The 125,673-nt window shown below is 44.5% G+C and overlaps 1 protein-coding gene across 1 annotated transcript; it reads right to left on the bottom strand.

Annotated features, from left to right (window-relative positions):
• Positions 1-4,383: 4,383 nt before the first annotated feature.
• Positions 4,384-69,091, bottom strand: SLC6A19 (solute carrier family 6 member 19). Its single transcript, XM_054019518.1, has 12 exons — positions 68,816-69,091; positions 51,569-51,709; positions 40,845-40,982; positions 37,764-37,945; positions 36,616-36,726; positions 35,367-35,479; positions 28,959-29,087; positions 25,809-25,965; positions 23,902-24,106; positions 23,577-23,736; positions 9,052-9,214; positions 4,384-4,940 (listed from the first exon to the last, which is right to left on the bottom strand). Exons 1-12 carry the CDS (start codon positions 69,015-69,017, stop codon positions 4,731-4,733), a joined length of 1,911 nt encoding a protein of 636 aa, XP_053875493.1. The 5' UTR covers positions 69,018-69,091; the 3' UTR covers positions 4,384-4,730.
• Positions 69,092-125,673: the final 56,582 nt, after the last annotated feature.

The following is a 125,673-nucleotide window of genomic DNA, read 5'->3' as shown; positions in this document are numbered from 1 at the left end:
AGGAAGCTTACTTTGTTTCCATCACTCAGTTAAAAGGCTTGACTGATGACATCTTTTGGAAGAAAGGAAAGGAAAGTAAATGTAAGGAAAAATGAAATTAAGCACTTTTATCAGTTAATGTACTGTACTGAGGGGGGCTATTTTGTTTGTTTCTCCCCTATACACTATTTGTATAGATGAATAATAAACGTGAGTAACATTACCAAACTGAGCCTCTCCAAAAAATTACTGGGGGCAGAGCTGTTCCCTAGAATACCCAATACTCAAGTGGGACGTGTGAGATCTGGGTTTAATTGCCAGCCCCAAGTCTCCCACATCTCCATTGAGTGCCCTAACCACTGAGCTATTGGGTATTCTATCTGATAGAAGAGGAAAGCACCCCTCCTGAAGCTGTTCCACTGTATAAATGAACAAACATTCATAGGGCCTGAGAGGGAGCAATTGACTCTATATCCCAGTGATTAGGGAACTCCCAGGGAAGTGGGAGACCAACGGTGGGATTCACAAAGGTACTTAGGTGCCTTAATCCTTGATTTAGTCACCTAAATCTGGGGTTTAGCCACCTAAATCCCAGTCTTAGGCTCCACCACTATTCACATAACTCCTTTTTGCTGTAAAAATTCCCTTAGCACCTAAGCACCTGCTGCCTCACTCAAGGCACATGGATGCCTATCTCCCACCTAAGACCTGAGTGATCCAGGGAAGATAGACATTCACTTGCCTATTTCATGGGAAGGGTCCCATTCAAAATCTGGTGGGAGGTGGCAATTAGCCCAGTGGGATTTTCTGGTGTGTGGCTCCTTCAATCTCTCCTGGTGAAGCTGTTCCACTGTGTATAAATAATTGAAGAGACCCTGGGGGGTCTCACTTCCCAGGTTGGTGCCCTAACCACCATGACAGAATCATTCTCTCTTGCTAACCCAATAACTCTTGAACTATCCCACAGCTCAGTGGTTTGCTTGATTGCCTGAGGTGGGTTGGAGACTACTGTTCAAATCCTTTCTACATCTCAGGCAGAGGAGGGTATTGAACCTGGACCTCCCACCCCCCAAGTAAGAGCTCTAGTCACTAGGCTAAAAGTAACAATGTGGGCCTCCTCTAGACGTTGTGTGTGGAGCAAGGTGCTTGAAAAATGGTATATCTTAAGCTCCTAAGCCACCTCAGAACTCCCCTGTTAGCCGCTCCTGTTCATTAGCTCCACTGGTCACTTAGAAGTAGGCTTTTTAAAGCTTTGGTCTTCCTGAGTAGCCTTGCCTCCTGGTTAAGAGCTGATGGGTACTAAAGGGTTTAGGGATCAAAGCCTCATTAAGAAGCTCTCAGGACAACATTGCATTATATATATATAATGCCTGTTGGTACTAGTGCACAACACCTTTTCTCATGAGCCCTTACTCTAACAAAATTGTCTTAGGTTCATGAGAACAAGATGTAAACAAATTAGAATACCTTAATTAAGCAAACTAATATGACGTTAATTATTTTCTAACTGCTATTTTTCTTTTTGCAAACTCTCCTGACACTTGCTTCTTTGCATGTGTAAATACAGTTTCTTTAATGATTTACATATTAGTAGCAATGTGCAGTAAAAGGACAGAAGCGACTTTGTCTGTACAAAGTGCAAGCTGGTCTCCATATTGGAAGAGAAGGTTCGAGGGCTGGAGAAACGAGTATCAACTCTGCGTTGCATAAGGGAAAATGAAGATTTCCTGGACAGACGTCAGGAGATGCTTCTACGGCCACAATGTTCTGAAGATTCCAAATGGAAGTCCACTTGGGTATAACTGAGCAGGGTATTTTTGGCAGATAGTTTTGACTGGGCATGGCTGCAGATGTTAAGGACTTGGTACTTTCCTGTCTTGCCTGTCCAGAAAGGAAAGCTGCAGCAAGGAGAGGCAGGACTCCTTTAGGGGAAATGCCCGAAACTACGAAGCACTGGGAGTTCACACACACTGACCAATGCCAGAAACACCAAGTGGCGATCGATAGCTGTTAGTAATGTATGAGATGGTGCAGTCACTGAAAGATAGAAGGAATGATACAGTTACAAATGCATTAATGAACCATGTAGCATAGCAGTTTGGCCCTCCAACTTTTATCTACAGTGGTCAGGGGAAGGAATTTGAATCACAGTTACTACATGAGGTTTACCAACAACTCCAGGTAACCATGTGAGGAACAGCGTTGCCCACCTGCAAGTAATGGGGAAGTGAGAGAGTAAACTGCACCATTGGTTCTATTCTTTAAGTCCAACAAGACTGGGATACAGAGAAATGTTTTGTCGTCTTTGTATATAAAACTAGATAGCACTCAGCTAGTTATTACTCTCCCTATGAGGTTATTCTTGGACTCTGCAAACCATGCTTCCCTGTGGCAATGTTCAGGTAACAGGCCCTTGCTTGTTCCTGCACCTACACAGATGTGTGACATGGCAGATTCTTATATCAATGATCTAGGACAGCATTCCAGAAGGTAGCGGAACAAATGAGCCAGAGGTGAGCATGCTGCACACAAGATGCCAGGAAAGAGGAACATTAAATTCCCATCCAGGAAGGCTCTGTGGTTATGCAACTGGAAAAGGCAGTCTGGAAAAAATCCGAGACTTACTCCTTTTTAGAGGGGCTCGTATACAGTAATTAAGAAACTAAATAATGTATTCTTGCTGCTAGAAAAAGGAAGAGCTAGCCTTTCTGCAGAGGCAGATAAAGGTTTCCTGCCCTGGGCCAGAGTAAGTGGAGGGACCCACTCCACCCCTTCTGCCTGTGGTTCTACCCCCGTTCCGCCCCTTCCACCTGTGGCCCAATCCACAACACCACCCCTTTCTGACCCTTCTCCCGTGGCCTCATTCTGTTCCACCCACAGTCCCGCCCCAATCCGCACTCCCCCCCCCCACTGCAGCCCTGCAATCTGTTTGCTCCTTTCTGCCATCCCCCATTGCAGCCCCAAGACTGGACCAGCTCTGTCCTCCTGCCATGGCCCTGGGGCCACAGCAGGGAGTGAGAGCTCCTGCAGTCCTGGGGCCAGAGCTGGAGTCAGGGTGCTGGGGCTTCCCCTGCCGCCTGGAACTTCTGAAGGGGACCAGGGTTGGGGTGCTGGCGGTTCTCCTGCTTCGCCCACCCGCGCAGCACTTGTGCCGGGGACCAGGGTCAAGGCACTGGAGCTTCCCCAGCCCCACCTGCCTGCCCAGAGCTTTTGCCAGAGACTGGGGTTGGGACACTGGGGCTTCCCCTGCTCCGCCCCACCCACGGCTTCTGTCAGGGCTCCAGGCTTCCACTGCCCCATAGCAGATTTCTTCTGGGGAGCCCATTTTTCTGGGGCCCTCCAATTGGCTGGGACCCCTGGGCATGGGCCCTATGGGCCCATTGGCAGATTTGCCACTGCCTTTCTGTAGTCCATTGAAACCTGATGAACAGATTTATTGAAAGAAAACAGAGAGTAAACACTGAGGATGCTCATCAACTGTCTCAGAGGGATGCAGAACAGGATTTGGAGGTACCCCAGCAGATTTCTGTTTCTTAGAGTGGGAGACAAGTTTGTAGGAAGAATTGCCAGAGTGTTTTTGGGACCTCAGCACACTGCAGTCTTCAATGCACAGTCTGTCCACAACAGCTATGCCTAACCTGGAGGATATAAACCCTCCAAATTGCTAATAATCTAGACCCAACTATGAGCAATAGCTCCATTGTTAAATATAAGACTCGAGCAGGCAGACTTACATTGAAGCTTGTGTGGATGGCAGACTACCTGGGTTCCTATGAGTTACTGTTTTAAATCCTTATTTAACTGGAGGGGATAAGTTGTAATGATTAGTGTAGCCAGCACCTCCACCAATAAATGGTGCCATAACTTTATCTTTAGTATTAAGTTGTGGTTTTGTTTATTGTAGCTGGCCTGGTAGGGGGTTAACAGGAAATTCAGTAATGGGAGCTGCGGAGTTGGGGGGGTGGAGGGCAGGGGCAGAACACAGAACCCCCTATCTCCCCCCGGGGCCATAGGGACATGCCAGCCGCTTTCGAGACTGGCGTGGAGCCAGGACCTGCCTTAGCCCCACTGCGCCGCCAGACTTTTAGTGCCTATAATCTCCCAGTTTGGCTTTAGTAGCCTCTGGGAGACTCCCGGCAAAACCAGGAGGGTTGGCAACCCTAACTTGTCCCCTGTCAGCTCCCCCTGCCACCAAGGAAGTCTTGGACAAGGGGTGTGTGTGAGACCACTTCTCCTTCCACTGTTCGTTAAACAGGAGCTAAAGAAGGTAGATTGTGTCATTCCCTGAGCTGCTGCTGCTACTCTCCTATGTTGTCAGCAGGGGAAAGAACTATCTGCTGGCAATTAGAAAATAAAGGGGGAAGTTATTGAAATATCCAGATGGTATAAATAAATCAAGAAATCTTTTTCATACTTAGAAATGTTTTAATAATTAAATATTTAAAACTTTCGCTTGAGGAAAAGTATTTGTGACTCTGTGCAACACAGTGATATATGTGCTTAAAAAAACAATTGAGTGTGCAAGACACAAGTCAGCATAAAATTAGTGTTCACATTATTTCTCCTGCCTGAACAGTCAGACACTGAAATCAGTTACTATAGGATTCACTTAGTTTCATTGTTCCCCTGGGAACTTACATCATTGCCCCTTTATGACAATGGAACTAACTATGGATTTCATTTAAATTTCTTGGTTTGTTTTTCCTTCCATCACTAACAAGATCTTTTTCCCATCTCTTTGAAATATGTTTTTATGCATGATTCTTCAGGTCTCCATTCACAGAGGGCTCAGAAACTGAGATGACAAGGCCCTGATGTCCATCTTGTTCTTGACAGCAATTTCTGATGACTTTGTAGATGGCAAAGACAGGGATGACCAAACAAGGCACTCCAGCCAAGATCACAATGATGGCATACACCCAGTCAGGATATCCAACTCTCTCTGATTTGGGGAACTGATCCTGTGAGAATAAACAATCAAGTTTCAAGGACTGGTGGTCAAAATATATAAGAACATTCAACACAGGAATATAGTCCTGGACGGGACTGTCCTTGGTTACTGAGTCCAGTCCCTGGATAATGCAAACAACCCTGTTATATAATCCTGTTCATAAATGTATCAAGATCCATCCTAAAAATAGTTAGGTTGTTTGCCCCCATTACTAGATATATTAAACCCAGAGAAAACCCAGAGCCATAACATTAATTTCTCCATAACAGTATTTTAACTCTGAAAGGATAAGGGAATATTTGTAGTTGATGCATTAAAAGATATAAAACAAGATTTTTAAAAAATAGTTTTTAAAATTTAACTGAGTGCCACAATAATACTATTTAGCATTTAACGTCTTAAAAGCACTGTACACACATTGACTAAGTAATCCTCACAACATCACTGTAAGATAATGAAAATGAGAAAAAGGAGAGATTGAGTGATTTGTCCAAATTCACAGATTAAGTCATTGTGGCATAGCTGGGGCTAGACCACAGGAGTTCACTGGTGGTGTCACCTGATCTTTGCACTAGACTACAGTGACTTCTTTGTTACTGCAAATTCTATTTTGTACTGCAGTTTTCTGAGCCTAGAGGGTTTTGTGTATGTTCTGAGTTTAGCATTGTCAGGTTTCAAAAGTTTCATTGCTAAGGGTGGCAGCTCTGAGTGGTGGCTCAGTTGGGTAGGAAGAAGCAAGGTGCTCAGGGGTGGAGTTTTATATTTGTTGGAGACTTGCCAACTCTAAAGGATTTCCCCAACAAGAGGCTTTTGTGCAAGGCTTCCCTCTTTCAGCTCCCTGACACTCCCAAATGTCTTCTGTATCACTGCAAGCTCATGAGTCCCATGATATTAGGTATTTGTCTTAAAGCTTCAATTCCTGGATTCATGTGATTAAGTGAGAATTTCTGTTGTCTTCTTTTCTTTTTTAAAAGTAACTTTCTAGCTAGAGAAAAGCTTGAAAATGTGTACCAAATGCATCCTGAAGGCTTAAAAATCAAAAGATAAATAAAAAGAACCCCAAACTTTAAAAAAATGTTTTGGGGACTAACACATGAATTTTGAATGCTGGAGAGTTTGTAATAAATTTTTTGCCCAGACTTTCCTCTGACATCCCCTCCTAAAGTGGCTTCTCCCCTAGGAGCTCACAAATAAGAGACTCTTTGGATAGGGTTCAAGGTAGACAAATTCCACCTGTGGCAGTGGAACTACTGGCTGCAATGCCATTCAGTCTTCCTGTAGGGCCAGGAGGCTGTGTCCTGTCCCTGAATATTTTGGTGCTCTTTGCACATGCAAGGAGGAGGAGGCTCTGGCCCCCTTTGGCAGACCCCTTGAAGACAAGATGGAGGGTAGCATTTCCCTAAGGAAAGCAAGAAGAGAGGTGATGGAGGAGCCCCAGAAGTCTGCTGAGGTAAAAGATGAGACCTGTGTCCCAGGGGCTAACTGTAGGGGTTTGGGGAGCTGGCATACACTGTGAAAGAGGGTAAAAGAGATGGAAAGACCCTGGGGATGATTCACTTAGGGGTGGGGGGTAGAGTTTCAGGGCATTATCAAGCTGTGCAAGACTCTTAAGTGGGGAGTTGGACCAGTATCTTCATCCTCTTCTTGGCCTGAGGGTGGTGAGGCAAGAAGAGCCAGAAACAGATGGGACTCTGCTGAGAAGGCAGGGAACAGCTGCTTATATTGGCTCTGCAGCTCCTGCCCTTGCTTTTACCACTGGTCTCCTGAACTGGGAGGACACTAAGAAGAGACTCACATTGCTACCCCCTCTGAGGTTTTTAAAAGTAAAGTGGGAGGGAGACCAAAAAGCAATGCTTTGAGGGGATCTTAAGGTGAAATGCCCTCACATGAGGAGAGTGTGTGTATTGGAGGGGGGGTAAGGTAAAATGCCCCGGTGGGAATGAGTGAAGGGGCAATTAAATGCCTGGGTGGGAGAGAAGGAAATGGAGTGGGAGGATGTTAAAATACCTTGGGAGGCACAGTTACAATTATTTTAATTAATTGTTTCTCTTGGTCTTTCCTGTCATGTTGGTTGCACATGTACCTCAGTCAGTTCAACCAAAACTTGCATAACAAGTTGAAACTGCATTGCAAGACATGCGCTGAATCTGAGCTGAGGTTTTTTTATATAAAATATAGTACAAAAATAGCACACATGTGGCATAAGGTGACTAGATTCCATATATTCTAAGCCTGATGAAGCTCAGGTAAAATTCATTTGTCCATATGCAGTATCTTGTAAACCTTTTCCTGGGAGAAAATATTTATGTATAATAAACACAAGACTGACCCAGAGACTACAGAGGTAGATTCTGATTCTAGTTACACAAGTGAAAATCCTAATAACCACTGTGGCACACTGTGCCTCAAAGCAGCACCCTGGGACCCTCATATTCACCCCATCATATAGTTATGATATGTTTTGTACAAAGTATGCCTTATGAAGTATCATTTTAAAAGTCTTAATCTGTTGAACATTAAAATGCTGCTGTATGTGCTATCATTGTATGTGAAGTTGTAAAGGGGAGGGATAGCTCAGTGGTTTGAGCATTGGTCTGCTAAACCTGGGGTTGTGAGCTCAATCCTCGAGGGAGCCATTTAGGGATCTGGGGTAAAAACCTGTCTGGGGATTAGTCCTGCTTTGAGCAGGGGATTGGACTAGATGACATCCTGAGGTCCCTTCCAACCCTGATATTCTATGATAAAGTTTTACTGTGTGTGTTACTGAAATGTGTTGTGAGGTTGAGAACACCCACAACCAGCCTTTCAGGTACAATAATGGAGCAGCCAGATGCTCCTGATGGCCCATTAAAGCGAGTACACACTCACAACAACTATCCTAGGAACTGTATACAACGGAGACCTCTCAGAGAGAGCATGGAGACTGCTTGACCCATGTCATAGTAAAGGCTCTTTCCAGCAAGCTGGAAGAAGCTATAAAAGAGAAGTGACATCATCACTGGGCCTCATTCCCCCCACAACTCAACACCTGGAAACACATCTGGAGGACAAAAACTCTTGAACTGGGGAGGTAGTCCCAGGCTGAAGGAGAATTCTATCCTGTGTACCGAAGATCTGTAACCTGCTTGTATTACCTATCAGGGTGACATAGTGCTTGATTCACATTCTCTTTAGTATATAGAATTTAGATTGTGTGCTTATTTTTATTTTCTTTGGTAATCATCTCTGTCCTTTATGCCTACCACTTAACATCCCTGAAAACCTATCTTTCTCTAATTAGTGAATCTGTTTTATATTTTACCTAATCAGTATGTTTTGGTTGAGGTGCTTGGGAAATATGCTCAGGAACAAAAGCTGGTGCATGTCCTCTCTACTTTGAGGGAGGGGCGGACTGAGTTATAAATTTACACTGTCCAGGTTTCTGACCAGGGCCAGACAGTACAGCTCAGCAGTGCAAGACTGGGGAGCTGTGAGGAATTGGCTGGGGCCTCCCTATTGTTAGTTCATGAGTGGGTGGTAGAAGCATTCATGTAACTCTGCTGGGTGTGTCCTTACCCTTGGCTATCTGTGTAAGTGCTGTACCCGGAGAGGTTTGCAGCTTGTCACAATATCACAGTGGGAGAGGGAGCCCAGGTTAGTAAGCCAGTTAGTAAGCTCAGCGGTACACCAGTTCCAGGTTGCACCCTGGGAAAACCCATCACAACCACATTGCAGCTCTTATGGATTTTCATGGATATAAATGGGTTCAGAATCTGACCAACTAGTCTTTTGTTAACAGTGACAGCTCTCTACATTTCAAACTGTTATGCAATCCCTACTCTATAAAAGACTAAGTTCACAGCCTTCATCCTGTGATCCTGTCTCTCAGTAGGATCCTTACTAAGACATCATCATCTAGCAATTCCTATTCATTTGTGGCTGAATTTAGAATAGCAAGTTCATTTATCTACGATCTAACATTTAATTTTTTATATTCCATTTTATGCATTGTAGTAGAATATTCATGAGAACACTGTTGAACAGGCAACGTGGGGAAGATGGATGTAATTAGTACAGGCACAGAAAAAAAGGAAGAATACATAAAAAAATTCAAGATATGTGTTTTGACATTATGTACTTACATAATTAGGATCCCAAATGATATAGAGCAGTTCTTCATTGACTTTCACCACAAAGTAAAAGAAGAAGATAACTAACATAATGAGAGGACTGATGACTCTCCATGTGGCCTGCCAGAAAATGTTGGGTTTGTGTCCAATCATGAACTCAATATCCTTGTTAAACCTAAAAGCAAAGGTAGCAAGTTCAGGAAATTCACTCCACTGCAGTGGTTTACAAAGCATATTCAGAGACTGTCCAATCACATGCACAAATGACAAACTAAAATGCCCTAATTGTACTTCTCAGAACTTTTCAATGCCACAGTAAAATATAAATTGGTAAAAACAAGATTTAGAAATATTTTTCTAATTCAGGCAAATATCAACATAATTATCCTACAAGTTTAAATCAAATTTCCCAAAAGCATGCCAGGAAAAATACTCTTAAAAACATGCATTGTTTCAATAATTGTGTGACTGCTTCTGATTTCACGCTGCTTGTAATTATCAAGAAAAGCAAAAAAGATCAAAAAGATCAAGTTATGGCATGGTGCCTTCAAAAAGTAAGAATAGGTGTGAATTGATTTCATCCATAGGATGATTGAGTGTAAGTTGAGTTTCCCTCTGATGTATTGTAAAACTTCTCAAGGTTTTTCTGTTTGCACCTCAGAACTGTTTCTTTTAAAGTGTAATATCATTTATTACTGAAAGGAGAGAAGGCAAATTGAAGGCATTTTTAAATGTGGCTTTTATGTATAAGGTTCACTTAGATAGTCATAGCAACTGTATTTCAGAGTGTTAAGTAGAGTACTTTGACTTGTCTTAACCACACACATGCTACTTAATTATAGCCATTTTTGAAAGTGTCCTTCAGTCCTCTTTTGTGACTGTCCAGTAGATCGCTTGGGGGTGGATCTGATTGAGCTATTGAGTTGCCTTAACAGCTGTGAATGGTGCACAGAATCAGGATTACAGGTGCCCACTTTCAGCTTTCCCAAGAGGTGTTCCATCCCCTTCCCCCAAGGCCCCGTTCTTGCTCTGCCTCTTCCCACCCCCACTCTGTCCCCTCCTCAAAGCTTTGCCCCGTCCCACCTCTTCCTGCCCCACTGCACCCCGTCCCCAAACGCACCCTGCCCTCACTCTTCTTCTTCCTGCCCCTGCTCCTCCCCAACCCCCCAGCAGCTGATCAGCAGCAGGTGGGAGGCACTAGGGGAAGGGGAGGAGCTGATCGTCAAGGCCCACTGAACAGCTGATCGGCGGGGGGCTGGTGGGTGCAGAGCACCCCTATTTTTTCTGTGGATGCTCCAGCCTCAGAGTCAGCGCCTTTGATCAGGATGAAGATAAACTATCACATATATTTTATTTTCTCCTTTTATGTGAGTGGGACAGAGCCCCAGCTGCCATTGTAAAGCTGCTAAGGCTTAAAAACACAGTATCAAGGCAGGGGATGTGCCTAAATTGAAGTAAGGGTTTCTATTTGCAAACACTTTCAGTTTTGATGGGATATATTATTTTTTCTCTTAATATCCATAGCAATATTTGAGGCATTCTGGGACTCCTTAGGCCTGTTTTTTTAGAGTGCTGAATACTTACAGCACACATTGAGTTCAACTGGATTTGTGTGGGTGATTAGCACTTCTGAAAATCAAGTCCAAAATCAGAAGCCACTTTTGAAAAAGTTGGCCTTTACCTCTCTATGACCCCGTTTCCAAATCTGAAAAATGGGGATAATGATGTTTATCTTCCATTGTAAAGTGTTTTGAGATCTAAAAAGAAAAATTACTCGAAGTAGAGCTTCCTATTTCCAGGGAAAGGAAAAAAGAAGGTGATTCCATGAAGTTCACTAGGGACCACTGTATGCTATATTATGATAATTTACCTGGGGTAATTTACCTTAGATACTATTGTGAAACAACCCCCTAAGAAAAAGAGTATCTCCTCCCTCCCTTACTCCCCACTAGCACTAGAAGTGCATGGCAGTTGACCCAAATAAGTTAATACCAAGAATGCAGCTCACCCTTACAGGTTGGTGGATTATATTTTGGAAAGCAGTGATTCTGAAAGGGACTTAGGGTCCTCGTGGATAACCAACTGAACATGAGCTCCCACTGCTAATGTGGTGGCAAAGATCAAATGCAATCCTTGGATGTATAAGTAGGACAATATCAAGTGGAAGTAGGGAATTGTTATTGCTACTTTATACAGCATTACTGACACCATTGCTGGAATACCATGACCAATTCTGATGTCAAAAGCAGTTGACAAATTAGAAAGTGTGCAGAAGAGTTACAGAAATGCTTTGAGGTTGGAAAACTTGCCTCTCAGTGAGACATTAAAGAAACTAAGCTATTTAGTGTATCCAAGAGGAGATTAAGAGATGACTTGATCACAGTCTAGACAAATTCAACTAGACAAATTCAGATTGCAAATAAGGCATACATTTTTAATAGTGAGGATAATTAGTCATTGGAACAATGTACCAAGGTTCATGGTAGATTCACGATCACTGGCAGTTTTTAAATCAAGGGTGAATTTTTAAAAAAAGATATGCTCTGGTTCAAAAAGGAATAATTTGGGGAAGTTCTATGGTCTGTATTATACATGATTACAGTGGTCTCTTCTGGCCTTGGAAGTTATGCATCTATGAAAATCTTCTGACTGCTGACAGACAAAAGCACAAGATCCTATGGCTGGAAGCCAAAGCTAGATGAATTCAGATTAGAAATAAGGTACATATTTTTAAAAATGATGGCAATTTACAATCGGAACAACTTGTATTGGTATGTGGTGGATTCTTAGTTACTTGAAGTCTTTAAATCAAGACTGGATGTCTTCCTAAAAAACATGCTGTAGCTCAACCAGAAGTTATGGATTTGATGCAGAAATCACTTGGTGAAATTCCATTGCCTGTGTTATGTAGGAAGTCTGATTAGATGATCATAATAGTCCTTTGTGGCCATAATCTAGTTACCTATCAAATGGGCTATGAGGGGTTATATTACTGCCTTTTAGGATGAGAATTTTTATTATTGATTGACCATTTGGTAATCTGGATGGTCAACATGAAAGATAAAATGCCCAAATTACTAGATGGTGTTTAACACTCCACCCTTATGGGTACAAATTAATACACCAGCAACAGAAGTGAACATTAAAATGTGGACTTAATGTCTCTGTGTGGGATGGAAAAGGAACCTAAAACTGAGGCAACAGGTTCCTTCTTGATTGGGGAAGTATGTGAAGTGTGCCCTCTTTTCCGGCGTTAGAAAGAAAAAACTGGGGGAAAACACATCATAAACAGAAGCTATTAATGCTTATAGGATGGGAGAAGGGGAGATGCACCAAGAAGCAGCTAGTAGGAAAATGGCCACTTTTAGGCTCCACTTGCTTGGCTCTATCAAATTTAAAGGGCCAGCTCCAGAAAGACATTCTGGGAAAAATGTTCTGAAGAGAGTTAGTATTGAACAGCCAGTCAGCAAGGAAGGGATTCATAAAGAAAAGGCTTGTGTAATGCAACTGTCTCACTAAGGCTGTGCATTGGAGAGTAGTCCAGCAGGTAGGTAGCTGTGCAGCCACATTATGGTGCTGGGAGATGCTGGGGAGCCACTGAGAATTAAGTGGTGTCACCAGCAAAATTAGTGGTGAGATATAGTGGCCTCCACAGTGGCCCAGGAAGCTGGGCCAGCAGTAGCTGAGAAAAAACAGGGAATAAGGGATGAAAGGACCCTGACACAAAGTTACTGGAAGAATTGCACAGCCTGTTGCCCACAAGAGTAAAAGCTTCCATATCACATTTAGCTTGTGCAGTTTGTTTTCAATATTTAGAACTGCCCAAATCAGTACAATGTCACTTAAGCACTGCACAGCAGGCACTGGCAGATTCTGCAAAACATGCAGGAATAAACTGTACACTATTCAGGAATGGCTACTGTGTAGAAATCTTTTTTTAAAACCTAAAGATTCTACTACTGTCTTTCACAGTTAGGAACATAGGAATTGCCACACTGGGTCAGACCTGAGGTCCATCTAGTCCAGTATCTTGTCTCCAGCCGTAGCCAGCACTTGATGCCTCAGAGGATGGTGTAAGAATGTGGGATAATCTGCCCCATTATTAGGCCTCATCCTGGTCTTTAGAGAATGGCATATGCCCTAAAGCATGACATTTTATATCCTTTCCTAAAATTTTATCATTAACTATAATTTTGCTTATTCTTGTTACAAATGTAAATGTCCAATCCCTTTTTGAATATTGCTAAATTCTTAGCCTGAATAACTTCCTGTGGCAATGAATTCCACAGTCTAATTACACATCATGTGAAAAGTATTTCTTTAATCAGTTTTGAATTTGTCACCTTTAACTGCATCAAATGTTCCTTTGTCATGTGTTGTGAGAAAAGGAGAATAGAAGCTCTTGATCTCACTTCTCTATAACATCCATTATTTCATATACTTTTTTCATGTCCCCACATCCTAATCCTAAATCCTTTATCTTTTTCAATAGCTCTTCACATGAGAATTTTTCTATGCTCCTGAATCATCCTTTTTACTCTTGCTCGAACTCTCTCCTTTTTCAGATGGTGTGACCAGTACTTCCACACAATATTACAGATGAGGTAATACAATTCTTTCTGAGGAACTGTCCCCAATTGAGGTGTCATTGGAGGTTTGGGAACAAATTGATAAACTAAACAGTAATATGTCACCAGGATCAGAGGGTATTTACCTAAGAGTTCTGAAGGAACTCAAATGTGAAATTGTAGAACTACTAACTGTAATCTTTAACCTGTCATTTAAATCATTTAAATCATTCTGTACCAAATGACTGGAGGATAGCTAATGTGAAGCCAATTTTTAAAAAGGGGCTCCAGAGGTGATCCTGGCAATTACAGGCCGGTAAGCCTGACTTCAGTACTGGACAAAGTGGTTGAAACTATAGTAAAGAACAAAATTGTCAGACATATAGATGAACATCATTTGTTGGGGAACAGTCAACATGGTTTTTGGTGAGGCATGATTTCCCTTTACAATCTGCTAGAATTCTTTGAAGGGGTCAACAAGCATGTGGACAAGGGAGATCGTGGATATAGGGTGCTTAGATTTTCAGAAAGCCTTTGACAAGGTCCCTCACCAAAGACTCTTTAGCAAAGTAAGCTGTCATGGGATATGAGGGAAGGTCATCTCATGGATTGGTTAAAAGATAGGAAACAAAGGGTAGGAATAAATGGTCAGTTTTCAGAATGGCGAGAAGTAAATAGTGGTATCCTCCAGGAATCTGTACTGGGGGGCCAGTCCTATTCAATATATTCATAAATGATCTGGAAAAAAAAGGGGTAAATAGTGAGGTGGCAAAATTTGCAGATGATACAAAACTACTCAAAATAGTTAAGTCCCAGGCAGACTGCAAAGAGCTACAAAAGGTTTTCACAAAACTGGGTGACTGGGCAGCAATATGGCAAATGAAATTCAATGTTGATAAATGTAAAGTAATGCACATTGGAAAACATAATCTGAGCTATACCTATAAAATGATGGGGTCTAAATAAGCTGTTACCATTCAAGAAAGATATCTTGGAGTCATTGTGGATAGTTCTCTGAGACATCCACTCAATGTGCAGCAGCAGTCAAAAAAGTGAACAGAATGTTGGGTATCATTAAGAAAGGGATAGATAATAGGACAAAATATCATATTGCTGCTATATAAATCCATGGTACGCCCACATTTTCAATACTGTGTGCAGATGTGGTCGCCCCATCTCAAAAAAGATATATTGGAATTGGAAAAGGTTCAGAAAAGGGCAACAAAAATGATTAGGGGTATGGAATGGCTTCCATATGAGGAGGGATTAATAAGACTGGGACTTTTCAGCTTGTAAAAGAGACGACTAAGGGGGGATGTAATAGAGGTCTATAAAATCATGACTGGTGTGGAGAAAGTAAATAAGGAAATGTTATTTACTCCTTCTCATAACACAAGAACCAGGGGTCACCAAGTGAAATGAATAGGCAGCAGGTTTAAAACAAAAAAAGGAAGTATTTCTTCACACAACGCATAGTCAACCTGTGGAACTCTTTGCCAGAGGATGTTGTGAAGGCCAAGACTATAACCGGGTTCAAAAAAGAACCAGATAAGTTCATGAAGAATAGGTCCATCAATGGCTATTAGCCAGGATGGGCAGGAATGGTGTCCCTAGCCTCTGTTGCCAGAAGCTGGGAATGAGCAACAGGGAATGGATCACTTGATGATTACCTGTTTATTCCCTCTGGAGCACCTGGCAGTGAAGACAGGATACTGGGCTAGATGGACCTTTGGTCTGACCCAGTATGGCTGTTCTTATGTTAAACAAACTAGGTGAATGATCAACATGATGGCAAATTAAATTCAGTGTCAACAAATACAGATTGAGTTGTTTACATTTTTCCCTCCATACACCTTACAAATTAACTGTATGTACTCAGGAAAGGTACCCTGGGTACCCTGGCATTACTGTGGACAGCTCTGCTCATCAATGTGCATCTGCAATCGAAAAAGCAAATAAGATTTTAAGATGCATAAGGAGTGGGATGGGATAGACAATAAGACGGAGAATATTGTAATTAGGATGACCAGACAGCAAGTGTGAAAAATCAGGACAGGAGGTGGGGGGTAATAGGTGCCTATATAAGAAAAAGCCCCCAAAATCAGGACTGTTCCTATAAAATTGGGACATCTGGTCACCCTAATTGTACCGTCCCGATATTTAAGTGTTTGTCCCGATATTTCTCTCTGCCAGCAGCACTGGTGTTTGTTTTTGTTTTGTTTTTTTGCTCTGCTGACGGACCTCTCCCCCCACCAAGAATTCATTTAATTTCTCTGCAATGGCCTTATCTTCCTTGAGTGCTCCTTTAGCATCTTAATTAATTAGTAGCCGCACTGGTTGTTTAGCAGGCTTCCTGCTTCTGATGGTCTGGGGGGAAGGGGGGAAATTGTCATTACTTTTTGAGTCTTTGGCTAGCTGTTCTTCAAATTCATTTTTAACCTTCCTAATTTTATTTTTACACCTCATTTGCCAGAGTTTATGCTCCTTTCTATTTTCCTCACTAGGATTTAACTTCCACTTTTTAAAGGATGCCTTTTTGCCTCTTGCTGCTTCTTTTACTTTGTTGTTTAGCCACGGTGGCACTCTTTTGGTTCTCTCATTATGTTTTTAAATTTGGGGTATACATTTAAGTTAAGCCTCTATTATGGTGTCTTTAAAAAGTTTCCGTGCAGCTTGCAGGGATTTCACTTTTGGCATTGTACCTTTTAATTTCTGTTTCAATAATCTCCTCATTTTTGTGTAGTTCCCCTTTCTGAAATTAAATGTTACAGTGTTGGGTTGCTGTGGTGTTTTCCCCGCCACAGGGATGTTAAATTTAATTATATTATGGTCACTATTACCAAGGGGTCCAGCTATATTCACCTCTTGGACCAGACCCTGTGCTCCACTTAGGACTAAATCAAGAATTGCCTCTCCTCTTGTGCGTTTCAGGGCTAACTGCTCCAAGAAGCAGTCATTTAAGATGTCAAGGAACTTTATCTCTACATCCCGTCCTGAGGTGACATGTACCCAGTCAATATAGGGATAGTTGAAATCCCCCATTATTATTGAGCTTTTTATTTTAATAGCCTCTCTAATCTCCCTGAGCATTTCACAATTACTATCTCCATCCTGGTCAGGTGGTCGGTAATATATCCCTACTGCTATATTCTTATTATTAGAGCAAGGAATGACTATCCATAGAGATTCTATGGTACAGTTTGGTTCATTTAAGATTTTTACTTCATTTGATTCTACGATTTCTTTCACATATATTGCCACTGCCCCACCGACACGATCTGTTCTGTCCTGCCGATATATTTTGTACCTTAGTATTACTGTGTCCCATTGAAATTATCGTCATTCAACCAAGTTTCTTTAATGCCTATTATATCAATATCCTCATTTAATATGAGGCACTCTAGTTCACCCATCTTATTATTTAAACTTCTGCCACTGGTATATACGCACTTTAAAAACTTGTCACTTTTTAGCTGTTTGAAATTACATGATGTAATTGAATGGGACTTTTTTCATTTGACTGTTTCTCATCAGATCCTAACTGTATTTTATCATCTTCCATCCTCTCCTCCTTATTAGGACATAGAGAATCTCCATGAATAGATTCTGCCCTAAGGTATGTCTCTGTTCAAACTACGGGGTCCTCTGTACCTGTCGGCTTTCCCCCAGCCCTTAGTTTAAAAACTGCTCTATGACCTTTTAAATTTTAAGTGCCAGCAGTCTGGTTCCATTTTGGTTTAGGTGGAGCCCATCCTTCCTGCATTGGCTCCCCTTTCCCAAAAATGTCCCCAGTTCCTAATAAATCTAAACCCCTCCTCCGTACACCATCATCTCATCTATGCATTGAGACTCTGCAATTTTGCCTGTCTACCTGGCCCTGCGAAATTGACCTAGTGGAGTGCATGCAGAGTCCGGATGGAGGCAAGAGGTTGAGCCCCTGGCACAGTGAGTATTGTAACTGGAGACCCATTTGGAAATCTTTGAGCCGATATTGTGGAACCTTTGGATCTTTCTGTAGCCAATGATTTTAGTTTATTATCCATTTACTGTGTGATGTTAAGATTAATCAATATGTATTATTACATATATTCATTGTATGTTATTTAGAATTAATTTATAGGATTATAAAAGTATAAGATCGATCAGTATTTATCAGAACCAAGCTAAATTCCCTCTAATCTGCATGGCCGCACAGCAGCCTATTAAGCGCTGCGCAGGCGTTCAGGGCTGCGGTGGGGAGAGATGCCTCCCCACCAGCCCCATACCTGCTGCTGTGCCCCTCCCGGCCCTGACAGTACTGGGCATATAATGGCACTGGGGCCACACTCAGCAGGGGCCCTGCAGCCCAGCCTGACACTCCACTTCACTGGACTCCTCTCTGGACCCTGCCCCGCGCTTCTATGGGCCCCTCTTAACCTCCCTCCCCCCGCTCCTCTCTCTGCCTCACCAGCAGGCAGGAGCCACTGGCTGCCTGCCCAGGGTGGAGAGGCAGACGAAAAGGAGCCCACGTCTGCTGCCATTCCTGCAGACCACTGGTGAGGGACAGTCTGCCGCTTTGGGCTTCCCTGGGGAGCCCGAAGCAGCGGACCATCGCTGGCGACCCAGACTGCGGACAGAACTGCTGTGGCCCATGTGTGGGAAAAATTAGAGGGAACACTGGAACCAAGTATTAGACATGAGTAAGACAAGCTGAAACAACCTGTAGGCTGAGGCCTGCAAGACTTTAACTTAGCTATTTTAGGCCTTGGAGACAAGAAACGATGACTTAAGCTAATGACCGAGAAATAACCCTAAGATTATGGGCAAAGAAGTGCCAAGGGGTAATATTGCGCAAAATTATCCATAAGATTAATATTAGATCATAAAAATACTGTAAAGGTGTATCTGTCTCAGATGTGTGCTAGTGAGAATAAAGGAACATTATAGAAAACTGGGGGTCCCTTAAGTTTCCAGGAGACACAGACCAATAAGAGAAAAGGGGGTTGACACTTTTATGGACATGTGCAGAATGCTATAATGTCACATTATAAAAAGGGGATGCCCAGAATGGGAAAATTGAGCTCCCTATGGGAGACTCCAGCAGGAACCATCCCTCTATTGATGATCAAGCCTTGAGAGACCCATCAGACCCTAACACTATTGTTAACAGGGCTGGCTCCAGCTTCTTTGCCGCCCCAAGCGGCAAAGCAAAAAAAAGGAAGAAAAAAAACATAAAGCCGCAATTGGCGGCACTTCGGCAGCAGCTCTACCACACCGCTTCATTCTTTGGCGGCAATTTGGTGACTGAGGGATCAGCCGCCGAATTGCCACCAAAGACCCGGACGTGCTGCCCCTTTCCATTGGCCGCCCCAAGCACCTGCTTGGTTTGCTGGTCCCTGATTGTTAAGGATGTGAGTATAACTATATTTGTAATTTGTGCATAGGTCTGTATAAAATTTCTGTATGCTTGGGTAATCATAACTTTAATTTGTTGGGGAGGTTTAGGTTGGATATTAGGAAAAACTTTTGGTTGGATATTAGGAAAAACTTTTTCACTAGGAGGGTGAGGAAGCACTGGAATGGGTTACCTCGGGAGGTGGTGGAATCTCCTTCCTTAGAGGTTTTTAAGGTCAGGCTTGACAAAGCCCTTGCTGGGATGATTTAGTTGGGAATTGGGCTTGCTTTGAGCAGGGGGTTGGACTAGATGACCTCCTGAGGTCCCTTCCAAACCTGATATCCTATGATTCCTATGATCCTATCCTAATTGTAACTTTAATCAAACATGTAAAATAGATTCGACTTTGCACTGGTGATTGTATGTATGGTCACACTACCCTTCGTCTTTATGTGTTGATAGAGACTCTAACTCTGAAGCAAGTAACAGAGGTGACTTTCACTCTGTTAAGCTTGAAACTGTATCTGCCAGAGCTGAACCCATGGTGGTGTAATACCACATTACAAAATTCACTTTAAATAAAATAAAAGGCTACCTTTCCATGAACAAAAGATTTTAGGAGACTTCCTAAAGTCCTTAGTCCTGTCCAAGTAGAATGCTAGCATTTTTCTAACATCTAGCATATGCAGAATCGCTTCCCTGTTATCATGATGAGGTTTTGGGAAAAAACAGGAAGATGGATTTTTGATTCATATGAAAAACAGAAGCTACTTTTTAGGGAGAAACTTGTGATGTGGCATAAATGTTACTTTTTCTTTAAAAAAGACTGTGAATGGCCGGTGTGCCATCAGGGCTGCTATTTCTCCTATGCGCCTAGCTGAGGTGATGGCAACCAGAAATGCTGTCTTCATTGACAGGTGTGAAAGAGAGTAAGTCATCATGGGGTTAAAGGGAGGCTAGTCAAGGCTCTGAGAACTAGATTAAGATCCAAGGTTGGAGTGGGTGGTCTCACCTGCAGGAACAGGTTTCCAATGCCCTTATGTGTCAGTGGGTGAGTGAACCCTGAATATCCATCTACTTGATAGTGGAAGGCCATTATGAGTGCTAGATGTACTTTAAGGGAGCTGAGAGACAGTTCTGATTTTTTGAGGTCTAAAATGTAGTCTAAAATCAGAGGGAGGGAGGATGATGTCAGGTCTATGTACTTAGAAAGACACCAAATTTGTAATTGTTTCCATTTTTGCAGGTAAGTATGCTGAGTGGTCGATTTTGGCTGTGTAGAAACACCTTGTCAGAGCATACTACCTAAGTATTGGAACCAAGAAGGATTCAAGCCTAGAGGCGGAAGATCCACAAGTTGGGGTAAAGGATCAGTCTGTAGTTTTGAGAAAGTCATTTTGAAAATGGGCCGAAGACAGATCACAGGGCATACTGCCATCTATGCCAGGTAAGGGAACCAATCTTACCGAGGCCAGGAGGGGGCAATCAAAATAACCCTTGCTTTGTCTCATTGTATTGTCAACAGGACCTTGGATAGTAAAGAAAATGGGGGAAAGGTGTATAAAAGGTGGGGAATGGGAGAATGAGGGCATCGCCCAGAGACTGTTTCCACAGGCCTGTCTTGGAGTTGTAGCGAGGACATTTCTTGTTCCAGTAAGTAGTGAACAGCTCTATAGTCAGGGTTCCCCAAAAGGTCATGAAGCACCTCTGAATTTAGTTCCCATTCGTGGTCATGTGAAAAGTTCTGACTGAGACTGTTGGCTGTCATGTTCTGTATGCCTGGTAGGTAGATGGCTTAGATGAGCATGTTGTGATGGTTGCACCAATTCCAAAGTTTGAGTGCTTCTGTACAGAGGGAGTGAGATCCGAAGCCTCCCTGGCGATTTATGTAAAACATACAGGTCATATTGTCTATCATGACATTTGTATGGATGTTCTTGATGAATGGGAGAAAGTGTGCACAGGCATTCCTGACAACCCTTAATGCTCCCAGCCTATTAGAGAGGCATCCTTCATCAGAGTCGGTGATGGTTGTACGAACGGAATACCTGATCGGACATTGGATGGGTCTTTCCACTAGTCCAGGGAGTGCTTTACAGTGCAATGATAGTGGTTTGCTTAGTCTGTCCTTGTTTGGGGAATAGACAGATCTGAGCCACATCTGCAGACACCTCACGAACAACCAAGCATGTGGCGTGATGAAGGTGCACGCTGCCATATGACCAAGCAGCTGTAGACAATTCCTGGCCGATGTTTGTGGACTGGCCTGGACTGTCTCGATGAGACTTGTGAGGGTGGTGAACCTGTATAGCAGGAGGAATGCTCTCACTTGTACTGTGTCAAGTTCAGCACCAATAAACTCCAGTCACTGTACTTGGGTGAGTGCTGATTTCTGGGTGTTGAGCTGTAGGCCCAGTTCGAAAATGTGTGCATGGTCGTTTGAGTGGCTTGTATGGCATCCTTAAATGAGGGAGCCCTGAGGAGGCAGTCATCAAGGTATGGGTATATAACAATGCCTAATGTTTGCAGGTGTGCTGCTATGACAGAGAGAACCTTGGAGAATACCCTGGGTGCAGATGAGAAGCCGAATGGGAGCACCCTGTATTAATAATGGTTCTGGCCAAAGGTGAACCATAGGAACTTCCTGTGTGACAGTTGTATCGAGATGTGGAAGTAGGCATCTTATAGGTCCAAGGCTAGAAACCAATCTCCTTGCTCTATAGCTGTGCACATATCTGTTTAATGCCCTTAGATCTAGAATGGGCCTCCAACCTCCCTTCATCTTGGGGATCAGGAAATAATGTGAGTAAAACCCCTTGCCTCTGAGTTGCATCAGGACTGATTCTCTGGTCCCTAAACATAACATATGATCTGTTTTCTGGAAAAGTAGGTTCTCATGAGAAGAGTCCCTAAAAAGGGACAGGGAAGGAGGATGGCTATGGGGGAGGGATGCGAATTGAATGGCATAACAATTCAAAATAATCTTCAAGATCCATCTGTCGGAGGTGATATTCTGCCAACCGCTGAGAAAGATGGTCAGGTGACTTCCGAAGAGCCGTGACAGGTGCATAGATGGCAGTTGATGTTCCAAGGAACAGCTGTTTGAGACCGTGACAAACCCGTCAAAGGTGCTTAGGGAAGGAGGGCTGGGAGGTCATGGACTGGGGGGCTAATTGCTTCCATTTTTGTACCCTAGATCTTTTACATTGTGGCTCGTAAGAGAGCTGTGATGGTGGGTACTGAGGTGGTCATGAACTGTGCTGTGGTTGAGAGCCATATTTTCTCTTTTGTCCAGCAGTATAGATTCCCAGAGATCATAGCGTGGCCTGGGAATCCTTCAGCGTATGACGAGAGGTGTCAGTCTTATCAGCGAAGAGCTTGGGGCCTTTGAACGGGAGGTTCTCAACCATTGGCTGTACTTTTTTGGGCAACTTGGAAAGCTGTAATCAGGATGCCCATCTCATTACCACTGCTGTGGAGACTGAGTGGGCTGTTATATCTACTGCGTCCAATGCCATCTGTAGCGCAGTTCTGGCTACTAACTGGTCCTCTTTGGAAATGGCCTGAAACTCTTCTTTTTGCATCTCTGGTAAATGTTCATTTTTTGTAACTGAGAAAAACAAAAAGTCTAGACTATTATATGCCCCTGTGGGGGCGATCCCCCCAGAAAGGGGAGGGGGACCTTTAAAAAAGTTCTTTTTAAAAAATCCCAACAGGGTAAACAGAAACTATTAAAGACAACAAAAAGACTAAAAATAACTACTACTTAATCTAATGATGCAGAGAAGGAAGAGTCAACTTCTCGCTCCGTTTGAGGCCAAAGGCGGTTGAGAAGGAACTGGGGACGATTCACATGCGCAGCACTAGATAGGCTCAAGGCAAACAACGGGTGAGGGAGAGCGCATGTGCGGGCCGAATGGACACTGCTACCTAAAATCTCTGATTAGAGGCTCGGGGCACAGATAAACCTACAGTGGAGCACCCATAGGGACGCTGTTCAAAGAAGAAGTCTTGAATATGCAGCTAGGCCTGGTGACTTACTGCTTTATAAATTATCAATTTGCTCCAGGACCATCATCTTCTGACACCTCAATCGCTGCTATCGTCTCATTTTATTACCAGAAATAATTAACTAAATCAGAAAGTTAAGAAGTAAAGAAGTCTAAGTGTATTTACAATGAATCAATGCTATAAAATACAGGTATATTTCCACTGATGGTTTAGCAGTTTACTCTACTCTTGAACACTTGCTAAGTATATTATTCACTTGCAACCCTTCTGAAAATTATTTAGTTTTTGTTTTAGGTGTGTAGTCAGTTATCAATTACAGATTACTATTACCTGTTGGCAGAAAAGCTGAGTACCTTAATCTACAGTATAAATCAAGAACACTAAATCTTAACAGATATTTTTCTCTGTTCATTGAGAGAGTTTTTTAAAAAACATTATATTACAAAGGTTAAATTATGTTTGTGTAATTCCTGTGAATTCCATTAGAGAGCAGACATGCACTGGGGTATAGTAAGATGGCAGCTATGGTCTTCATTCATTCCTGCATAGTTTCTACAACACTTAAGCCTATGTTTATTTCATACCTGTCTATCCCATAAATGTAGACGACTGAAAACATCTCGCAAAAAGCAATTATCAGCAAGGGAATGGATCCGGCAAAACTGTCAAATAGTGCCAGCCAGTAGTTACCAGAATTCAGCACAAAAATAAAGGCAAGCAAATAAGACCCTGCACAAATCAAACCTGTAAATAAAGAGAAAAGTCAAATATTTTAGGCATAGAGTAAAGCATAAAAACTAGTAAGAAATGTCAGATACTTAACTGTTCACTTCTAACTAATTTTAAGACTGAAGACAATTCCAAATTTCTTGAAAGATAAGAGATACTGAAGAGCCATACAATACCTACCTGTAACAAGTTCCTTAGGCCATTTTTTGGGTACGATATTAAGATCTTGCAAAGGTACAAGAACACCTTCCATGTTTCCAAACATAGATGACAAGCCTAAGCAGAACAGCATGATAAAGAAGAGAATGGACCACAAAGGTGAGACAGGCATTTTGGTGATGGCTTCAGTGAAAACTATAAAAGCCAAGCCAGTTCCTTCAACTCCCTGTAGAGAAATGACAGCAGACTCAAAACTTAGGAGCACTGACACTATTTAGCATTTAAAAATACTTCGTGTATACCGTAGATGGTAATGAATTATACTGTACTATAGTTATACTTTTCTATTTATTTTCATAAATCAACCCTAATTCTGCATTATATTTACTATAACATATATAAAGTATATTACTGAGATAATGCTTCCGGAATGGACAATAACATAAAATATAATCAAACTATGTAACCAATTTTTTCCCTATAGTTTCCTCCTTATCACTGTCCCACAATTGTGCCATGAATAGAATGCTCACTGAAATCACTGGGAGTTGTGGTCGAAAAGGACTTCGGTAATAAGCCACTGTGCAGATGGAGGCATTATATCAGATTATAACAAGCCCAACAAGCTTATTTAGATGGAGGCAGTCTTTAGAGATACTCTTTTTGTGAACTCACGTTTTCATAGAACAACATCAATCCTAAACAGAGCATCACTATAACTAGAAGTGCAGTTTACACATTGCAATTCAGTAAGACAGTTTGAGTTATGCTCTGAAACCACTCCTATTTTCATGGGCAATAAACCCAAATACAAACTTTTTAAAATATCCACAGTTTTTTAATATATGTTAAATGTTATTTAGTTTGCAAAGTCTAGCACTCAAAAGCTTGAAAATACCAGATTTACAAATGCAAGAGCAATCTTGATTTCCCCAATTTGTGCATCCATCCTGTGCACTGAATAAGGAAAATATAGTATGTGAAAATCCTGTCAAAAATATAGTATGTGATCATGTAATTAAAGACAGTATCCTAATGCATATACACAAAGGGTCTAAATTAAGATGTCCAGGGAACTGTAAATCTGACATTCCCTAATTTTTGAGTGCTTGTCTTTTGCAACCTAAATAGTTACCTCAAAGTAGTTTTTTTCATATGTATTTTCCTAACTTTTCTAAAAGAGAAAGGTAAAAATAAAATTCTGTTATATACAACTGTAACAACCCCTTCCCACCAACCCATCATCAGCAGGGTTTGAAACCTATACCTTTAGCATGGCAGCACTGGCTGCAACTAACTGAATTACAGGGTTAGCTGGCAGCAGGAGAAGGTTGTTGTCCCAGAGTGGGGCTGGATGGGTCCAGGGTTGGCTGGGGTTGGTTGGAGTGGGGAACTTGGCCCAATTCCCTCTCTTCACCTTGGGAGCTGAGGGAAATCCTGCCCACATTGTTCCCCAGAGGGAGACATGGGCCATGTTTTGGGTCCAGGCTGGGAATCCAGCCTTTCTTTCTTTTCTCCCACTATTGCTGCTCTGGCAGCTCCTAGGCTTTTCCAGTGTGGTGTTGTCTGCCACCACGTTGACAGTACAGTGAACCTGGGCTTAGAATATTTGTGGGTTTAGTTATTATTCTGGCTGGCTGCCAAAAGTTTCCTGAGGAATGAAAGTGAGAGGAGGGAAATGTCAATGTTTAGCACTTTATAGCTCAGCAAAAGCTGAATGGATTTTCATGGGCCAAAGGGCCCTAGTCCAAGGGCATTCCTTCTACCAAATATCAAAAACATGCTGTAAACGGAGTAGATGTAAAAGCATCTCATAGAAAAGGTTGCAAGAATCCTTTATAATGGAAAGTGTTAAGAAACTTAAATAAGGGTTGTTACCAGCTCACCCTGTAGTAATTCTACAGATTCCATCTATAGTGTCAACTTACATCAGTTAAGAAACTTTCGAGGTTACAGGTCTCAAAATTAAGGCCTACAAAAGTCACTGGATCAGTCATGTTACACCACTTCTGCATCTGTTCAAAGTTTTCCTGGGTTACATTACCTTCAGGCAAATCGAAAGCATTTGTCAGGGTAAGAATATTTCTGTAAAAGTGAAATATAAATAATTGGAAATTAATGTTTGTATATAACCAACCTAAGATTTCATATTCATCATCAAATAAATTATCATTCATTCCATGTCTCATTGTCATAAAGAAGACACAATAAAGAAAGGTGTTATATTTGTCTAGTTGTCTGTGTACAGGACTGAGAGCCAGGAAGCTCACTGAGTTTTGCAGGTACAAATTCCAACTGACAGTGCTTCAAGGACATCACTGTCAGATCAGGATGAAACCAGGGGTAGAAAGCCAACCCAGGAAGCTGGCAAGTGCACAGCTGTAGTCAGGATGGAAGAGTAGTCCAGATTCAATGAAGAAGCCCTGACCAGCACGATGACCATGTGAACAGACATACTGATCACCATCCTCTTTGTAAGATCCCTTAACATGTTGAAGACTGTTTTCAGGTATCCTCTCACTCTGCTTTTCTCAAGCCTAAACATGCTCAGTATTTTTGACTTTTCCTCATAGTTGAGGTTTTCTAAACCTTTATCATTTTTGTTGCTCTCCTCCAATTTGTCCACATCTTTCCTAAATTGTGGTGCTCAGAACTGGAAGTGGGGAACTTGGCCCAATTCTCTCTCCTCACCTTGGGAGCTGAGGGAAATCCTGCCCCAGTGCTCCAGCTGTGGCCTCACCAGTATTGAGTAGAGTGAGACAATTACCTCCAATGTCTTACACACAACATTCCTGTTAATATACTTCAAAATGATACTTCACACTTGCATCACACTATTGACTCTCATTCAGTCTGTGATCCACTATAACCCCCAGATTCTTTTCATATGTATGACTTCTCATAGGACAGAGGTGGGCAAACTACATCCAGCCACATCCAGCCCGCGGAACCGTCCTGCCCAGCCCCCGAGCTCCTGGCCCGGGAGGCTCGCCCCTGGCCCCTCCCATGCTGTCCCCTCTCCCCCGCAGCCTCAGCTCGCTCGCTCCTCCCCCAGCGCAATGCTCTGGGTGGCAGGGCTGTGAGCTCCTGGGTCAGCGCAGCTGCAGAGCCCAGCCTAACCCAGTGCTCTGAGCTGCGTGGTGGTGGCGGCAGCTCCAGGCAGCGTGGTAAGAGGGCAAGGAGCAGGGGGGATTGCATAGAGGGCAGGGGAGTTTGACGCGGTGGTCAGGGGGCAGAGGTGTGGATAGGGGTTGGGCGGTCGGGGCGAGACAGGGGGTTGAATGGGGGCAGGGGTCCCGGTGGGGCAGTCAGAAAGGAGCGGGGGTTGGATGGGGCAGTGGGGGGCAGTCAGGGGCAGGCGTTCCGGGGGCAGACAGGGGACAGGGAGAGGGGAGATGATTCTCACCTTTTTTCTACACACATCGCATCATTGCCCAGCTCAACTACTCAGTCTGGCTACTTGGCTGAGGATGTGCCCCAAAGTGCACATACAATTGTTTGCTCCTGCAAAGAACTCGTACTGGTATGTGCATACTCAAATCTGCACACAGACATCTGGAGACCTGGGGCTGAAAATCTGCCCCTAAATTATGATAAAGAAAAATTCTCTAAATCCTGCTCAAATAAACCAAACAAAAATTACTCACCTGTTCCCACTTGGGTCATGTAGAAGTGTATAATAGGGTATACCCGCTATTCTTGCATTTATTATGCATACATTTTGGGTCAAATAAGAATTTTAATTACTCTTTTTAAATACTTACTGGTAATAGTGAATATAAATATATTCAAAATTATGTTAATTTTTACAATTAAAGAAATTACTTTCATAAATAGATATCAGCAGAACTGGTTCCACAAAATAGTTGGGACATATTCATTGCTGGTGTGAGTTTTAGAGATAGTTGGATGTGGACTTCAAAAGAAAAATTGTCTAAATCTTCCATGGAAAAGTTCAAATTTTCTTTCAAAAAATCAAAAACTGAAATTCTACAATTCAGAAATTATGCCAGGGCCTCATGAGAGTAGTAGTTATGGTTTCTCATGCTACCATTCACCTTTATAGCCTGGGTTCTATGGATGGATTATATCTCCTGTGATGCAGCATGGTCTCACCTCACAGTGAAGAGAAATGGTTGCATCATGGGAGTCCCCAGCTTTGGTGCATCATGGGAGATATAGTCCAGCTGAGGAGCCTAGTTCATACAGAAGAATGGGGACATGAGGAAACCAAACTACAACTCTCATGACAAACCACAGCAGGATATCTGAATCAAAATATCTTGGGTTTTGGCTAACTTATTTTTGGTTTTCAGGTATTTAGTTTTTTGACAAAAAAAAAATCACTGGAAAATTCAGTGGAAAACAATTCCTTTTCACATACACACACACACAAAAAGGTTTGGTGGAAAACCCAATTTTCTGCAAAAATATTTTCACTGAAATATTTGATCAGCCCTAGTAAGCGTACACAGTTCTGCTGCATTCAGTGGTTTATGCCTGATTATGCTAGAGGTAAATTGTCTCATTACATGTAAAACTATAGTTATTTCAGTATTCATGGGTAGTGGTGGATATTTTGCCAATTTGATCTGCCTCTGTGCCAATGGGAATTGCCTCCTTAATAGCTATTTCTAAAAGAACTATATTGACAAAATTGTCTCACAAAATGGAATATCAATGACTGAACGGTTTTAACTCTCTAAAACATCACTGTTCAGAACCTTCCAAGGATAGGGTGCCTATAGGTGGAAAAGGAGGACAGGTCAAACAACTGCCACTCATTATGGTACCATCATTTTGTTTTATTTACTTTTCATTTACAATTAAATAAACACATCTTAGAAAATCAGATGATCAAAAGTTATTGATCTTGCACATGATCATGATTTTTTTTTAAGTTACAGTCAACAATATGGGACCAGATCCTGTAACTGGTCCATAGGGCTCCTTGTGCAAGCAAGTGCTATTCACATGAATAACAGAATAATTCTAACTGAACTAATGGTGTGGAAAGTCAGGCTGCTTCCACTCATGCTAAACAAAAGTCTGTGTAATTAGGTTTTATTACAATTTACCTGCCGAAACAGTCATCATATCTCTCTGTTGCCCTGAACCCAATGATGGAGTATATGACAGTTGCTGCATAAATGGATGTGAAACCATTGATTATGGAGATAATCACAGCATCTTTCTCACAGTTGTTGCTGTAAAGCAAAAGACAGAAACATCAATGAATTTTTGCCAGTATATATATATAATATTAAAAATTGGTTATTGGGATTATCACAGGATCAGGACACTAATTTATATGTATATAAAAAGTTTTCTGAGAGTTTAGAAACAAATCTGTTAACTAAGTTGAAATAAACTTAATTAAAAACTGTATCATTAAAAACTTTAACATTGCTCAGTCATTTTTGTCTTTAATTAGATTGAAGGAATAACACAGCTACATCAAATTTTCAATACAGTTAAAATTAATCAATCACGTGCAGAAGTTATACTTGAAGAAATAAAGTTGTAATTAAGCTAAATTATTAATGTGTTAGAGGATGAATTAGAATAAGAATATAAAAATGGCCATACTGGGTCAGACCAAAGCTCCACCTAGCCCAGTATCCTGTCTTCCGATAGCGGCCAATGCCAGTTGCCCCAGAGGGAAAGAACAGAACAGATAATCATCAAGTGTCACCTGTTCCCAGCTTCTGGCAAACAGAGGCTAGGGACACCATCCTGGCAAATAGCCATCAATGGACCTATCCAACATGAACTTATCTAGTTCTTTTTTGAACCCTGTTACAGTCTTGGACTTCATAACATTCTCTGGCAAAGAGTTCCACTGTGCATTGTGTGAAGAAATACTTCCTTTTATTTGTTTTAAACCTGTTTCCCATTAATTTCATTTGGTAACCCCTAGTTCTTGTGTTATGTTAATATAAGAATATAGAATGTAAGAGTATCACTTGCAAGATGGTTTTGTTGGGGGAAGGGGAAAGGATAGAATAATGTGACTTTTCCTAATCACTGTGACAGAGTGTCAGCCCTAGTGACCAGTTTATATTTTATCCCTTACAAATCATGAACTCTTGCATAGCTTATATTTGTTTTAAGGTTTTCTATACAATGAAAAAGGCTAGAAACTTTTTTTAAAAAAATTACCCTTGACTTGTATCTATCCCCCAAAATCATGAGGGCTCTGCACCTAGAGGCCCTGAGGGCCCCAAATGCCAGTTATCTGCGTGTGTAAATTGAAGCTATCTCTGGCACAAAGAGCACACCTACATTTTTGAGGTGTATTTCACCTGTATTTGAAAACTTCACCTTGGATGAGAGATACTCACAACGATCATGAAACAATGAGAAGTTCTGTGCATTCACATCCAGAATAGTGTGCTCAAATAAGGCAAGATGCATCATATACACTGTGACAGATATTGCAACCCTATGCAATATCTTTGGGGACCATATTGTATTAAGTTTACATATCACGGTGGGCCATAAATTATATGCAACTCCAAGGAAGAGGGGTATCCTCCATGAACCAAAACAGTGGGGAGTGATTAAAGTGAATTACTTTGTAAACACCTCCAGAGAGGTATCACTCCCTGGGAGGCTTGCATATTCTGGTTCAAACTCGGTTTCCCAGAGACCAAGAGACCAAAAAAGGGATTTTTAATATAAAAAGACTGTGTTTAAACTGACTCAGGAACTACTTTCTCATCCAGAAAACATAATAAGTTTAGTGTGTTTAAATCTGTTTATTGTTGTTGTTATATTTTCTCTGTATGCTTTTACTTTAAGAATAAATGTTCTTGCTGAGAAAAAGCTGTGAGGTAACCTGTAACTGCTGGCAGTACACAGTTCATAGCCCTTGGAGAGAAAACAACATACAGGCACTGGTCGTTAGGAAGACTAGCTTGCTGGGGATATCATAGGGAGCTGAGCCACCTTAAAATGTCCTGATCAGAAGGGAGTGGGACAAGGATCCCTGACTAGAGACAGGTAACTGCTAGAGACCTGAGACCCTGACTAGGCACTCCTGGTGTGGACCATGGAGGGGTGGATACAGATGCAGTACCCTGAAACTGTGACACACACATTACATACATTCATAGAGTTTAAGGCCAGAAGAGACTATTAATGATGAGATAACTGGCTCTGTGGATGAGGGGAAAGCAGTGGATGTGTTATTTCTTGACTTTAGCAAAGCTTTTGATACTGTCTCCCACAGTATTCTTGCCACCAAGTTAAAGAAGTATGGGCTGGATGAATGGACTGTAAGGTGGATAGAAAGCTGGCTAGATCGTCGGGCTCAACGGGTAGTGATCAATGGCTCCATGTCTAGTTGGCAGCCGGTTTCAAGTGGAGTGCCCCAAGGGTCGGTCCTGGGGCCGGTTTTGTTTAATATCTTTATTAATGATCTGGAGGATGGTGTGGACTGCACTCTCAGCAAGTTTGCAGATGACACTAAACTAGGAGGCGTGGTAGATACACTAGAGGGTAGGGATCGGATACAGAGGGACCTAGACAAATTAGAGGATTGGGCAGAAAAAAACCTGATGAGGTTCAACAAGGACAAGTGCAGAGTCCTGCACTTAGGACGGAAGAATCCCATGCACTGCTACAGACTAGGGACCGAATGGCTAGGTAGCAGTTCTGCTGAAAAGGACCTAGGGGTCACAGTGGACGAGAAGCTGGATATGAGTCAACAGTGTGCTCTTGTTGCCAAGAAGGCTAACGGCATTTTGGGCTGTATAAGTAGGGGCATTGCCAGCAGATCGAGGAACGTGATCGTTCCCCTTTATTCGACATTGGTGAGGCCTCATCTGGAATACTGTGTCCAGTTTTGGTCCCCACACTACAAGAAGGATGTGGAAAAATTGGAAAGAGTCCAGCGGAGGGCAACAAAAATGATTAGGGGTCTGGAGCACATGACTTATGAGGAGAGGCTGAGAGAACTGGGATTGTTTAGTCTCCAGAAGAGAAGAATGAGGGGGGATTTGATAGCAGCCTTCAACTACCTGAAGGGGGGTTCCAAAGAGGATGGAGCTCGGCTGTTCTCAGTGGTGGCAGATGACAGAACAAGGAGCAATGGTCTCAAGTTGCAGTGGGGGAGGTCTAGGTTGGATATCAGGAAAAACTATTTCACTAGGAGGGTGGTGAAACACTGGAATGCGTTACCTAGGGAGGTGGTGGAGTCTCCTTCCTTGGAGGTTTTTAAGGCCCGGCTTGACAAAGCCCTGGCTGGGATGATTTAGCTGGGAATTGGTCCTGCTTTGAGCAGGGGGTTGGACTAGATGACCTCTTGAGGTCCCTTCCAACTCTGATATTCTATGATTCTATGATTAAGTTATCTAGTGTGAACTTCTATGTCTCACCTGCCACTATATTTCATCCAGTTACCCCTATATTAAACACATTACATTTTGTATAATGAGAATCCCATAGCAAATGGGCACAACTGATATTTGGTTACAAAGTGCCTGTAACTTTCTGGTTAGCATAACTCAGACCCCAACTCCATCCATTTATCATAATTTCTATTGACTTGATAATATATTTTATCTCTCAGGGGATGTAATGTATTTCTCGAGACCAAATCCTGCAATCTTTAATTTGTCTATTCAGACAAAAAGCTTGGTGAAGTTAAAGGGAGTTTTGCTTGAATGAAGTGAAGGAAGAAATGCATTATCTGGACTCTGAAAAATCAAATGATTACATTGTCCACTATGTATCAGAGGGGTAGCCGTGTTAGTCTGTATCCACAAAAACAACGAGGAGTCTGGTGGCACTTTAAAGACTACCAGATATTATTTGGGCATAAGCTTTTGTGGGTAAAAAACCCACTTCTTCAGTTTCATGGAGTGAAAATTGTAGATACAGGCATAAATATATATTGGCACATGAAGAGAAGGGAGTTACCTTACAAGTGGAGAACCAGTGTTGAAGGCCAATTCAGTCAAGGTGGATGTGGTCCACTCTCAATAATTGATGAGGAGGTGTTGATCATTGATGATGCACTGGAGAGGTTTTAGCCAGGAGCTGTACATGATGGCCAGTGGGGTTCTGTTATTTTCCTTGTTTGGCCTGTTCTGTAGTAGGTGACTTCTGGGTACCCGTCTAACTCTGTCAAACTGTTTCCTCACTTCCCCAGGTGGGTATTGTAGTCACCTACTACAGGACAGGCCCAACAAGGAAAATACACCACTGGTAGGGTTACCATTTGTCCGGATTCCCCCGGACATGTCCGGCTTTTTGAGCTAAAAATAGCGTCCGGGGGGAATTTATAAATGTCCGGACTTCCCCCCGCCATGCAGAGCACGCGCGGCTAACAGGGCAGCCGGCCGGATGGTGCCACTTACATGGGGCTCCGACAGCCAGAGAGAGCCCCTCCTCCTCACTGCAGCAGAGATCACTCCCTCCCTCCCTGCATTCGCAGATCGCCTCCAGCAGTCTGGAGCTCCTCCCCCACTCCTCCTGCCCAGCGTGCCGGAACGAACAGCTCAGGCCGTTCCTGAGCAAGCTCACAGAGACATTAGGTGAAGGCCAACAACAAGGGGGCCAAGGGGTCAGAGAAGGGGCAGGGAGGTTCTGGAGGGGGCAGTCAAGAGACGGGGGGGTCAGGAGTTCGGGGAGGGGCTTTTTGGAGGGGGTGGATAAGGTTTTGGGCAGTCAGGGTACAGGTAGGGGGTAGGGTCCTGGGGGCATTTGGGGGGGTCTTAGGAGGGGGCAGTTAGGGGACAAGAGGCAGGGAGGCTTAGGTAGGGGGTGGAGTCCTGGGGGGCAGTTAGGGGCAGGGGTCCTAGGAGGGGGCAGTCAGGGGACAAGGAGCAGGGGGAGGGTTGGGGGTTCGGGGGGGGGGAAGTGGGAGGGGCAGGGGTGGGGCTAGGGCAGGATGGGGCGGGGCCAGGGCAGGACAGGGGTGGGGCTCCTCCCATCCTCTTTTTTTGCTTTCTGAAATATGGTAACCCTAACCACTGGCCATCACGTACAGCCCTCGGATAAAATCTCTCCAGCACATCATCAGTGATCTACAACCTATCATGGAAAACAATCCCCCACTCTTACAGGCCTTGGGAGGCAGACCAATCCTTGCTTACAGACAGGCCCCGAACCTGAAGCAAATACTCACCAGCAACTACACACCACATCACAGAAACACTAACCCAGGAACCAATCCCTGTAACAAACCCCATCTACTCTAGCGACACCATCATAGGACCCAACCACACCATCCACACCATCAGGGGCTCATTCACCTGTACATCTACTAATGTGAAAGATGCCATCATGTGCCAGCAATGCCCCTCTGCCATGTACATTTGGCCAAACCAGACAGTCTCTACGTAAAAGGATAAATGGACACAAATCAGACATCAAGAATGGTAACATACAAAAGCCAGTAGGAGAACACTTCAATCTCCCTGGACATTCAATAACAGATTTAAAAGTAGCCATTCTTCAAGAAAAAATAAGACTTCAAAGAGAAACTGCAGAGCTACAATTCATTTGCAAACTTAACACCATTAATTTGGGCTTGAATAGGGACTGGGAGTGGCTGGCTCACTACAAAAGCAATTTTCCCTCTCTTGATATTGACACCTCCTTATCAATTATTGGGAGTGGACCACATCCACCCTGACTGAATTGGCCTTCAACACTGGTTCTCCACTTGTAAGGTAACTCCTTTCTCTTCATGTGCCAATATATATTTATGCTTGTATCTGCAATTTTCACTCCATGCATCTGAAGAAGTATGTTTTTTACCCACAAAAGCTTATGCCCAAATACATCTGTTAGTCTTTAAGGTGCCACCGGACTCCTCGTTGTTATTGTCCACTATGTGTGGAGAAAACTCAGGCATAGTATGTGAAATGCCATGAACTGCCCAAAGATGGAATTTCTTTGGAATTATCCTATTTAGGGAGCAGGGATTACCCAGCTGCAGACTTGACTTGGATTCTGCTCCTTAAATTTACAGAGTTGTTGAGCCCTACAGAGGCTCTGGCTATCTATGCAGGAGCCTTGTGACTCTACACTGCTTCTGGACCCCATGGCGTGATGAGTTCTGAAAAAACCAAGTTCCCACAGACTGGCCTATTTTGCCATTTCCTCCCCTGCTTTACAGCTTTGCTCCAAAGGGTGAGGGAGGGAAAAGGGGAGGAGACATTCAGTATGTAGTGACTCACATCATACAGCTTTATTATGCTGAATTCATTAGTATTATAGTGCATTGGTGTGCTCTGCTAGGATACGAGAAAAGAACAAGGGCTTCCAAAGGATGCAGAGAAAAGGGGGTTGAAGTTGTACTCTTTTATCCCTCCAAAGAAGATGTGCTGGGTTTGAGTCTTCTTAACTTTTGGAGCTGAGAACTATCCAGCCCTAAATAATTATGCAATTAAAGGGCAGAATCTAACTGCAACACTTTATCTCAAATAATGAAATACTGATATCAAATTGTATTTTTTGTGCTTGCTACTTACTGAATGGAATTGTAACTAGAGAAGGAGATGAGGCCTCCAAAGGCAAGGGAGAAAGAGTAGAACACCTGGGCTCCAGCATCCAGCCATGTGACTGGGTTAGCCAGTTCAGTAACCTGAAGTATCAGACAAAAAACTTCATGAATGTATAATATGACACCTTATGTTGTATAATATTACAGCTTATGCTGAATATCAGAAATTCATACTAGTGACTGGAACAAGATAATTGGAGATGATGGTACATAGTTAATTCTCACTCTTAAAACATGGACAGCAAACGAAATGAGTGCTTTTATAAACTTCTTTTCTTTGTGTTTCTTATGTGTTAAAATTAAATATAAGTAGTTTTTTAAACAAATATATAAAAAGACAAGATTATGCAAATAATTGTCTTCCTGTAGGTGACAGTAGGCTCCTTATCTCTTTCCTCCAAAAAGTTATATCACTTAATACTGATTGATCAACAGATAAACCCTGATATCTTGGCTTCCCATGGCAGCTGAACACTTCTTTTAGTGAGAAACTGCTCTGAAAATAAACCATTTTAATACAGATATCTGGACAGAAAATTCCAAGATAGGACTATAATCCCATCCTACGTCCACCATTTATGTTTCAAACTCAGGCTGAGTGCTTTCTACTGGTAGAGTATGGAAGCATTCTAGAAGCAGAATGTAGTCGGAGGTGAGGAAACAGTTCACATTGTTCTGGAATTATCCCATTCAGGAGTTCAACAACATAATTTCAGGGGAGCATATATTCTTTCATGTCTGAAAGAATAATCAGCATGATATGGTGATAGGTTTGAGACCGTAATTACCACTACAACAGAAGACGCAAATGGCTAGCATGCAATTATTAACAATTTCCTAATGTGTTCCACTGGGAACTGCGGGAAATGGTGGCCTGGCCTGCGCCGCTTCCCGCAGTTCCCATTGGCTAGGAACGGTGAATTGCAGCCACTGGGAGCTGCAAGCAGCTCTACCTGTGGACGCTCAGATAAACAAAGGGTCTCGCAGCCTGCCAGGGGCTTATCTTGAACAAGCCGCGAACCAAGTTTGGGAACCATTGCTCTAATGCAAAGAAGGGCTCTACCATCCAACTCAAGCCTTAAGGAAATGGCTTTTAGGATGCCTGAAGGATAGTCAGAATACATACTGATGGAAGGGGTTTATTTTCTACTTGTTATTAACGATACAGATATCTACTTAATGGCCTCATTCACAGACAAAAGAATCCAATTACTTACATTGGGAGTGAAGAGATATACAATTCCATTGACTGACCCTTTCAATGTCAAGCCACGGATCAGGAAAATGGTAAGCACAACATAAGGAAGAGTTGAGGTTACATACACTGCCTGGAAAGGGAACATATAAATATTTAAAAGTATGAGATAAATACTGTTTCATGAAAAATAAAGAAATGAGAGAAGAAAACAATGAAATGTGAAACAACAGATAAACAATAGAAAAGAGTGTCAAATTGGTCATGATTAACATACTGTTGGAACTCTTATGTTTGAGAAATGCAGTACACATGTATATTTTGAGTTACTAATATATATATTTTGAGTCAGTGCTCAACTTAAGACAAGTTGTAACTCTTCAGCATTCAAGTCAGGTCATTCTGTCATGACCGCTAACTATGAAAAAAAAATCTACAACCTGATGTCTGATTATTACTGTTGCTATTACAAAAATTTTGGAGCAGCTGAATTTTCAATATTTTAAAAAATCAGGGTACTTATTTAAGTGCTTAACTATGCACTTAGGAGCCTAACTTTAGGTACCGGTACTCATTTTTGAAAACCTTGGATTTGGTATTTAGATAGTAAGTATTGAGGGATGAGCACAAACCCAAATAAGGATAGACACACATGATTTGAGAATGGTCATACCAAAAAGATCAGTCTATTGGATCTTTCATTAAGACATCTTAAAGGTAAATAAGATACAGAATGAGAGAAAGGTTTGTTGAGATCATGGAGCTGGATCCAACTGAATCCACACATAAATTGAATCCCCATTCATCCTGCTTCCCTGTTCAAAAGGATTGCTGAGATTGCTGGGGGGAGGGATAGCTCAGTGGTTTGAGCATTGGCCTGCTGAACCCAGCGTTGTGAGTTGTGAGGCAGGATCTGGGGCAAAAATCTGTCTGGGGATTGGTCCTGCTTTGAGCAGAGGGTTGGACCAGATGACCTCCTGAGGTCCCTTCCAACCCTGACATTCTATGATTCTATGATTTTTTAAAAAATTGATATTAGCAATAGGATTACTTTTGCTTATGAAATATGTAGCTTTTATAATATGACTAGTTTCACATGTCCTCCTGTATAAATAGGGAATCACAATAGAATTTGTATCTCTCACGCTCATATAAAACAAAATGTAGTACCTTTCCTGTTGTTTCAATGCCTCTGATTGTGCACACATACAGTACTCCCCAGGCACATGTTAAACACAGTAAAAGCCACCACTGTATGGTGCCTGAATCATCAATGGAAGTGGAAATATTTAAAGTTTCTCTATACCAGAAATAATCTACGGGAGAACTCTTGGCACACTCTTCTACATAACCTGTAACCATAAAAAAATGGTCATTCAGTAAATTTATTATAGATATGTAAAATAATTATACACCAATGGTCTAATTCTATCCTAAATTACAGAACTGTAATCCCACTGAAATTTGATTGGTAAGTCTCAGAACCTCTTAGAACCTGGTTTCATGGGAAACTGATAGATTCTTCTTACAGAAGGAGGCCAGCCTAATGGCAATTCTCATGGAGAATTTGTTGTTTTATTAAACCCACCCTATATATGAAATCTGTGAAGCTGAACAGGAGGAAGACTCTTGTATATGAGTTTCCTTTCCCACCTTTTATTGACTAGCTATGAGGGGGTTATGGTGGCTTCGGGAGAAAAAGGTGGGGAGGGAAGTTATGAAAACAGGTACAATTTCTACAGTATGTATTTTGGCTTCTTTTTTTTCCCAAATAAAAGAGATGTATGTGTGGGTGTTCTTCAGGGAGAGCTTCCTTCTCCAAACTCAATTAAAAAAAAAATCTTTGGGCCTTCCATTGTTTTTATCTTGCAAGAGATCTTGTCTGAGAATTCCCTTCTGGAATGTCCTTGAAGCAAGAGTCCCTATTGCCATTAATTGTCCTCTTTCTTATCAATATAAAGGGCACAATTCTAGAGTTGGAGCAATGTACAGGTGGATCTACTGATTGTTGATCTCTCTGCATGAACAGGTAAGTTTGGCTAAATGTTAATGTATATATTTAGGAACAAAGAAAATAATGATATGATAGGGGACTCTATCCTGGGAAGTAGTGACTCTGATAAAGATTTGGGGGTCATGGTGGATAATCAGCTGAACGTGAGCTCCCAGTGCAACACTGTGGCCAGAAAGATGAATGCAATCCTTGGATGCATACACAGCAGTCCTGGAGAAGGTGCTTAATAAGGTCACCCTGGTTGAGCCCATTTAGACATAGGCAAATACTTAATCTTGCCTTAGGAAGGGCAATGTTCATTTTTTAAAACAGGGTGGGGGGAATACATCACAGGGTAGCTGGTCCCTAGAGGGGTGGGGGTCAGGCACCCAGCTTACCTGTGACAGGATCTGCTAAGGAGAGTGACCCAACCCAGATCCACCTGCAGATAGTTAATTGCCCAAGTAGCTGGGAAGCAGTTAATTAGGTAAGAAATACTTGGGTCTAATAAAGGCTCGTGAGGGCTTAGTCAAGAAGCCAGGACAACAGAAGCTCCTGAGGTGAGAGACGTCTCAGGGAAGCTGGTTAGGAAGCTATTCCAAGTGATTTCTACCTGGAGAGCAGAGGCTTATGGAGAGAGGAACAGGCAAGGGACAGGAACAGCCCCAGAGAACAAACTGAGTATGGAACCTCCTTGGGAGCTACCAGTGACTTGCTCAACAAAGGGGAAAGAGTGGAAGCCAGCTGAAAACCCAGCAGAGGCCCAAGCTTCAGGCAGGAAATTCAGCCTGAGAGTGTTCCATGGTTAGAAAGGCAAGACATAAGATTGATTAAACAAGAGGTGGAGAGTTCCCAGTGGAGCAGCTGACTGAAGCTTTCATTTATGTTTTCCTTTTTCTGTTACAATAAATGAGACCATCGGAAGAGGTTTCTCCTTAATACTAGAAAGGCCTGCTTGGTCTTATACCCAGATGGGGAGAAACTGAGGCAGAGTCTCACCTGCGACACCATGCTTGACTGCAAAGGGGAGTGCTTCCACCTCTGTACTACTTCATACATTCATGGTCAGTGTTCATCAGCCGTTACACTTTCCATGTAGTGTGGCAATATTTAAGCATTTGTTGTTGATTCAAGGCAATCTGTTCTGAGATCAACACCCAGAATTGGATCGTTCATAATTGTCTACCCTAAATATCATTCTGGTCTGGACTACCAGAATATGCAGCTCTTTTATATTTGTGCCACATACATTTTGGTTACTATTTTCTGAAATAGTGCAGTTGAAAAGTTTTATATCTAACATGTCTCACCTCACTGAGATGTATTTATATGTCACAAAATGTTACAGCCTCCTCTCATATTTTAGATAAATAATTTCCAACCTGTTCTCTTCTCTGACACAGCTGCCTAAAGGTTTTAGATGGTCATTTCCCATTTAAAAGCTCCTAGGTACTTTTGAAAATCTCAGACACAGTGTTAAAAGTTGTTAAAAGAAAACTATCAATTTCACTTGTGATAGAAATCTTCAGTTTCAAAGATGATGGTGCTTAATTAATTTTCATATGTTTCTGAGTTTGTTTATACTGAGTGGGGCTCTTTATAACTTTAAAATTTGATTGTGCTAGTGTGAGGAAAATGGGTACACTCTATCTTTACAGACCATGAAACATACAAAAGCATTATTGAACTGTATCTTTTTTTTAACTTACCAAGATTTTTTTTTATGGTGCCAATAATCTACAAAGTGCTCCTGAATGCTAATGTTTGCACTGGATCTTGTACTTTTACAAATACGTGTATATATATACGGTATCAACTCTCTCTTAGTGGCTCCAGTTCTAAAGAGGTTACAATGTGTCAGTTATTTCATCTAAAGGCTGGAATAATAACTCCAGAACACAGATTTCACATAAGATGTCAAAGTGTATAGTGAATACTCTTCTGCAAAACTGAAATATTAAAATATCAAAATGCTCCCTGATGAAGTTAGAGAGACAAGGTGGGTGAGTTAGTATCTTTTATTGGACCAACTTCTGTTGGTGAGAGAGACAAGCTTGTCCCTCTCACCAACAGAAGTTGGTCCAATAAAAGACATTACCTCACACCCACCTTGTCTCTCTAACATCCTAGGACTGACATAGCTGCAACTACACTGCATACAACCCTGATAAAGTTGGTGTATACAAAAAAGTTCCTATTGAATTAATTGCTAATGACAAAGTGTTTTGCAAATGAAAATACTGTTTCATAATCCGTACCAGTTCTGTTAGCATTGAGTGGGCAGTCACTCCAAGGCAATGGCTCCTGGAAAGAGTTGAAGAAATACCACATCACCCAGGCAATGATAGTGTTATAGTATAAACCCACCAGGAAGGATACAAGCATTGCTGCTATACCTGAAGAAAAAGGAAAAAGATTATAATATGCAGCTTTTAGTTGTTTTTAAAGGAATGTTAAAATATATCAACAAAAATATAAGACGTTATAAAGCTAAGCCACCAGACTGATCTCAGTCAACTATATGAATGCTGTGAAAATTTGTATCTTAACAATGTAAATTAATAGTTTTTTTTAATGGATATAGATGAGCACAACAATTCTTGTATTCTAGACACAAAGTAACACATATTATACAAACAACCTCTCCATATAAACAACATGAGGGTTACAGAGGCAACTGTAAATTTGGCATTCCCTAACTTTTGAATGCTTGACTTTATAACCTTAACATTCTTTTAACATAAACTTTAGGGTTTTCTAAATGTAATTTTCTAACAAGCAAACAAAAACCAAATTCCATTATTTTTTTTTAATCATATTGATCCCACATGGGTAATCAGCAGGTTTGGGACATTTAGATGGACAGTACAGTCTTCTACCACTCAACCTAATGGAGAACTTTTAGCAGAAGTAGGCTGTTATCCTCTATGTGGCCAGCTAGTAGGGAAGAGGTGAGATACTCATTTAGGTTTATAGGTATTTGCTAGACAGCAGAAGAATGTTGAGACTTGGGTATCCTGGGTTTAATTACATGTTCTGGAGGAGCATGTGCTCCAGTGGTTATAAATCTTCTGTCCCTATCCCTAAGTTTCTTCCTACCTCCCTCTGCTGTTATACCATTCCCAACCTAGTCTATTTGCTTATGTCCCTATCATCCCCTCTTTGAGTCCAAGAACATACTTCTCCTCCTTCATGGTGCCTGGCATCAGCAGGGAGAGCACTGAGATCAAAGGAAGAGTGAACATAAGAACGGTCATACTGGGTCAGACCAAAGGTCCATCAAGCCCAGTATCCTGTCCTCTGACAGTGGCCAATGGCAGATGCCCCAAAGGGAATAAACAGACAGGTTATCATCAAGTGATCCAAGCCCTGTCACCCAATCCCAGCTTCTGGCAAACAGAGGCTAGGGATACCATTCCTGCCCATCCTGGCTAATAGGTCCATCAATGGCTATCTTCCATGAATCTATCTAGCTCCCTTTTGAACCCAGTTATAGTATTGGCCTTCACAACACCCTCTGGCAAGGAGTTCCAGAGGTTGACAGTGCGTTGTGTGGAAAAAATACTTTCTTGTGTTTGTTTTAAATCTGCTACCTATTAATTTCATTTGGTGGCCCCTTGTTCTTGTATTATAAGAAGGAGTAAAAAACTTCCTTATTTACTTTCTCTATACCACTCATGATTTTATAGACCTCCCTTAGTCGCCTCTTTTCCAAGCTGAAAAGTCCCAGTCTTATTAATCTCTCCTCATACGGAAGCCGTTCTATACCCCTAATCATTTTTGTTGCCCTTTTCTGAACCTTTTCCAATTCCAATATATCTTTTTTGAGATGGGGCAACTGCATACAGCATTCAAGGTGTGGGCGTACCATGGATTTATATAGAGGCAATATGATATTTTCTGTCTTATTATCTATCCCTTTCTTGATGATTCCCAACATTCTGTTCACTTTTTTGACTGCTGCTGCACATTGAGTGGATGATTTCGGAGAACTATCCACAATGACTCCAAGATCTCTTTCTTGAGTGGTAACAGCTAATTTAGACCCCCATCATTGTATATGTATAGTTAGAATTATGTTTTCCAATGTGCATTACTTTGCATTTATCAACATTAAATTTCATCTGCCATTTTGTTGCCAAGTCACCCAGTTTTGTGAGATCCTTCTGTAGCTCTTCGCAGTCTGCCTGGGATCTTGAGTAGTTTTGTATAATCTGCAAATTTTGCCACCTCCCTGTTTACCCCTTTTCCAGATGGTTTATGAGTGTGTTAAATGTGAGTCTCCCTGATCTCAGTTCTGGTTGTTGATGCCACATTGGCTCTGGGCAGCGGAGAGGAGCATTTCCAGGTAAAATCACGGGGATAGTAGGGCTTCTTAAAATCATTTCATTTTGATTTCTGAGATCAAAATTACATCTTTTTCCCCTACACTCATTCTGTGAGAGAGCTGACCATTTTAGCTGAAACTTTCAAAAAAAAATTCAGTCTGAGGCAGACACCTGGCATGAAAGCTACCAACTCTGCATGTAACAACAAACACTAAAAAATGGCAGCATTGTATGTTGCATTTTCACCAATCACTTGTTTAACCCTCTTTATCACCCAAAGATAATTGAGTAGATTGTGATTCAGACTTATATACCCATTCAGGGGAGTAACCCCCAGCTCACACTCACACTTGGGCCATCTGGACCTTGGGTATAGGTGAGTAGTAGTAGCAAAATTATTTCCTTGTTTATTCTCTGCCCTAGAGTAGGTGAGCAGTGGCTGGGTGGGAAATGGACAGAGTGGTTGGAGTTTGGGTTCTGACCCCCCACCTTGCTGGTAAGAGTAGATGAGCCAATGCAGATGTGGTTAGATGTTAATAGATGTTTGGCTGCGTGTATGTGTTCCCTCTGTGTGCTGCCCCAACCCTGCACAGACAGCTAGCACAGCAGACCTCGAGCGAACCACCCAATGACTACAAAATATGGTAAGGGACAAAGGCAGCCAGCCAGGTTTATTGTCAACGAAGCATGGTACTAGTATCGTTCAGACTCTACTGGACCACTAATAAATTTATGCCTGTAACAATGGACCAGTTCAGTGAATGTCAGGACTTTCCATTCTTCCTTAGGCCGGACAAAGATACTCCCTGTGAAATACATGTTTATACCCTGATACAAACAAGTTATGTACTGCCTCTGACATAGTTAGTTATTGCTCCATGATGTGGCTAGTTATCACCATCACCTTCTACATGTTGGTTCGATCAAAACATCTCTATTACGTATTGTCATCCTGACTTTATCTTTTAGGAGGGTTCAGTGTGTCCCTGTTATCCTTGGGAATGTGTATTTCTGCAATATTAGCCCTGTTCTTGCCAGATTCTGTGAGCAGGTCCTGCCTCATACCAGGCCTCTAATACAAGGGTTTATGTCTCAGACTCTCTTCCTACTACAGCAGAATGGGGTAGAAATTTAATGATGGTATGCAGGCTAGCAATAATTTTTCTACACCCCCCTGGGAGCAAGAAGGAAGCAGGAGAGAAAAATTCCAAGGTATGTCTCTGAGTCACAATACTTCCTGAAGGCGGTTTATGCACCACCACTGGTTTAGATCTAAAGATTTTGCCTGAAGACAAAAATCTAGCACTAAATGTTGAAAACAAAGGGCCAGATTCTGATAATCTTATTCATATTGACTAATACCTTACTCTACAAGTGGGCTCACTGACTTCAAACTAAAGTAAGAGAACCATTTGGCATTAAGGAAATTATACAAATTTTTAAAATAAAATCATAACTTTTAATAGGATTTGAACTCAGTACTTTGTATATAAAACAAATATTTTAAGTAACTAAACTGAACTGATTTTTGTTAATATGCATTAGAATGTCAAGATCCTGTGTTTAACGCATCCTGGGCATATGCAGCTTTAGAATACATTCTTCCATTGGTGAGCATGCAACTCCCATTAGCAGAGATGTATCTCTGCAATAGTTTAGAAGGAAAATTTTGTACTCCACTTAGCTGTACTGACAGCAGGAAAAAATGAGTTTTTACAAAAATTAAAGATATGATATTGTAGTGACATTAGCTGTGTCCCATGCTGATAGCCCTGAGAACTAAAAGCCTCTTCCTGGAGAACAGGTACAGCATGGATAACAGCAGTAGTACAAGCTTCCTCACCAATGTGCCTTATCAATATTTTTGACAGTTTCTGGGCTGAACAAATAATTCTAACTCCATGAATTCAATCTTTGGCTTCTGGTGAGACTACCAGCATGGGTGCAGAATAGTCCAACTATGAGAGTGTTTTTTGTAGGTCCACTAGTATCCACATTGACACCACAGAATTACTAGGTCATCAGATAGCTGCCAGATAGTAATTAGTGACTCTGGATCACTACTGACCTGGGCTAGATTCAAACCAGTTACCTACAGATAAAAGGCTTCTCTGTATTTATTACCCAACCTTGAAGCTGGGAATATCATTACAAAGTTATTCATTATGTAAAAAGTCACCATCTATAAAGTGTGAAGATTTACCTGTGGATTGTATCTCACTGTAAACACTACTAGTGAGAAATTAGCATACTAATGCATTCATAAAAAGTAACATATGTCACTAAATCTTCAGATTGTTGTAGAAGGTTTGCATTTGCAGTCATTTTGTTCATGGCAGGTTTTGAGCAAGATTATTTAGCCACAGCCCTGAGCAATGGGTGGTGCATAAGCTACACCATCCAAGGAGTCACTGTGCGTAACAGATACCTTTCTGGGACGTAGAAATTTGCTGACAGTATAGACTAACAGCAAATTATGATAGCCCTTCACTGGCTCAGATGAGAAGCAGGAGGGCAAAACTCTTGTACACCCAGACCCAACTGCCCGGTAGCCATGCACAGAGATCTTACCATCCCTGTGCATGGTCCAAGTCACAATGTAGCCTTTTATTTAAAGAAGTCGGGAACTCTCTGAAGACATCCAGAATATTTCTCAATGAGAATTAGGCCCTATATTTTTAATGCTCTTTGACTGCACTGTTTAGAGGATATCTCTTGCAGGAAGTTTACCAAGATATATCTGTTGAAAGCAGATTGCTTTCCTTTTCATTAGTTCCAATGAACAAGAAAATGTTGAAATCGTAGACCCAGCACCTAAAATGACTTCTTGTTTTAAATTTGTGACCAGCTAGGGAGTTTGTCCTGCTAGGGTGTTAGCTTGGCTTTCAGTGAAAGTTTTCTGGGTCATTAGGGCAAGTGTGGGATGGCTATAGGATTGAGATGACTGCGACTGACATTTGTGTTGTTGTGACTGCTGGAGGATGTTGACATTCTCACTGATTATGAAATGGGAAATGTAGAGAATAATAAAAATATGCACTTCTAGGAAGATTTGGAAAACATTAATTGCAGCTCTTTACCACCTCTGCAGTTCTGCCTGTTTACCACCAATAGGGACTGCTATTGGGGGGCTTTGACTTTAAACAGGGAGTCTCCTCAGCCACTTTGCCCCTGCAACTGGACCTGAAGCTGGCACCACTACTTACAATCATACTCATGGAAACTCTGCCTTTAACCAGGGTCAGCTGGGCCTCAGCACCTGGTCTGAGATCATACCTTCACACTTCTGAGTTCGTTTGCTCAATATTGTCATGTTTGTGTGTTAATGGGATGAGTGTAAAGGGGTGCTGATAGTGGATTAATGGTGTTGAGAGATTTAGACAGGGAGAAGGAGTAAGTTATGGTTAAAGTGGTTTCTCTTTTTGTGGTGAGAGGCCAGTAAAGGAAAAATCATTTAAAGAATCCCCTGGTGAGTGTGTGCCTATGGGCTAGTCTCTGTGGCAGGCAGACTGATTATAGATAACAGTAGGATTAGAAATGTGAGCAGTTTGTGGGTGAGAGTCTGACAGTTGATAGATGGTGGATTGAAAGGGTTTGTACCATTGTGTGACCACCCCTTGGGGTTACAGGACAGTCTTGAATTCTTCTCTCTGCCACTTCCAGGACAGTGGAACTGATAAGGATGCAGAGACTATGGGAGTTGGTGGAACTTTGATTTCCTTTTTCATCTAGCCACAGTAGAAGGGTGGCTAATGAGAGAAGGAAGACATAATTGGTACAGAAAAGTGGGGAATCTTGTTTTGAGAGGAACAGAACACTAGAGTTTGGGAGGCCCTGAGGTGTGAGACACCTAGTTGGTGTGAATCAGTGGATGAGTGTTTTAGAAAGAGTTTGATTATGGCTTTGCAGACAGCTTTAGGGATCACTTTTTGGGAACTCAGCTGCATCCTTTCAATGGTCACTATTAAGTTGCCAAGAGTTATTAAGTTGCTATTAGTGTTGCCATATGCAGGGAATATGGAGTCCCAAGGAGGTGAGAAAAAGAGAAGAAGGTGTTATGGCTGTGAGGGCTTGGGCTCTTTGATCCCTGAGGTGACTGACAAGGCTATAAAAATAAGACATTTGCAAGAAGGAGGGGTAAACCAGGAATGAGATGTTTAATCTTAGCAGTGGGTGAAACCAACAGAACTATTTATCAGGTAATTGAGTTTTCATGAGACAAGGATCATAATTATTAACACAGAGACTTGAGGGAACAAGGGCCTCATCACCTTTACTAGAGTTTTAGCCATTAATATTTATTGAGGTACTGGAAGCGGTGAGAGAACTTTGTGCCACCACCTGTGCTTTGGACTTTTGCCCTTCCGAGATGTTGAAGGTCAGGGGGAAGTACTGGGTCATTTTCTGGGGGAGACTAAAGACAGTAGCCTGCCTATTGCTTTGAAGGAGGTCAGCACTTGTTCATGACAATCAGTCCACTTCTTCCATTTCTCAGTAAGATTCTGCATAAGGCTATAGTAAGATCGCTCCTCATAGTATCTGGGTGTACTGGATCTCCTTACTCCTTGTCAATCAGGGTATAGACCAGGTTTTGACACAGACTATATGGGTCATGCTGGTCAGTGAGCATTTCCTGGTGATGGATGATGGATGAAGCTCAGATGACCATGCTGGTATTATTAGATCTCTTCAGTGCCTTCAATACCATTGATCACAAGGTATTGTTCACTTGTCTACAAACCTTTTCAAAAGTGAACAGGACTGCCCTTCAGGGGGTTCATTCTTTTCTCAGACATCTCACTGGGTAGTTGTGGGCAACTGCTCTTCCTGAAGAGCTCTCAAATATGGGGTGCCACAAGAAGCCCCTCTGCCTCCCCTCCTGTTCAATGTGTATACAAGGCTGCATGGAGGGGTAATACGGAGGCATAAGGTGCAGTGATTTCATTATGCTGACCACATCCAATTGTATGTCTCTATTTCATCCAACACACAAGAAGCCATTCAGTGTCTCAGACAGTATTTAGCTGAGATTGGGGTATGGATGAGATCGAGCTGTCTGAAACTCAACATAGATAAGACTGAGGTGAGGAGGGGATTTGGGAGAAGCAGTTAGAAGAGATGGGAGAGGTAATATCAGACCCTCTGATAGAGAGCGTGTGTCCACCTTTAGTTATCATGGGTCACAGCTGAAAGGTAATTTTGGACACCCCCCACCCCAGCTGCTGTTAGGGGATTACATTACAGGAATAACCAAGTCAGCTTTTTACCATTAACACCTGGCCAGAAGGTTGCCACTTTTTCTTTCAGATGCAGACTGTGCCACTATCTATTCGTTGGTCACCTCAAGATTAGACCACTGCAATGAGCTCCACATGGGCTACACCTTAAAACTATTTGGAGACTGAAGCTAGTGTAGAATGCAGCAGTTCACTAATTGAGCATCTCATTGGGAACACACCACCACAGTGCTCCAGGATCTGCACTGGCTGCCTATTGGTTTCTGATGGAGTCTAAGTTGTTGGCCATGACCTATAAAGCCCTAAATGGGCTGAGACCACCTGCCTCACCATGCCAAACTACCACAGTTGAGGTCTGTGACAGTGCCCCCCATAAGGGTTTATGGAAATATGCTTATATATGTGTGTGTGTATATATATGTTTATATATAACATAACTAGAATGTGTTGTATGCTACATATGCCTTGTAACATATCTCTGTAAAGGTTATGATCTACTGAATCTATTAATCCTATTTGTAGGCAAATATCATTTTTATATTCAAAGTTATGAATATTGGCTACATACTTGTTTGATTCTAAGTAGGCTGCAGTGAAGCCGTTGGTCAGCTTCCTGAGAAAAGACTATTCTCAGTAAGTGCCTAATCAAGAAACACTTAAGCCAACAATGAACTTGCAGACATCAATCTACATCTGGGCTTTCCCAGGAATGTGGCTTGGCTGGTAAGGAACTCAGTCATGCATGGACATGTGACTTGCCCAGGTGACTCCAAAACTCCATTTTGTAGCTGGACTTTGCATAGGAGAGAGGAAGGGGTCTCCACCTATAAGAGAAAGTCTGTTTAAGCCCATGGGAGACGCCTCAGTTTGGTTTTTGAGCTGGCTAAAGAGAGAGCCTCTCCGCCCCCAAAGATACCTGAAAGAAACTTGAACAAAGGACAGTTAATGAAAAGGGTCTGAGTGATTGCTGGACCCAGACTAAAAGGAGATTAGTCTGTAATAAGCAGCATTCTGGAACTGGTGAGGATTTTATCTGTATTCAGTTGGATTAGACATAGACTGGCATATTTTATTTTATTTTACTTGGTAATTCACTTTGTTCTGTCTGTCACTATTTGGAACCACTTAAATCCTACTTTCTGTATTTAATAAAATCACCTTTTTATTAATTAATTATCTCAGAGTACGTATTAATACCTGGGGGGGGGGGGGGCAAACAGCTGTGCATATCTCTCTATCAGTGTTATAGAGGGCGAACAATTTATGAGTTTATGGATTTATTTGGGTTTTAGACCCCACTGGGAGTTGGGCATCTGAGTGTTAAAGTCAAGAACACTTCTGTAAGCTGCTTTCAGGTAAACCTGCAGCTTTGGGGCAAGTAATTCAGACCCTGGGTCTGTGTTGGAGCAGACGGGTGTGTGTGGCTCAGCAAGACAGGGTGCTGGGGTCCCAAGCTGGCAGGGAAAGCAGGGGTAGAAGTAGTCTTGGCACCTCAGGTGGCAGCTCCCAAGAGGGTTTCTGTGATCCAACCCGTCACAAGGTCAATAGGGATTTTTTTTCCCTTTGTAATTAAAGAGAGGAGGCTGCCAGCAGGACATTATTTGTGAGTGGCTTTGGGACACTAGAATTTACCCCTCCCCCTTTTTTCTTGGTCCAACATAACCCAAATTTGGTGGGGGGGGGTTTTCCTGGGCACAAAGCAAAAGCCATTTATTTCCTAGGGTTTTGAAGAAGGTTAAGCAGTCGTTTCCAGAGACAATGGAGGGAACTTTTTTATAGCTTATAATTGGCTGGGTGAGCTGAATTAATTTGTTCCTTTTTTAATTGAAATGGGAGGTTGTTTGTTTTTTAATGCTCCTGGCTGTATTATATTGTTGTGTAAAAAGATTATCAGGGAATCTAGAGCTCTTGTGCAGGCACTTTTTAATTTGGACTTCAGTCTCCCTGGCTGTTAATCTAGTGCTTTTCACAAGTAATAAGAGAGAAAAAAAATGTGTATACTTATTAATTAGGGCTGTCAAGCGATTAAACAAATTAATCAATTATACAATAATAGAATACCATTTATTTAAATATTTTTGGATGTTTTCTATATTTTCAAATATTTATTTCAATTACAACACAGAATACAAAGTATACAGTGCTCACTTTATTTTTGATTACAAGTATTTGCACTGTTAAAAAACAAAAGAAATAGTATTTTTCAATTCACCTAATAAAAGTGCAATCTCTTTATCATGAAAGTTGAACTTACAAATGTAGAATTAGGTAAAAAAACTGCATTCAAAAATAATACAATGCAAAATTTTAGAGCCTGCAAGTCCACTCAGTCCCACTTCAGCCAATCGCTCAGACAAACAAGTTTGGTTACAATTTGCAGGAGATAATGTTGCCCACTTCTTGTTTATATTGTCACCTGGAAGTGAGAACAGGTGTTCACAGGGCACTGTTGTAGCCGGCATTGCAAAGTATTTACCTGACAGATATGCTAAACATTCATATGCCGCTTAATGCTTCAACCACCATTCCAGAGGACACGCATATATACTTTGTATTCTGTGTTGTAATTGAAATCAATGTATTTGAAAATGTAGAAAACATACACAAATATTTAATACATTTCAATTGATATTCTATTGTTTAACAGTGCGATTAATCATGATTAATTTTTTTTATTGTGATTAATTTGAGTTAATCGTGTGAGTTAACTGTGACTAATTGACAGCCCTATTATTAATGTATACAATGTTATATACAAATCACTACTTATGACTGACAGATATGGAGATTGAACTCCTCCATCTATACCAGGGGTTCTCAAATGGGGGTTGGCACCCCTTAGGGGTCGTGAGGTTATTACATGGGGGGTTACAAGCTGTCAGCGTCCACCCCAAACCCCGCTTTGCCTCCAGTATTTATAATGGTGTTAAATATATAAAAAAGTATTTTTAATTTATAAAGGGGGGTCATACTCAGAGGCTTGCTATTTGAAAGGGGTCACCAGTACAAAAGTTTAAGAACCACTGATCTATACTCAAAATAACTACAATACAGGTTGTTGGCACACTTAAAGTTAATTCCAATTCTAGAGAGCAATTGTTCTAGCCATATTCCTCATTTTCAGAGATATTCCCTGTCACCTGTAATCTCTCTAAAATCAGGGTGCAGTTTTTAAGTGTGCCCACTGTTCCTGTGCACTGTGAATGGGACATCAAATTGTTATCAGATAGTAATAGCTTTTGATCACCTGGGCTGCATTCAGGTGGACAATGTGGAAGTTAGTCTCTGAACTCATAATTCATCCCCTGAGACATTCATTCTGCTCCAAAGTAAAACAATAAAGCCTAAATGGCAAAATTAATAATGTGGGCTTTTGTGCATTCTGTCTGGTTTAGTTGTAAGCTTCCTGAGACTTACCTACTCCCTTCAGGGTAGGATGGATAGAACTCCAGACTCCCACACTACCTTTTCTCAGTCTTTGACCAATGGCAAACTCAAGATGAAGCAGTGGGATACCTTCCAGGACAAGCAAAATGAGAAAAGGGATCATAAAGGCTCCTGAAATAAAAATAAAAATATTTCATACATGTGAAATATGAAGAAGCAGGAATTTCAGTTTTACACAGGAATGATGAAGCTATATGGAAATTATACAGAAGGAAAACATGATGTAAAAGTCTTTGTTCAGAGAAAAATGTTCTCTACAGTGTTTTGGACTAATCTTATTTTTGATAACTGATACCATGAGATCAACCAATTTGGCCCGGCTGTCAGTCCTGTCCAACATCACCCCTTTTGACATCAGGCAATAAGTCACTTTGTTGAATCTGCTCCTTAATGTGCAAAACATGCCACATTTACCCCATTTAAAGATGTGCTTAATCCACTGTTTTAGCTCCAGGAATCCCTGTAAGACATTTCTTCTAAAAAATCTGTCCGAGGATTGGTCCTGCTTTGAGCAGGGGGTTGGACTAGATGACCTCCTGAGATCCCTTCTAACCCTGATATTCTATTCTATGAAGCTTTCAAGCCACAGAGAGCTCTTCTTCAGGTCTGGGAAAGGTACTCCCAGCATCAGCAAAATGCACTAAAGAAGAGCACTCTGTGGCTTGGAAGCTTGTCTCTCTCATCAACAGAAGTTAGTCCAATAAAATATATTACCTCAACTACCTTGTCTATCCTGGAACCGAAACAGGTACAACTACACTGCATGATTTAAGCATAATCCCTATCCTGATATTTATTATATAGATTCTGGTTTGGAAATAAGAGACACATGGTAGATAAAAATGTGTAAATACAAACTGATATGTGCTCAGAGCTATGGGTGAAACTCTGACCATTACTCAAAGAACACTGATATGTGAACTCCATTATAAATCCCTGACTATGAAAGGGCAGATTACAGTATAAATTCTTGTGCCCATGTGTCACCTACATTCTTTCATTTTAGACAATTTTTTCTTCAAAAGTGAAGAATTTCACTGTAGCACCTTCTCTGTCTGGAAAGAAATGTTAGAGACAACAAGAAGGGGTTTTACAAATATGTCAGACAAAAAAGAAAGATCAGGGATGGTGTGGGGGAAGTAAGCTGACAATAGAAGGTAAGAAGGCGGAGTTGTTCAAGGCCTACTTTGCTTCAGTCTTCATACAGAAAATAACATGTGACTGGACAACTAGTAAAATTATCATAGACAATAAAGGGGAAGGAATGCAGATCAGGATAAGTAAAGAACATGTCAGAGATCTTCTGGCTAATCTGAATGAATTCAAATCAGCAGGGCCTGAGGCTATTCACCCCCAGGGTGCTGAAGGAATTAGCTGAAGAAATCTCTGACAATATTTGTATACTCGTGGAGGACAGGTGAGGTCCTGGAAGACTGGGGAAGGGCTAATGTAGTGCCCATCTTTAAAAGGGGGGAAAGGAGGAATTAGGGAACTATAGAACAATCAGCTTGTCCTTGATACCCAGGAAACTACTCGAGCAATGTATGAAAGTAACATTCAGTTTGCAAATACCTGGAACATGAAGGGGTGATCACTAGCAGCCAGCATGGATTTACCAAGAAAAAATCATGACAAACCAGCTTGATTTCCTTCTTTGACAAGGTAACTGGTTTGGTGGATAGGGGGAATGTGGACATAATATACTTGAACTTTAGCAAGGCTTTTGACAGTCTCCACATGAAATTCTCATAAGTAAGCTGGAGAAATGTGGGCTCAGTAGAATAATAGAATCATAGACTTTAAGGTCAGATGGGACCATTATGATCGTTATGGCACAATGCAGGCCACATAATCTCACCCATCCACTCCTGTAACAAACCCCTAACCTATATCTGAGCTATTGAAGTCCTCAAATCATGGTTTAAAGACTTCAGGGTGCAGAGAATCCTCCAGCAAGTGACCCGTTCCCCACACTGCAGAGGAAGGTGAAAAAACCCCAGGGTCTCTGCCAATCTGTCCTGGAGGAAAATTCCTTCCTGACCCCAAATATGGCACTCAGCTAAACCCTGAGCACGTGGGCAAAACTCACCAGCCAGACACAGGAAAGAATTCTCTGTAGTAACTCAGATCCCACCCCATCTAACATTCCATCACAGGCCATTGGGCATATTTACCACTAATAGTCAAAGAGCCTAATTTTGGCAATTAATTGATATCCCATTATACCATCCCCTCCATAAACTTATGAAGCTTAGTCTTGAAGCCAGATATGTCTTTTGTCCCCACTGCTCCCCTTGGAAGGCTGTTCCAGGACTTCACTCCTCTGATGGTTAGAAACCTTCATCTAATTTCAAGTCTAAACTTCCTGATGGCCAGTTTATATCCATTTGTTCTTGGTACTGAGCTTAAATAATTCCTCTCCCTCCCTGGTATAAATATATCAGAGCGATAAATACAGAGCTATCATCTCTCTCCTCAGCCTTCTTTTGGTTAGGCTAAACAAGCCAAACTCTTTGAGTCTCCTTTCATAAGACAGGTTTTCCATTCCTCGGATCATCCTAGTAGCCCTTCTCTGTACCTGTTCCAGTTTAAATTCATCCTTCTTAAACATGGGAGACCAGAACTGCACATAATATTCCACAGGAGGTCTCACCAGTGCCTTGTATAACGATACTAACACCTTCTTATCTCTACTAGAAATACCTCACCTGATGCATCCCAAGACCGCATTATATACCAGCTCAGAATTGCCTGCTGATTGGCAATCCTGAGCTGTAGCTTCCCCCCCTTCTATCCCCCTGTTAAGTACACCTTACGTCCAAACAAGTCCAGTTTTTTGGCATCCTTGGACTTAGGCACTGGGGCTTGTTGCCCCTGGCTCTCCTCATTTACTGCTACAACCACCAATGAACAAGGCTGCAGGTGCATAAGAGGTATTCATACCCCTTTCATGGAACAAAGTATTTCCTCTCAACTCCCTTGGCAGTGGGAGGGATGGAGGCCGGGGTCTGCCAGATGGTCTTGGCATTGGCCTATATGGTTTTGATTAAGGGCAGAGCCACCCTCGAAGGACCTTCTGGGGCCAAAATGTCAACCACCAGGTCCTCTGACTCCACCACCTCCTTGGCCTGCAGACCCATGTTGCGCGCCACCCTGCAAAGGAGGTCCTGGTGGGCATGGCTGTCTATGGGGGGGCGGTCCAGAGATAGAAGTGCCCGCAACAGCATCAGCTGGGGAGGAGGATGAGGAGGCTAAATGGGAAACAGGGTCCTCCTGTCCCTCCTGCTCATCAGGAACCTCTCATCCTGTCTCACTGGCTGGACCAGGTAGATAAGGGTCCTGCTCAGGAACCGGAGTTGGAGTTGGTTCCATGGGGGGGCAAGGGCACAGCGCCTCCTTGGCATCCCTAGGGGTGGGGCAACTGGCGGAGGCCTCCAGCACCCACAATTCAGAGGTGGCCGATCGGTAGCCTTTAGACTGAGCGCCCTGCTCCTGGTGGTATGCCAACAGGGTCCAAAATGGCCACTGTGTTGGTCCCTGCCACTGCGCAGGCCATGGCCCTGCCCCCACCTCAGAGCGTCCATGGCTTGACTCCATGGTCAGCCCCACTCTGAGTATCTAGATCCCGCCTCCGAGTCCGAAGACCGGGATCGGGACAGCGAAGGCCAGGGTGGTGCTGAATGGAGCTGATCCAGAGAGCGGTGCTGTGCTGGGGAGCGATGTCTTGATGCTGGAGAGTGGTGCCATGAGGCTGGAGCGGTACCATGATCTGGAGCTGCGTGGGGTCACTGAGCAGCATCGGGGCCAGTGCCAGGACCAAGACCTGCTGCGCGATGGAGATCAACGCGTGGATCAGCATTGCGAGGGGAAGCACTGGCATGACCTGGAGCAGCGCTGCGAGTCTGAGCGGCGCCGCAATTCTATCAGCAATGCCACAATTCTATCAGTGGTGCCGAGGGATGGAGCATTGCTGGTTTGCCTCGAGATGGTGCCATACGATGTGGTATTGGAGGCTTGGCACAAACAATGGGTGACCTCAGCGCTGTCATGGCGATGAGGTCACTTGCAGTCTCAAAGGTATCTGGGGTGGATGGCAGCTCTATCTCCTCGATGACCTGGGCTGGGGAGTTTCTGCCAGAGTCCATCCACAGAGCCGCTTCCACCACTGTTGCCAGGGAGCTATGCACTGATGAATTCAGTGCCAGGTCTTCCCACGCTGGCAGAGGCTGAGGTCTAAGTGCCACCTCCGTAAGAAGCTACTTGAGGCAAAAGTCTCACTCCTTTTTGGTTCTGGGGCGAACCCCCTTACAAATCCTGCACCGATCAGCTTGGTGAGCCTCCCCCAGACACTTTAGACAAGCATTGTGGGGGGTCATCCGTTGGCATAGGCTTGCTGCAGGACTTGCAGGGCTTGAACCCCTGGGACTTGGGCATGAAAGGCCTCCCAAGAAAAAGCAGTCTGGACAGAGGGTAAACCCCCCAGCCCAACTGCTAACTACTAATACTAACTAACACTTAAACTAACTAATATGTATAGAGAGCAACAAACAAACGAAGATAGGGAAACATGGTAGAACTTGCTGAGCAGGATGCCAACGACCATCACTGGTGGTAAGAAGGAACTGAGGAGGCGCCAGGTCAGGAGGGTCATATATTGAGCACCATGAAGGCGTCACTCCAGGGGGCTCCACAGCTGACCCAACGGGTGCTGCTAGGGAAAAAACTTTCCGATGATTGTATAAGTGGTGCGCACACACCTAATTGGAATCGATATGAGCAATCACTAGAAGAAGAACCAAAATTATGTGAGCTAATTGGGTGCAATGAGAATGACTTGTGTTTTGTCATGATAAATCTTTTGTAGAATCTCTGGTAGCAGTGGGATGGGAGTAAAGGTGTTCCTCAGGTGGTCTGTCCAGAATAGAATCATAGATTATCAGGGTTGGAAGGGACCTCAGGAGGTCATCTAGCCCAACTCCCTGCTCCAAGCAGGCCCTAATCCCCAACTAAATCCATGGAGTCCCAACCTAGTGCTGCTCTGTTGCAGTATAGATTGAACTTCTTGTTCGTCTGTCTGAAGAGCAGGGCCCAGGAAGGCATTCCTCACTGAATAAAGTCTATCTGCCACTTGTGGTATGTGGAGAAGTGCCTGCTGAGATTGTCTGCAGAGAGTTTTGCACACTTGGGAAGTACATTGCTGGGAGTGTGATGTAGTTCTGTGTTTACCAGTTTCATAAATTGACCACATCTATTCAGAGAATTGCTCCTTCTTGTTTGTTTATATAGAACATAGTGATCATGTTCTCGAGTGTTATCTGGATATGTTAGGATTGTATAAGTGGGAGGAATGCCTTGCAGGCCAGTCAGACTGCCTTTAATTCCAGGAAACTGATGTGCATCCTGGCCTCCCAAGGAGAATACACGCCATGTTCCATGTGATTGCCCCGTGGGCTCCTCAGCCTATGAGAGATACATCTGTGATTATGGTCACATTGGGTGTGAGTGTAGTGAAAGGGATTCCAGCTCTTAGGACATACATAGGGACCAACACTCTAAGAGGAAACCCACATATTGTATCCCAATTTTATAGATATTACATTATTTACATTAGAAAGATAATAGGATTACAAATGGAATTCTCTTGTGTAATAGTTCTTAAATGCAAAATTGTAAATCTTCCAAACTAAATGTATAGACACTGGTTTAAAAAAATGGAGTATAAAGTTTGTCGTATCAGTCTTTGAGAATAAATAACTCTAAATATATTTAGCTATATGAATATTAATGTAATTATATTTTAAAAGCAACATAGTAATTGGCCATTTCCAGTCCTGGCAATAATTGCTTTTTTTTTTGTTGAACTAGGATTCAGTCTTGAAGTCCAAATTCAGGCAAAACCCTATTCCTGTTTCTCTCCTTTCCTCTCTCTGCAACTGTTCTGGGAAATTTTGTAGTTGGGAGTATGGGGACTATGCTGCGCATAGCTTCTGTGTGGGAGGTAAAATGGGAATAATTTAAATCCTCTCCCTTTTATAGATGTGCACAGGAGCCAAATAACCTGGTTATTTATTTATTTATATAAGTGTGTGCATATATATATCCATGATAAGTAAATTGGATTTGCACTTTGAAATCTTTACAACATAAAGTCCTTAATGAGGAACTGGACTTTAATCCCTGTTTTAGTGTTATAATTCAATACTGTAACATTGGTTTTGATGACATCTGGATTATTATTCCTTTTCATTTAAGTTGATTTAGAAATCTAACTTAATTGAATAATTTGATTTCTAATGTAAAATAGAAAACATTGTATTGCCTTCACTTAATTTCCAATAAACATCATATGCAAAATTTAGTCTAAAATGTTTTTATACACAGTATCTTCTTAGGGTGTTTGCTTGAACTGTGGTTGAGCTCCAGTGGTTCCAGCAGAGGAACTGCAGTGTATTGACTGTTGACATGGTATCATCTCTGACAAAACCACAGTCAATCTGATAACACAACAATCAACAAGTTCTGTACCACAGAGTAGCAAGGTTTGCTGTAGATTTATGGTAATTGTGTATTTAGGACATTTTACTAGGGTTGTCAGCTTAAACATTACATCCTGTTTTTCACAGTGCTCTGTCATGGATGAAATACAAATGTTTAACACAGTCAATTAAATGGCATATTTCCCAATAAAGATTAACCTTAAACAAGGTCTAATGTCAGAAATATCTACCAAATGAAAGTAAATATCATTCTAATTATGCTAGCTGAACTGCCACTGTAAATTTCCTAACCATTACATTGTGCTCATATTGACATTGTGTATATTTGGTAATCACGTTAGAATTTTTAATAGTTTTTTAAAAGGATACAACATGTTAAACAATATCATTCCACTGTGCCACAGTAAATATTCCCCTTTCAAAAAAGAAACTACAAACAAGGCCAATGAAAAAGAAAAAGTTACCACTAATTTCTGTTTTAGCTTTGGCCCTTAAAAAGGGTCAGACATGGCATTGTGTGTAGGAAAGAGAAACCCTCAAACAAGTCTAAATTTAAGTTTTATCCTAGTCAAATATCTGGAAGATAAAAGTTCTCTGTCAGCTTCAAATATTGATTCTTATTTCAAGTTAATATAATGAATTTAGATTTTAAGAGTCCCTGTTTCATCACAGTCCAAAAATCATACTCTACTCCAGTCCCTTTATATTGCTCAGGTAGCACAAAACAAACAGAGTCTGTCAAAACTCCTAGCTAGGCATAGCCCTTGCCAGAATGAAGCAGGTACAGCTGCCATCTACACTTCCCTCCCCATATTCTCTAATGCAGGTGATATGTTAAGGATGAAGAGGGGTGAGCAGAGGCAGCATCTAGAGAGCAGTATGTTCTGGCAATACTCAGCTGCTATATGGTCCCATAGGAACTACAGATAGCAGGTGCATATTAGAACAGCCTAGGTTCTGCTCTGTCTCAGACAGAGAACCATAATTGGTCCTAGCAGAGCTGGATGCCGCAAAAACGTGATCCCACATTTTTTGATCCATGTATAACAGAGCTGAATGGAATAAACATAATTTATTGATAGGATTTTTAAAAGTGCTCAGCATTGGCCTAGCTCTGGTCACATTGAAATCAATGGTAAATCTTGACTTATGAAAATCCCACTTTATATGTATAATTATATATAAAAAAGTTAAGACATTAAAGTTGCAAAGTCAAGCACTCAAAAGTTAGGAAATGTTAAACAAATAATTAAGATTACCCATGTAACCTTGATTCTGCCTCTTTGTGTATATGAATTATGATACAATTTTTAATAATGTGATTTTTCATGAGATTCCTGTCTCATTCAGTGCATTGAGTGGACTGCATGGTTAGCTATACAATTTTTTTTAACCTCACTGTTCAATGTGTGACCCTTATTTCTCACACCCCAACCAACCCTGCACTGAATACAGAATTATTCATTTTTCTCATGTCTTTATGGTACCTTACTGCTTTACAAACATAAAAACAAAAGAATTGTCATACTGGAACAGACCAATATTCCATCTAGCCCTGTATCCTGTCTTCTGACTTTGGCCAATGTTAGATACATCAGAGGGAATAAACAGAACAGGGCAATTTTGAGTGATCCATCCCCTGTCATCCGGTCCCTGCTTCTGTCAGTTACAGGTTTAGGGACGCTCTAAATGGGTTTATGTTCCTGACCCTCTTAGCTAAGAGCCATTGATGGACCTATCCTCCATTAACCTATCTAATTCTTTTTTGAACCCAGTTATACTTTTGGCCTGGCAATGAGTTCCACAAATTGACTGTGTGTTGGGTGAAATAGTACTTTCTTTTGTTTTAAACCTGCTGCCTTTTATCAGGTGACCCCTAGTGTTAGGTGAGGGGGTAAATAACACTTCTTTATTCACTTTCTCCACACCATGTGTCATTTATAGACCTCTATCTATCACCCCTTAGCTTTATCTTTTCTAAGATGAACAGTCTCAGTTTTCTTAATCTTGCCTTGTATGGAAGTTGTTCCATACCCGTAATAATTTTTGTTGCCCTTCTTTGTACTTTTTCAAATTCTAAAATATCTTTTTTGAGATGAGGTGACCAGCACTGCACACAGTATTCAAGGTGAGGGTGTGCATGGATTTATACAGTGGCATTATGATATTTTCTGTCTTATTATCTATTATCTAACATTCTGTTCACTTTTTTGACTGCTGCTCCACATTGAGTGGATGTTTTCAGAGAACTATGCACATTGACTCCTTTCTTGAGTGGTAACAGCTAGCTAACAGACAAACTCACCCCAAGGATCACATACTCTCCTCCTTCACCAGGAGAACTGCTTTGCATAACTCCTGTTTGCCACTCCTGTTTGCTAGCTCCTCTGGTCACTTAGGAACTTTCTAAATCCATGTTTTCCCTGAGTTAGCCTCTCTTCCTTGTCAAGGGATCCTAAAGTGGTTAAGGATTAAGAGAGAGCTTACTAACAAGGCTGTAATCTGCTCTCAGCCTTGCCTAGCAGGTTGCTTGGCTCAGCACACAGCCCCCAAAACAGACCACACTATAATCTTCAATCAAACAAGCACATAGTAAGCAAACTAACGAACAGGCAAACTCAGACAAGGATCACATAGTCTCTCCTCCTTCACCTGGAGAACTCCCTCACAAAACTACTCTGTTTGCTGGTCCTGTTAATGAATTTATCTTCACAACACCCCATTGGGGCAGAACGTTGGTATTATCTCCATTTTACAGATAAGAAAAAGAGGCACAGAGATTAAGATCAAAATTGCCATGTGCCCACAAATTTTGGATGCCCAAATTGAGATGCCTCGAGCAGATTTTAACAGCATTTATGTAGCTTGATTTCAGTTAGAGTTAGGCACATTGGGATTTTCAAAAGTGCCTATCTTTATCTTCAGATGCCTAAATACCTTTAAAAAATCTGGACCCTAAAAAATCTGCAGATTTTTCAGCATACTTAGCATTTTTATGATATTTTATATGTTCAAAGCACAGTTCCAGTTGACTTAGTTGCAATTGAGAATGCTCAGCCACTCTGCAAATCAGGTGCCAGGCGCCTCATGTCATACACTCAGAAAGTGAGTCAATGGCCATCTGTGAAAATCTTGTTTCATGTGACTTGACCAGTATCACATTGGAACCCAGTGGCAGAGGCAGGGCTAGAATCTAGTTCTTCAAGGCAGCAGTCAAATGCCTTAACCATGACACCATCCTTTCTCTTCCTGCAATCTCCAGCCTCATTTACTACACACCTTCCAACATCTGCAATAACCGCCTTGTTCACTACACAACCCTGATTCATTCCGAGAACACAGTCTATCCTGTGCACTGAAGGAGTTAGGAGTCCTGTGGGGAAAAATATGTGATCATGTAACTGAAGATGATATGCACCCCTCTGCTGACTTAAAGCAGCAAAGTATTTCCTAATTCTTGACCTTGTAACCTTAACTTCTTTTAATGCATTTTCTTTTTAATTTAATTTCCTATGATTTTTGAAAAGCCTACTGAAAAAATATATTCCATCACACTGAACCATATTGTCCTCATAGGTTATAAAGAGATTAGGCACCTTTAGAGCTACAGATTTCTATTACTTGAGCTAATGGAGCAACTGATTGCAATAATAAGCTGTTATCTTTTATGTGGATCAGCCACTAGAGGGAGAGGAAAGACCCATTTTACCAGTGGGTGTCACAGCTATTTGCTGACAGCAGAGAAATATTGAAGCTTGGGAATTCTAGATTTGATTCTAGGTTATGGAGAGGAGTCTGCTCCAATGGACACAGATCCTTCTTTCCCTATTCCTCATTCCCCTTCTGTCCCTGTCTCCTAGCATGTACTTGACACTGCCTGTGTCCCTACCTCTCCACCCTCATAGCTCATCTGCAGGGGTGGCTCTATGTATTTTGCCGCCCCGAGCATGACAGTCAGGCGGCTTTTGGCGGCACGCCTGTGGGCGGTCTGCTGGTAATGCGGATTCGGCGGCATGCCTGCGGGAGGTCCGCTGGTCCCATGCCTTCGGCGTACCTGCTGCCGAATTGCCCCCGAAACCACGGGACCGGTGGACCTCCCGCAGGCATGCCGCTGAAGGCAGCCTGACTGCCACCCTCACGGTGACCGGTAGGCCGCCCCAGGCACGCGCTTGGTGCACTGGTGCCTGGAGCCGCCCCTGCTCATCTGGCCCCATTTCTCCCTTGAAGCCTGTTTCTGCTTCTCTCTTCCCCTCTTGAGTCAGGTGCTTCCCTCTTCTCTTTCTTGTCTGGACACCAGTGGAGGAAGCATTGAGACCACAGGAGAGACAATCTCCATTCTCTAAGTTCTGGTGCCAGGAGGAGCAATTGCAGGCAAATTCCTGCACAGCCTCTTCAGTCTTGGGCTGCAACATGCTCAATTGCTCTGTGGGAATGGCTTATGCTCAATCTGATGACAGGTAGGAGCTATGTGGGGATGGAGAATGCTCAGTAGGGCTGGAATCTTTGGAGAATAATGTTTCCAGCCTCTAACAAACTTCTTTTGAGCCTGTCAGCAGTGAGATTTTTTTTAAAAAACTCATAACTCAGTCAAATTTAGGTGGATTTTCCCAGGGACAGCATTGCTGAATTCCTGATTTTAAACATACATGCACATAAAAATGGCATTCAGGGATGTATTAATAGTAACTTAACAGGAAAGACAAGGGATGTAACTGTCCCACTCTATTCAGCACTGGTGAAGCCTCAACTGGAGTACTAAGAAAGATGTGGACAAATTGGAGAGACTCCAGAGGAGAGCAACAAAAATTATAAAACATTTAGAAAACCTCCCTATGAAGAGAAGTTGAAAAAATTGGGCATGTTTAATCTAGGGCAGTAGTTCTCAACCAGAGGCCCAGGGCCCCCTGGAGGGCCATGAGCAGGTTTCAGGGGATCCTCCAAGCAGGGCCAGTGTTAGACTCACTGGAGCCCAAGGCAGAAAGCCAAAGCCCCACTGTGCAGAGCTGAAGCCTGGGGCCCTGAGCCCTGCCACTCGGGGCTGAAGTTGAAGCCTGAGCAACTTAGCTTTGCAGGGCCCACTGTGGAGTGGGGCCCCAGGCAATTGGCCTGCTTGTTACCCCCTAATTCCGGACCTGGCTTTTATATGCAGAAAACCAGTTGTGGTGGTCCATGGAATTTTCATAGCATATTAGGAGGGCCTCAGAAAGAAAAAGGTTGAGGACCCCTGGTCTAGGACATTGGTTTTCAAACTGTGGGCAGGACCCCGGGAAGGGAGTGCAATGACATCAGAGGGTTAGTGAGCAGCATGGAGTAAGTTGCATCCTGTGGCCCTGCCTGGTGATGCTGTTAGGAAGCTGCTGCTTTTGCCTGACTGGAAATTTTGCCCTGGCTTGTGTGTCTGGTGCGGGGGTGCTTAAATTCAGATTAGGCAGGCAGCATGCACACTGCACAGGTATCACATTTGGTGGGAGGGATAGGGGTCGCTGTAGCTGTAGCCTCAGGCTATCAGAAAGCAGCAGTATAGAGGAAGTGGAGCGTCCCATCCAGCTGCAAGTGGTTTTGCTCCACTTAGCAGCAGGTGGAGGCAGCTGAGCAGCTGGTACCTGTTCCAAAGGGGTGTGCACAGGGAGGCAGTCCGTGAATGAGAGATGCCCCTATCTCCCCACCTTTCACAGGCATCCAGAATCAACCCTGTACCTTCCTCAGGCACCCACTACTCCCTGCATCCTCCCAGGCACCCACAAACCACTATCCCCTGTCTCCTGCTCTCCCAGGTATTGCCATTTTAGCTGGCTGGGCTATGTCTCTTCAGTTTCCCATATTGGTGGGACAGGAGGGGTGCACGTGGAATATAAATCTCCTCCAGGGGTGGGGAGGCACACAGCAAAAAAAAGTTTCGGAATCTCTGGTTTAGAGGGGAGCCATGTTAAATCTTCAAATATGTACAAAGTTGTTATAAAGAGGCTGGTCATCAGTTGCTCACCAAATGTATAGAACAAAGGTAATTTGCTTAGTTTGCAGCAAAGATTATTTAGATTATATTAAGAAAATCTTTCCATCTGTAAGGACAGTTAAGCACTAGAACAGATTACCTGGAGAGGTTGTGGAATCCCCATCACTGGAGGTTTTTAAGAACAGGTTAGACAAACTCCTCTCAGGGATGGTCTAATATTTCTGCCTTCACAGACTAGATGGACTAGATGACCTCTTGAGGTCCATTCCAGTATCATATTTCTATGATTCTAGGCTTGCAGGATCAGGGTTGAAATAAGATCTCAGACATGTCTCTTTCTGCATGGAAGAGCATTGCAAGTATGAAACTGCTTAGTAGAAAAAAAATCTCTTTCTCAGACAAAAGCATAAAAGGATCTAATAGTTGAAAATTGAAGGCTGACAAATTCTAGTTGAATATGGGGTGCAAATTTTAACAGGGTAATTTGTTTACCAAGGTACGTGCTGGATTCTCAATCATATGGACTCTAAATCAAAATTCGATGTTTTTCTACAAGATATAGGCTCTAGAAATTATGGCCTCTTTGCATGAATTACTTGGTAAAATTTTATGACCTAGTTTTTGCTGTGACTGCTCTTTCAATTTCTTAATTAAAGAGTGATCATCATAGTTTCTAGTAACCAAATACATGTCTTAAAACTAGCATAAAATATAATCAAAAATAGGATCTGCTCTTACTATCCAACTGTTTGGCTGATTATATTTAGATTTTTTTTAAATCTTTTTATCTGCTCTCCAACTTCTGCTATATAAACATTAGGCTTCTATAAAACATTAGATTTTGTGCAAGAATCTGAAAACAAAAAAAATCAGAACTCATTCTGCTCTCCGCTGGCCTGTTGTTCCACAGCCCAAGATTCTGTATCCAACATGCCTTGCCTCTGGATCCTGAACTTTCCACCGTTGGCACAGATAGTTTCTGTGCTCAGTTCTTGGCTTCTGATCCAGCTGCTTTGTGCTGTTTAGACACCACAGAGCAACTAGAAATCTGTTTTAAAGGGACAGAGAGACAAATTGGATGAGGTAATATCTTTTACTTAACAAGTTACTGTTGGTGAGAGAAACAAGCTTTCAAGCGACACACAGCTCTTCTTCAGGGGCAGCTCAGAAATTCCTTTGACAGAGCGGAATATTCAGCTGGCATAAAACTAGCACAGATTGTTCTATGCCATGCACTCTCCCAACCCATAGTGGGTGAGGAGGGTCAGGTCCAAACAGAGGGTGAGGCAGAGCACATAATTCTCCTCCCGATCCTCAACAGCACAGGATTCCTAGAGCAGCTGTTAGACTGGCCTAAATTATGCTGGGCTCATGCTTTCCTCTCCACTCCTCTCAGCAATACTGAACGTACACTTGGTTAAGTCAAGCATTGAGCACTCTGAGAGTTTTCTGTGAGGTTCATGAAGGGAGAGGCAGTCTTTCAAGTAGCCTGTTCACTGGCTGCTACAGACCTTAAAGATCAGGACTAGGACCTTGAATTGGATACAGTACTGAATACACTCCAATCTGAGCATGGTGTGCTTTGCACATGCACCAAGTGTGCCTGTTCTCGTCCCGGTATCATCATTGGTTGCTTGGTACATAGACTAAATATGCCTGTTCTGGGCTCTCCACCCTGGTCTTGGCACTGTGTGCCTATGCCAAGCTCTGCCCATGCCTGATCCAGACCCAGTCTGTGAGGCCTATTGTCTATCCCAGCAAATAACTAATTTGGCCTGACTGGGACTCTTGAGCTGGCCTCTCTGGTACCATTTTCAATGTGGCAAATAGCCCCTCCATGTCATTCCAGTCTAACACAGTTATACGTGGCTTCATATCCCAGACACAATGCAGCCCATCCAAATTGTCATAGGGTGGGACTTGGATAGATATATAGATGGCTTTGGAGATACATCCATGGGTTGCTGAACTTCCTCAAAATTGCACACACTACTCACACCACCACACTATGGCCCCAGATGCCAAGCAAAAGTTGGGTTAAAAGTACTAAGGTACACAGGATGGAAAACTCCAGAGAAAAGGATTTGAACTCTGTCTTAGCATACAATAAACCTCTAATCCACTGCATTGTTCAGAGAGTAGTGCTCACCAAGGAGTTTCTGAGGAAGCAATAACTCTCACAGATGTAAACTGTATGTAAGCAAAGGTTCTAAAGCTTTTAGTGTGCAATAATTTTTGAAATAGTTCTAGATTGGTTCTTGGTAGCATTCAATAGCTAATGTCAGGGGTAGTCCATTCTATAAATGGGTCAGACCCTTAGATTTTCTATAGCTTTGCATCTAAAATGTTATAAGCATCTCATTTTAGGGAGGGCTGTGTCTCAGGAATCCCCTAACCAAATGATTCCACATTTGCACCACAAACTCTATTCCAGTCCCTGTTGTGGCATACCAAATTGCAAGACAACCTGCATATGCATATACATTTTAGAATAATTTTATTAAAAGCAGCTCTTGATGCGGGGGCATTACCTGAAGAATTCCTGGATCAAAGGACTACAAACTTGAACCATACTCTGACCTGGCCTAACAATTTTCAAAACATATCAGTATGTATAATTATATTAGACTGCTTTGAAATACTGACACTTTTATCCAGAAACTTTGGTTTTGGAGCAACAGTTTTAAAGGGAGCCCATTTACACAGCCCCTACCTCTCTGGAGCAGAACACAGGAAGAGTAGTAGTTAACATACATTCTCAGAAAGCTACTGAGGGCAGGACTTAATCTGCCAGTACATGGGTGTGGCTCAAGTTCAATGGCCATAGTAGGTCACCTTGAACCAACTAGTAACTCTGATAGCATGCTGTCTGCAAGAACTCTGGCTTGCTACAGGGTCTCAGTCCAGACGCTCTGGCACAGTGTCAAAGCGTGATCCACACTGTAGGTCCAATCTTTTCCCTGAAAAACTTTTAAAATATTTTTTCCTTAAAAGGGCTGTGGGTGCCAGCTACTAACTGAAATAAAATCCAACTAGGTATTATTGGTGTGAGGAAAAATCAGAGCCATAGTTAGAGCTCCAGATTTGTGCAAAAAAGTGATAATTGTAAAAAATTGATGTTAATGATGGTGATATAGCATTCAGTCCTGTATATTTGCCTGAGATGGAATTTGGAGTTTTGTTTACCCATTTGACTTTTGATATTCTTATATCCTTACTGATGTGTGAACAAAGAACAAAGACAGGGTGTGTTGCTTCTGCCTAGCCAAATGCAGTTTTTAGGATAGTGAGAAAAAATGAGGACTAGAGTCAAAGTGTTGCTGGATATGGTGGGACTTTGATATATGAATGTACAACTCCTTTCCCGAGATAAGGTCAAGCAACCAGTTGGGAAGGGTGAGGGGGATGGGGGTGGGGGAGAAACACTAAAAAACAAGAAAAAGGTGGCCTTGGCCAGGACACAACCTCACTCCCTACCCCTCCCATGGGGTACAAAAGAGGTGGTACCAAAGCCCCCAGACTCAGGACCACCCAAAACAGAACATGACTATAAATTTTAAGGGGTGGTGCCAAGGACATGCACTCAAGGTATAATTGAGCCTGCTAAGAAAGAGGAGGGAAAACGGGAGAAAGCTCTGCTGGTGTACAGAACAGTGGATATGCTTACTTGGTAACCCAATAAACATCATATTGCCTTCGGACTCTGGTCTTTTGGTTTCTGTCTGCATAACAAGAACCAAGGGAGGGCTAGTGGGAGCCCTAACAATTGATATCATATTTTCTGGGGGCTGTATCTCAGGAACATCTTGTTCAAATGACCTCACATTTGGACCACTATCCTGAAATCAAGGAGATATAGTAAATTACAAGGCAATCTGAGTATGCATGTGGATTTTGGAGCACTTAGAAAAATTGGCTGTTAAACAGTAAACTATTCTCAACTTTAACTCTAGAGGTGCTACATACACCCCACTATCATAATTTGTATTTATTCTGACATCATAGATATACCGCAAACCAGTCCAAAGCTAATGAAGACCTCTAAGCTGTAAACCCCTGAAGATGTGTTATATACTGGCAACAGTAGTTTTCCCTCTGCCACTCTCAGAATCATGCCCTTGATGTGCAGTTTGTTGGATCACTTTCTGTGTTCAAAAATAAATATATTTTCATATGTAGTATGTAACAATTAATGTGAAATTAAACTATATTTATAGTATTTTAGTAACAATGATATCTGTCTGTCCCCTTACTAGGTAACTTATTATCTTAAGAGACTGCCTCAAAATATCTAAGTACATATTGGCATCACTTTTATTTGAAAACCACCTCCATCAAGCAAGTGATTTTTATCAGTCTCTTGAGTGTTTGCTTAATACAGGTTACTGTGTATATGTTACTGCAAGATATGTGTTAAGTAAGAAATTGCATTTATATTATTTCTAATATACCATGTATTTTAATATGAAAAACAGAAAAATTTTGTACTGTTACCTATAAGCAATATATCTGATCAAGCATGGGTTCCAAAAGACAAAATATTTGTCTTGATATTACCAATATACCCAAAATAGATATACTTAGAAAGCTAAATGAAATGGTCATTTCACAAGCTATGAACATGGAAATGAACACAGAATTTGTGTAGAAATTGACAATATTACTGCAATATGGACTGTAATATTCAGTATACACAAGCTTCACCAGATGATAACAGAGGCTGACTTTTGTTCCTTCTGTTCCCCAAATAAATAATTAAAAACTTACCTCCTCCATGGCTCTGGCAGAGATAAGGAAATCGCCATACATTTCCTAATCCCACACAAAACCCTATGCAGGTTAGCATGTACTGAGCCTTGTTATCCCATTTTGGTCTCGTATCAGCCTCTTCTTTCTCAATGGTTTCAAGTTCTGAGTGGGAAGGTATCCTATTGTCCAGGCCTGGGTTGGGCAGCTGAAGCTTCACCATTTTGGCTGAAATTACTGCCCTAGAAAAGATTTAAGGGAACAAGTAGCTGGTTATAGGGTTTGAACAAAATGGGAGTGTTTAATGATAGCTTCGGCTATATATAGTGAACCTTTGGCACTAAACTTGAAAGTGCAGACGAGTGACAAAAAAAAGCGTCAGCAAATCATTTCATTAACCAAGTCAGCTCTGGTACTTATTAATGCCTTATCTGCCAAGGCTCCATTGAACACTTTGTTCTGTTAGTACAAAACATCATTACCAGTTACTGCCATTCAAGGGGTAATTTGCCCTAAAAATTCTAATCACCTAACAGATTGTGAAAAACTCCTTGACACTCCTCCTATGTAAACTCAGTTGTAATATACATTTAGCACTATCAGTTATAGAGTAAAATGATTCCAGCAGATTCAGAGCTAATAAGCGGGTTCCAGACTTCTTCCAGAAGAATAAATTTTATGGAAGTCTGTGTCATGCATAAGTTCCGATAGAACATTTATAAAACCTTATTTTTACCTCTAAGTCCCAGTAAGGGGGATTTTTACTGGTACATTTACCTCTTATTTGGCTGGATAATATCACTGAACGATGTGACCAGAAAGGAAGGAGCTGCACAGTGATTTTAAAACCCATAGCCTTCAGGTTCATAAGTGTTTACATCTAATCATCACAAGATAAAGTCTCAAGAAAGGAGATGCCTTTTTATTAATAGGCTTAAAGTCAATAATGATTCCTTAGCCTTATTTATGATTCTATAGTAGATTGTTCAACATTAAAGAAGAAACACTTGCCAACAAGTATGGCAGTTGCCACTGTTTTTTCTTATTCTCTTTATGAGTGAAACTGTGGTATCCCAGTTACTATTGTGGGTAACTGTTTTCAAATGCTGTTTCTAATGACAAACACTATTGTATACTAATATAAAGTTAACACACTGTACATATATGTTAAGTAAATTTTGCATTTTATCTTGTACTAAGGTCCACAGATTCGTTATGATAGCTTTTCAGGCTATCAGTCAATTATGAGAAGGAAGTGATATGCCCCAGCCCCTAAGAACCCAGCTAGTTTTCATTCAGCTCCCCCCTTCCTGCTGGTCCTTGGAGGGGCGATGTTACTTGTTCTCCCCTAACGCCTGGGCTTCAGGAGCTGCCAATCTAACCCTACTCTTCCCACTGCCTTGGCTCACCTCTCAGTGCCAGCCTCTCACATTCTCCCTCTTTACTCCGCCAGAGGTTCCTGTCTCCCTCTTTGATAACCTCTTCCTTCCTGGCCCCTCCATCCACTGCACATCCTCCTTGCTCCCTTCTGAACCCTCATATGATATCATGTTTTATATGTCTGTATTTTTGGTTACATAATGTGATATTATTAAACTGTAAGTGTAACGAGAGACATTTGCAGTATATTAAGTGTAGCACATTTTTTCCATTGCTATGTACAGGAATGATAAGCAAAGTCTGGCTGTAATTAGTTTCCTAAGCTGCTACTCGGTTCAATAGATGGTGGTGAAAAGGACTTTTGATGGGATACAAGTAACAGAATCAAAATAATAATAACATGTAATCTCTTTAAAAGGAATGTGAAACTTTAAGGGCATGCGTGGAGTCTTTGTATTAATGCATTTTGATACATTTGTGTTTTTAATGAGGCATGGGGGGCCCAAATGTTCTTGGTGTCCAGGTTCCCAATAAATCTTAATCTGCCTCTGGACAGAGGTCTACCCCAACTCCACTCCGTTCCTCAAAGTATATGGACAAAGATTTTTGTATCTGTGGATCTTTTAAGACAAGGTTTGTCCATAGGCAGATGGGGAGGTGGTATGGGAGGGCATTGCCCCCCAAACTGCAAGCATCATGCAGGCAGCCCAAACATGCAATGCAATGTAATGAGTTCTGCAGAGGAGACAGGAGACTGCTGCTCCCAGCTTGTGCCCCTGAGGCAGGGAGTCAGAATTTTGTTTATAAACAGATGATTAACAGGTGATTAAGATAAGAAAGGGCTGTTGGGATGTTTCCTAAAGTTAAATGATCTGTTCCAAACTTGCTGAACTGCAAAAAGTAAGTAGCCTAAATGGTAGAAAGTAATTGTAGATTACTTAACATTTTATTACTGACCTTGGCATAAAAAGTGGGAGTGTGCTAATAAAATTTGCAGATGACACAAAGTTGGGAGGTATTGCCAATATGGAGGAGGACCGGAATATCATATAAGATGATCTGGATGACCTTGTAAACAGAAGTAATAGAAATGGGATGAAATTTAATAGGGCAAAGTGCAAGGTTTATGTCAAAAGTGTTAGAGATTAACAACAAGAATTTTTGCTATAAATTGGGGACTTATCAGTTGGAAATGACAGAGGAGGAGAAAGACATGGGTCTATTGGTTGATCACAGGATGACTATGATGCGACCATGAAAAAGGCTAACACAGTCCTGGCGTGCATTAGGTGAGGTATTTCCAGTAGAGACAAGGAAGTGTTAGTACAAGGCACTAGTGAGACCTCATTTGGAGTACTGAGTGCAATTCTGTTGTCCCATGTTTTGAAAGATGAATTCAAACTGGAACAGATGCACAGAAAGGCTACTAGGATGATCTGAGGCATGGAAAACTTACCTTATGAGAGGATACACAAAGAGCTTGGCTTGTTTAGCCTAACCAAAAGAAGGCTGATGAGGGAATCATAGAAGATTAGGGTTGGAAGAGACCTCAGGTGGTCATCTAGTTAACCCCCTGCTCAAAGCAGGACCAACCCCAATTAAATCATCCCAGCCAGGGCTTTGTCAAGCCAGGCCTTAAAAATCTCTAAGGATGGAGATTCCACCATCTCCCTAGGTAACCCCTTCCAGTGTTTCACCACCCTCCTAGTGAAATAGTGTTTCCTAATCTCCAACCTAGACCTCCTCCACTGCAACTTGAAACATTGCCCCTTGTTCTGTCATCTGCCACCACTGAGAACAGCCTAGCTCCATCCTCTTTGGAACCCCGCTTCAGGTAGTTGAAGGCTGCTATCAAATCTCCCCTCACTCTTCTCTTTTGCAGACTCTTTCACCCAGTTCCCCCAGCCTCTCCTCATAAGTCATGTGCCCCAGCCCCCTTATCATTTTCGTTGCCCTCCGCTGGACTCTCTCCAATTTGTCCACATCCTTTCTGTAGCAGGGAGCCCAAAACTGGACGCAGTACTCCTGATGTGGCCTCACCAGTGCTGAATAGAGGGGAATAATACTTCCCTCAATCTGCTGGCAATGCTCCTACTAATGCAGCCCAATATGCCATTAGCCTTCTTGGCAACAAGGGCACACTCTTGACTCATATCCAGCTTCGTGTCCACTTTAATTCCCAGGTCCTTTTCTGCAGAACTGCCACTTAGCCAGTCGGTCACCAGCCTGTAGCAGTGCATGGGATTCTTCCATCCTAAATGCAGGACTCTGCACTTGTCCCTGTTGAACCTCATCAGATTTCATTTGGCCCAATCCTCCAATTTATCTAGGTCACCCTGGACCCTATCCCTACTCTCCAGCATTTCTACCTCTCCCCCCAGCTTAGTGTAATCCGCGGATTTAGGGTGCAATCCATCCCATTATCCAGATTATTAATGAAGATGTGGAACAAAAATGGCCCCAGGACCGACTCCTGGGGTACTCCACTTGATCCCGGCTGCCAATTAGACATCGAGCCATTGATCATTACCCATTGAGCCTGACAATCTAGCCAGCTTTCTATCCACCTTATAGTCCATTCATCCAATCCATACATCTTTAACTTGCTCACAATAATACTGTGGGAGATTATATCAAAAGCTTTGCTAAAGTCAAGGCATATCATGTCCACCGCTTTCCCCATATCCACAGAGCCAGTTATCTCATTGTTGAGTCTGAACTTTCAATGAGCTTAAACTTAACCCAGACTTGATGTCTCTGTCTGAACTTTTAATCAAAGCTCTGACCTGCGAACTACTCATGACACCTCCCTCCCCTTAAGTAGCCATCTCCCCTTTTCTCTTTCTGAATTTACATTTTAACCTGTTTTATCCTGTAGAATCTTGATTGATTATACATGACCATTATGATCTGTTAATCACTTTGTTTACTTCTGTGTATAAATATTGATGCTCACCCCTAATAAACTTGCCACACTTATTCTGAAGTCTTTTAAGCTAAGGATAGTGTGAGCCCGTTGATCAACGAATTAGTGTCTGGTCTCTGACAGATTGTAAGCCCCATACCAACTCCGCACGAACTCGGGTGCTGGAGAGGTAAGTAAGGACTTGCTTTTTACCTAACAATTTGGGGGCTCGTCCAGGATTTCCTTCTGGTGCGGTGCCTTTGTCCAGTGGTAAGACCACTCATATACAAATTGGCAGGCGCCACGGGAGATTTCTCCCAGCCAATTCAATATTGAGGGGTCGTGTACTGGACAGCAGGATAAACGCCAGTTGGAGGGCTCCTGTCAGACACCATGGGTCAAGGGACTAGCGTGCCTCTTGAGAGTCCGTTGGGGATTGTAAATAAGTTATGGAACGAAGGGAAACTCCCAGTACAGACAGGAATGTCTAGGAGGAAGTTGTACACACTGTGTGTAAGGAATTGGACTGGGTATACCGCGGTATTGGCCGACCCGGAGATGAGGTGGCCTTCGTATGGCTCTTTTGAACAGGCTGCCTTAAGAGGAGTAAGGAGCCAGATCGAAAAAGACCATCCGGGACAGTTATGTTACTGGTTTTGTTGGGACACAGCAGCAGAGCTGTGGAAATCTTTAAAAATTATGGCAGTCAGGTATTCTCCCGAGAGTGAACCCCCTCCATGTTATTTCGTTGAAGGGTGTAAACCACGGCGTGTTTTGACTCGTCAGTTGGTCCCCACTGCGCCTGCCCCTATTCCTCCGCAGGGGGACTCTCTCCAGGGTGCAGAGGGGAATCTGCAGGACTCCAGATCGGAATCTCTGCAGAGGGATAAGGGGGAAATGGAAGGGCACACCTTGGGAGGAGTAATTACTAGGCAAAAGATCAAGCAGATGCAGCAGGTTGCATACCCCTCCCCTGGGGATGCCCAGAGGGTCCGGTCGCATCCGCAGATACTTACACCAGGGACGAATACACCCCTGCACCACCAGCTCAGCCCGTTCCCCAGGCCTGGATCAACTACGGGCAACAGCAGCAGCTGCAGCAAACTCAGCCTCCTCAATGACGGTACCCCGGGGGCGAAGGCAAACAATGTGATGGTCTTATTTCCTTAATGTCTTTAGCCGGCTCCTGCCTCACTTTCTCCCCTCCCAGCAAAGAGCCTCGTCTAACCCTTTCAGTCCAAGGACTGCCTGTCTCCTTCCTCATTGATACTGGAGCTACTTTCTCTCTTTTAAATCATGCCCCTTCTCCCTGGCTATCCTCTGAGGTTAAAACTGCAACTGGGGTGGAGGGCAACCCACAGTCTCTGGGACTCACTTTGCCTCTAAATGATATTTATGCTGATAAATGTTTTTCTCACCGTTTTCTTTTTTCCCCAGCTTGTCCGATCCCTTTGATGGGCCGGGATTTACTCTGTAAGTTTGAGGCTACTTTAACCTGCACTCCTGAAGGGATAGGATTATTGATGACAGTGTTAGAAGATTCGGCCCCAACTCAGGGTAATTGGAAACCCCCCCACCCTCTCTCTCCCCTGACCTCACTGACTTGCCTTTAACCCTCTGGGGAATTTCTGACACTGATGTTGGCCTGCTCCTTTCGGCAGAGCCAGTAAGGATTCAAGTAAAGCCCTCCTTAACCCCCCTGTCAGTCCCTCAATACCCCCTGTCGCTGGAAGCCCGGAAGGGTATCTGCCCCATTATCAAGGGATTCATTGCACAAAAGCTAGTCCGCCCTCAGCGCACTCCCTGTAACACCCCTATACTACCTGTCAAAAAGCCTCCTAAAAAGGACGGAGACCCTATTCATTGGCGCTTTGTACAGAATCTACAGGTTGTTAATCAGTATGTGGTCCCTCTTCATGCAGTAGTTCCTGATCCAGCTACTATCATCAGCCAAATCCCCTGGGATGCTAAGTGGTTCACTGTTATTGACTTAAAATCAGCCTTTTTCAGCATTCCTGTGCACCAAGACTCTCAGTATCTCTTTGGTTTCACCTGGGAGGGACAAAGTTATGTCTGGCAACGACTTCCTCAAGGCTACAGAGACAGCCCCACGATTTTCAGCCAATGCCTCCGCCACGACTTGGAAGGCTTCACCAGTCCGCAGGGATCCACGTTAGTCCTATACGTAGATGACATCCTATTAGGTAACCGCGAAGAAGCTGCCCTCCGCATCAATGGTAAGGCACTTTTATTATACCTACACACCAGAGGCCACAAGGTAGACCCTAACAAGATTCAGTGGGTCTCACAGAAGGTCCAATATCTGGGCTTCCTGTTAACCCCAGAGGAAAAACAAATGAACCCAGTCCGCATAAAAACTATCCAAAACTGCCCTCTGCCAAACACCAAGAAACAACTTCGAGGTTTCTTAGGATTAATTGGCTTCTGTCGCCCCTGGTTGCCGTCCTGCGGGAAGTTAAGCAAACCGCTCCACCGACTCACTGCTAACCTTGCTCCTGACCCTTTGCAGTGGTCCCCGGACACGATCCAAGCCTTTCAGTTACTCAAGAACAGTGTGGCCTCCTCCATGTCTCTCCGCCCCCCCCAATTACAGCAAACCCTTTCACCTTTTTGTCCACGAGAGGGGCGGAATTGCTAGTGGCGTCCTTACCCAGCTGAGTGGGCCCCACCATTTCCCGCTTGCTTTTTACTCTCAGCAGATCGACCCTGTCACTCAGGGAACCCCATCCTGCACCCGGACTCTGGCAGCAGCTGCCCTGCTGATCACAAAGGCAAAGAGCCTGACCCTGGGTCATTTTACCACGGTTTGGACCTCTCATGCCTTGTCAGCCCTTCTGCGTAGGGGCACAACCCAAGTCTTTTCGGCCCATCGTCAGCAACAGCTAGAGGCCGAACTCTTAAAAAACACTAACCTAATTTTTAAAAGGTGCGGGCCCCTTAATCCAGCTACCTTGCTTCCTGACCTGCCAGTCCTCCAGGATCAGCACGACTGTGTGGAAGTAGTTTATAGCATCTTACAGATAAGGGACAACCTGTTTAAAGTGCCACTGGACAACCCTGATTGCATCCTCTTCTCGGACGGAAGCTCCTTCTATGTTAATGGCAAGCGTTTCACCGGTTATGCAGTCACCTCTGAATGGGACATTCAAGAGGCCGCCTCACTGCCAGGCAACTGGGGAGCCCAAGCCACCGAACTCTATGCCCTGGCCCGAGCTTGCCAGTTGGCCGCTGGTAAGACCGTTACCATTTTTACTAATAGCAAGTATGCTTTTGGAGTTGTGCATTGTCACATCCACCTCTGCAAGTTTCAAGGTTTCCAGACAGCTGCTGGTAAACCCATTCAGCACCTCCCCCTCATCCACAAGCTTTTGGACGCCCTCCAAGAACCCTCGGTCCTGGCTGTAGTTCACTGCCGGGCCCATACTAAAGATGATAGCCCCATCACCCATGGGAATGCCCTGGCTGACGCCTCCGCCAAGACGGCTGCCGTCTTACCCTTAGCCATGCCCACGTTGGCTATTGCAGCCTCCTCCTTTACTCCACCGCACCCCGTACCAGTACCCGCTGCTGAACTACAGTCGTGGGAGAGCCTCGGAGCCACTCTGGTCAAAGGGACCTGGCTTATGCCGGATGGCCGAGCCTGCCTCCCTCGCTCCACATACCCCGTGGCAGTTCGCTGGCACCATGATAAGGGGGGTCACTACGGCACGCACGCCCTTGTGGACACCATCGCTCGCTTTTGGTATGCTCCAGGCATTCAACCCTACTGCCTGTCAATAGTGAAAGCATGCAGCACATGTCAGCGTAATGGACCTGCTCCGCCTCTTAACAAAATTAAGGGTGGAAGACCTCCGCCTGCTGCTCCATTTCAACATCTTCAAATTGACTTTGCAGATATGCCAAAGGCTTTTGGGAAAAAGCACCTCCTTGTTTTGGTTTGCCCTCTGACTTCCTGGGTCGAAGCTTTTCCTACTGCTAATTGTACTGCTGCCACAGTGGCGAAGATTCTCCTTAGAGACATTGTACCCCGTTTTGGCATCCCTCTCGTGCTTGACTCAGATCACGGACCTCACTTTACTGGTCATGTCCTTGGCCGTTTAGAACAAGGACTGGGCATTTCACACTCCTTTCATACACCCTACCACCCCCAGTCTAGCGGAAAAGTTAAGCGTATAAATAGGGAGCTTAAGTTTACATTGGCTAAATACTGTCAGGAAACAGGGTTAAAGTGGCCTCAGGTACTTCCCTTGGTCCTGTTTCACCTTCGTACTCGCCCAACCCGTGTATTGGGATTATCCCCCTTTGAACTGCTCTATGGACACCCCCCTTTCAAAGGCGGGGTGCTACCACGTGCTGATGTTTCACTATTGGGAGGGGATCATATGACCGCGTGCCAGTTTCTCTCCCTACAGGCTCGCCTCCGTACCCTTTGGAAAGCCTCGCAGTTTTCCCAGACCGTGCCGCTGGAAGAACAGATCCACCCATTCCAACCAGGGGACTTCGTCTGGGCCAAAAAGTTAGTTCGTGGCGACACCCTCCAGCCGAGGTTTACTGGACCCCACCAGGTTCTTTTAACAACCCAGACTGCAGTGTTCCTGGAAGAACGCAAATCCTGGATCCACCACTCCCACGTCAAGCCAGCCGTAGTGGACCACAGTGACGGACCAGCAGCTCTTGCCACCACTGAGAACACTGCCTCCGACCAGTGGACCAGCTTACCTCTTTCAGACATCAGACTTAAATTGACTCGGCAAAAATGAAAGGACCTTTTATTCTGACAACTGTATGTTTTTTATTATGCCTTTTTAGTTTATTTTCTGCTTATGAAGATAATGCTTTTATTAGATATTCCCACAAGGTTAAAACTCGTATTTTAGAAAATAGAAGTAATTGCTGGGTATGTACTCAATTTCCGGTAAATGCAGAACAGGAACTCTCCTTCACACCCATTCCCCTGACCACTGCTAATATAACTTAAATGCCACCAGCTAAAGTAAAAGATCCAGTCCAACACAATCTTACATGGGACAAAACAGGAGTGTCAATTAACAAATATCTCAGGGTAACCAATCAGACAGGATCACTGTGTTTTGTTAAAGAAAAGGGGTCAACTTTTGTGGGAACAAGTAAATGCAACATGTATTTTAATGGCACCGCCTTTAGTAAAAATCTTGGCTTCAAGCCTTGCGCATCCCACTTATCCCATATGTGAATCCCTCACCCCGATCCAACTTTTTCATGGGTGCAAGCCTTCAAAGTCAGCTTTTAAGAAGCCCTGCTCCGATCACAAGGGTGTCCAACTAATTGCTAAGGAACATACGATTGCCTTCTACAACTGCTCAAGCAGTACTACACTGCCCTTTGAAAACACCACTACCAAATTGTGCCTCTGCAGTTCGCACAACGACCCCTCTGCGTTACCAGGGAAACAGTGGTCCAATGGGTGGTGGGTTACCTCCTACTTTAAGAAATGGAATACCCGAAACGCATTGTATAAAACATACTGGGTGTGCGGGCCCAAAGCTTATTACTTTCTCTCCCCTGATTGGGCAGGGTCATGTTATTTAGCGTGGCTAACACCGCCTTCTCGCATCTCCCTCACTCCCCCTCATTTTCCCCACGTTCATAACATCCGTGAAACCTTCAGAGATATTAATATCCGTGATGGTTTGTCGTGGCAGCGGTGGGCTGGTCTCATTAGCTTAAGGGGTGGTGTCATCCGTCTACAGGAACTACTAAAATCTTTAACCAATAAAACTGCGACCCTATTTAAAAATCAGGCCGGAAAAATGTCCCAGCTGCGCCAGTTAGCTTTGCAAAACCAAATGGCTTTAGACATAATGTTAGCAGCCCAGGAAGAAACTTGCGCCCTCATAAATGAAGAATGCTGTGTTTTTGTAAATAACACCTACTCTAACACTTTTCAATGTACCAAACATCTAAGGAAAATGGCTAAGAACTACTCCTCTGACCAGCCACCTTATGATTGGTGGGGAGCCTTATGAAATTGGCTGCCTGGATTTGGGTGGGTTAAAAACTCTTGGTGGATATTGTTGGGGCCATAGTAATCCTTATAATACTGTGTTGCTGTATTCAGTGTGTCCCCTCCCTCATAGACTCATGTGGGTCAGTTTATTCTTTTCCTACTTCAGCCAAGGGCCTTACTCTCTTCGAGTTGGCCCAGGCTAAAATTGCCAAGCGGCCCTTGGCTCCTTAAAATGGGGTGTAGCTTTTGGTAAACAGTTATCCCAAAGCTACAAATGGAGGAGTGTTGAGTCTGAACTTTCAATGAGCTTAAACTTAACCCAGACTTGATGTCTCTGTCTGAACTTTTAATCAAAGCTCTGACCTGCGAACTACTCATGACACCTCCCTCCCCTTAAGTAGCCATCTCCCCTTTTCTCTTTCTGAATTTACATTTTAACCTGTTTTATCCTGTAGAATCTTGATTGATTATACATGACCATTATGATCTGTTAATCACTTTGTTTACTTCTGTGTATAAATATTGATGCTCACCCCTAATAAACTTGCCACACTTATTCTGAAGTCTTTTAAGCTAAGGATAGTGTGAGCCCGTTGATCAACGAATTAGTGTCTGGTCTCTGACAGATTGTAAGCCCCATACCAACTCCGCACGAACTCGGGTGCTGGAGAGGTAAGTAAGGACTTGCTTTTTACCTAACATCATCATAGGGTGCTTTGCTGCAAAGGAAACCCAAGAAAGGAGGACCATGAGGAGCCTAAGGGCTAAACACACTAAAGAAGTGGAAAGTAAGAAGGCTGAGGGGGGATATGATTGCTCTCTTTAAATATATCAGAGGGATAAAATCCAGGGAGGGAGAGGAATTTTTTCAGCTCAGTACTAATGTGGACACGAGAACGAATGGATATAAACTGGCCGTGGGGAAGTTTAGGCTTGAATTAGACGAAGGTTTCTAACCGTCAGAGGGGTGAAATATTGGAACAGCCTTCCGAGGGAAACAGTGGGGGCAAAGGACCGGTCTGGCTTTAAGATTAAGCTAGATAAGTTTATGGAGGGAATGGTTTAATGGGATAACGTGATTTTAGTCAAATCAACAGCGTGCCATTGCTGGTAAATAGTATCAATGGCCAATGAGGGTCTGGCTGGAGAATCTTGCCTACATGCTCGGGGTTCTACTGATGGCCATATTTGGGGTCGGGAAGGAATTTTCCTCCAGGGTAGATTGGCAGAGGCCCTGGAGGTTTTTCGCCTTCCTCCGCAGCATGGGGCGGGGGTCACTAGCTGGAGGATTCTCTGCAACTTGAAGTCTTTAAATCACAGAATTTGGGGACTTCAACAGCAGAGTCAAGGGAAAGGGGTTGGGTCAGCTTTTGTGGCCTGCATCATGCAGGGGGTCAGACTAGATGATCATGAAAGTCTATGAGTCTAAGTCACAGAGACTGTCTGAGTTAGAGATTGAGCTGTCTGATTGCACTGTCCTGACTGTCCATGATCCATGATTTCAAAAGGGCAAACTTTAAAATAATAAGGAAATTAATTAGGAAAGTGGACTGGACTGAAGAACTCAAGGATCTGAACGTGGAGGAGGCTTAGAATTAGTTTAAGTCAAAGTTGCAGAAACTATCTGAAGCCTGCATCTCAAGCAAGGGGAAAAATCATAGGGAAGGGTTGCAGACCACGCTGGATGAGCAAGCATCTCAAACAGGTTATTAAGAGAAAGCAGAAAACCCTACAGGGAATGGAAGATTGGATGGATCTGAAAGGAAAGCTACCTATTGGAGGTCAGAAAATGTAGGGGGAAAGTGAGAACTGCTAAAAGCCAAGCAGAGTTGGACCCTGGGAAGGAAATTAAAACCAATAGTAAAAGCCATATACATTTATTTATAGCCATATAAATAAAAAGAAAACAAGGACATAACAAGTGAGATTGCTAAACTAGGCATGGCCCAACACCTAAAGAAATACTTTGCCTCAATTTTTAATAAGTGTATTGAGGAGCTTAGGGGTAGTTGCAGGGTAGCTAATGGAAATGAGGATATGGAAGTAGAAATTACTACATAGGAGGTGGAAGTGAAACTCAAACAGCTTAATGGGACCAAATTGTGGGGCCTGGATCATCTCCATCCATGAATATTAAAGGACCTGGCACATGAGATTGCAAGACCAATAGCAAGGATTTTTAGTTAATCTATAAACTCAGGGTTCATACCCTATGACTGGAGAATTGTTAATATAGTTACTATTTTTTAAGAAAGGGGAAAAAATGTGATTTGAGAAACTAGAGGCCCTTTAGTTTGAACTCAGTTGTATGTAAAGTCTTGGAACAAATTTTGAAAGAGAAAGAAGTCCAGGACATAGACGTAAATGGTAATTGAGATAAAATACAACATGGTTTTACAAAAGGTACATTGTGCCAGGCCAACCTGATCTCTTTCTTTTAGAAGATAACTGGTTTTTTTAGACAAAGCAAATATAGTAGATATAATCTACCTCGATTTCAGTTCGGCATTTGATACAGTTCCACTTGGGAAATTATTAATTAATTTGGAGAAACTCGGGATTAATATGAGAAATGAAAAGTGGATAAGGAACTGGTTTAAGGGGAGACTACTGAAAGGTGAACTGTCAGGCTGAAGGGAGGTTACTAGTGGAGTTCCTGAGGGATCCGTCTTGGAACCAATCTTATTTAACATTTTTATTGGCACAAAAGGTGCCCTAAAGGGGGAACAAAAAGTGTGAGTGTGATAATAAAATTTGCAGATGACAAAAAGTTAGGAAGTATTGCCAATACTAAGGAGGACTGGAAAATCATACAAGAAGATCTGGATGACCTTGAAAACTGGAGTAGTAGAAATGGGATGAAATTTAACAGTGCAAAGTTCAAGGTCATGTACTTAGGGACTAACAACAAGAATTTTTGCTATAAACTGGTGGTTTATCAGTTGGAAGTGACAGAGGAGGAGAAAGACTGGGGTGTCTTGGTTGATGACTCTGAGCCGCCAATGTGATGAAGCCATGAAAAAGGCTAATGCAGTTTCAGGATACATCAGGCAAGGCATTTCCAGTAGAGATAGGAAAGTGTTAGTACCATTATACAAGGCACTAGTGAAACCTCATCTAAACTACTGTGCGCAAATCTGGTTTCCCATGTTTTAGAAAGATGAATTCAAATGGGACAAGTGCAGAGAAGTGCTACTAGGATGGTCAGAGGAGTGGAAAACCTTATGAGCAGAGACTAACCAAGAGAAGGCTGAGGGGAGATGTGATTGCTGTCTATAAATACATCAGAGAGGTAAATACCAGGGAGGGAGAGGAGATATTTAAGTTAAGTGCCAATGTGGACATAAGAACAAATGGATATAAATGGGCCATCAGCAAGTTTAGGCTTGAAATTAGACAAAGGTTTGTAACCATCAGAGGAGTGAAGCTCTGAAACAGCCTTCCAAGGGGAGCAGTGGGGGCAAATCCTAACTGGCTTCAAGACTGAGCTTGATAAGTTTATGGAGAGGATGGTATGATGAGATGGCCTATAATGGCATGTAGCCAATCTGTACTGCTAGCAGCAAATATGGTTTTAGAACACTAGATGGGGCGGATTCTGAGTTACTACAGAGAATTCTTTCCAAGGTGTCTGGCTGGTGGGTCTTACCCACATGCTCAGGGTCCAACTGACCACCATATTTGGCATTGGGAAGGAATTTTCACCAGCGCCAGATTGACAGAAACCCTGGAGTTTTCCACTTTCCTCTGCAGCATGGGAAACAGGTCACCTGCAGGTTTAAACTAGAGTAAATGGTGGATTCTCTTGGAGTCTTTAAATCATTATTTGAGGACTTCCATGACTTAGCCAGAGGTTATGGGTCTATTACAGGAGTGGGTGGGTGAAGTTGTGGCCTGCAATGTGCAGGAGGTCAGACTAGATGATGCTGACGGTCCCTTCTGCCCTTAATGTCTATGGGGGGTGGAGAGGGGAGAAACAGGTTGCACTATCCCAAGGAGGAGATTAGGAAGTGATTCTGTATTCTGAGGCACAATCAACCCCCAAGTTTCTTTTGGGCAAAACATCTTTCTATTTGTGCAGCATCCCCAATGTGGTGCCTGAGTTTGAAAAAGCACCTGAGTTTGAAAACTTCTCTCTCCTGCCTGCTCCACTTACTCTTATACCTACCCACAACTTCTTTTCATGTACTCTGTCCTCTCTGTATTTCCTCCATATCTTCATTGTTCCCTACATGGTTCCCTGCCCCTCCATATCCACATCATGAAGCAGGACTCTCTCTCTCTCTCCCCCCATCTTTGTCCATCTCACTAATTCTGTTTCTTTCATCTTTTTTCAGTCTGCCTCTTTGCTCCCCTTCCCACCATGTATATTTTCCCCAATACATTTGTCTCTCTAGTCACTAACTTTTTCTTTCCCCTCCCACCATGACCCTCACCCTCTGCTCTTCACAAAGCTTACCTCTGTCCCCTCCCTTCCTTACACCACAAAACCGTATCTGTTTTATCTTCTTCCCCTATCCCAACCACTCCACCATATGTCCTTTCTATACACACTCTGCCAAAGTTCCCCCATTAAGAACTGGTGTAAAGAGCTGCACTAAGCAAGTTATTTGCAGTAGACAACAATGAACTTTTTATTGGTAATAACAAATCTATAAACAATACCACATATTACTGGCACATTTCATATTAGTTATTTATATACAAACAGTGCACTCTTTTAACATGGCTCTTTCTGTAATGGAGAGGGAGTAATTTTAATTAACTATATAGCCTTTAAAATTAGGCAACTCACTACTTTTCCATTTCATATTGTTTTATTTTGTATTTGCCCTCAGGAGGCTTCTATATGGCTAAATTTTGTGGCTCTGACTCTTCCAATTCATGAAGGTCATTAGTAGGTGAACTCCCCACAAAGTCGTTGTTTTCCCAGGGCTTGCTCCACAAAGGGGTCTTAAGTAGTAAAGACCTCTATGGCATTCATCACCATATAAGTTTTGACATGTTTCCACCCTCCCCCCCTTCTTGATGTATATCCCATCCTCTGTTCTCATTTCTGGATGTATACACTTTTGGTGCAGTGGCCATTCTGAAATTATTTTATTTATTTTTATTGGGTGCATTAGGACAGTTTTGTGTGTGTGTGTTCACGTTTTTAGAGCCATTTTAAAGTTAGAAGACAAATAATTTTTTCAGAAGAAAAGAGGCTTTTTAAATAAAGTTTAGTAAACAGAGGAATAAAGTGTTAAAACAAATGTGTTAACAGGCCTTTTGAGAAAAAAAATATTTTATGCATTTTTTAAAATAAAGACATTAAATATTAGTAACAGAATGTGTATTTTTAAAGAAAACTGAAGTGGGGTTGAGTTAAACAAAGTGAAAGAAGCGGTAGAAGAGCTAAGAAAAGCAAAAGCCTTTCAGCTTGTTACAGAAAGAGAGAGAAAATAAATTCAGAGAGGCTGCAGAGAAAGTTTTAAACTAACAGGAAAGGACAAAAGTCTGTGTCACTGACCAAGTAGCAGAGTGAAGAGAAAAGCCGCCACTAGTCAAATGCCAGTAATTCCAGGCAGGGCTTAGGGAAAATGGCACCCTGGGCAAACTTTCTTTGTCACCCTTTAAGTACTACTCCCTGAGCAGCGGGCAGCCACTGAACAGGCAGAGTGGCACTGCAGGTGTCATGCTGCTGGGAGGGCGGAAAGGGGATACATGAGAGTGCCTGGTTCTTGCCTCACAGCCCCTTTTATCCCCTCCCCCGAAGTGAACACAGCCCTTCTGCAGCCTACATTGCCCACCTGTAAGGCTGGCCCTGATTCCAGGACATTCAAGTTTGGCTCAGCCAAGAAGCACGGCTTGTCTAAAGATGTTCTCATTGAACATGTCACATAATTGCATTTTCCTGAACTATTTTCCTGAACCAATCATAATATGCCAAGGGGTGTTGGCCTGTTTAAAAACACATCTCTTTAAACAAATAAATGGAAAGATAAGCACTGTACATATACACAAGTATTTGGAGAAATACATCAGCCTTTTAAAAATAGTGTTATCTTGCTTTTTAAAGTATTGCCTAAACTTTGGGAAACTGCCCTGCAAATATATTGCTTGTAAACTCTTAAAAAAAAAAAAAACTTGAGATTTACACATTTTATACAAAATATACACACAGGCTAACTTAAATGAAAAGCTAGCTCTTGTAAAACAGTTGATAGCTTTCTTATCTTTGGTAAAAACATGTTATTTCTCCCCTACACTCTTTTCTTTCCTAACTTTTTAAAAAACTAAATGCTACTAAATCAAATAAAGTTTTAATAAATACACTAGCCTATTAAAAATAGTGTTAGCTTGCTTTTTCAAGTTTTGCCTAAAGGAAAACTGCTCTGAAAACTTATTATGTGTAAACTGTGAAGAAAGCTTTAGATTTATACACTTTATACAAAACTCAAAAGAAAAACTACATTACATAAAACAATTAATACTTTTTCACCAGAGATAAGGCAGCCATTTCTCGCCCCCCTCTCTTTCTTTCCTTCCTAACTTAACAAAAAAAAAATCTAAATTCTGGTTCATGAAGTAAAGTTTTAGCAAATAAACGTTTAAAAGTTTAACATGAAAAAACAATTGGTCACTTTTGACTGAGATGAAAAACCCTGTAACATAACAAAAAGACCTGTCTTTACAATCTAAGACATGTTTTGAACAGATTCAGTTAAATGAAAATGTTTAAAATACAATTCTCTATTATAAATAACCCATATTTACAGATGTGTTTCAATAACAAATTAGAGTTTAAAAATTCAAAAGTTGTGTGTCAGCACAGAGGATTGAGTAACTTTTGTAAGGAGAAAGAGAGATGAGCATATTGCATATTTTTTATTAGAAATAAAGCTATGGTTTTAAACACAACACTACGAAATCAGTATTTTTCAATAACGAGGCACCCCTTTGTCATGAGGAGTGCCTCGTTATTGTCTGATGAGGTTCAACAAGGACAAGTGCAGAGTCCTGCACTTAGGACTGAAGAATCCCATGCACTGTTACAGACTAGGGACCAAATGGCTAGGCAGCAGTTCTGCAGAAAAGGACCTAGGGATTACAGTGGATGAGAAGCTGGATATGAGTCAACAGTGTGCCCTTGTTGCCAAGAAGGCTAACGGCATTTTGGGTTGCTGTGACAATGCGGTTCTGGCGGAACCCAACTGAGAGTGCCAACTCAGGACAAAATTGCTCAAACGGCAGTTACAGCCCAAGGCTGGGGTTTTTCCACCTCTAAGGCAAACCAAACCAGCCAGACTAGGAGGACTTCGGTCTCATCCCACTGGCTAACCGCAAGTCTCACAAGCAATCTCCTTAGACACTCCAGTTTCCCAGTATTACCACCAGTGCCGCACGTTATGGGGACAAATGGTTATGAAAACCAATACCCCAGTAAAAGAAAAAGGTTCTCCTGATCCCAAAGGACCAAGCCCCAGACCCAGGTCAATATACAAGTCAGATCTTACCCACAAATCACGCTGCTGCCAATCCTTTAGAATCTAAAATCTAAAGGTTTATTCATAAAAGGAAAAAGATAGAGATGAGAGTTAGAATTGGTTAAATGGAATCAATTACATACAGTAATGGCAAAGTTCTTGGTTCAGCCTTGCAGCAGCGATGGAATAAACTGCAGGTTCAAATCAAGTCTCTGGAATACATCCCCAGCTGGGATGGGTCATTCAGTCCTTTGTTCAGAGCTTCAGCTTGTAGCAAAGTTCCTCCAGAGGTAAGAAGCAGGATTGAAGACGAGATGGAGATGAGGCATCAGCCTTATATAGTCTTTTCCAGGTGTAAGAACACCTCTTTGTTCTTACTGTGGAAAATTACAGCAAAATGGAGTCTGGAATCACATGGGCCAGTCTCTGCATACTTTGCTGAGTTACAAGGCGTATCTTCCTTCTCTCAATGGGTCCATTGTATAGCTGATGGTCCTTAATGGGCCATCAAGCAGGCTAGGCAGAGCTCATCTCAGCTTGTCTGGGATGTCACCCAGAAGCATAGCATAAGTTTGCCATACAGACAGTATAGAGCCAATATTCATAACTTTAACTACAAAACTGATACACACATATAGACAGCATAATCATAACCAGTAAACCATAACCTTGTCCTAGACACCCCATTTGACCCCCTTTATACCAGATTTGGTGCCACTACAGGACCTTGGTTGCAACAATGATCTATACGGTCCCAATTTATGTCAATAACGTCACAGTTGTATAAGTAGGGGCACTGCCAGCAGCTTGAGGGATGTGATCATTCCCCTCTATTCAGCATTGGTGAGGCCTCCTCTGGAGTACTGTGTCCAGTTTGGGGCCCCACACTACAAGAAGGATGTGGAAAAATTGGGAAGAGTCCAGCGGAGGGCAACAAAAATGATTTGGTGGCTGGGGCACATGACTTATGAGGAGAGGCTGAGGGAACTGGGATTGTTTAGTCTGCAGAAGAGAAGAATGAGGGGGGATTTGACCGCTGCTTTCAACTACTTGAAAGGGGGTTCCAAAGAGGATGGATCTAGACTGTTCTCAGTGATACCAGATGACAGAACAAGGAGTAATGGTCTCAAGTTGCAGTGGGGGGGGGGTTAGGTTGGATATTAGGAAAAACTTTTTCACTAGGAGGGTGGTGAAGCACTGGAATGGGTTACCTAGGGAGGTGGTAGCATAAATTACCATAAAGGGTGTCTAGAAGAAGAGGTCTGTGTACAAAGGCAGGTCACTGTTCTCACAGATCTAAACCACCAGCATGAGAGACGCCTTCCATGATGAACATGGCTTGGTGCTATGTTACTAAGTATCGGTAACCATGGCAATGGAGTTCCCTATAAAATCCCAGTAACAGTACGTATAGATTTGTTAAATTATGGGGTTATTAAAGAGATTGCAATAACAGGCTATTTTAAACTAAAAAAAAAAAAGTTTTCTGGGACCCTCCTATAGATCAATTTTTAACATTTTTGAGAGGTTTAGTTCGTTCCCCTTTTAGCGCTATAAATTATGAGAGAGAGAAAACTGAATGCAGAGTTGAAAAATCATTGTTGATGTACTCCTATGTACTCTATAGGGGACAATGAAATTGTAAGACAAAATACTATTTTGTGTGTAACACGTGTTTTATACAAGTGTTTAAAAAAAATTAATAATTTCTTTCTAAATAAGACGAACTTTGAATTTTCACAAGACTCACTAAGAGGATCTGCAAATTTTGGTAAGACGCTTAATCTTTTACAGAATTATGATTTATTTTTAAGATAAATGTTTTTAAAGATTTTTTTTTTTTGTAATTTAGATCAAGATAGCAGTCAAATGCAACAGATAGTTATTCCTGACCATTCAGAATGGCTGTTTTGTTTTGTTTTGATGAGTTTGCAACTTTGAAATAACTGTTTTAAAATTAATGCTTTTCTTTTTTAATGGAGTTAGAGCAAGATGATATGCAAATTCAAAACAACTAATGTATTTCCTGTAATACTCAAGGCTATGTGTTATTGCTATTAGTTTTTATTTGTGCAATAGCAGAATATTAAACATCAAACAGATTGAAATTACCAGAACTTTGCATGTATTAGGGGGTTGGTAAAGAGTTTTTGGTTTTGTGACAGCATGAATGTTGACTGGTTTTTGAAATAACTGTTTTCAAGTTTGTTTTAAATTTAAAAAATATGTGGAAGGCTTAAATGGAGTTAAAACGATTGCTATTACTAACAATAGGAAGTTTTGTATAATGTAAAGGACATGAATGGAGCACGCTGCTTTCTGTAGAGATAAAAGAAAGTTTTGCCTTCTTTCTCCCGCCCTCCCCCTTTTCAGTTTGGTTTTGCTTCTCTTAAAATTAATTTGAAATAAACATGTTTAAAATTTTTAAATTATAATTCATAAAAAGAATGTGGCCTATGAGTTGACATTAATGCAGTAATTTGGTAGGAATAAAAGTGGGAGAGATCTAAAAGACTGAGAAGGAGATTAGCAAAGAGACTTAAAAAAGCCAGAATACTTTTGAGAAAAAGGAGATACTCACAAAATTTGCCCAGTTTAGAAAGGGAAATAGACCCATTTAATACAGAACTTCAAGAATTGGCCATAGACACCCACTTCTGAAGGAGCAGAATATTTCTTTCCTGATGCATCTGAGGCATTTCCTCAGGTGTATTTGAAATGCGAGAGACACTGGATAAGACCCCCAAAGAGTATTTAATACTTGAGTATTTTCAAGAATTTAATTTTGCTAATTTGGACAATCGTGGTCATTCACAGCACTATTCAAAATTTGTTACATGATTTTAATCCCCAAATGGACCTGAAGTTTTTGTACAGCTTCACATAGATGCTCTGGGGCTAAACCACTCTCTCTTTACTATAGGTGGTGCATGACTCTTGCATTTGGCGTGGGTCCCACCCCCACTTAGCCTCCTCCTCCCAAGGCCCCACCTGCACTCCATCCCCACTCCACCCAGAGGCCCCACCTGTGCTTGATCTCTCCCCCCAAAACCCTGCCCCGACTCTTCCCGCCCCCACTCTACCCCCTCCCCAAGGCCCACCAGCCCACCACTCATGCCTTTCTGGGGGAGAGGGCACAGAGGCATGAGCAGCAGGCAGGGGTGCCCTCAGGGAAAGAGATGGAGCAGGGGTGGGAAGAGGTAGAGCAGGAGTGTGGCCTCATGGTGGAGCATGGGTTGGCCATGGTCCAGGCACCAATGGTCCCCCCACTTCTCAGGAGCTTCCAGCGGCAGTGCTCCAAAGGTGTGACTATTAAAGTAATGTATCATGAAAGAGGGGATTGGCAATTTTTTTACAACAGTGGACAGAGCACCATGGTGTTTTTTTTTACATGACAAACATTATTACAGTATCCTAAATATCAAAGCCTTCATAGGAGCACAATATTTGTCCTGCCATGCCATGTACAGCCACAAACACCAGCATGCCTGTAAAGACCACTACTATACATGTATTAGCACAGAATGCCTTGAGTGTATAGGAAAATATGAAATATCCCAGCTGTAAACTATTTTGCAGATCCAAGGCTGTTTAGAAAGACACAGAACTCAGGCAGCAGACGGTAGAGTTCACTGTAAAACTAGAAGTCTTTGCAATAAGACTGGCTTCTACAATCATCATCGGAGTAAAAGCAAGAAGTGCCCCAAGTGTTATCAGAAGACGGGCAGCATAGATGGTCACGAGTATATATGCATAATATTTACTCTCTAGAAGGGGAGGATTATGTCTTTTATGACTTTGAATGCATGCAAGAAACAAAGGTACATGTACTAAATTATATCTATGCCATGCATTTAGATAAAGAAACCAGCTGGGAATTTAATGGGGAAAGAACGCGTCAGCGAGTTTGTTCAAACTTTGTAGACAAGTGATTCACTTTTATTGCTCATAATGCTAAAGGTTACAACAGTTATTTCATCCTTAGACAATTGATTTTAAAAATTGTCATCAGTACTGTGACGCAGGTGGAAAAGTAATGCACATGACAGTGGGGGACTTAGAAATCAAATTTACAGATTCTTTAAATTTTCTGCTCATGAAACTCAGCAAGTTACCAAAGGCTCTGTGTTTTGAAGAAGTCAAGGGGTATTCCACCACCACCCCCTTTAAAAAAAAAAAAAAAAAAAGACCACCACTGAAAACCATAAATATGTGGGCCCTATGCCTGAGTAGAACACATGATGCCAGGGGGAAAAAGGAAATTTCTAACTGGTACCAATACAATTACAAGAATGAATTTGATCTTCAGAAAAAAACTGCACTATTACCACCAGAAAGATGTTGAAATTTTATGAGAGCCTTGTGACTGGTTCAGAAAAGAAGTCATGAAAACGACCAAGAGGCAGTTGTTAAAAATCCAGGGCAGGATAGTGAGGCAGTGGTGACGAAGTGTATGGACTCCTTTCCTTTCAATATACTACATTAACGTCAATATACATGGCCATGTACCAGTTTAATTTTTAAAACCACAAACCAAAGCACTTTTGCCATTAGACCATTACATAAGAGCAATACAGCAGTGCACTGACAATCAAGGAAGTTTTTGGAGAGTGTTGGGGACAACTTCCTGGTACAAGTGCTGGAGGAACCAACTAGGGGCCGTGCTCCTCTTGACCTGCTGCTCACAAACAGGGAAGAATTGGTAGGGGAAGTAGAAGTGGGTGGCAACCTGGGCAGCAGTGACCATAAGATGATTGAGTTCAGGATCCTAACAAAAGATAGAAAGGAGAGCAGCAGAATATGGACCCTGGACTTCAGAAAAGCAGCTGAAGCAGGTCCTTTTGACCCCCTCAGCGAACTAATGGGCAGCATCCCCTGGGAGGCTAATATGAGGGGGAAAGGAGTCCAGGAGAGCTGGCTGTATTTTAAAGAAGCCTTATTGAGGGCACAGCAACAAACCATCCCTATGAGCAGAAAGAATAGCAAATATAGCAGGCGACCAGCTCGGCTTAACAGAGAAATCTTCGGTGAGCTTAAGCACAAAAAGGAAGCTTACAAGAAGTGGAAACTTGGACAGATGACTAGGGAGGAGTATAAAAATATTGCTCGAGCTTGCCGGGGTGTAATCAGGAAGGCCAAAGCACAAACAGGAGTTGCAGCTAGCAAGGGATGTAAAGGGAAACAAGAAGGGTTTCTACAGATCTGCTAGCAACAAGAAGGTGGTCATGGAAAGTGTGAGACCCTTAGTGAATGGAGGAGGCAACCTAGTGACAGATGATGTGGAAAAAGCTGAAGTACTCAATGCTTGTTTTGCCTCCATCTTCACAGACAAGGTTAGCTCCCAGACTGTTGCATTGGCCAGCACAGTATGGGGAGGAGGTGAGTAGCCCTCAGTGGTGAAAGAGCAGATTAAGGACTATTAGAAAAGCTGGACATACACAAGCAATGCATCCGAGGGTCCTGAGGGAGTTGGCGGATGTGATTGCAGAGCCATTCGCCATTATCTTTGAAAACTTGTGGCGATTGGGGGGAGGTCCCAGTCCTGGAATCTCCATCCTTAGAGGTTTTTAAGGCCTGGCTTGACAAAGCCCTTGCTGGAATGATTTAATTGGGGTTGGCCATGCTCTGAGCAGGGGGTTGGACTAGATGACCTCCTGAGATCTCTTCCAACCCTAATCATCTATGATTCTATGAAACTACCTGTATGAAAGTAAAAGGAATCATGCTCAACTCGTGGCAGAATGAGAAAATTTTAATTTTGAGATTTTAAAAGTTCTCATCCACAACTACTGTTTGAACCCAAAAGGTGAGGACCTAAAAGCGTTTGTGGTACAGCAGCCTAGGATCATGAGTGTGAAGAAGTATTGGCTGATGGAGACAAGAACTCTTGAAAACAAAAAGTCATTTATGACAAAAGAACCCTCGAGGAAGCTTTTAAAACCTTGCCATACAGGTATTAATTATTATGCTGAACCATATCCAGCTTGTTCATCCCTTCTCCTGTTTGCATTGTGGCCCTTTAAATTCAGGAAAATCTATTTTTTATAGAACAATTGTTAGAAAATAGTAATAGACTAATTGTGCATGACTGAAAATATTGTGTGGTGTTTTACTTGTTGACAACTGTTGTATAAAGAGTTGTTACATATATTTCCATGTATCACATTTTTGGAAGGTTTAGCACATACTTTTGATTATGAAGCTTACTGCCTAATCATAAAATGACTATGGTGACTATAGACGACTTGATAGAGTCTGCTTCCAAATGTGGTGAAATCGAGAAAGCCTTTACAAAATATGTACACCACAGGTAGAAAGGGGAAAGAGAAACAGTTAAAAGGCATGGCTAAAAGGCATGTAACCTCCATGGCTTTAAATAATATGGTTCGTAAAATGAAGGCAAAAATGAGGGAATTAGGATACGATTTGGAAGCAGAAAAAGAGCAAAACAAGGAATTAAAACAGCTGGAGAGTCAGTAGTTTAAACACCTCATCTTGTAATTTGCAGGAGGCAAAGGATAAAATTGGGCATTCCAGGAACAAATTAGTCAGGAGAGAAAAGTTGGAAAGCGCAAGCTGCAGAGTTGAAGAGTGCATACAAGTTAGTGCAGGGTCAGGTTACAGCAGTAAGATTTGGGGTGAAGTTGCGGGCTCAAGGGGACTATGCAGGGAAGTTGCGGGGTGAAAGTGGTTGGGGTTCAGCAAGGGTTGGCTAGGTGTGGGGAGCTCAGCGGGGTGGCATGGGTGCAGAGGAGGTGGAGTTCATTTGGGTGGGGGTCCAGGTGCAGCTGGTTGGAACTCAGTGGGGATAGTGTCTGGGGAGCTCATCGGGGTGGTCCAGGTGTAGAGCGGTAGGGCTTGTCAGGGTGAGGGTTTGATGGGCCTGCTTAATGGGGGAGCCCCAGCTGCTGCCAAGGGGATGCCACATGCTGGGCTTCTGCTTCCCTTATCCCTTGCCCCTTCCCCATCTCATGCCCCTTCCCCACTGCTCCATCACCTCCCCACACCACACCACCCCTCTTCCTTCCTCACTGCCTCTTTCCCCCAGCCCCAGGCTGCCCCTGCCCTGCCCCACCATGGTCACTCACTTGTACAAAAAACAGGATGGCTCCCAGCACACAGAAGGGGAGCTCAACCAGCACTACGACCCAGAAGGTGGCATCCAGCTGCAAAGTCAGCGGAGCTGAGCAGCACCTTCTTTTTTCAGTCCAGCAGCTCTGCGCTCACAGACGGGGGGGGTAGTGGCATGTGACCCTGTGTGCCTCCCAACTTTTGCCTCTGTTTGTGGGCAATGCACCCCAAACTAAGCCCATGGGCATTCCCAGCCCCCCTCCACACACACACACATACACACATCTGGCTGCTTCCCTTTGCTTCTCCCTCACTTTCTAAAAGGAAGGAAAGAAATCTGCAGGAGGACCTGTTTTCATTCTCCCAGGAGTACCCCACACAGACCCCCCACTGCTCAGAACTCCAACACACACAGATTCCCCAGAGACCCTGCCTGCCTGCCCCCCAGCAACACTCACTGGCCCGCTAGGAAGTGACTTGTCTGTGTGTGGGCTGAGCTGGCAACATAGCTGGGGCTGGTCGGGGATCACTCCGGCCCCTTGGGAATGGCGCAGTCAGCCAGGATGGAGCGGGACCTGCCTTGGCTGGGCTCCCTCAGGACCCACTTGCCTGGAGGGGCCTAGTCAAGCCCTGCACACTGCCCCCACATTGGCCAAGACTGTGCCCTGGTCCCAGGCAGTTCAGCCTGGGGAGGTGGGTGGGGCCCCACAGGTGGCGGGCAGCAGGGACTGCCTAAGCCAGAGCCACGGTGGGGACTGTGGCAGACCCCTGGGATGTGATCCCCAAGAACCCACCCAACCCAGCTGTGCTACTGGCCCCACACTCAGGGGTCAGACGGGGGGAGGCGGGTGAAGGCAGAGGAGTGAGCATTGGGTGGGGCCTCGGGGTAGAGCACAGGTAGAGCGGGGAGGGGAGTTGGGCCCACGGTCCCGACACTGGGGCCCCTTCTGAGTGTGGGCCCAGCACCATGGAGCCACTGTCACTATGGTAAACCCAGTACTGACTTTAATAGATGGCCTCACAGCCTCTGGTGTTGCACCAGGCCCAGTGCTCCAGGATCTCTCTCTCTCTGTACAAGGTTGCCAAGGAAGTAGATGTTTACAAGTTCACTGTCCAATATATGACCTTGGCAAAAGTATTGCTGGTGTTGATAAAACACAGGCACTCCTAAGAAACAACAGACACTGGGTATGTGAGAGAACATACTCACAAAGATCATCCTCTTATCTGGTGTTAGGTCATGATATTTTTCCCGAGACATCGGGAACATGATACAACAGGAGGTTACAAGCAGAGGTCATGAAACATGTAAGGTGGTATGCAAGTTGTTTGTCTCAGTCTATAAATGTTCAGGTACCTCACCTTAACCCTTTGTGTGGTCTAGGGGACAGCATAAATTCCTGCTGCTAACAGAGCTGTTCCTTGCCACAGGTCACTCATGTTAGCGTACCTGTAACCCTAGAGCCGAGGTGCTAGGACTGTCTTGAGGGCAATAAACATGGCTGAGTGCCTTTGTCACCAAACTGTGCTGGTGGTTATTCTGTTAAATTAGCAAACTGCAGTGTATGTTTGTGTTAATAACACTGGAGTTTCAGAAACAGAAACACTGAGCAGTTGTAACAACTCAAAGCTGTCCTTGGCCAGTGTTACCATGACAATGACATTCCAGCCTTCAGCACTTAACACTAAACAAATAGGTTAGGAACTTCCACTACACCTGATAAATCAGGAATACTAATATTAAAACACTTACATTTGTAGCTCAACTTGTGGGTCACATGCAAAGAGGGGATTCTCTCTCTCTGCAGGCTAGTAGAATTAAACAAAGGGAGTTACATCATTTAACTCAGGAAGACCTAATTAAAATACTGCAGATGACAGTTGACAAGGCAGCATGGAATGTACTTCCAGACAGTTTTAGAACTGGCCAGAGGGGCTTTGATGAAACAGTAACATAGTTACAGGGAATTTTAAATCCTGGGCAAACTAAGATTACTCTGGTGGCAAATATTAAACAGTTGCCGGGGAACATCCTACAAATTATCACAAGAGGATGTCTTCTTAATGGCAAATGGATAGGATAAATGACACTTAATTGGCATTAGAACCTCCCAGTATGTAAATTTGCTGGTTAATAATGCTAGCGCTGGGATCAAAAATAAAATGGAATTAGCAGTAAAACCCCCGTAAATGAAGTTTTGGATTTAATGGTGAGAGCTCACCAAAGGATCATGGCCAGTAAGACTGAATCTGGGGAAAAGAAAATTGCTGCAAACACAGTAAGGATGGAAGGCCCCAAAGGGTTAAACATAAACAGGAGGAAAAATCCAAACACAGGATTTTAAGGAAAAACAGAAAAATTTCCCTGGATGAAATTCAGCTGTGTGTAATTAACCCATTTATCTATGCTAGGATTACGGGCTGAGGAACAGACTCTAACTGGTCACCCTCCTGGCCATGAAACCCCCACCATACACTGCTAATCAAAGCATCCATTTCTCTTTTGCATGAAATTAACCTATGTCTTCCTTTTCTTCTGGTAAGTATTTAGCTTTTGAAACTTTTCTTAGTAATTCTCTATCTTCTACTCTTTCTTTACCATTGACTTTAGGACCAATGCAACAAACATATGTGTTTGCACTCACTAGTTTGCCTGAACCCCAAAATATACTTGGTTTTGATTTTATGGTTCAACATGGGTGCATAGTTGATCTTACTAATTGCTTGTTGTGTGCTGTTACATAGTTACTTTCTATGTAACTAATCCAATTCCTGATTCACATGCAATTGCTATGATCAAGAAACCTGCACAATATAACTTATTAGCAAGTTATGAGGCTCGCCCTTTGAGGGATATTCTGCAACCTTCAGTGGAAGCAAACGCTTCAACTTTCGCTCAACACAAATGTGATTGTGGCAGGATGGCAGTTACTGTAATGATTGCAGGGCCAGATCCACCCCCCTCAACACCAATATCCTTACCCAGATGAAGCAAAACCATATATTTCAGAAACTATTGCTTCTGATGGGTCTTGGAGACTCACAATTGATTATCGCAAACTGAGTCAGGTTTGCCCTGTTTTCTTCCACCGTAGTCACAACATCTGATTTACTCAAATCTTTTTCTCCTGATAGTCAGTGGTTCACTGTTTTAGATATTTCTAATAGGTCATCCCTTTGCACCCCAAATGTCAATATAAACTGGCTTTTACCTTTCAAGGGCAACAACTTATGTGGACAAGTATCAGAGGGGTAGCCGTGTTAGTCTGAATCTGTAAAAAGCAACAGAGGGTCCTGTGGCACCTTTAAGACTAACAGAAGTATTGGAGCATAAGCTTTCGTGGGTGAATGCCCACTTCATCAGATGCAAGACTTGCATCTGATGAAGTGGGCATTCACTCACAAAAGCTTATGCTCCAATACTTCTGTTAGTCTTAAAGGTGCCACAGGACCCTCTGTTGCTTATGTGGAATTGGCTGCCCCCAGGGCTCCAAAATGCTCCATCTTCCATAGGCAAACTAAACATGCATTGTTTCCTTTCTCTAAACCATCTAGTCTTCTTCAGTATGTTGATGACTTGTGCCTTGCTATAGTTACCCAGGAGGAGAGTCTCAAGCTGCCAGATGAACTACTAAACCCGCTTGTTGTGAAGTGTAATCCACCCAAGGCTCACCTGCTAACTCAGTTTCCTTTTTAGGAATTACTTTAAGTAAAAACAGACACCAACTCAACAAAAGGTAGACCTAATTTTGTGCTTGCCTCTACCTACTAGTGTATCTGCATTAAGATCTCTTCTAGGTCTTATTGGCTACCACAGAGATTTCATACTTGATTTTGCCTCAATCACTGCTCCCTTCTATCATCTTCTTAGAAAGGGGGTGCAAGGGTGCTGGACAGAGGAACATACAAAGGTAATAACTGCTTTGAAAAAAAACTGTAGTCTCAACTCCAATTAAAATACTGCAGATGACAGTTGACAAGGCAGCATGGAATGTACTTCCAGACAGTTTTAGAACTGGCCAGAGGGGCTTTGATGAAACAGTAACATAGTTACAGGGAATTTTAAATCCTGGGCAAACTGAGATTACTCTGGTGGCAAATATTAAATAGGGCACCTGACCCAACCAACCCTTTCATTTGGAAGTGGCTACAAGAGAAACAGCACTATCTGCTGTTCTAGCTCAAGAAATCCATGATAAAAGAAGGCTTATTGCTTATGCCTCAAGTACTCTTATTAGTGGAACTCAAGTATTCCATATGTGAATGTAACTTGCTAGCTAGTGTGACAAAGTTCCTCCTCTATCTTGGTGGGTCCTGCGCTTACTGGCAGATTTTCTTGCCTCAGAGATTCACCATGTGGGTTGGGGAACAGCCCAGAAACCTTTGCCTCTGGAAGAACCCACAGTCCAGGTCAATTGGGAGGTTTGGGGGGAACCCAGGCCCACCCTCTACTCCAGGTTCCAGCCCAGGGCCCTATGGACTGCAGCTGTCTATAGTGCCTCCTGTAACAACTGCAGGACAGCTACAACTCCCTGGGCTACTTCCCCATGGCCTCCTCCAAACACCTTTCTCCTAGTGTCTGATAACACTTGTGCTCCTCAGTCCTCCAGCAGCACACCCTCTCAGCTCCTTGTGCCTCTTGCTCCCAGCTCCTCACACTCACACCACAAACTGAGGTGAGCTCCTTTTAAAATCCAGGTGCCCTGATTAGCCTGCCTTAATTGATTCTAGCAGCTTCTTCTTAATTGGCTCCAGGTGTCCTAATTAGCCTGCCTGCCTTAACTGGTTCTAGCAGGTTCCTGATTACTCTAGTACAGCCCCTTCTCTAGTCACTCAGGGAATAGACAACTGTTCAGCCAGTGACCAGTGTGTTTGCCTTTGAACAGACTCCTGTACCTCACTAGCCTAGAAGGTGGGAGGTAGAAAGCTGCTCCTCCTGCTTCTAGGCCCTGGGTTTTCCCTACAACTACTGTCTGTTGCTGCTGCTCCAGCTACTCCCCTGGCTAGACTAAACCCCCCTCCCCTGCATCTCTGCTACCTGCTTACTGGCTGGCTGCTAGACCCACCCCCCCTTGGTTGTTGCTGTTCCAGTTACAGCCCCTTGGAGGGGGGGGAGGCTGCTGGCCCACTCCCCGGAGGAGGGGGGGAGGGAGGGAGCCAGCCATTGCTCCTGTTGCTGAGGACACCACCACCACCTGAGGGGGATCCTTCCTGCTGGCCACCAGACTGCCACCTAAAGCTGCTGTGTTTGCTGCTGGGAGCTGCTGAAGCCCCGAGGAGAAGAAGAAGAGGACTATTTGCCAGTAGAGGAGCACGTAAGAACAGACCACCATGGAGGGGGTTCTCACAGACTGAGTAACTTTTGAACTGTGCTCTTGTGGTGGGGGTCTAGACTGTGTTTGTGGAACACAGGGGGGGTGTGGTGTGGAGCCTGCCCCCTGGTCTGTCTGTGTCCCCCCCCGACCCCCACCACCATCGTCGTTGCCCCCTCCACCACCCCCACTGGCTACTTACCATCTGCCTCAAGCTCCTGCCTCTGGGATTTCAGCTGCTCACCTAGGCTTGCTATGCCCTGTTGCCACCATTGGGCCTGATACAGCAGCCAGCTTCCAAGGACTTTCTTTTTGTTGCAAGCGCACATGGGTGCACGTACCCCCCCTTTTGACTGACCCCCTCCCCCCTGCAACAAGCCCCCAGCTTTGCCCCTGCTGCCTACCCATTTGCCCCTTGCTGCCTTTTGCCCCTCCCCCTTGCCCCAACCCCTCGCTAGCTCCAGTTTGTTTGCCTGCCCCGCCCTTTCCCTCTGCAGCCTTGTTTGACCCGCCCCAGCCTCCGAAGCTAGCCCCGTGGTTCCTCTGCCCCATTTCCCGCCTAGTTGCTCCCTTCCCGCTGCGGTCCCCTTGCCCTGATTAGCCCCTCCCCTTCGTGCGCTCATGTCCCCTCCTATGCGCTTGTTCCCCTCTCCGTTTTAGTTTAATTCTATCTCACTGCACCCCCCCCCAATGCTGTTATTTCCTCCCTTCCTTGGTGCAACAAGAGGAGCCGGAAACCTTCCCTGAGTCAGTGACTGACCTCTAGCCCTTCATAGCCCCCCCCCCATCCACCCCCTCTTTTTTAGCACCCTCCTCCCCTGCCTACAGCCTAGCGGGGACCTGCTTCCCCTTTCCCTACCCCCCTTCCAGTGTTTGCTCTCCCCCCATCCTCATTATGGCAGGGGACGAGGGGAGTGAGACCCCTCGGGCAGACCCTGCTGCCCCTCCTCCACCCGCCCCATCATCCCCCCTAGCCTCTACCTCAACCGCCGCTGCCGAGCCACCTACTACCATCCCTGCTGGAGCACCGGCAGCGGTGGGTAACGAGGTGACCTCCGCTGCTGCCACGTCCCTCGCCCCCTCTGACTCTGGGGGAGTCCCCCCAGCCGGCAGGAAGGGCCAGGGCACGAAGAAGGGTAAAGGCCCCGCTAAAAAAGCCAGGCCCTCCATGGCAGGGGGTGCCCCCACTGCCACGGCCCCGCAACAAGCTGCGGCGTCCCTCCCTGCTGTTCCCTCCACCAGCTCTATGGGTGTCCCACCCCCAGCTCCCAGGGCATACGCCCAGGTGGCAGCAGCCCCCCCGCCTGCCGCTACATCATCTCCCCCATCCACCGCCTCCGCTACCATCTATAGTGGCTGGGGTCCCTTCCCCACCTTGACCAGGAAGCATGGTGTCCGTTGCCTCCTGGTACCCGCCTCGCCCCACGTGGAGACCTACGTGCGGGCGTTGGCGAGGGTGGTGGGGCCCACAGCCATTGGGCGGCCTCCAAGATGTATGGAAAGGTCGTCTTCTTCCTAGCATCGGAGGCCGCCGCCCAGGAGGCAGTGGAGAAGGGCCTGGTGGTGGGAGGCGTGTATGTACCCCTGGAGCCGCTAGAAGACCTGGGCGCCCGACTGGTCCTGACTTCTGTCCCTCCCTTCCTTCCAAATGCCGCCCTGTTACCTGCCCTCTCTACCCTGGGGAGGCCGATCTCTGTGGTCAGCCCTCTCCCATTGGGCTGCAAAGACCCCGCCCTCTGTCACGTCCTCTCGTTCCGCCGGCAGGTACAGTTACAACTGCCGCCGGCGGCACGTGACGGTGAGGCGCTCGAGGGGTCCTTCTTGGTCCCCTACCAGGGGACCTGCTACCGGGACATTATTTAACGGGGGAGGCCCAGTGCTACCTCTGCCGGGCGATGGGACATGTCCGGAGGGACTGCCCTTTGGCCCGGCATGGAGGGATGTCCGGGACCCCTGAGCCCCGGCAGGGCGCCGGCCCCGTCATCGCCGGCGCCCCTAGCTGCCCGGCGCCCGAAGCCGCCCCTCCTCCTTTCCGGCCCACTAATGCTCCCGCTCGGGCCCAAGGGGTATCTCTGCCAGTGCGCCTAGATGAGTGAGAGGGCCCCGCCTCTGCCGCCTGCGATCTGGCGGGGCCTGTGGAGAAGGGTGAGGTAGGGATATCACCGGGCATAGAAGAGGGCATGCCCCAGAGAGAATCCTCCCTCCTACATGCTGCCCCACCATTGCCTCCCCGAGTCCCTAAGCCTTCACTCTTGCTCCCTGACCCAACTCCTGTTAGCCAGCCCCCGGATGATGCCATGGAGGGCTGGTCCTTAGTACAGGGGAAGCAGGACAAGCGGAAGGCTCGAACTCCGCTCGTTCCACCTGATGTGGTAGCCCCCCGGAAGACCAGGAAGGGGGAACCGATGCTGAGCCTTCCGCTTTGCCCCCGGGTGGGTTTTGTCCACCATTCCCGGCTAGGGAAGACGTGGCAGCATCGGAGGAAATCACTACCCCTCCTCCGGTGTCCCTTCCTATGGAAACCCCTGATGGAGCCCCTCTTGCCCCCTTACAATCTGAAGCCCCTGCACGCACCAAGGCGAGCGTCGCTTCGGGTGCAGGAGGGGAGAGCCCTGGGGTGGTGGAAGGTGATCTCCCTTCCATTTATGAGGAGATCGAGGCCCTGGGTCTGACCCCGGTTACCCAGGGGGAGTACGACCCTCTGCCAGCGGGCCTCGATCTGAGCGACCTCGCCTCGGCCCCCCTTTCCCCGTATTCAGTCCCCTTACCCACTGCTTCCACTCCCGCCTCCGAGGAGCCCCTGGACTCTTCCACCATCCCAGCTGCAGATGGCACCCCGCTAGCGGCCGCCAAACCTCTTGAGGCGACGGCCAGTGCCACGCAACCGGGACCCGAGTCGCCAGGGGACTCCCTCATGGCTGAGGGACAGCCGACCTCCTTTCCGGGTAGGGGCCCCATCGTTGATTCTCCACCTATGGATTCCGTGGCCTTACCATCTGCCTTGGAGCACGAGTCCAGCATCACTGAGGACCCACCTCCCTCCCTGCAAATCCCTGAGCCCCTTTGTGGGGTGCCACCCCCCCCACCCAGTGGCCTGGCTGCTGGGGCCCCCGATCCCACTATCACCCCTTCCCCTGTCCCTATTCCTGACTCCGACCCTGCCCCTGTCACTGACCCCGTCCCTGTCCCCTCCACTTCCCGTGATGCTGTTGCCACCCCTGGGGCCGTCTCCTTCCATATCCCAGAGGATGACCCCCAAGGAGCGGCCTTTGTTTTTCCCTGTCCCGACCCACCAGGGGCTGCTGTTTTCCCTCCGCCGCCCCCCATTGAGCCAGGGTCTGAGGCGGGCCACGTGGCGCCAGCCCATCGGACGACACGTCGAGGGTCTGCCCCCTGCTTGCCCGTCTTGGTGGGCCACGGGGCTGTGACAGGGGCCCCGCTGGGGGATAGCCATAGATCAATAACCCCACCCCCCCATACGCTGAGAGAGGAGCTACGGGACTTCCTTGAGGACGTCCGTGGCTCCCGCAATAAGGTACAGCTTGCACTCCAGCGATGGGGGGATTTCCATCAGATCCTCCGGGCCGCGAGGGCCCTCGTGGGGGAGGGTAAGAGGACCGGGAGGCAGGCCGCCGCAGCCTACCAACGGGTCCGCCTCTTCCGTGACTCCTTAATCGCTTATGGGGTAGGTCACGGATTGTTGCGCGGCCCAATGGAGGCCGTGGGTGTATCTGCTAGCGAGGATCCCCCTCAGCCCTCCTCATGGCACCGATCATCTTCGCAACATTAAACACCCGGGGCTGTAGGATGGGTCTCCACAGGAGCCAGGCGCTCTCCTTCCTTCGGGAGGGGGGGTACTCTGTGATTTTCCTGCAGGAGACCCATATGGATCCGGCAGCTGAAGCTAGCTGGCGGCTGGAGTGGGGGGACAGGGTCTATTTTAGCCACCTCACAGTTCGTACGGCTGGAGTGGCGACCCTGTTCTCCCCCAACCTACGGCCCGAGGTGCTGGGGGTCACCGAGGCTGTGCTGGGCCGCCTGCTGCACCTCCGGGTCCGCATGGAGGGGCTTGTAGTTAATCTCGTCAACATTTACGCCCCGACATTGGGCCCGGAGAGGTTGTGGTTTTATCAGCAGGCGTCCGCCTTCCTCGGCACCTTGGATCCTCGCGAGTGCCTGGTCTTGGGCGGGGACTTTAACGCCACCCTTGAGGAACGGGACCGCTCAGGGACTGAGCAGCACCAGGCCGCCGCGGACATCCTCCGGGAGATCGTCGAACATCACTCCCTGGTGGACGTCTGGCGTGACCACCACCCGGATGACGTTTCGACATTCACTTTTGTCCGGGTGGAGGTCCATCGGTCATACCACTCCCGGTTGGACCGCATCTATATGTCACGCTTCCATCTTTCCCGGGCCCACTCCTCCAGCGTCCGGCCAGCCCCTTTTTCAGATCACCATCTAGCCACCGTGACAGCCTCTCTCTGCGCGGAGAGGCCGGGGCCGGCCTTTTGGCACTTTAATAATAGCTTGTTGGAGGATGTGAGCTTCATGGCGTCCTTCCGGGAGTTGTGGCTAGCCTGGCGAGGGCAGCGGTGTGCCTTTCCCTCGGCACGACGGTGGTGGGACCTGGGGAAGGTGCGCGCCCGGCTCTTCTGCCGTGACTACACCCGGGGCGCCAGCCGACGGAGGGATGCGGCGATAGGGCAGTTGGAACGGGAGGTCTTAGAGCTGGAGAGGCATCTGGCCGCCAGCCCCGGTGATCCATCCCTCTGCGGAGCGTGCCGGGAGAAGCGGGAAGAGCTGCGGACCCTCGAGGACCATCGGGCCCGAGGCGCCTTTGTTCGATTCCGCATCCGCCTCCTTCGGGAGATGAATCGCGGTTCCCACTTCTTCTACGCCCTGGAGAAAAAGAGGGGGGCTAAAAAGCACGTCACCTGCCTTCTAGCAGAGGACGGCACCCCCCTCACGGATCTGGCGGAAATGTGCGGGAGGGCCAGGGCCTTCTACGCAGGCCTTTTCTCCCCAGATTCGACCGATCCTAACGCTTGCAGAATGCTCTGGGATGAACTCCCGACGGTCAGCGCGGGCGACCGAGACCGGCTGGAGCTGCCTCTCACTCTGGCCGAGTTCTCGGAAGCCCTCTGCCGCATGCCCACCAATAAATCTCCGGGCATGGACAGGCTGACCGTGGAGTTCTACCACGTGTTTTGGGACGTCCTCGGCCCGGACCTTGTCACCGTCTGGGCTGAGTCCTTGCACGGCGGGGTCCTCCCTCTTTCGTGCAGGCAAGCCATGCTGACTTTATTGCCGAAGAAGGGGGACCTCCGCGATTTACGGAATTGGCGTCCCATCTCGCTCCACAGCACGGACTATAAAATCGTAGCGAAGGCCAGCTCGCTGCAGCTAGGGTCCGTGTTGGTGGACGTGATCCACCCAGACCAGACCTACACCGTCCCGGGCCGCACCATCTTCGACAACTTGTATCTGGTCCGGGACCTCTTGGAACTCGGGTGTAGGGATGGTCTGTCATTCGCCCTCCTGTCCCTGGATCAGGAGAAGGCGTTCGACAGGGTGGACCACGGGTATCTCCTGGGCACTCTGCGAGCGTTTGGCTTCGGGCCCCAGTTTGTGGGTTTTCTCCAGGTGCTGTACACCTCCGCAGAGTGTTTGGTCAGGCTCAACTGGACCCTGACCGAACCGGTCAGCTTCAGGCGAGGAGTACGTCAAGGGTGCCCCCTCTTGGGCCAGCTGTATGCTCTGGCGATCGAGCCCTTCCTCTGTCTCCTCCGTAGGAGGTTGGCAGGGTTGGTGCTGCGGGAGCCGGAGCTGCGGCTGGTCCTGTCGGCGTATGCCGATGACGTGCTCCTCGTGGTCCAGGACCCGGGCGACTTGGTGCGGGTGGCGGCTTGCCACACCATCTATTCAGCGGCCTCCTCCGCCCGGGTTAACTGGGTCAAGAGCTCTGGCCTGGTGGTAGGGGACGGGTGGCAGGTGAGCTCCCTCCCACCCGCACTTCAGGCCATCCGGTGGAGCGCGGGTCCGCTGCTCTATCTCGGCGTTTACCTTTCTGCCACACATCCGTCTCCACCGGAGAACTGGCTAGGTTTAGAGGGCAGAGTGTTGGAGCGGCTCCAGAAATGGACAGGACTGCTCCGGTGTCTCTCCCTTCGAGGGAGAGCACTGGTGCTCAATCAACTAGTCCTGTCCATGCTCTGGTACCGGCTCAACACCCTGATCCCGGCCCCGGGCTTCCTGACCACCCTCTGGATGTTGATTCTGGAGTTCTTTTGGTCAGGACTGCACTGGGTCTCTGTGGGGGTTCTCCATCTACCCCTGGAGGAGGGAGGGCAGGGCCTGAAGTGTCTGCACGCTCAGGTCCACGTCTTCCGCCTCCAGGCCCTGCAGAGGCTCCTTTATGGTGCAGGTAGTCCGGCATGGAGCGTATTGGCGCACGCCTTCCTGCGCCACTTCCGAGGGCTCCGATATGACCGGCAGCTCCTTTATCTCCATCCGATAGGTCTTCCGCAAGGCCTCTCTGAGCTGCCGGTCTTCTACCAGGACCTCCTCCGGACCTGGAAACTGTTTTCAGTGACCAGGTCCGTGGCAGCCACCGTGGGGGCAGATCTCCTCGCGGAGCCCCTGCTATACAACCCCCAGCTTCGTGTGCGGGTGGCGGAGTCCCCCATGGTGCACCGGAGGTTGGTCCTAGCAGAAGTCACCAAAGTCGGAGACCTCCTGGACTACGACCGGGGAGACTGGCTGGATCCCCTGACGCTCGCTCAGCGCATGGGGCTCTCCAGACCTCGTACTCCCCGGCACGTGCTTCAGGAGGTGAGGGCCGCTTTGCTGCCCGCTGCTTGGGACTATCTCGACCGGGTCCTGTGAGAGGGCATGCCCTGCCCACCCTCCACTCCGAGCCCTCCAGACTTTTTTATCGGGCCCCTGCCCCGTGGACCCAACCGGCCCCCTCCCGTCCATTCACCATGAGCCGGCTGCACCATCTGCAGCCGGTTCTGTTCCGGACCGCGCCAAGGAAACATCTATACACGCTCGTGCTCCATGTTCTTCATGTCCTCACCCTCGCGTCCCGCCCCGATACGAAGTGGCGGGACCTTCTGCCACCTCTGGAGGGTGAGGAGCCCCGGTGGGCCAGCCTTTATTCTGCTCTGATCCCAAAGCCCATCGGGGACATCAGTTGGCGGCTCCTTCACGGAGCCGTGAGCACGGGCGTGTACTTGGCGCAGTTTATCCCTATCCCCTTTTGCGGCGTGAGGGAGACCCTGGCGCATGTTTATCTGGAGTGCGCCAGGCTGCAACCCCTATTCCAGCTCCTCACGGATATTTTGTTAAGATTTTGGTTGCACTTTTCTCCTCACCTTTTTATTTATGCACTCCCTATCCATCGCCCCACAAAGTCGCGGGACCTCCTGGTCAACCTCCTTCTGGCCCTAGCAAAACTGGCCATCTATAAAACCAGAGTGAGGAGGTTGGCCGATTGGAGTTTCCTGTGACTGTGGGGCGTATTTCAGGTCCTCCGTTCTTTCACATATCCAGGCAGAGTTCCTCTGGGCAGCGTCCACTGGCTCCCTTGACGCCTTCGAGGAGCAGTGGGCGCTGTCCGGGGTTCTCTGCTCGGTGTCCCCGTCCGGTTCGCTTCGTTTGACCCTTTGACCTCACTCCTGTCCCTGTTCTTTTATTAGTTGTCCCCCGTAATTTTTTGGTCTCCAGGTCCTGTGGACCCCCCCCCCCCTAGGCTGGGGATCCCAATAGGACCAGACTCCTGTACCCTACTGGTCTGGGTCTGTCACACTAGCTATTAGGCAATCAAACATTTCACCTTCTTAACTGATCTCTTTTCCATAATATTACATAGAACACACATACATACTTACTAACTTTTCTCTTTCTAATCAGGTTAAGGACAGACAGGTCTTTAATGCCTGATCAGCTCCAACCCTAGCTTGACTCTGACCCTGATGCTTGCTTACTGAACCAGGCTCCAGTGATTTACCCAGCCCCCTGCTCATGGACTCTTGTGCTCTACATCACATGTGGACATCAGTCCAACTATGACTGCTAGGCACCTAGGCACCGAGGCAAGCTGCATGGTTGATGGCGGGACAAATGTGGCTGAGGCCACAGAAGACGCAGCGGAGTGGTGCCCTTGAATCCCTCCCTGACCTTGGTAAAAGGCCCAGGTTGTCCAGAATGGTCACTGTGGTGGATTCTGCCAGTACGGTGTCACGCCTGGGGCTCTCTCCCGTCTCTCCCTGACTTTGATCATCGGCTCCTACTCCTCCTAGATTGGTAGCAGTCGGACTCTGACCCCGAGGTCTCTGAGACTGAAGACCATGGAGGAGCCGAGCTTCGGTGCCTCAAGCGTCAAGAGCTTGGGGGAGAGAGTAGGTTCTCTGTCTGAGTGGGCTGGACATCATCACCTTCCCTCTTGACTGCACTTGGGGGTGGGACTGCTAGCGCTGAAGATTCCTCCCTCCTAGGGGGGCGAGAGCAGTGCCATAAGATGTAGCAGGTCCTGAGTAGCTTCGAAAGCTTCTTGCATTGAAGGGAGCTGTAGCTGCTGGCCCATAGGGACTGGTGACTGTGGGGGGACCAGGCCTCAATTGCCTCACCTGGGCAGGAGTCGACGCGGTCCCAACAGGGGATCCAGAGCTGTGGCCCACCTGGGGTCTCACTTCTCTAGATTTAGCTGGAGGTGACCGACTATCCAGCTTCTTTTTCTTTTGAGGCACTGGCAAGTGAGATTGGTGCCTGCTCTCCCCTCGGCCTCGGGAGGTGCTGTGCTAGGGCCGAGCCTCTCAGGATGAGTCTTTTCTCAGCACCAAGCCTGACGACGGTGTTGACGCGGAGCACCTCAGCGAGGACGTGTTAGGAGCCAGGTCCCTTGAGCCTGGTTCTGAATGGGGGCATAGAGCTGCCTCTATGAGGATCACTTTAAGCCACTGTTCCCTTTCTTTAAGAGTTCTAGGGCAGCACTTGCGGCAGATCTTACAGCAGAAACTATTTGAAGTCTGCATCACAAGCAAGAGGAAAAAAGTAATAGGGAATAGTTGTAGACCAAGCTGGATGAGCAAGCATCTCAGACAGGTTGTTAGGAAATAGCACAAAGCTTTCCTTGCTGATCAATCTCTTGTAGGTCATAAAATGTAGGGGAAAAGTGAGAACTGCCAAAAGCCAAGCAGCGTTGGACCTTGCAAAGGAGATTAAAACCAATGGTAATAGGTTCTATAGCCATGTAAATATAAAGAAAACAAGGAAAGATGAAATGGGACTGCTAAGCACAGAGCATGGGGTGAAGATTAAAGATAATCTAGGCATGGCCCAACACCTGAACAAATGCTTTGCCTCAGTTTCTAATAAGGGAAATGAGGAGTTTAGGGATAGTGGTAGGGTAGCTAATGGAACTGAGGATATGGAAGTAAAAATTAGGACATCTGAAGTCAAATTCGAAGTCGGTTTACTGGGACTAAATCAGCGCCCCCGGATAACCTCTATCCAAAAATATTAGAGGAACTGGCACATGAGATTGCAAGACCAATAGCAAGTATTTTTAGTTAATTTATAAACTCAGGAGTTGTACCCTATGACAGGAGAATATAGTACTTATTGTTAAGAAAGGGGGGAAAGTGACCTGGGAAACTATAGGCCTCTTAATTTGACATCAATTGAATGCAAGGTCTTGAAACATATTTTGAAAGAGAAAATAGTTAAGGACATAGAGGTAAATGGTAATTAGGATAAAATACAACATGTTTTTATAGCAGGTAGATCGTGCCAGCCAATCTGATCTTCTTTTTCGGTCTTTTTTTAGACTAAGGAAATGTGGTAGATATAATCTACCTGGATTTCAATAAGGCTTTTGATATAGTTCCACTTGAGAAATTTAGTTAAAGTGGAGAAGATGGGGATTAATATGACAGTTGAACGGTGGATAAGAAACTGGTTAAAGGGGAGACTACAATGGGTCATACTGAAAGGTGAACTGCCAGACTGAAAGGAGGTTACCAGTGAAGTTCCTGAGGAATCGGTCTTGGGGCCTATCTTATTTAACATTTTTATTAATGACCTTAGCACAAAAAGTGGGAGTATTTTAATAAAATTTTGGATGACACAAAGATGGGAAATATTGTCAATATGAAGGAGGACCGGAATATCATACACGAAGATCTAGATGACCTTGAAAACTGGAGTAATAGAAGGGGGATGAAAATTAATAGGGCTAAGTGCAAGGTCATGCATTCAGGGACTAACAACAAAAAATTTTGCTATAAGTTGGGGACTTATCAGTTGGAAGCGACAAAGGAGGAGAAAGACCTGGGTGTATTGGTTGATCACAGGATGACTATGAGCTGCCAATGTGATATGGCTGTGAAAAAGGTTAATGCAGTCCTAGGATGCATGATGTGATGTATTTCTAGTAAAGACAGGGAAGTGCTAATACCATTATACAAGGCACTGGTGAAACCTCATCTGGAATACTGTGTGCAATTCTGGTCTCCCATGTTTAAGAAAGATGAATTCACACTGGAACAGGTGCAAAAAAGGGCTACTAGTTTGGTCAGAGGAGTGGAAAACCTACCTTATGAGAGGAGACTCAAAGAATTTGACTTGTTTAACCTAACAAAAAAGTCTGAGGGCAATATGATACAAATACATCAGAGGGATAAATACTAGGGAGGGAGAAGAGTTATTTAAGTTAAGCACCAATGTTGACACAAGAACAAATGGATATAAGCTGGCCATCAATACATTTACGTTTGAAATTAGACGAAGGTTTCTAACCATCAGAGGAATGAAGTTCTGGACAAGCTTCCAAGGAGTGTAGTGGAGGGTAAAAAAACCTAACTGGCTTCGAGACTGAGCTTGATAAGTTTATGGAGGGTACGGTATGGTATGATGAGATTGCCTGCAATGGTATGTAGCTGATCTGCAACTACTAATAGCAAATATCTCCAATGGCCGGGGATGGGACACTAGATGGGAAGAGCTCTGAGTTACTACAGAGAATTCTTTCCCAGGTGTCTGGCTGATGGGTCTTGCCACATGCTCAGGGTCTAACTGATGGCCATATTTGGGGTCAGGAAGGATTTTTTCCCTGGGTCTGATTGGCAGAAATCCTGTGGGGGTTTCACCTTCCTCTACAGCATGGAGCACAGACCACTTGCAGGTTTAAATTTGTGTAATTGCTAGATTCTCTGTAACTTGAAGACTTTAAATCATGATTTGAGGACTTCAGTAACTCAGACAGAGGGTAGGGCTCTATTGCCAGAATGGGTGGGTGAGGTTCTATGACCTGCAATGAGTAGATGATCATGATGGCCCCTTCTGGCCTTAAAGTCTATGAGAATATCCCATAGCTCAATAGTGAGACCACTTGCCTCAGAGGTAGGACACCCCATGGGACCAGATGTACAAAGATGCCTCGCCTGCTCATTCACTTGAAATTCCTAGTAGGCATCTATAGCATCTAAGTAGCTTTTAAAATCTGGCTTTTAGGAACCACAGTGACTTGGGCACTTTTGAAATTTGTGCTCCTACTCTGACCCTCTTGCATAGCTCAGGCCCCATATAAGTTCACTTAATAATTCCTGCTTCAAGCCCAATAACTTCTGAAGAAGGAGGCATAAATGTGCCTGATTCTCCACTGCCACATAAATGCTAGAAATCAGAATAGTAGTGTTTTATATCTACCATGCAGAGGTTTAAATAATTATGCAAGAGGCAACGCAGTGGGGAAAAAATCACATCTAAAATGTTTTATTCATCTCTATTCTCTCTGATTCTATGTAGCAAGGAATAGGAATTTCTCTAATATTACAAATGTTTACTTTATCCCAGTAAAAGTAATTGATACTTCCTCATTAATAAGATGTTTTTATTAGGACCACATAATTTGAAGAGTTTTTTAAAATTCAAGTTTCATGTTTGTCCCATTTTAAAAAATACTAGTCATTTATTCATATATTTATTTTTAAAGCAAAAAATAACTAACATTGTACATATAGCATACTTTAAAAAGTCATAAACAGCTTAAGTAATTGCATTTACTAATTTGGACACAAACAATTTTAAAAGCTGAACTCGGGGGGAGTGGCAAAACCTTCTGAAGTTTAAGCTACAAGTCCACCTTTCCACAAGCTCAAGAAGTCAGCTGCTTCCACCAAAAATGTGCTGTAGTGGAGGAAAGAGTGTGCTGGAGGGGGGAAAAGAGACATTGTACTTTAAATATGTATCTGCAGTGTAAAATCACCAACAAGATCTTTCTGAGGAGACAAATCTCATTATGCTTTGTGTTATGAACATAGAAATTGCTAGACTGGATTACTCATGGTCCATCTAGTCAACTATCCTCTTTCCAGCAGTGGTCACAACCAGATGCTTCAGAGAAAGGTGCAAGGAACCCACAGTAGGCTGATGGGACATAATCAGTCCCATCAAGGTCTCATCCTAATTCCTAAGAATTAGAGATTGACTAATCCCTTCCAAAAGAAATGGTTACTTATTTTACAGTAATTGATTCTTCTAGATGTATTGTCCACATACATTCCATTCTTGATGACTCACAAGCAGTAACCTGATGAGTTTACGTAAACAAAGACTGCACAACAGCTCTGCCAAAAGAAGCACCAGATCTCTATGCTCCAATCAGAGTCATATTTTGTAGTTATGGACTGAATCCCAAGTAGTGCTCTGCATATCTCTGAGATGGGTACAGTGGAAGCTGTCTGAGTATTAGTGGAGCAAGTCCTAATATGGATTGTGGGATCTAAGTTGGCTAGCTCATAACGGATTCTAATACAACTAGACACTCATTTCAATAGTCTCTGCGTTGAATTAGCTTGGTCTTTTAACGTGTCTACAAATGCTATAAAGAGTCTCTGAGAGACCCTAAATAGTCTAGTCCTATGTAGATAGAACAATAGTGCTCTAGGGACATCTAAAGTATGTAACACTGATTAGAATGCCATTTCGGAAAGAAAACATGAAAATGGATGATTTGATTCAAATGAAATTTGGTGACTACCCTAGGAAAGAATCTGGGATGGGGCCTAAGGGTATTCTTATGGGATATCATATAAAGAGGGTCTGCCATAAGTGCCTGTATCTCTGCAATTTTTCTGTCCTCCCTCTTGGGGTCAGGTAACCCCCTCTTGGCAGCATCGGGGAGTTGGTATGTCCATTGGCCATTCTACCTTGTGACCGCATAATTGCCCAGATATAAGTTCAGGTCTCCAAAAAGGAGGAATCAACATACCACCAGTCATCTGGTAGCCCAAGCCTCCTGTCTGGGGTGCACTGCTGAGTCCAGGTCTCTGGACCACTGGACATGGGCAAAGTCTGGCTGAGGCATGTAGCAATAGGCTAGGACTCTGGCCTGCTTGACGTGGGCGGAGCAATTAAACAGTCTATAGCCTTCTGCCTCCTGGCCGGGGCAAACAGGAATACTTAAACAGTCTATAGCCCTCATTCAGTCTGCTGGCTGAGGCAAACGGCAACATTTAAACAGCAACAGAAAGTCCTGTGGCACCTTTAAGACTAACAGATGTATTGGAGCATAAGCTTTCGTGGGTGAATACCCACTTCATCAGACGTATTCACCCACGAAAGCTTATGCTCCAATACATCTGTTAGTCTTAAAGGTGCCGCAGGACTCTCTGTTGCTTTTACAGATCCAGACTAACACGGCTACCCCTCTGATACTTAACATTTAAACAGTCTATGTCACCAACCTTCTGGCCTAAAGGTTAATGCATTGCCAGCCCCGTGCATGGGGCCAGAATTAGAGGGTAGGGGGACTTGGGCCCACCCTGCTCCACTGGGTCCTAGCCCAGGGCCCTATCAGATGCAACCACTGGGTTAGCAGGGAAACGTGTAGTCACTGCCTCATGTCCCAGCAACACAGCTGGACCAAATCTTGTTTCCCTAGGCTACTTCCTATCGGTTCCTGCTGTTGCTGCTCCATCACCACTGGGACCAGGCTCTCAGTCTCATGGTCAGACGACCCTTCCTCCCACCTCTACCTGGGGTCTTCTGTCTCCTGAGGCAGTGGGTTGCCTTTTCTCCCCACCACCAGTCGTGGGCTCCACTGAAGTCTCAGTTCCATGGGAGGGATGTCAGCCTCCTTCTCTGGTCCAGCCACATGTGAGCTGCAGGACCCTATTCTAATACTTTCTGTCTCGCCCCCACAATTCCTGCAAGGGCATGGGGCGGAGTTAGCAGTGCCCACCAGGGGGCAGTAACCCCCTCTGTATTGGAAGGAGGCCACTCTGCCTCAGTACAGGTATAACTTCTACTAAAAATGTCATCTTTATGGATAAATCGTAACAAAGAGCAAGTTACCAAGGACTCAAATGGGTCACATTGCAGTCCTGGGGAAGAGGAAGCTCCCTAACTGGGGGAAAATCCTGTGAAAGGCCCTTCAGGAACCTAGTCATAGTTTGGTGGGAGAAAATTCGGTAGTCCTGGATGGGAAAGTGATATGCTAATATGGATGTTAAATGTACTTGAGTAGAGCTAATAAACAGTCCTGAGTTCTTTAACATCAGCAAGTAATCCAGGAAAGCTGAAATTTGGTTGCCCATATGAGACAAATGACCTTGTACTCCATATTGTGAAACAGTTCCACTTAGCAATAAATGTAAGTCTGGTGGAATCCTTTCTACTTTGACTTAAAATGTTATGGATGTCCAAAAAGAAGGATCTCTCCTTCTCTGTCATCCAGCCAGCATCCAATTTCACAGGTGGAAAAAGGTTGGATTCAGATGCAGTATGTTTCCATTGTCCTAAGAGATTAAGTCCAACAGGAGAGGTAAAGGTTTTGCAGGGTACGTTGCCAAGACCATCTGATCTGAGTACCAAAACTATCTTGGTCAAGTAGGCACTATCATGATGACTTTGGACAAGTCCTTCCTGATCTTCAGTATCCTCAAAATCAGAAGGATGGGGGGGTATACGTACATCATACCTGATAATTAGGGCCCCACCAAATCCATGGCTATGAAGAACGCATCACGGACCATGAAATCGGGTCTTTTGTGTATTTTTACCCTATGTTATACAGATTTCACGGGGGAGACCAGCATTTCTCAAACTGGGGAGTTGCGGGGGGGGGGGGGGTTTGCAAGGTTATTGGAGAGGGGGTCATAATATTGCCACCTTTACTTCTGCACTGCCTTCAGAGCAGGAGCGTGACAGAAAGCGTACAAAGAGTGGAAGAGGGGAGGGATCAGTAAGGAAACTTACCTTAGTGAAGTCAGAGAATGTAGAGATAGAGTGAGAAAGGCCAAAAGCCGTGTAGAGTTGGACCTAGCAAGGGGAATTAAAAGCAATAGTAAGAGGTTTTACAGCCATATAAATAGGAAGAAAGCAAAGAAAGAAGAAGTGGGACCACTGAAGACTATAGCCGGAGAGGAGATTAAAGATAATCTAGGCATGGCACAATATCTCAACGAATATTTTGCATCGGTGTTTAATGAGGCCAATGAAGGTATTAGGGATACTAGCACCGTGACAGAGGGGCATACAGAATGGGGGATTACCATATCCGAGGTAGAAACAAAACTCGAACGCCTTAATGGGGCTAAGTCGGGAGGACCGGACGATCTTCATCCGAGAATATTGAAGGAATTGGCGCGGGAAATAGCAGGCCCATTAGCGATAATATTTAATGAATCTGTAAACTCGGGGGTGGTTCCGTTAGACTGGAGAATAGCTAATGTGGTTCCTATTTTCAAGAAAGGGAAAAAAAGTGATCCAGGTAACTACAGGCCTGTTAGTTTAACATCTGTAGTGTGCAAGGTGCTGGAGAAAATTCTGAAAGAGAAAGTAGTTGAGGACCTTGAGGTTAATGGCAATTGTGATAAATTACAACATGATTTTACAAAGGGCAGATCGTGCCAAACGAATCTGATCTCCTTCTTCGAGAAAGTAACGGACTTATTAGATAAGGGAAATGCGGTGGACCTAATATACCTGGATTTCAGTAAAGCGTTTGATACTGTACCCCATGAGGAATTATTGGTTAAACTGGAAAAGATGGGGATAGATATGAAAATCCAGAGGTGGATAAGGAATTGGTTAATGGGGAGAATGCAGCGGGTCGTATTGAAGGGTGAACTGTCAGGTTGGAGGGAGGTTACCAGTGGAGTTCCTCAAGGTTCGGTTTTGGGACCCATTTTATTTAATCTATTTATAACTGACCTCGGAATCGATTGCAGGAGTGGACTGATAAAGTTTGCGGATGATACGAAGGTGGCAGGCGTTGCCAATTTGGAGGAGGATAGGGATATTCTGCAGGGAGACTTGAATGAGATTGTGAATTGGAATATCAGAAATAGGATGAAATTTAATAGTGAAAAGTGTAAGGTGATGCATTTAGGGATGACTAACAACAATTTTAGTTACAAGCTGGGGACACATTGGTTAGAAGTAACGGAAGAGGAGAAGGACCTAGGGGTCCTTGTAGACCGCAGGATGACTATGAGTCAACAATGTGACGTGGCAGTGAAAAAAGTCAATGCGGTCTTGGGATGCATTAGGCGAGGTATATCTAGTAGGGATAAGGAGGTGCTGCTTCCGTTGTATAAGGCGCTGGTGAGACCTCATTTGGAGTACTGTGTGCAGTTCTGGTCTCCCATGTTTAAAAAAGATGAACTCAAATTGGAACGGGTGCAAAGAAGGGCCACTAGGATGATCCGAGGAATGGAAAACCTGTCGTATGAAAGGAGACTAGAGGAGCTCGGGTTGTTTAGTCTGACAAAGCGAAGGCTGAGGGGGGGATATGATTGCTCTCTTTAAATATATCAGAGGGATAAATACAAGGGAGGGAGAGGAATTATTCCAGCTTAGTACTAATGTGGACACGGGAACGAATGGATATAAACTGGCCGTGGGGAAGTTTAGGCTTGAAATTAGACGAAGGTTTCTGACTGTCAGAGGGGTGAAATATTGGAACGGCCTTCCGAGGGAAACGGTGGGGGCGAGGGACCTGTCTGGTTTTAAGATTAAGTTAGATAAGTTTATGGAGGGAATGGTCTAATGGTAAAACATATTAGCTGAGGAATACCGAGCAATGGCAGGTAAATAGTATAATGGCTAACAAGGGTCAGGCTGGAGACTCTTGCCTACATGCTCGGGGTCTTACTGATCGCCATATTTGGGGTCGGGAAGGAATTTTCCTCCAGGGTAGATTGGCTGAGGCCGTGGAGGTTTTTCGCCTTCCTCCGCAGCATAGGGCAGGGATCGCTAGCAGGAGGGTTCTCTGCCAATTGAAGTCACTAAAACACAGGATTTGGGGACTTCATCAGCAGAGTCAAGGGAAGGGTAGGGACGGTTTTGTGGCCTGCAGCATGCAGGGGGTCAGACCAGATGATCATAATGGTCCCTTCTGACCTTAAAGTCTATGAGATGCTGGCTGGCTGCCCAGCTTTGAAGGGAGCACCACAGCCAGTAGCAGTGCAGAAATAAAGGTGGCAATACATTCTTTTAAATGGAGATATCCTATCTCCTAGAACTGGAAGGGACCTTGAAAGGTCATCAAGTTCAGCCCCCTGCCTTCACTTGCAGGACCAAGTACTGATTTTGCCTCATATCCCTAAGTGGCCCCCTCAAGGACTGAACTCACAACCCTGGGTTTAGCAGGCCAATGCTCAAACCATTGAGCTATCCCTCCCACCTTCAGAGCTAGGCTCCTGGTCAGGAGCCACAGAGCTTCCTGCTAATGGGGGGAGGTTTCTAGAGGTGGGTCAGACCTGGACCGGGAGCAGCCTCTGCAGGGAAAAAAAAGTCCCATGCCTTACCAGCCCAGCCAGGACCAGCATCTGGAGCCCGGCGTATGGTAGGAGCTCCTTGGCCAGGGTACCCCCAGCCCTGCCCCTCCCCGGCTCTGGGCCTAGTGTCCCAGAACTTGGAGATTAAAAGGGCCTTGGGCTGGCTGTGGCAGGGGGGTGACCATGGAAACCCCTCCCCCTCAACCATGGTGCTGTGGGCAGTTGCCCACACCGCCCACCCGTAAGGCCAGCCCTGTCCCACCCAAAAGTGAGGACCTCCCTATACCATATCACCCTCACTTCTGTGCTGCAGCTAGCAGTGGTGCTGCCTTCAGAGCTGGGTGCTCAGCCAGTAGCCACTGCTCTCCGGCTGCCCAACTCTGAAAGCAGAGCCACTGCCAGCAACAACACAGAAGTAAGGGTGGCAATACTGCAACCCCTCCACAATAGCCTTGTGACCATCCATGATCCCCTTTTGGGTTGGGACCCCCACGGTTACAACACTGTGAAATTTCAGATTTAAGTAGCTGAAACCATGACATTAACTATTTTTAAAATCCTATGACCCTGCAATTGACAAAAATATATGATGAATTTGATAGGGCCCCTACTGATGATCATGCAGTGAGGAATGTGTCTGATAGTGATCCTGGGATCAGGCTTCCTCTTGAACAGAACTTGGGACACTTCTTGTTGGTGTCTGCTGCCAAAAAAAATTATTAATGGTCAACCCCATTCTTGAAAGAAGTTTTGTATAAAAGACTCCTTGATGGTCCTCTCATGATCCATGAAGAATTGTCTGTTTAGACAATCTGCCAGAGCATTTTGTAGTCATGCGAGTTGTAGTGCTATGGGAGAAACTCACTGGTGGATACACAAATTCCAGAACCAAACTGCCTCCTGGTACAGGGGGAATGATAGACCTCTTCCCTGTCCATTTATAAATGGCAGTCGTGTTGTCTGTCATGATTTGTACTGTCAGTTCCTGAAACATGGATAGAAACACATGTCCTGATTTCTAATAAGTTTACATGCAATAGAGTCTATGCTTGGGTTCCTATCCCTTGTACTTGATGTTAATCCAGATGTGCTCCCCACTCTAAGTGGGAAGCATCTGTCATTAGGGTTTTATTTGGGAGAGATGGGGAGAATGGTACCCTCTTGTACACTTTCACCAATTCAGCAAGTAAAAGACTTCAGGGAGAAATTGCAATGACATATCTCAGTGGTATTGGTTTGGTAGGTACACCAATTTCAGCCAGCCCTGCACACAGTGCTGCATGACAAATATGTGGGAAGCCATGTGACTAAGCAGACTCAGGCAAGTTCTCACCAAGGTGCACGGTGGATTCTGGAGCAGGTACATAAGGGTAGTCATGGCACCAAATCTGTCTGGGGACAGATAAGCCCTGGTTGTAAGCCTAACATTGCCCCAATGGATTCTACTCTTTCTGTAGGGGCTAGGAGGATTCTTTTCTGTTAATATTTGGGCCTAGTCCAATGAAGAGCTGGAGAATTTCATCAATGGACTCCTCCACTTGCTAAGGCAACTTCTCTCAGACCAGCCAGTCCTTAAGGTATGAGTACACTATGATTCCTTAGCTTTTGAAGCAAGCTGCCACCACTCTTAAGCATTTGGTGAAAACGTAGTGCCATCGACAGCCCTGTACTCTCTCTTCTACCCCAAACCTCAGATTCTTCCTGTGAGTGGGTGGGTGAGATTCTGTGGCCTGCAATGTGCTGGATGTCAAACTAGATTATTATGATGGTCCCTTCTGACCTTAAAGTCTATGAATCTATAAGTGGCATGAATGGAGATATGGAAGTAAGCAGATTGAAAGTCACAAACCAGTCCTGTGGATCTTGCGATGGAATTATGGAGGTGACGGCTACTATTCAGAACCTGAAGTAGCAAATGAAGGCATTGAATCCCCTCAAAGCCAGAATAGGCTGTCATTGTTATACCAATAGAATAAAAACCAGCAGGATCTTATTAAGAGCCTGAGTGGGCCTGACTGGTATATAAGGGCAGTCAGCAGCGAACCAGCTGAGCGGCGAACAGCAGAGGCTAACAGCGGGAGTTTGCCTGGGAGCTGTCCGAGAGGAGGTACGCTAAGTGCTGCATTAGGGGGGCTGTGTTGGTGAGTATCTGAGTGTCTGCTGCTGGGACAGTTGGTCAGTTTGACCGTGTGCTTGATTGCTTGCTTGTTTGTTTGAAAAGTGTGAATTGGGAGTGCTTTGTTCCAGCTGGGCCTTGAGTGGGCCTGACTGGTATATAAGGGCAGTCAGCAGCGAACCAGCTGAGCGGCGAACAGCAGAGGCTAACAGCGGGAGTTTGCCTGGGAGCTGTCCGAGAGGAGGTACGCTAAGTGCTGCATTAGGGGGGCTGTGTTGGTGAGTATCTGAGTGTCTGCTGCTGGGACAGTTGGTCAGTTTGACCGTGTGCTTGATTGCTTGCTTGTTTGTTTGAAAAGTGTGAATTGGGAGTGCTTTGTTCCAGCTGGGCCTTGAGTGGGCCTGACTGGTATATAAGGGCAGTCAGCAGCGAACCAGCTGAGCGGCGAACAGCAGAGGCTAACAGCGGGAGTTTGCCTGGGAGCTGTCCGAGAGGAGGTACGCTAAGTGCTGCATTAGGGGGGCTGTGTTGGTGAGTATCTGAGTGTCTGCTGCTGGGACAGTTGGTCAGTTTGACCGTGTGCTTGATTGCTTGCTTGTTTGTTTGAAAAGTGTGAATTGGGAGTGCTTTGTTCCAGCTGGGCCTTGAGTGGGCCTGACTGGTATATAAGGGCAGTCAGCAGCGAACCAGCTGAGCGGCGAACAGCAGAGGCTAACAGCGGGAGTTCGCCTAGGGAGAGCGCACTGAGGCTTTCATCTGCAGGTTTCTCCCAGTAGTTCCTGCAACAGTTGAGGAAGCTCCTAAGAGGACGGTGATATGGAAGGTGAGCGATCAGCTGTTGTAACCTGCACAGGTTGTGCCATGTTTGTCTTTCTTCCGCAGGACAGAAGCGACTTTGTCTGCACAAAATGCAAGCTGGTCTCCATATTGGAGGAGAAGGTTCGAGGGCTGGAGAAACAAGTATCGACTCTGCGTTGCATAAGGGAAAATGAAGATTTCCTGGACAGACGTCAGGAGATGCTTCTACGGCCACAATGTTCTGAAGATTCAGAGCAGGCGCAGCAGGGACAGAAGGATTGTGAGGAGGTTTGGCAGCATGTGACCTCCAGAAGAAGAAAGAGGAGCGTCCATGCACCAGCAATGGAGATACAGGTGAGGAATCGTTTCCATGTTCTCTCTACAGGTGCTAATGCGGAGAGTGGACTAGATGGCCCATCTGAGGGAAGGGAGCAGAAGGAGACTCCACCGATTGGAAGGCAAAAGATGCACTGTCCTAGGGATGGGGGTTCCACGACCACCACTCCCAAGAGGAGGAGGAGGGTGGTGGTGGTCGGGGACTCCCTCCTCAGGGGGACTGAGTCATCTATCTGCCGTCCTGACCGGGAAAACCGAGAGGTCTGCTGCTTGCCAGGAGCTAGGATACACGATGTGACGGAGAGACTGCCGAGACTCATCAAGCCCTCGGATCGCTACCCCTTCCTGCTTCTCCACGTGGGCACCAATGATACTGCCAAGAATGACCTTGAGCGGATCACTGCAGACTACGTGGCTCTGGGAAGAAGGATAAAGGAGTTTGAGGCGCAAGTGGTGTTCTCGTCCATCCTCCCTGTGCAAGGAAAAGGCCGGGGTAGAGACCGTCGAATCGTGGAAGTCAACGAATGGCTACGCAGGTGGTGTCGGAGAGAAGGCTTTGGATTCTTCGACCATGGGATGGTGTTCCAAGAAGAAGGAGTGCTAGGCAGAGACGGGCTCCACCTAACGAAGAGAGGGAAGAGCATCTTCGCCAGCAGGCTGGCTAACCTAGTGAGGAGGGCTTTAAACTAGGTTCACCGGGGGAAGGAGACCAAAGCCCTGAGGTAAGTGGGGAAATGGGATCCTGGGAGGAAGCACAAGCAGGAGAGCGCAACAGGGGAGGACTCCTGTCTCATGCTGAGAAAGAGGGACGATCGTTGAGTTATCTTAAGTGCCTATACACAAATGCAAGAAGCCTGGGAAACAAGCAGGGAGAACTGGAAGTCCTGGCACAGTCAGGGAACTATGATGTGATTGGAATAACAGAGACTTGGTGGGATAACTCACATGACTGGAGTACTGTCATGGATGGATATAAACTGTTCAGGAAGGACAGGCAGGGCAGAAAAGGTGGGGGAGTTGCGTTGTATGTAAGAGAGGAGTATGACTGCTCAGAGCTCCGGTATGATACTGCAGAAAAACCTGAGAGTCTCTGGATAAAGTTGAGAAGTGTGAGCAACAAGGGTGATGTCGTGGTTGGAGTCTGCTATAGACCACCAGACCAGGGGGACAAGGTGGACGAGGCTTTCTTCTGGCAACTAGCAGAAGTTGCTAGATCACAGGCCCTGGTTCTCATGGGAGACTTTAATCACCCTGATATCTGCTGGGAGAGCAATACAGCGGTGCACAGGCAATCCAGGAAATTTTTGGAAAGTGTAGGGGACAATTTCCTGGTGCAAGTGCTGGAGGAACCAACTAGGGGCAAAGCTTTTCTTGACCTGCTGCTCACAAACAGGGAAGAACTAGTAGGGGAAGCAAAAGTGGATGGGAACCTGGGAGGCAGTGACCATGAGATGGTCGAGTTCAGGATCCTGACACAAGGAAGAAAGGAGAGCAGCAGAATACGGACCCTGGACTTCAGAAAAGCAGACTTTGACTCCCTCAGGGAACAGATGGGCAGGATCCCCTGGGAGAATAACATGAAGGGCAAAGGGGTCCAGGAGAGCTGGCTGTATTTTAAAGAATCCTTATTGAGGTTGCAGGAACAAACCATCCCGATGTGTAGAAAGAATAGTAAATATGGCAGGCGACCAGCTTGGCTAAACAGTGAAATCCTTGCTGATCTTAAACGCAAAAAAGAGGCTTATAAGGAGTGGAAGATTGGACAAATGACCAGGGAGGAGTATAAAAATATTGCTCAGGCGTGCAGGAGTGAAATCAGGAAGGCCAAATCACACTTGGAGTTGCAATTAGCAAGAGATGTTAAGAGTAACAAGAAGGGTTTCTTCAGGTATGTTAGCAACAAGAAGAAAATCAAGGAAAGTGTGGGCCCCTTACTGAATGAGGGAGGCAACCTAGTGACCGAGGATGTGGAAAAAGCTAATGTACTCAATGATTTTTTTGCCTCTGTCTTCACGCACAAGGTCAGCTCCCAGATTGCTGCACTGGGCAGTACAGCATGGGGAGAAGGTGGCCAACCCTCTGTGGAGAAAGAAGTGGTTCGGGACTATTTAGAAAAACTGGACGTGCACAAGTCCATGGGGCCGGATGCGCTGCATCCGAGGGTGCTAAAGGAGTTGGCGGGTGAGATTGCAGAGCCATTAGCCATTATTTTTGAAAACTCATGGCGATCGGGGGAGGTCCCAGATGACTGGAAAAAGGCTAATGTAGTGCCCATCTTTAAAAAAGGGAAGAAGGAGGATCCGGGGAACTACAGGCCAGTCAGCCTCACCTCAGTCCCTGGAAAAATCATGGAGCAGGTCCTCAAGGAATCAATTATGAAACATTTAGAGGAAAGGAAAGTGATCAGGAACAGTCAGCATGGATTCACGAAGGGGAAGTCGTGCCTGACTAACCTAATTGCCTTCTATGATGAGATAACTGGCTCTGTGGATGAGGGGAAAGCAGTGGATGTGTTATTTCTTGACTTTAGCAAAGCTTTTGATACTGTCTCCCACAGTATTCTTGCCACCAAGTTAAAGAAGTATGGGCTGGATGAATGGACTGTAAGGTGGATAGAAAGCTGGCTAGATCGTCGGGCTCAACGGGTAGTGATCAATGGCTCCATGTCTAGTTGGCAGCCGGTTTCAAGTGGAGTGCCCCAAGGGTCGGTCCTGGGGCCGGTTTTGTTTAATATCTTTATTAATGATCTGGAGGATGGTGTGGACTGCACTCTCAGCAAGTTTGCAGATGACACTAAACTAGGAGGCGTGGTAGATACACTAGAGGGTAGGGATCGGATACAGAGGGACCTAGACAAATTAGAGGATTGGGCAGAAAAAAACCTGATGAGGTTCAACAAGGACAAGTGCAGAGTCCTGCACTTAGGACGGAAGAATCCCATGCACTGCTACAGACTAGGGACCGAATGGCTAGGTAGCAGTTCTGCTGAAAAGGACCTAGGCGTCACAGTGGACGAGAAGCTGGATATGAGTCAACAGTGTGCTCTTGTTGCCAAGAAGGCTAACGGCATTTTGGGCTGTATAAGTAGGGGCATTGCCAGCAGATCGAGGAACGTGATCGTTCCCCTTTATTCGACATTGGTGAGGCCTCATCTGGAATACTGTGTCCAGTTTTGGTCCCCACACTACAAGAAGGATGTGGAAAAATTGGAAAGAGTCCAGCGGAGGGCAACAAAAATGATTAGGGGTCTGGAGCACATGACTTATGAGGAGAGGCTGAGAGAACTGGGATTGTTTAGTCTCCAGAAGAGAAGAATGAGGGGGGATTTGATAGCAGCCTTCAACTACCTGAAGGGGGGTTCCAAAGAGGATGGAGCTCGGCTGTTCTCAGTGGTGGCAGATGACAGAACAAGGAGCAATGGTCTCAAGTTGCAGTGGGGGAGGTCCAGGTTGGATATCAGGAAAAACTATTTCACTAGGAGGGTGGTGAAACACTGGAATGCGTTACCTAGGGAGGTGGTGGAGTCTCCTTCCTTGGAGGTTTTTAAGGCCCGGCTTGACAAAGCCCTGGCTGGGATGATTTAGCTGGGAATTGGTCCTGCTTTGAGCAGGGGGTTGGACTAGATGACCTCTTGAGGTCCCTTCCAACTCTGATATTCTATGATTCTATGATTCTAAGAGGGATAACATTTTGATGGAGAATGCGGGCACTGTTGTTACTGTTGTAATGGCATTTTGGCCCTGGGAGGAGGAATTTTACCCAAATATCTTTCTTCCCAATCTCCAGAGGGGTCCCAAAAATTTGCCCCTTCTGGGGTCTCAAATGTTCCTTCTTCTGATGTTACTGTTGCTGTAAGATTTGAGAGTGCTGTTTTAACTCTCTGTACCCAACCTTAAGGACATCTAACTGGATTTGACTACTAATGGACATACATTTTATTTCTCTGCTTTTGCAGCAGAGGCTTGTAAATCTTGGTGCAGTTTTTCATTTTTACATTTAGCCAATTGAAGGAATACCTTGTTACAGGTTTTCCATAGAAGCCAAACTGCAGCTGCTTCCTTTTGTTTTCACAGAGTTTTCATGTACCCTTGTTAAAGTGACAGTCTGATTACACAGAGCCATCTTAAGGCTTAGTGTTTCTAACAGTGCTTCTTTTTGTTTTGTGCACCTCAACCCTGCTGTTGCTTCAGAGGAGCACTGTTAATTTCTTATTCTTTTACTACAGCTCTCATCTGCTATTTTGTTACACACACACACAAAACAAACAAACAAACAAACAAAAAGAATCCATAATTTCCCCCTATTCTCCTGATTTTGATTGCCCTGCTGCAGTTACAACTTTGGTTTTTTAAATTTTGTAAAGCACCGAGTTACCCCTTAAGGGTTAAATGCCAAAAGCCAGCCAACACTGATTACCTGTGTCTGGCAAAAAGGTCTGTTAAGTTTTGCAACTTTGAATTAAATAGTTAAATGGATTTTTAGTGATATTATTAAAAACAAAACAAAACAAAAAACGAATTTATCTTAAACCTACAAAACAGGAGTTTTACAAACCAGATGTGTTGGTTTACGTTCTTAGAACCTCACATATTTCCACAGACAAATAGATACATACACATTTTCTTTTCCTTAACATCTCTTCTACATTGTTGTTTTTGCATAGCTGTACATAGATTATATTTCCTTCATACATTTGGGTCAGTTAAGTTCCAATAGAACCCCCTCATGTTTTTGACAAATTTGACTAAATTGTTCATAGTCAAATGATTTCAAATACCTGGATTATTTACAGACATTCCTTTGGAAAAGGGCCCATTTTTCCTTCAGAATGGCTGCAAAGAAACCAAGACTTCCTTTTCTCTTTAACATGGTACTTTTTAACATTTTCACAAAGTTTAATTGCTTAATTTTTTCCAGCCTCTGTAGAGTTAACTTTTCAGGGTCTTTCCTTAAATTACTGTTTATCTCCCAAAATGACACCTTTATCAATTAGATTTTACCATTTTAAGTATTGTTCCAGGGATTTATGCCTGCATTTACTGCTTTCTTACTCCTGACACTATGCCCTTAAGGCTTCCAAACAATTTTCCAATTTTTTTATCTGCTGCTTGCCTGCTTGTCTGGGCCTGATCCTGCTTTTTGCAATGAACCTTTTCTTTCCATGGGCACAAGCTTTGTTCCACTACCAATTTAGCAAGGAGGGTGGGCTTCTTAACCAGCCCCCACCCTTCCTGGTCCCTTTCCTTAAACATTTCTTTCAAAATTGTGAAATGACCACAATATCACTCACAAAAAACAAAAACAAACAAACAAACAAAAACCACACTACACTGCCCAAATTCCTATATTCTTCAGAGTTTGGTTTAACAGAACAAGATTTGTATCTTATGATTTTAACCCACTCTGGGCCAGAGGGAGAGATGCTAAGCTTCCCTCTGTATTGCTCGGGCTTCTACCACCGAGGGGTCATACACCAAATATAAAAATCCTTCCCAGGATCAGAGCGAGAAACACTAAGTTCTCCTCTTTACAGGCTGTTAAGCGGAGGTAGCTGTCATTACAAGCCTCCCACAGCAGCCAGATCCCTGCAGCGTTTCTTTTTGCTGCATTTGGGGGTTTACATATGAGGATATATTGGGCCAATCTATCCTCTAGATCCGAAATAGAGCAAGCATCTGCAAGGGCTTGTTCAGTCC

Source organism: Malaclemys terrapin, chromosome 2 (assembly GCF_027887155.1).
Source record: "Malaclemys terrapin pileata isolate rMalTer1 chromosome 2, rMalTer1.hap1, whole genome shotgun sequence".
NCBI classification, from domain to species: domain Eukaryota; kingdom Metazoa; phylum Chordata; order Testudines; family Emydidae; genus Malaclemys; species Malaclemys terrapin.
Note: the sequence above shows the minus strand (reverse complement) of the source record. Positions and strands in the feature narration are given on the sequence as shown.

Coding starts and splice junctions, on each gene's coding strand:
- SLC6A19 (XM_054019518.1), bottom strand. CDS start 69,017: ATGGTGAAGCTTCAGCTGCCCAACCCAGGCCTGGACAATAGGATACCT. Junction 29,088..35,366: donor TCTAGTTACAATTCCATTCA/GTAAGTAGCAAG, acceptor TTTGCTTTACAG/CAACAACTGTGAGAAAGATG. Junction 4,941..9,051: donor TCATTTGGGATCCTAATTAT/GTAAGTACATAA, acceptor TTATTCTCACAG/GATCAGTTCCCCAAATCAGA.